The sequence below is a fragment of the Marmota marmota genome, unplaced genomic scaffold (genome assembly GCF_001458135.2).
Source record: "Marmota marmota marmota unplaced genomic scaffold, marMar, whole genome shotgun sequence".
Lineage (NCBI taxonomy): Eukaryota > Metazoa > Chordata > Mammalia > Rodentia > Sciuridae > Marmota > Marmota marmota.
The window spans coordinates 21521704-21664950 of record NW_026000082.1 but is presented as its reverse complement, the minus strand read 5'-3'; the positions used below and the strand labels follow the sequence as shown (position 1 = coordinate 21664950).

Sequence of the window (143247 nt, the reverse complement as noted above, 5' to 3'; positions counted from 1 at the left end):
ATTCCACAGACATCACAAAAATCCAGAGGATCCTTAAAGACTATTTTTAAAAACATATTTGAAAAATTGGAACATCTAGAAGAAATGTATACATTCATAGATATATATAACCTGCCAAAATTGAATCAAGAGGACATAGAACTAACCTAAACAGACCAAACACTAACAATGGGATAGAAGCAGTAATAACAATATTTATTTCCAACCAAAAATAAATGCCAAGGACCAGAAGAATTCTTAGCTGAATTCTACCAGATCTTTAAAGAAGAACTAATCCAAATGTTCATCAAATTATTACATGAAATAGAAAAGAATGGAACACTTCCAAGCTTATTCTATAAGTCCAGTATCACACTCATGCCAAAAATAGATAAGGACATATCAAGGAAAGAAAACTATCGGCAATAGCCCTGATGAACTTAAATGCAAAAGCCTTATCATATTCAACAACATATTAAGAAGATTGTATGTCATTACCAAGTTGATTTTATCCCAGATATGTAAGTATGATTCAACACATGCAAATCAATAAATGTAATTCATCACACCACAATTGAATTAAGAACAAAAAACACTTATCTCAATAGATGCAAAGACTCTGATGAAATTCAGCACCCATTCATGATAAAAATGATTAAGAAACTAGAGATAAAAGGAATCTACCTCAACATCATAAAGGCTAAATATAAAAAACCCAAAGCCAACATCATAGTAAATGGGGAAAAATTGAAATCATTTCCTTTAAAATCTGGAGCAAGAAAATGATGTCCACTCTCACCACTCTTATTTAATATAGTTCTAAAAATTCTGGCCAAAGCAATTGGGCAAAAAAAGGAAATAAAATGGATACAAATAGGAAAGGAAGAATTCAAATTATCAGTGTTTGCCAATGATATGATCCTACACTTACATTATCCAAATAGCTCCACCAAAAGACAGCTAGAGCTAATAAACAAATTCAACAAAGTAGTAGGTTACAAAATCAATGCCAAAACCTATAGCTTTCCACTATACCAACAATGAATCTACTGAGAAAATAATTTTTTAAATCCCACTCACAATAGACACACAAAAAATTAAAATACCTAGGAACAAATCTAACCAAGCAAGTGAAAGACCTCTGCAATGAAAAATATAGAACACTAAAGAAAGAAATTAAAGAAGACACAAGAAGTTGGAAAGACCTTCCAGGTTCATGGATAGGCAGAATTAATACTGTTTAAATGGCCATACTACCAAAAGCAATATGCAGGTTCAGTGCAGTCTCCATCAAAATAGCAATGACATTCTTCACAAAACTAGAAAAAAAAAGTAGTCTTAAAATTCATTTGAAATAATAAAATACCCAGAATAGTCAAAGCAATTCTAAGCCAAAAGCAATGTTGGAGGCATCACAATACCTGACTTCAAATTATACTAAAGAGCTTTAGTAACAAAAACTGCATGGCATTAACATAAAAATAGACATATGATTCAGATAAAAGGTACAGAGATAAACCTCACACATCTATAGTTATCTGATCCTTGACAAAGGTGCCAAAAACATATGTTAGAGAAAAGACAGTTTTTAAACAAATGGGCTGGGAAAGCTGGTTATCTATATGTAGAAAAATGAAACTAGACCCTTATCTCTTATCCTGCACAAAAATCAACTTAAAATGGATCAAAAGGGCTGGGGATGTGGCTCAAGCAGTAGCTCGCCTGGCATGTGCAGGGCGCTGGGTACAATCCTCAACACCACATAAAACTAAAATAAAGATGTTGTGTCCACCAAAAACTAAAAAGTAAATATTGAAAAATTCTCTCTCTCTCTCTCTCTCTCTCTCTCTCTCTCTCTCTCTCTCTCTCTCAAAAAAAAATGGATCAAAAACCTGGGAATTAGAACAGAAACTATGCAACTCCTAGAACGAAATGTAGAGTTAACGCTCCAGCATATAGGCACAGGAAACAACTTTCTCAATAGGACCCCTAAACCTCAGGAAATAATACCAAGAGTTGATAAATGGGATGGCATTAAATTAAAAATCTTCTGCACAGCAAAGGAAACAATTAGGAATCTGAAGAGAGAACCTGCAGAACGAGAGAAAAATAGGAAATGTGATACTTAAATTATTGATTTGCATGTGTTGAATCATACTTGCATGGCTACTTTTCTGACAGAGGATTAATATCTAGAATATATAAAGAACTCAAAAAATTTATACCAAAAATCAAATAAGCCAATTAATATATGGGCCAATGAATTAAACAGACATTTCTCAAAAGATGAAATACAAATGGCCAAACATATGAAAAAATGTTCAACATCATTAGCAATTAGGGCACTACAAATCAAAACAACACTGAGATTTCATCTCAAACCAGTCAGAATGGCAGTCATCAAGAATAAAAATAATAAATGCTGCAGAGGTTGTAGAGAAAAAGGAACATTTGTACATTGTTGGTGGGATTGTAAATTAGTACAACCACTATGGAAATCAGTATGGAGGTTCCTCAAAAGAATAGGCATGGTATCACCAGATGACCCAGATATACCAATCCTTGATATTTATCTTGAAGAATTAAAGTCAACATACTATATCAAAATGTGAATATCCATGTTTATAGCAGCACAATTCACAATAGCCAAACTATGGAACCAGTGTAGCTGTCCATCAATGGTTGAAAAAATAAAGAAATGTGGTATATATATGCTATGGAGTTTTATTTAGTCATAAAGAGAAATGAAATTATTCATTTTTTGCAGGAAAATGAATGAAATTAGAGAACATTATGTTGAGTAAAATGATCCAAACTCAGAATGACAAGGGTTATATGTTTTCTCTGATCTATGGAAGCTAGAAGGGAAAAAGGAAAAGAAAGGGGACCTCATGATTATCAAAGGGAGATCAGTAGAATAGAGGAAAGGGACCAAGGGCAGATAGGAGGGGAGGGAAAGCAAAAATAATGGGGAATGAATTGGGCCAAGTTATATGGTTATATCAGAGGTTTTTTCTTAGGACATATGAAACTATCATTAAGGATAGTTTCCTTTTTCTATTGTTTTTCTTTCCCAAAGCTAATGAAAAGAGATAATCAAGATGGTCTGATGGTCATTTGTCATGATTGCTGTTGATTGTGTAATCATAAAATTCTCATCACCTCCAAGGAGTTCCACATGTATGTTGGCTTCATCGTAACAAGGACTATAAAAAATTGGCTTCAACTCAGATATAAGGTTGAGATCATTTACATTTTAATTGGACTTTAAATGAAATAGTCCTTTTTGGAAGAATCTATCAAAAGTAAATATAACTTTGACCTAACAGTAAAAAATAGTGTATCATGTATTTTTATGTTGTTATGATGTCATTATTTGCCTCCATCTTAGGAAAAAAAATGGAAGAAAATCATATTTCTGTATGTTAACATAAATGCAACATTAAAGCATATTTCTAAGAAATCTGGAAATACATTTAGAGATGTGGGGACTGGTATGAAAGAAAGGATCAAAGTTAACTTTTACTTATCTGTGCTCTATGGCTGTTTATAAAGAGGATAGTAATACTTAGTTGTGTCGTTAGAGAAGAATTTTAAAAGTTGTAAAGAATGGCAATAAAAACTTCAGGGGTTTCCGATACAGCCAGATTATCACCCTTCCTTAAATTGTCACTTAAGAGCTAACAAAGCCAAACTTTAAGGCTCCTAAAAGCTCTGATCTTCAGCGTCTGCTTTGCAAGTCAAAGCTAGCTCAAGGGGGACAAAACCTCCTCAGGCAGCAGCACATGGCTCCTGAACTCAGAGACCTGTCTTGGGATCCTGTGTGTGGCTTCACAGGTGCAATAGTAGGCCCCAGGTTTGGAGCTGCTGAGACTCTCCACAAGTTCTTCACTAGCCTGATGCTTCTTGGGAGAATAGAAGAACTCCCAACCACACAGAGAGCTGCACCCTTCTAATCCCAACTGAGCTAAATGTAATGTCTTGAAAGTCTCCACTCCTCCTCCTTCCCTCTCCTGCTGTGAGTCTCCATGTTTATTCCCCAGTTTCTGGAGGCCACTCCTGGGTCCCTCTGCCCCCTGGAGCCCTTCCCAGCTGTGGCCCAATTAAGCCACAGCTGAGTAGCTCTGAAGTGACAATTCCTGGGAGGCTTGTTAAGTTCAGTGCTTAAGAAAATGGAAGGAACATCGTTAAGAACTTAGCTTATTAGGCAGCTGGGCCAACACTAGCAGCTAAAAGGCAGAAGTGACTCAGTGTCCCTCAGAGGCACCTGAAGAAACTTGTTTTAACTTTTTCCTAAGTTGATCCCAAGTGTGCACACTAGCTACTAAGCACAGATCCAAGGTACCTTCTCTTTCACCATCATCAATACCCTGTTCTCTTCATCATACATTACATCATCACCACCTCATCTCCTCAGCAGTATTCACATCCCTTTGATCAAACATCATTCCCAAACTACCATCCTTTCCCTACTGCATTGTTATTTCCAACTCACCGTCTCACCAGAATCGTCAGTATTATCATCACCCCCATCACCATTACAAACACCAGCACACAGCTTCACCCCTCCATCGTTCCCTTGACCACCACTACAATATATATCAGCAGCTCAAAACGGACAATGTCCTGAGGACTCAGAGGGAAAGCCTTTATTTTTAAAACAGACAAGAAAACATATCTTTAAATATCTGTAATGTAACTTCAATCAGGAGCAAGAGGACAAAACACACCATGATAAAAAGGTAATCAACCAAAGTAAGAAAATTGCATTAAATACAATAAAATAAAATAAGACACTGGAAACAGTATATGGAAATGGACCTCTTATAAAAATTGAAATATTCTCAGAATTCAGGAGAAAAGAAAGAAAATTATGATAATTGCAGAAGGTAAGATGAATTGCATTGATCCATTCTATAAGTATTAAAGAATTTCTAGAGAAGAAATTATAAATGTATCCGAGGTAATATCCAAAAGTATAATATAGGAAAACTTTCTAAATCTCAAAAGAAATACTCTGAAGATCAAGATGTCCCACCATGTTCCAGGAATATTCAAGGAAAGAGATCTATGCCTGCATGTATTAACCTGATCATTTGTCCCCCATGCTGCAGCTAGAATGACCCATTTAAATGACAAATCTTAGAACATCACCCCCAGGTTATGTACTTCAGTAACTTTCCAGAGGTCTTAAGATAAAAAGCTTGTGGCCCGCAAAACCCATGGTTTGGCATTACACTTCTCCATTTCTTCAAATGTCTCGCCGAAAGCTTTCCTAGGCACTGATTAGTGTTTAACCCCACACTCTGCCCCTTCAGTGTCTCAGAAGCTCCTAATGTTCCTCACAATCTCATACTGTTAAGTGTTTGGAATAGGGCTCCAGAGGCACATTGCATCTATATCTTACAACAGCAGTACAAAGAGCAAGAATCTACCAGCAAGCATGCTAAGGTAATTAAGATGGCATTAATTTGTTCAGACACTTGGGTTAAAGTGTTGAGTAATTATGTTCATTATCAGCAACCCACACAGCTCACACACTGTCCCCAAGATTGCACACACTCTATCTTGGGCAGCTATGAGATTATCTAGTGCCATCCTATTTTGCAAAACTCCTTTCTTATCTGAGCAGTTTTCCTCCGTTAACAAGGTTGTGGCATGTTTAGTCTGCTTCAGAGCTTGAGCAGTGCAGGAGGCTAAGCCGAGACCTGAGTCTCTACGTCCATCACTGCAGCTCATAGGGAAAGAAAAACTAATGGATGGAGCCACCGGAAGGCACAGTAGTGTCTTGAGGGCTGTGACTTTACACTGTCCCAATTACAAGTGTGTGTGGTAAAAAGAGGCTGGATATATAGGGCCACTAATGGGATTCCTGAACATTAATGACTCCATTTTGGTTCTGGAACTATATCTTGGCCCAGGGCCCTGGCTTATGAGCTGCCAAGAAAAAGAAACTTGGAATGCCCTGTTCCCATGTCCCGCCTCAAGGTCCCTAAATACAGGACTCTGTTGTTACCCAACCACCTGCACCTCAGGTCAATTCTAGGTCAATTCTTACTGCTCTCAAGGCCATGTCCAACTTGCTCTTATTCCTTGTTAAAGAATATAAAAACCCTAGTAAGATACCTCTGTCTGCTGCGCCACTCCACTGGGCAGCCTGGCAGACTTTCCCTGCTAATAAACTTTGCTTTCTGAGCATGAAACTCTGTCTCAATATATTTCTTTGGGCATTCTGTCCTAACAGCCATCCCCATTTCAATGTCCTATCCAAGGGTAAGGTAAGTAAGGTCATCCTTAGGGTCCTCATGTCCACAGCACACCCCATGAAGAAAGCCCCATGAGTAACATGGGGTAATGGGCAAGGACATCTATTAAACCGACATGGTCTCACACTGAGAGTCAGGCAGAAGGCCCACCATCTTGTATCATGACCATACTGAATGACACAAAGGAAAGCTGTCTTTTTAACTAGAATCTGAGTTGCTACTTTCCATGAAAGCCCATTCTATATATAAGAATACCCAGGTACTTGACAGATATTTAATAGTTCTCCAATCAAAGCAAAAACATTTTGCTTAGTGTAATCATATGATGACCATATTGGGGGGCGGTGAGTGTTTTCAGTCTGGTTTTGTATCAGACAAGTCCATTCTGTCTAATTTGCAGGTTGGGCTCTCCAGGGAAGTTCTAACCCTAACCCTAACCCTAACTCCCTGAGGTCACAGGGAGTTCTAAGCCAGATCAACAACCTGCCTAGTTGGTATGATGTGCAACTTCTGTTGCCCGGTCCAGCAACAACAGGTTGCTCATTGTTAACCTACGGGGAATATGACAAGTGTTTAATAGGCACCAATAATGGCAAATCAGCTCCATGAGGCAGTATACAGGCCACTTTTCAATCTCATGTTAGTAAAGTAGCCTGAACAGTAGGCTTGCTTGGGCAAGTTCAGCATACCAACCTATCTGTTTGCACTTTGGGGGTATAGAAAGAATGATACACCCCAGGAACATTTAACTGCCATAAACTGATACAAAGTGTTCCTTAGGTGATGACACCCGAGGGTAACATCACCTGTACTTGTGGAGGCCAGGTTCCCAACAGAGTAGGCTTTACTTGTAAATTTAGACATCCTCCCTCCCCACAAGGGGTCAGTAAGGCAAACCACTGGGGGCTTGTAGTCCCTGGCCACCTAAAGCTCCTTGTCTCCCTTGAGGAGCAGGCAACAGTAAGTTGTTACTTGTACCACAGGCTAGTTTACGAAAATGTTCTCCTTAAATGGACAGAACTAGAGACCACCATGATAAGCAAAATAAGTCAAACTCAGAAGGTTAAGGGTGGTACACATTTTCTCTCATACACGGAAGCTAGAGAGGAAAAAGGAAAACAAAGGTGCAGGTGGAGCTCCTAAAAATCAAAGGGAGGGGCTGGGGTCATGGGTCCAGCCTAGCCTGTGTGAGGCCCTGGGTTCAATTCTCAGCACCACATATAAATAAATAAATGTCCATCAACAACTTAAAATTTTTTTTTAAATCAAAGGGAGATCAGTAGAGAAAAGGGATCAAGGGGTGGGAGACTGGGAAGGAGAGGAGAAATGCTCAGGAATGATAGTGGCCAGATTATATTGTTATATTATGTGCATGTGCAAATATGGGACACAAATCCCATCAATATATACAACAATAATACACTCATAAAAAATGAGGACATAAAAAAAGAAAGAAAATGTTCTCCTATATCTGTAACCTTAATGCTGGTGGCCATGGGCAAGATAATAGGCACTGATGTATGGGTTTCTCATTTCGAGATGTCAGTGCCTCAGGCAGATGAGTAGCCCAGCCCTGCATGGAGTTACACTCGGCCTTAAGGCCTGTTTCTGCAGGCCGTTCTTGCTTTTTTTTTTTTTAAATGAAGTTGAATATTTTATTTCTTATTTTGTTGCAAGCTGCTGTTTCAGTGTATAAAAATAACACCAGTGAATGCAGTACATTATAAAATTAAGGCAGTATTGTTCTTCTGACACTGTACAACACACACTGTCCTCTATGTCCAGTTTTTTTCAAATGGAAGATCATTAAGTATATTGACCCAGATCCAGAGATGGGATGTAAGCACGTTACAATATTATATTAGGCTTATAACAAGATTATCCTTGAATTACATACTTTTTTATAAGTATTTTTACCACAGATAATTTCATGAATTCTGATATCAGCCTAGTGCCTACTCTAAAAATCATAAGGAATTGTAAAAAAGATGCATATTGTGTTTATCAGCAGTCATTGGGAAGTTAAGGGGTATCTTCTTCCAGTAGCATTGTTAAGAGTAGTTTTTTAAGTCTTCTATCCACCACTACTTTAAGACAACTGCTTCAGTTATTCCACACTAGTTTATTTAGGGTGCCATTTTCACTCCTCAATAGATTTTACATATTTCTCATATGCTTCTTCACTCATTAGGTCATCTAGTTCTGAAGGGTCACTCAGTGTCATCTTTATCAGCCAACCATCTTCATAACAAGATTGTTCACAAGCCCTGGGTTTTCTGCAAGTGCCTCATTAATTTCAGTTACTTCTCCTGATAGAGGAGAATAGAGTTCACTGGCAGCTTTCACACTTTCCATCTTGTTTTTTCAATTTTGTTCCAACTTCAGGCAGACTACAATAAACAACATCTCCCAGAGCTTCCTGTGCAAAATTGCTGATTCCCACTGTTCCAATACCATTTTCTGTAGTTATCCATTCATGTTTCTCTGTGAATTTACGCAAAGGGTCAGGAATGGCTTCTTGGTGGAAGTTGAACTGGAGCCAGTCTCTAACTCAGGAGTGTCCAAAAGGCCCCATTCTTGGCTTTAAATCAATCCAGCTCCTCTTGGATTGTATGGCAGGTGGGAAATCCATAATATCCTAGTCTTGAGCCCACTGTTGTATGTCATGGCCTGTGAAATGGGTCCCTTGGTCACTCTCAATTGCCTGTGGTGTGCCATGTATGCCACTCAGCCAGATTGGTTCCTTAAATAGCTGGTTTCTTATTGGCTTTTTGGCTGGGGTAGGCTTGCATCAAGGCTGCAACTGTGTCCACACAAGTCAACGTATATTTGGTCCCTTCTGATAATGGGAGAAGGCCAATGATGTCTATTTGCCATCACTGAAGAGGCAGTGATATGGCCCTTGGTGGCATCCAGGCATCAAGAGTAGGACTAAGAGCAGGCAAGACAGTTCTGGCATGCAGCAGCAACATCAGGCATCTTTATGGGTGTCACCCAGGGTGTCACACCTGCCCACATACTCTTTTGTTCTATATGCTTATTAATACTGTAAGGGTCCGTCGGAGGAAGAGACCACCAAGAGACCGGCTCATGCAACAGCAAAAGGGGATTTATTGAGGATCCAATCCAGCGCGCTGGGGCTCCAGGCTCACTCAAGAAGGGAGAGCGGCCAAGAGCCCCGAGCAGGGGTTGAGCAGTGCTTAAGTACACTTTTTGGGGAGGGCGGGGGCTTTGCATACATCAGAGCAAATCATCATGAGGCGCGGGAAAATCAAACAACAATTCTTAAACATGATTAGTACATTCATTGGCGGGAACAGGTCGGGCAGGAGTGATAGGTCAATCCTAAGAAGGGGGGTACATTCAAACTGATTGGTTTGGGCCCTGAGATGCCTACGTGCCAAGCTGCACAGGGTTCTAGGTTATTAAACAACTAAATGGTCAGGGGGAATATCTACTGGGCAGTCCTGGGAATTGTCCTAACAGCTACAGGAATTTCAGGTTTTGGGTGTAGCATAGGAACTTAACAATACCTGGTCTTTTACATTTTAACTCAGGCTTTGCAGCTTAGAAACTTTACGATACCCGGTCTTTCTACACTTTAACTTCAATTTCTTTTACTCTTACAATACAATGTGACCAAGTAGCAATTTCTTATGTTTGTGATTTTTTTAGCCATTGTATCTTTGCCAGTTGGTCAGCCTCATCATTTTCTGGAAAACTGGAGAGGGCAATGAACAGTCACATGGAACATTGTGAAAACTTTGGTTTTGACACAAGGCCAAAAATTTTCCCATAGCTGTTTTCTCCCCCATGGAGACCTGCCATTCATTATCCACTGTTTCTGTTGCCATTGAGGCATTAGAAGTCCTCTGAATACAGCCCAACGTCTGTGAAGACAGGCACTTTGTGAGCAATAGCCACCCATCCCACTTGTAGTTCAGCCCATTGGTTGCTGAGTCCTTTCCTTTTTCAATCTGCAAAGTCTCCATCACTGGATGATGGGCCACAGCCCTCGGCTTTTGGGGGTTTCTTTTGCTGATCCATCAGTGTAACAGGCTGACTCTGGTGTTGGAGCTTGGCCTTCTTGTATGGGTGAAGGGATGAAGGTGTGAATTCTGGCATGTCATCCTTCTGCTACATATGTGACCCATCTCAGGAACTGTTGAAGTTTTGAGAAGTGAAGTGTTTTCCATTCCTCACTGTCATCAATGGATGGCAAATGGCTAGTAATGATTGCCATCTGAGCTGCCTCCAATTATGGGGCCTTGGCCATTTGCTATATCATCCACCCATGGGGTACATGGTCACATGCCGCAGTCTGGCTGGGCACAAAATAACCGAACCACCAAGAGGCATTTGTAGGTTCAAAACAGGAACTCCTTTATTGTCTGAACTCCCGCGAACACCACCCACGCGGCACTCCCAGGAAACACCAACAACAACCGGAAATCCCTCCTCCGGAACTTCCCCAACCAACCCGAGAACTCCCCAGGAATCCCCGCTGAGAACTCCAAAGTAGCGGGGGTCTAATATACAATTGAATACACAGCTTAACATAACCATCATCATCTCAATGGCTCGCTGACATCACCTCTCAATCACTCTGTTCTGGCAAAAATGCCATGCATCATTCGCTCTCAGCAGTCACAACCTTGAGTGCAGCTTCCCTGGGGATGGTATCCATGGCAAGAAGAGCAGCTTAAGTATCACACAATTGTTTTTCCAACAAACTATACTGTTCCTCTGCCCTCTTCCACTACTGTGACCAAAATCCAAAGGGGTCTTATGTCCCTTAATCCACTGCCATAGCCCCATCCAAAGCCACCAGAGTGATATGGACAGTACGCTCAGCAGGTTTCCATAAGCATAATGTCTCAAGGGCTTGTGCCTATTTGTTCACTTGGCTTGATCAAATACCTCAGTGTGCCATCAAACCATTCTTATACTGTACCCCTCCTGCACAAATGATATAGGGCTTGTAATAACTGAGCCAGATGAAGGATGGGAGCCCTCCCAGTAGCCCCACAAATTCTCGTATTTGCTTTACCGTGTTGGGAAGTGGAAACACCTGAACTTTATCTAGTACAGCCTGAGGCATAATCTTTGTCTTCCCAGAGTAGAAAACACCAAAGAATTTCTCTGATAAGCCAGGGCCTGCACTTTGTCAGCTTTATGGCTGCTCTTCGCTCTTGCAAATGAGTCCAAAGCATGAGTGGAGCCTCAGTGAGTGCTGAGAAAGATTCAGAAGTGAGAAGAGTGCCATCAACATAATGAAACATTTTTACCACGGAGGTCAAGACTGTGTCTCTTGCACTACCCTACCATGAATGATAGTCAGTGGGGCAATGGAGATATCTTTGAGGTAACAATCACAAATGTCCATGTTGGCCTTTCCATGTGATGATGACAAATGGGTCTTGAATCATAGGGGTACATCTATGCTAAAGAAAACATTAGCAAGATCTAGTACATGATGGTATGTTCCCAGGAGATGGCTGAACTCTTCTAGAATGGTGGCTATTTTGGGAACAGTGGATAAGGTGGGCAGATCACCTTATTTAATTCCCTGCAACTCACTGTCAAGCACAAAGTTCCTTTGACTTTCTTACCAGTCATACAGGAGAGTTGAAAGGTCTGCAGGTTTGGCTAATTATGTTTTACCTTGTTGGCCAGTTCACAATGGTCACATATGTGACCATTGGCCACAAGGGAGCCAATACTATTGGGTATCAACATTCTGCAGGGTGTAGACCAAGGCTGACACAAGCTTAATCTCCTAACAGTGCAAATGGAACTCTCCTTTGGGTGTTTGAAACCATTTACCCCACAACATATCAACACCTATTATATATTCAGGAATAGGAGCTACCAGGTAGTGGGTGGGTGGCAGATGTGCAAGCCACAGAGTCAACATTATAGCTCAGACTCTCACTGTATTTTCCCTATATCCATCAATAGCAGTTAACCTCCATGAGAATTTGTCAGGATTAGCGTATGTATCAATGTACTCTCAGTTCCTGTGTTCACTAATGCTGTTACTTTCTGGATATTTTTTGAAGATCAATGTACTACCATTTCTTTTTTTTTCCTTATTAATTACACATGACAGTAGATTTGACATATACTGCAGTGACACAGCCACATCGATTCACAATAGCTAAACTATGGCACCAGCCTAGGGGCCCTTCAACAGATGAATGGATACAGAAAATGTGGTATACATACACAATGGAATACTACCATTTCTATATGTGGCCTCTGCTCCAGAGACATGGCAGACCCCAGAACCTTGACTTCTCCCAACTCGTCCCATACCCAAGGGCTCTGACTCCTGAGGAGAAGCCTTGGGCTCTACTTTTATTACATCTCCTATTAGGAGATGATTGTCTTGGTCTGTTTCTGGAGGCAGAGTTCATTCTACCTTTCTTCTCTTTCTTTTCTATATTGAAAGGTAATGATTAAAACCTCTTGTCTTTTGGTAATTGCTTCCACCACTGTACCAGGGTAGTAATTGGTTGTTTATCTATTTTCCTTTCATCTATTCCTGCTGTTAAGAAGTTCACCCACACCTGTCTACAGGAGACCCAGAGGTCCTTCCAGTTTGGGCTGGTTTCATTGACCCTGTTTTCTGCTGTAATCTTTCTGTCTCCTCTAAATTGTGCTGCTCATTGGATGGGCTGTCTTACTAACCAGATTAATACTAATACCAGGGCTGGGTTTGTAGCTCAGTGGTAGAGCACTTGCCTAGCATGCATGAGGCACTGGGTGTTTGAAGTATAAATAAATAAATAGATAGATAGAGAGATCGATAGATAGATAAAGATATTGTGTCCATCTATAACAAAAAAGAAAAAAAATTAATACCAAGTGTTACTGTTTGGATATGTAGTATCCCCCAAAAGCTCACATGTGAGAAAATGCAAGTTTAGAGGTGAGATGATAAGATTATAAGGGTCTTAACCTAATCAACATATTAAACAATTTGAATGGATTAACTTGGCAATAACTATAGGCCAGTAGGGTATGGCTGGAGGAGGTAGATCACTCGGGGCATGCCTTTGAGGTATATATTTTTGTCTGCTAAGTGCATGTTCTTCTCTCTCTCTCTCTCTCTCTCTCTCTCTCTCCCCTCCCCCCCCTTCCTGATTGCCATGTTCTGAACTGCACTTCTCCTCCACATCTTTCCACCATGATGCTCTGCCTCACCTCAGGTCCAGAGCAATGGGGTCAGCCATCTATGGATCTTTGAACCATAAGCACCAAATAAACTTTTCCTCTTCTAAAATTTTTCTTGTCAGGTCTTTTGGTCACAGTGGTGAAAAACCAGGGCACCATAAGTGAACAGAGGGGCCACATGTAATACTGCATCCCTCATCCTGGCAGTAAAAAATCATACTCTCTGGTCTTGAGAAAGTCTGGACATAAACAGACTTTTTGATTCATTCCCAGTTACCACAATTAGCTCTGTAGTTCTTCCATAGAGGGTCACGTACCTCTAAGCATAGGAATATCTCCTGAATTTGGCCACATGTTGCAAGCTACAAGAAGCAGACTAGCTAACAATAACACTACACTTTCATAAGTGGCACTGGTGTAAAGCTGCTGATGTGAAGCAGGGTGAGGAGCTATTGAAGCCATTTTAGACAATTCTATGCCATTCAAGACAATCTATCTACTCCAGTGTCCCACAAACGAAGCAGCCATGCAGGTATACTTTCTTTTGTTTTCTACCTGAACTTAGCTCCCAACTTAGCTCACCAACTCTGCATGAGTCTACGTTCTCAGAGTAATATGTAAATATCTCTCTGGTGTGGGGATCAGATCTATATCTACTCCCTCAGGCCACTCTTGCTGGGTCTTTAACTTTGGGACCACTACTCATCTGGCATCTATTATATCTTCATCTTACACCTCAACTTCTGAGCCACTAGAAAGAGTGGATTCCATGAATCGACCTTGTGTCTGAGAGTCCCATTATTCACAAGTCATCAGTACCCTAAAATGTGCTCTGGGCCATGATGTCTCTCACCTCAGAGTAGTATAACAGTATGCCATGACCTACAGACATTTATTTACAAATTCTTAATTCCAAGACAGCACATCCTCTCTGTCTTACCTGTGCTCAACAGACATCTCTCTCTTGTTTTAACTCTTCCTATACTCTGTGGAGCTGAGCCTGAGTGATTCCCATCTGTGGCTAACTTCAATGCACACAGCAGGGGCCACATCGCTCTGCCATGGCATGCTTCATTTCCTTTGTCCTTCGCACAACTACTTTGGATATAGTTTCTGATACTCTCAGTGTTTTCAGGGCATCCCTATATTCACCTGGTGGTCTCCATCCCTCCAAAGGGAAGTCATCTGTTTTAATCAGTTATTGCATTGCTGTGACCCAAAGCCCTGACAAAAACATCATACAGGAGGAAAAGTTTGTTTTGGCTCCCCATTTCAGAGGTTCAGTTTATGGGCAGCTGACTCCATAATTCTGGGCCTGAGGAGATACAGAACATCATGGTGGAAGGGTATGGCAGAGGAAAGCAGCTCAGGACATGGCAACCAGGAAACAGAGAAAGAGCTCCACTCATCAGGGACAGAATATAAATCCCAAAGGCATACCCCCAGTGACCTACTTCTTCCAGCTGTACCTTACCTGCTTATGGTTACCACCAAATTAATCTATATTAGTGGATTAATCCACTGATTAGGTTATACCTTTCATATCCTAATCATTTCTCCTCTAAAAATTCTTGCATTGTCTCCACATGAGCCTTTGTGGGACAACTCATATCTAAACCATAGTGTAACCTAAAGCCACATCGATGCTTGGGGCCAACTCTGAATTTTTCCTGTAACTCCATGTCCTTTTCCAATTCCAGAGTCAACTCAACATATTTCTCTTAGGGATTCTGCCAATTATGCCAATTGTTCAGCCCCAGGGCTATAAATGCTCCAGTGTACTGTTTACTGACCCCAAAGGAAGAACTTGGAGGACTCAATGAAGAGGTTTTGGATATTTTATTACTCACTCCTCAGTGGTGGCAGGCCAGGATACAATGGAGGGCAACACTGCAATGTGTCAGATAGGCTGCATGCCCACTGCACAGGTGGATTTCCTCGGGTGTTTTACCAGTACATTCCTTTTCTGAACAGCCTAGGTCACTCTGCTTTCATTCTCACCTAAGGATCAGAGATGGGGGAAGTGGCTGGTTTCCCCTCTCCATATCCTTTGTTACCACATTCTTCAGAATCCTTTCTCACTGCAAACTTTCCCAGGCACTGATTAGTGTTTAACTCAACAGCAGTCTGATGCCAAAGACTTTGCTACTCTCTTTTCTTTTTTCTATTCTACATTGTCTCTCTGTTCCTGTCCTTCTTCATCTCTAAGATACATTTTTTAGTCCCAAATCTCAAACAATGATATTATCCTTCATCAGGACTTTAAAAATACCCCCACTCTTTTTAGCAAAAATTTAGACATAGATTTTCCCAAGTGATAGAGGAAGCTCTTCTTCAATATGTAGATGACATCCTAATTGCTAGTAAGAGCACAGATAAAGTCAGAACAGACTTATGATTAAATTTCTTAACAGAGCAAGGTTACCAGGTCTGCATGAAAAAGGCCCATATCTCTCAATCATTTGGTAGATATCTGAGTTTTGAGCTGTCTTGGGAGCAAAGAAATTTATCTTGGCAGGAGAGAGGCACTACGGAGCCTACTACCAGGAAACAATCACAGTGATTCCTGGATATGGCAAGGATCTATTACACTTCTAGAGGCCCAACTTTGGATGAATAGCCAAAGCCCTTGTTGATGCTCTAAAAGGAGGATAAAATCAACTCTTCAACTGAACTAATAAATTCTTTTTTTTAAAGAGAGAGTGAGAGAGACAGAGAGAGAGAGAGAATTTTTTTAATATTTATTTTTTAGTTTTCGGCAGACACAACATCTTTGTTTGTATGTGGTGCTGAGGATCAAACCCGGGCCGCACGCATGCCAGGCGAGCGCGCTACCACTTGAGCCACATCCCCAGCCCTGAACTAATAAATTCTATAAGGCCTTCGAAGTCACTAAGGACAAGCTAGTGACTGCTGGTGATCTAGGTCTACTAAGCATTAAAAAGTCCTTTGATCTCTTTGTACATGAAAGATAAGGAGTCAGCACTGGGATCTCAACCCAAAACTCTAAATAATATGAGAAGATCTGTTGCATATTTTGAAAACAAGTGGAAATAATGACTAATGGCTCTTGTGTCTGAGGGTATCAACACCACTGGCCACTTCCTACAATAGTGGATAAGTTTATCTTGGGCCAGCCCACCTCTATTGACAATTGTCACTTTGTGCCAATTAGAATGAAAGGTGGGTATTGGCTCACGTCTGGGATAGTAGGCAAATATCAAGTTATACTCCTAAACAATTCTAATGTTACCTTGAACATAGTAATGACTTTAAATCCAGCCACTCTGCTTCCCACTAATACCAAAGAATTGGTTCATGATCATACCCAGATAATTGAAAGGGTTTATTACAGCCATTCTGATCTAACACACCTGCATTGGAGAATACATACCTTGAGATGTTCACACATGGGATTGGTTGTATGGACCAAGGACAACACAAATCTGGGTATGCATACATTGATAACCCATCAAGACACTGGAAGCAGAAACCCTTTGCCAGAGCTTATAGCTCTGAAAAGGGTCCTTCATTTAGGTAAGAACAAGAGAGTAACTATTTTCACTGACACCAAATATGCTTCTTTTTTTGGTGATCCATGCCCATGGAGCTATTTGGAAAAAGAAGGAACTGCTAACTGCTTGTAAAGAAAGAAATTCAACATGCTAAAGAAGTTTTGCATTTATCAGAAGCTGTCCTGGAGTCAAAAGAACTGATCATCATCTATTTTCCAGGGTATCAGAAATCAGAAATCAGATGGACTGCTTAAGGAAGTATTTGAGCAGATCATGCTGCAAAGGTGGACTCCAAGACAAAAACATCTAGATCCCCTTTAATGACCCTGAATCCTGATGTAGATTTGTGGGGGGAGACACCTTCAGCATTCCCCTGATGACTTAGAGTCAATGTATAGTGAAGGTTTATGGAAAATAATATTCCTACAAGACAGCCCTCTGGGAAAAATGGAGGGAATGTGACTCTAGAGGAGGGAGGGAAATTAGCCAAACATTAAACCTCTCCCAGTACATCCTTTCCCAGTAATAATGGGCCTGAGAGGAAAAGCCTCATCCCTTCCTAGCTTCATTCTTAGCATCTCCACCAAAAACAAACATTTAACCCTTCCTAACCACAATGGGTCTTGAAGGGAGGAGGCAAATACTGAAATCCTGGACTTTTACCCTTTCCCACTGCAGATGAGTTCTGGAGGGAGAAAAACAAATAGTGAAGCTCTGGGTAACAATGGGTCCCAGAGGAAGGAAAATAAGCAGTGAACACCGAATTCTGAGCTTTTTCAAACTTTTTACAACTGCTTTCCTGAGTTAAAATTTTAACCTGCACAACTAGGTTCCTGACTATCCAAACAGCATGTCTGCAGTCTCCAATGATTAATTCATTGTAAACCTTCTGTAACCTGGGGACCATTTCCATACCCAGAAAATGAGCCCTTCTGTGCTGGACTGATTGACTTCACTGCAGAATAAAGCAAAGCTTGCTGACCCGAGGTTTGCTTCCCATCTCCCGCCTCTATCATTTGCATGCCATATGCTTACATACAGGAATTTAAATATGGTTCTGACCACTCCCAGGATGTCAATTATACATACACCAAGGATGGTTGGATTTATAACACACAAGGTAAAATCCTCATTCCGAGCATCCTGTGGAGGATGTAATAAGTCATATATGCACTATAGTATCCATTTGAGGAGGGATGCCATCCTCCAATGAATAAACAAATTCATTATAGACACTCACATGCCAAGGATGGTTTCAAAGGTAATTTAAATATGCATAGTGAGTATCCACAAATAACCCCAGAACAGGTCTGCTACCCATAAAAAGAAGTTCCATCCAGAGGCCCCAGAGCCAGGGGTGATTAACAAATTGACTTTACTATGATGCCAAGAGTCACTAGAAATTTTAAATACTTATTAGTATTTGAGGACAATGTTACTAATTGAATAGAACCTTTTTCATTGCTATTCTGATAAGACCTCTGAGGTTCTTAAAGCATTTAAAAAAAAAATAATTCCTAGGTTCATGCTTGCCGCAGTCTGGCTGGGCACAATCAGGAGCCACTTGTCAAAAGAAACTAACTTTATTTTTAGAACCACACACTGCCAAACAAAACAGCCTCTCAGGAAAAACTCTCAGAGCCTCAACTGCCACCACCGGCTTTCCACAAGCCTCTCTCTCCCACACAAGCTTCTCTCCACCTCCCACAATCCTCCTGCTCTTGAGGCAGATTGGCTGGGTCACGTGGGCGGAGTCAAAAAAGTCCCCCAATGAGCAGCTCCGTGGTCTGAAAGGGCAGGGAAACAGCCCAATGAGCATCACCGCAGAGGAGCCAATCAGCTAGATGTTGCTGGGGCCGAGGAGCCAATCAGCTAGATGTTGCTGGGGCCGCTGTGAGCCAATCATCAGCCGGCAGCTGGAAGTTTGCTGGCAGCTGGAAGTTTGCTGGGGCCCCTTCGGCTGTGGCTCTCAACACATGCTACCCATGTTCATTCAGAATAATAATAGAGGATCCTTCATGACAAATATACCTCAAGAATTGTCTGGGGCCTTAGGAATTCAATGGAAACTACATTCTTCATGGAGACTTCAATCTATTGGCAAAACAAAAGATGAATTATATACTTAAAAAGACCTTTGCTAAAATTTCTCAGGAAAGTAATCCAGCCTGTTGAACAGCTTCAGGCAAGTATGGCCACTAGACACAAACTCCAATTCAGCCCCTATGAAATATTCCATGGGAGAACCTTCCTGTGTTTTAGAGATGAATATGGAAACCTGTAGGAAACTCAGATTAAAATGAGACACGATCATGTATGGACAATGATTGGGAACTACTCCACCTGCCATACATAAATTTGCTTCTTGCCAACTGAGGTTCCCTATAGACATTCTCTGCCTCTGTGTCCTGGAGACTGGGTCCTACTGAGATCTTGCTTGAAAATAAGCATCTGGAAGATGAGCTCCATCTTTCCTGGACTGGACCTTATGAAGTGCTACAGTGAAACACAGGAGTCAGGCCATGGATCCCTCGCTCTTGAGTTAAATTGCTTCTGCAAAGGTCATCAGGTCCTCTGTGTCCTGTCTACCTGTGAACAGCATGGGAAACAGAAAATATGCTGTGTAAGAACATAGTGTCCAAAGTCACCGAATCCTTGGCTGCTCTAATATCCCAGACACTGAATCTCCCAAACGGCAAGTGAACCCTGGACCATCCTCAATTTGAAGACCATCTCCTACACATAATTATTGAATGGCTCCCTGGTTCTGATTTTACTTTTGGACCATTTTCCTATTCTGTCTCAATCTTCTATTTTCTATGTTTTACTGTGTGCTACCTGAAGGGCTAAACCCCTCCCTTTGTAACTGTAACTAGTAGGTTCTATGATGAGATGGTTCTTCCTCTCCTTGGCCTTTTTCTCCATACTTTCCATTTTAGGGCTTTGCCTTTAATAGACAGAAAGGGAGCTGGGTGCAGTAGCACATGCCTGTAATCCCAGTGGCTCAGGAGACTGAAGCAGGAGGATTGCAAGTTCAAAACCAGCCCCAGCAAAAGCGAGGTGCTAAGCAACTCAGTGAGACTCTGTCTCTAAATAAAATACAAAATAGAGCTGGGGATGTGGCTCAGTGGCCAAATATCTCTGAGTTCAATACCCAATACCAAAAAAGAATGGAAATAGGATACTATTTTTCAGCTATCCCTATCTCTACTGTAACCTGACTGTTGGATTTGCCATATTTTATTTGTGAATTCCTTCTCATGAGCTAATGCTCTGCTTGATATACCTGTCACCAATCCCTGGTTCTCTCCTTTCCTATAACCTATGAAGAAACACCCCTAGATGTTGCCTATCAAGTCCACTTCATTCTCTTGTGTAAAAACATACCATGCTTTTGGCCAGACCCCCAGCCCCCAGACAACTCCTATCCTTTATTCAGACTCAAGATGCAGTTCCTTATGGACAAATGGACATTTCCAAGAAAGATTGGCAAACAGACTAGAACATTTTGCTTTGGTAATGCCACCTTTTATTCACTTCCTAAGGCCACAAATGATTTATAAAAATCCTATTATAACTAGACAGATCCCCAATATCTCAAACCTCTATGTTTTGATTACTGACCACACAGTTCATATTCCTATTCTCTGAAACTAACAGTACCTTATAGTCCAACCCAAACACTGATCCTGCTTTCAGAACATTACCAAATTTTTGCAACCAATGAGTCTTTAAACTTCATCAACAGAACTAGCAAATTATTGCCTTCTCTGGTCCTTTTTGTTTGTGAATTCAAAAATCATCCCTAGGCTTATGAATACCTAGGGTCATGGCATATGGGAGGACAATGTTTTTAGGATACCCAACTATCCCTTTTAGTTTCTTCTAACTCATGACACAAGGTTCTCTTCGATATCACCATCTCTTTAAAAGGATTTTTCTATCATCAATGACTATCCTGCAACACTCCCCAGACTCTGAAGATGGTAATTGTGAACATCCTCAAAGATGTGATTTACAGAAGAAGTTGATGGTGGAGGTTAGGCAGACCTGGAAGTATGTAAGGATCCTGGCTGGAATTGGCTCTGCCTGGAATGAACACATGATCAATAATCTCCCATAAGGTTAGTAGGATCTCCCTTCTACTTCTTGGACCATTGGGACTCAACAGAGTAGAATCCCTAGCCTAAATCGTGCTGGACAATCTAATTGCCATGGATTATCTCCTAGCTACAGGGTAGGGTAGGTGCCATAGTAAACACCTCGTGTTGCGATTGGATGAACACTGCCAATCAGGTGGAGTTAAGAGACATCTAAAACGTTAAGGTTGGCTAAGCCTCTTGAAGGGGTCCCATCCCCTGGCCCATTGAGCTGGTCTCACTTGCCCTTTTCAGATTATTTTTAGTTGGCTACATTTGGGCCTCAGTTCCATTTGCACTCTGCCCTACAGTTTATAATGATCCTTTTAATTTTAGGCTTCAGCCTCTGGCTCCTTCTTCAGGTGATACTTACATGTTTCAATCATTGTTTAAAATCTAACTTGTCTCCTTCTGGGTACCCCTTGTCTTCTAATATTAGTTAACCCCCGGGCAGGGAACCTACAAATAGTTTCCAATGAGTTCTGTACATTTCTGTTCCTCTAACCCGGATCTACACCATAGTCCAGAAGGAAGCATCCAGATCAGTTTTGCTCGGACTCACACAGTGGGAACTGAAGCCCAGTGAAACCTGGTTAAATCCTCCAGCTTCAGTTGTTTCTAGTTACTTGCTTTCATCACTAACTTTAGCAGTCACGTAGCTAAATAATAAAGTATCACACCCCCACTAACTTTGCCCTAAATAATACCTATCAAGTGTGGTCACCACAGTAAGTTGTTTTTGAGGAATTGGGGTATAGCCTTTTCTAGCTCAAACTGATTGAAGCCACCAGCCACATTACTTGAACCTGCACAAGTGTCCACTGGGTGACATGTGATGTCACACAGTTAAAAACCTCCACCAACAGATGATGCTAACACCGCCATTTTCTGAACATCTGTCCTAGGAAGACCCACGAAATTGGATTACACGTGTGCAGGCTACCAATTACTTCACTCCTCCTTACTACCAGATGCCTTTAGCCAGACTTTAGACCACCTGCTTCTTTATCCCATGTGTACTCCCAAACTCTTAACCTCAGGTAGTCAGATTTGAGACTTGCTCTCCTGACTTCCATGTGCTTGACTGCCTCGTGAGTAAACTCTTTCTCTATTACAAACTTGTTATTTTGGTGATCAGCATACTGCATAGCATGCAAAATGGGCCTAGTTCAGTAATCCATTTACTGGATTTTAAAATTATATTCTACACACCTCTCAACCTTTCTTTCATAATTTGCTTTTTATCTCTTTGCACTATTTCTATACAATTCCCGCAGATGGATCCATTTTTCTCTCTTTGATGGCATCTAATATCAAGTTTATTCTGTACAGTGATTTATTGTTGTTATTATTATTTCGATGTCCATATTTTTATTCTAGTATTTAAAATTATCTCATCTGTAATTTATACTTTCCACAGAATTTCTTTTTTCAATAATCACAGTTTGCATTCTGGAATTCTTTTTTTGTTCTTTTGTTTAGAATTTCAAGTTGTTATTTTGTGCCTTTAACTGTATTTAAGTCAAGGTAAAGTACCTACAAATCTGCTCTTTCCCCTATCTGCTGACAATTCATTATACAAATTGTTTGATCATGCGCTCTGTAATTTTGGTTTATGGGCCAATTTTATTTGGGGCTTTCTTGGGGGAAGTCCTAGGGGCCTGGGTTATGATAATATTTCTACAGAGTGATAAGCTCTAATTTTCCTAAAACCTTGGAGGTAACATTGACCTGGAACCAACCATATCATTTAAATTTGAGTTCAAAACTAGGCAAGAGGAAGGTTCAGAGTTGAATTTCTCAAATGAACCCTCTTTTAAAAATACATCCTAATGATACATCTTGTTATTTCTCTTGAAAATGGATAGGGATTTTTTTTTCTTTTACAGTGGTGGGGATTGAGCCAAGATTCTCATAAAACTAGGCAAACATTCTACCATTGAGCTACACCATTAGTCCCAGATAATTTTTTAGTTCCATCTAAATGGGCACCAAAGTCCATTCACCTAAAAATTGGCAAATATGATAATTTATTCTATTCATATCCTAAATTGCTTTAGCAATACCACAATTACTTAATTCTCTCTCTCCTTCATATACATATAAAACCTTGGGTTCCTCAGGTCAGACTGCTAGGAATCCAGATCCTGGCCATTCTGAACTGCATGGGGAATAGGGACATCATCCCCAGAATGAGAGTCATCAATGGCTCAGTCTGGTTTTGGATGACTGGATTGTGAGCAGGGACAAGAGAACAGGGAACACACACACACACACACACACACACACACATATTTAGGTTTCATATTATGAATATGAAATAGGGAAATTTGCTATCACATAACTGGACTTCTAAAGAGCAAAACTGAAAGTTTTGCAAAGAGTAGAAGGAAAACGGTGTTTATTCAAGGGAGAAAAAAGCAGAATATTATTGTGATAAGATTGCAAAAACAGGACAAAAGGGTCTTATGATCATCAAAGAAACCACAAGTGTTAAGAAATGGTTGCTATATCAGGCAAAAGAGATGGAAGTGTGTAGAAGCCTCCTTAGTCATGGAGACGGAGTTGGGAATCTCAGGGAGCCAGCATTAGGCAATCAGGAGTGGACAGTCATCCCGCTGGCTTTGGCTCTAGGTTAATGATTCCTGTTAAGAGTTGGGTGAGGTAACACAGGGTCCAAGAGATAAGCCACAACTAGTAAGTTTCTTTCTGAAGCACCCATTTCAGCATCCTGTTCCAAAATACTGAGGTGTCATGCTGCCTCAGTGTTCTGTGCCATCGTATGCTTCCTTCTGCAGAACACTCCTTTGGGTACATATTCTAGTCCCCACTTGTTTGTCACCTACTGCCTGCACATGGTCCTCAGTGTCTTCCTCATTAGTAAAGTGAAAACAATATCTCTTCTCTGAAGTGATATAAATGATGTGAAAGGGCTTTGGAAATGTGGCAGGTTACGGGCCACTGGCTTCGTCTACTTTCCCAATTCCTGCTTCAGGACTATTCTGCCAGGCCCCAAGCTCTTAGCTCTGTCCTACACTTTCATTGATATTTGAACATTAAAGGGTCAAAACTACACATTATCTCAAGGATGGGGACTAATATCACAGCTCCATCTCTTCTCTTCACTGTTTCCCATGCTCACTGGGACCACTGCCTCTTGGTGAGACCCACTCACTGGCCAAAGTGCAGGGTTGGTAGCATCATAATGGGCATGCAGTCCTGGGGTGATGTGGGCCCTCATGTGTGGCATAACTGCTGGAGCAGCTCTGGCATGAGATCACTTGCTCACCATGACTGTGGCAAGCTGAGAAGCCAGCAGTGTTTGAAATGATGACAAGGAAGCGCCCTCAAATTTCCCCACCTCGACCCCAGCCTCCTCCTCCCTCTGTTCCTCCAACCACTCCTCCTCCAACCTGCCTTCCTCCCCTGACTACTCCATTTTTCTTCCCTCCATCTACTGTCCAGCGCAACGCCTCCCTCTCTGTCTTCTGCCCTACCTGGTTCCCTCCTCTAGCTAGTGGTGCCAGTTCCTACTACCCCACCTTAAATATCTCCATGCCCAGCTCTTCCTGTCTTCCTTCTGGACCACCCACTCGCCAGCCTGTTCGTCTTGCTCCCCTTTCCTGCTACTCCTCCATCATGGCCCCTACTCCTCCTCCCAGTCCTTCCTTCTAGTTCCCTCTTCTCTTGACCCCGCTCACAATCCAGTCATCCAAAACCAGACTGAGCCATTGATGACTCGCATTCTGGGGATGGCGTCCCTACTCCCCACGCAATTCAAAATGGCCAGGATCTGGATTCCCAGCAGCCTGACCCAGGGAACCCAAGGAAGGCAGGGCGAGGGCAAGCCAAGCTTCAGCCTGGAGCATCTCTCTGGTGAGTTCCAAGACCCTTTCCCGTGTCCAGACCCTGGTTACCTTACTATCATGGTAACCCTCTTGGGATGCCAGAGAGACCGTTAACAATTTCCCAGAGAGCCAGTTCCTCTCCCTCCCCTGTCTGCTCTGCCCCCTGCAGGAGGCTCTGCATTTGTCCCTGGCTTCTCTGTGGAACTAGGGCTATAAGCACAGAACCTGCAGGCCCAGTGAGGGCAGGGTATGAGGAAGGAGCTCTATGAGCTTAAGACCTGTGATGTGCCCTAATGTAAAGTTGAGGGCAAGAAAGACAGATACAAGGGCTCTCAGGCAGGACCTAAGGCCCTGTACAGATAAATGAAGACTCAAGGCATGTTCTGTTTTGTTTAAGTCTGGCTTTCCCTAAAGACTATGCATTCAGAGATAATTTCTATAGTTGTTTAAGTCTGGTTCCTCTTAGACTCCATTTTCCCTCATCCTAGGACTCTACAACACACTAGGCATTTTCTGCCCTTGAAAAATGGGCAAGAAGGGAAGAAGGTCTCTTTTGTTCTCATCAGAGCCCTGCAGGTAGCAGAGTTGTGTTCTAATGTGAACCATGACGCTGTTTGTCTCTGGTTCACACAGGCACCAGAAAGCCCATGTCTTGGCACTATAACATGGAGGAACTTACAGATGTACATCCTGGGGCATGAGAAAACCATGACATAAAGCACACAGAGGATACGGCTCAGAGACCTCTTATGGTACTGTCAACTTGGGCTAGGCCTCCCAGTCCTCTGCTTTGAGGATGAAAATTCATACCAACCAAGATGACAAGACATACTTTCAACCATAGTGCCATTTTCTTAACTGTCCAGCAACAAAAATGTTCCTAATGACCTTAACATTACATTCATTCACTCATCAGACATTTAGATGGCACAAGCAGAGTGTCTGGGGTCATACTGAGTGCATACTCTGGTTCTGCCACTCATTCATTGGGTGACTTTGTTCAGGGATTTACCCTCTCTCAGCCTACTCCCTAGGGTTGCTAGGAGGGTTAAGTAAAATAATGCAAGTGCTCAGGACAGGATCTAGTGCTTGGGCTTCTGAAATGGTAGCTGTGACTACTGTTGGCATTCTTACCAAGTGGTAGTCACCATGATGGGTATGGGAACCTCACAGCTACATGAGAGACAAACAAGCAGACTTGCGAGGATATAGACAAGTGAACAGGGGATGGGGCTGGTGTGACCCAGCACAGAACACAGGTGCTGCCAAGGACAAGCACAGGCACAAGTGCTGGTGCCAAATCCTGACTCCTGCCTAACTCGGGCTGTGTCTCCTGCCAGGTTTCTGAATCTCACTCTTCATGCTGCTCCAGGACCAAGGAAGGAACATCCAGAGAGACGGGGTGAAAGTCAAGAAATGGAGGGGATGCAGAGGTTTTGATGAGTGTGGCTCCCACACTTAATAAACACTAGGAGGATTCCATCTCTTGGGACCCCTTCTTCCTCCGGGAGAAGTCTTTTCTGCTGTCCTTTAATAAACTTCTAATTTCCACTCTGAAAAAATAAAATAAATAAAATAAACACTAGGAAGCACCAAGGCAATAGAGGTGGTAGCTAAGAGGGCAGGGTAGGGAGCCAGGTAGCCTTGGTTCTGCTTCACAGGTGTGTGACCTCAGGTATGATGTTACCACGACATTTTTAAACCTAGTTCCCCAGTCATGGAATGGAGACATTACAGCAACTCTCTCATTTGGATATATAAGTAGCAAAGGAGGTGGTGGTTTTGGTGGGCCCAGAACCAGGCCTGGTCCACCCATGCCCAATACACATGGGCAGGCTACTCTGATGCAAACCAGGAAGAACAGAAAGGAGGGTAAGAGGCCAACCTCAGACCCAGCCGATGCTGCTCCTGTCTCCTTGGCTTCATCCCAGGTATCTTTATCCACTGAGTGATTCCGGGGTGAGCTTCCTTCCCAGGAGCTCTCTGCACCCTGCACTTCTCCAGCTCCCACTCCAGGGGCCTGCCCTTGTCTTCCCTTACTCACCTCTAGCCTCGGGCACGTGGCTCTGCAACAGGTTGCTTCATGAAGATTTGAATTCAAAACTCCTTTAGTCCAGGTTGAACCACTGAGCAGGGCAGTAATAGAGCGGCTCATTTGCACCAGCTCCTCTTCAGACATGGGGCGTTGCCTCTGAGACAGGAAACTGCAGGATTCAGGCAGAAGGTTTCTGTGGGAGCCCCAACCACTTATACAAAGAAGGGGTGAGTATAGAAGGGAAAGATATGGCTAGAGGCTGGAAGAGATGACACCAAAGGGAAAAAGAAGGGTACAAGAATATGCATAATGAACCAATTGTTCAGTGACTTTTAAAGTCCAGAAGGAAGAAGACTTTCTTCAAGGGAGGCTACTAATGCCATAGGAATAGGCACCGGAATGGGATTCTGCTATAAGGGAGATTGGATTCAACTCTGAGTACAGCATGGACAAGTTGGAATTTGAAGCCGAGAATCAAGGTGTGAGGTCAATAGATGGAAAATTACTCTCTAAATACAGTGCAAAATAGGGCTGGGGATGTGGCTCACTGATCAAGTGCCCCTGAATTCCATCCACAGTACCCCTCCAAAAAAAGTTGCTTTTGCCAGTGTTACCTCTTGGGGAACACCTTCCCCCCTTTTCATCTTTCCCCATTTATATCAGTAGATTGCTTTCCCTAAGTGTCTCAAGCTGCATATCTAGTCTCCAGAAGAGCAGCAGTAACAACACTGGTGTATCAGCTGCTGCTGTATCAGTAACTGTATCAGTAACTGCAGTGGTGTTCTTTTCAAATTTCACTTCAAGCCTGATCATTTTTTATTTCTTGACTGTACATTCATCTTTTTAAAAAATTTTATTATTAATTTATTTATTTTTTTAGTCATAAGTGGACACAATGTCTTTATTTCACTTTATGTGGTGCTGAGGATCAAACCCAGCACCTCACACATGCTAGGCGGGAGCTCTACTTCTGAGCCACAAACCCAGCCCAACTGCACCTTCATCTTTGTTGATCAATTCTCTTTCCATCATCTGCTCCTTTAAAATATGTGTGGGTTCACTGCTGAGACAAGGAGAAAACACAATTATACACATTGTTCTCATGTGTCTATGAAATGAATAACAGATGCATAGTGACCAATCACAGATGGACTTTGAAAGAAATGATGAATAACCACTGATTATTGTGCATCAGTTATTTATGCAGTGATTTGTAGACTAAAGAGCCAGCAGAGATTGTCTCTACCTTAGGCCACTCACTATTCGGTTGATACACTTTGGTAAATGAAAAGCAGTCTTGTTGAGACACTGCTGTACAGCACCTGGATAACTGCAATCCATGGATATTAAATCATGAAAAGAACTGCCTGTACTCTGCATTAGGGACTGCTATCTCTCAATGCATGGGACTGTACTTTAAAGTAAGAAATACAAAGGGATAATATTGCCTGCATCCTGATCATGTTTTACTCCGAGGGCAGGAAAGATATAGAACTGGTGCCAATGAGTTCTGGAGGACAGTTCTGAGACTAATGCAAGGGATTCCATTTGTAAAATTAAAAAGGCAAAAAGGAAAAAGGGAAGGAAGGACAAAAGGCAGAGAAATAGTTTTCAAGCCCTTTAAAAGTACTTAGCACTAATAACTTACTTTTGGTCTTACCAGTGCATACTGTATCCTTTCTTTAGACTCTTAACAGGGTCCATACATAATTCAAAGTGTCTACCTGCTTCTGAGGTCCCCTATGTGAATTTACTCTAACTTTAACCCTTTTCCCTTTTGTCTTCTGAAAACATGAGCCATGTGATCAGAATTTTGTTAGCTGAAATTAGCTTATGAAAACTAAATTAATTTTGCTCTAGAAACTCAATATTGTATGAAAATAGAACTGTTCTTTGTATCAGTGACAGTATCACAAAATATTTTAAAAATCTGCTCAAGAATATACTTCTCAGATATTTCTAGTTTCCATAAAAATAAAGTATGACTTCTTAACAGGTACAGACAGGGAAGACAGGTAAAGGAGCTTACCACCCAAAGTAAGGCCAGCACCTAAACTGGCCTGCCCACCTACATACAGCCTCTGCATAGCTTCCAGTCAACATTGGACCATCTCCCAAATCCAGACAACCAAGGCTCATCGGAAAGCTACCTGCTCTAATTTGGATGTGATTTGTCCCCCAAATGATTATGTGCTAGAGGGTGGTCCCCATTCTGGCAGTATAAAAAGGTGGTGATCCCTTTGAAGTGGGACCCAGTGCAAGGGGATTCGGTAGAGTATTTCCCTCAGATGGGATTTATACTGGTCTCAAGGAGTTCTCAGAACTAAGTTGTTATAAAAGAGCAAAATAGTACCTGAATTTCTGAGGCTATGTGTCATGTTATGTGATCGCTTCCATACACGTTCTCACCATGATTCCACAAGCTGAGGCCCTCCACATAGGTTGTACAGATAAGGTCATTGCCCAATCTTGGACTTTTCAGTCTTTAAATCCAACTGAGTAAACCTTTTATTCTTTATAAAGAACCCAGCCTCAGTTATTTTGCTATAGCAACAAAATGAACTAATCAACCACACCAAGAAAATAACCCTAAACAAGGGAAACAACAGGATTATTGGGCATGGAAGGAGTGGATTATCAAGATTATTACTTAATTATGCGGTATACAATGTTCTAGGTGTTTTACATATATTAACACCGACAGAAATCCAAAGAGTTAGTTACTATATTGTGTACATTTTGTCAGATAACATGCCAAAGGTCAAATAGGAAGTAAACAACAAAACCCACTAGTCCAAGTTTTTAATTTCTACAATACTATTGCTCAACATGCAAAAGAGAGAAGACAAATACAGAATGTTCTCTCATATGTGAATACAAAATAAAAAATCAGAATGAATATAAAACAGTGATTACTACATGCTGCAAAGATTGGAGGGAAGTTAAATAATGGTACCAAAACACAGCAGAGAGAAGTAATTTCTAGTGTTCTACAGCACTGGGTAGTGACTAGAGTTCACAATAACCTCTTACCTATTTTATGATTAACTAGGAAGGGCTTTGAAGGCTCCAAATACACAATGTAATAATGAGATTAAAATCATGAATTGCTCTAGTTTGATCAGTACACCATGTATATATGTACTGAAACACCATGGTACTCATAAAAGTACAAATGAATTTTTTAAAAAAGAAAAAGGAAAAGCAAAATGCACAAGTGGGGGCTAAGGAAATAGAATGAAGGAACAAAAGAAAACTTTTATAAAAAGCTTGAACCAGGGTTGGGGCTATAGTTCAGTGGCAGAGCGCTGGCCTAGCATGTGTGAGGCACTGGATTTGATCCTCAGCACCACATAAAAATAAACAAAGGCATCCCATCCATCTACAACTACAAAAAAATTAAAAAAAAAAAAAAAAACTTGACCTATAATTTATGACATGATAAGGTACTCCAACTATAGAAATGCAAAATGATATAAAAAGAATCAATTGGAGAATAAACCTTCAGGGGTAAAAGGAAAACTAAAATAAATATTTAATAAAATGATGAGACAAAAAGAAAGAAATGTTTCAAATTAGACCCAAAATGCAAACCTACAAGTAATTAGAAGAGGTTCAACATTTGACTAACAAATTCCAGAATCAGAACAAAGAAAAATGGCCATCTACTTGAGAAGAGAAGTTACCTAGTAGGATTTCACAGAATGGAAAAATATGAATCGTTCTAAACACTTTAATCAAAGAACAAAAATATGCCCACACCAAGACATGTTACCATAAAATTTCATATTTTCAGGGAGAAGAAAACCTTCCAGAGGGAAGTGAGAATGAGAGACACCAGATCCACAGAGAATCTTCAACACTTTAAGAGAAAAGTGTTACCAGCTAAATTAGAAGTAATTCAGAAACATGGGGAGATAAAAAGTTTACCTCTTATACTCCTTTTCTTAGGAAGATACCAGAAAATGATACAGAATGAAAAGAGGTGTAAGCTAAGAAACTGAGGGATCTGAGAAGTAGTGGAGCCAACTTAGATCTACAAGAGACAAAGTGACAGACCTGCAGCAGAAGGTGGATAAAATGGTAAAGCATCTGGACAGAACTAAGGACACAGAGGAAAATTAGGCAGGAGAAAAATGTCTAGGGGATCAATAACCAAGGAACAATCAAAACAGGAATGTGATCACAATGAATCTCCCTTTACACCCAGTGATTGTGATATAATTATTTGGAAGGACTGGAAAGAGAAAATGAGGGAGGCAGAGTTTAAATCTTCACCTATAGTAATAAAAAGGCTCAAAGTCTAAATTATTAATAAATAGGAATATTATTTAATATGCAAAGTCACTTCCAAATCTTTCAGTCCAAGAGTATACATTTCATTGATTTTTTTTTTTTTTTAAACAAAAAGAAACCAATGTACTTTGAAATTCCAAGGCTTCATGCCTTTTGCTTTGTTCTTTGTATAAAAAGAGGCTGTTCAGCGGGTTCTGCTCTTCATCTTCTCTCTCGTTCGTTTTCCAGGTCTCTTCTACACAAAAAAAGAATCACATCTGGTCACACAGCACTTGATCTTCTGCCCCAGGGTGAGAAGAGGCAGATGAGGAGAGTGGGTTTAGGGGGAGAGGAGATGGTGCCCACCCTGATTTGCGTACCCCCACCACTTACATTTGCTCCTTTCTTTCCAGGCCTCTTGGGGCCCTTGGCATGGGCTGCCTTGGCCCGGAAGCTGGATACATCATCATGGCTCTCACGAGTGTTCCACTTGGAGCCTTTCTTCTTTCCACCAAAACCAAATTTCTGGTTTTTGTATCGTCGCTTGGCACTGGGCCTGGAGAAAGGGGGTCCTACAGGTCACTGGAGCACTGTAACCCCTGATGACCTTATGGCCTGATGATACTCTCCAGTTCCTTTCTGTACAGCTCTGCAGGCACTACTATCACCACAATTCCATCCTTGGCCCTGCATTTTTATAAATTACCTCATCTATTTATGGTTTTAACCCCCAGAGCAGGAAGACCAAAAAAAAAAAAACATAGGATAGAATCTGTATATGACATGTGTCTTTGGAAAGCTTTTTCATTTTAAGTTAGTCTTGCTAAACCATCCTCAGTTGTTGCTATTCCTTTCAAGGATATAAGATGCAGTCAAAATCCAAATGTAATAAATTTTAGAGTCATCAAATTCAGTCTATTCAAAATCATATGTCATCTCCCTTCCTAGACTTCCTATGTAAATTATGTAAATGCTCCACCTTGTGCTCCACCTTGGGGCTAGAGCTCCTACCATCTGCCCAGGCACCCAGGCAGCGGACACTCACTTTTTTTTTTTTTTTTTTTTTTAAGGGTACCAGGGATTGAACTCAACCACTGACACACTCTCAGCCCTATTTTGTACTTTATTTAGAGACAGGGTCTCACTGAGTTGCTTAGAGCCTTGCTTTTGCTGAGGCTGGTTTTGAACTCACAATCCTCCAGCCTCAGTCTCCCAAGCCACTGGGATTACAGGCATGCGCCACCGTGCCCGGCTCTACACTCACTCTTAGTACCCACTTCAGTTACTAAGTCATGCTGATGTGACTTCTTAGATGCTTCTTCAACATGTTTTCTCCTCGCTATCCTCTGCATGTGTACAGCATTATTAACTGTGCATTTGGACTTTTGAAATAGACACCTAATCATGTCTCCACTTCCCTCAAGTCCATCACTGACCCAAATGCCACTGTAATCTTTTCAAACATGAGTACGATCTGCTCATCATTCTCAGTAAAGCCTCTGAGTGTCTCCCCACTGCCTCCTGGATGAAGCCCAAGCTCCTCTACAGTGAGCAACAGCTCAGCTCAGCTCAGCCCAGCCCAGCCCGCCTCCCCACTCCTCACCTCCCACTGCATTCCCAGTGGGGCCAGATGCTGGCTGTTCCTTATCCACAACCTGCTGTCTCATGACTCTATGCCTCTGTTCACTGGAGTTCCTTCTCCTTCCTCTCTCTCTCCTACTCTCCTGGTCAATTCTTACTCCTCACACTAGGCTCAGATGGGATCCTTCTCCGGGCAGTCATGCCCAGGCTATGTAAGAAACTTCTAAAATGTGCTTCTAAACTATTCCCTAAATGTCTTTATCATAGTTTTTGTTGTATTTTATGGAAATTATCATTCCCCCATCAGGCCTGGTATGCAGGTATACAGAAAGGTGGACTAAGAAGAATAATAGCCAACATTCTCCCCTTTAATATTCACAGTACTATAACTACACACCTTTCTTCATTATAGTAAATGGGCAATTAACAAGTGACTTCCTCAAAGCTACCCTACTAATGAGCAGCAGAATCCAGATCTGACCCCTAGATGTGTGCTTTTAACTAACACATTGTGTGATGGGGAACCACATGATGCTTCAGCGTTCACTTAACATAAACCAAGTACTTTATTTTCATCTTCAAAGGTTGATATAGCTAAAAAGATCCATCACATGGTGCTATAATTGTTGGGTCTAATCTGCAGCTGCATTCTCTCAACTCAGAGGCCACTCCTGTGAAGGTCCTCCCATCCACTACACATCACAGAACCAAACCAAAAACCTCTTACCCTTTCTTCATCTGCTGGGCTTTAGCTGCTGCCTTTGTGCCCTGTGGGACGGATTTCTGATCACCCTCAAGGAAATCCAGTTTATCAGAGAAGCCTATGAGTGAAGAAGCACTTTGATCAGCACCATTATGTTTTAAGAAAGAAGAAAGGTTTAAAACTCAAAATAAAGGTGTTATTTTCCAAACTGATTTTAAGAAGCACATCTTGCTCTCCATATCATTCCCAGAACTTAGGTCCAATTGTTACCCATCAATCAAGAAGACTCAAAGCACTCCATGTTCAAATTACCTCTCAGGTATGCTCTATCCCCATTCTCCTACATCCTTAGCAGAGAGATATTTGACTGACCTTTCTGATATTTCTTAATGGCATTCATCATATGCTTTTTCTCCTGCTGCCTCTTCTGAAGAACTTCCGTTTGCACCTGTGATATGGACACAAGGACAGTTATACCCATTTCAAATCATTACTCCAAGTGTCCACATTCTCTCAATGTGATAAGAAAACACACAACCACATGCTGTGATTAATATCACTACCATTTAACATTTACATCTATGTGCTAAGGGTTCTCTATATATTCTCAGTTCACCTTCAAATTCTTATTATCTATTAAACTGAAACACAGAAGGTGTACTTGTTCAAGTTACATAGCAAGAATGTGCAGAGCAGAGATACACAAGCCAGCAGCCTGACTCCACTGTCTGTACTCTTACCTCTTCACACAATCCTACAGATCGTGTTTAGGTCTACAGTCAATTTTTCTCATTGGTCATACTTGGGAAGATTAAATATCCAACCCACTGTTACTAGACATGAAAGCACTAAAAGAAAAAGGGAGGGAAAAAAAAAAAAAAAAACTCCCCAGAAAACAAGAAAGAAAAAAGCTTTAAAGACAAAAGGAGACAATATACTTTAATGCAGGGCTTCTACATCTCAATACTACTGACATTCTAGACAGGGTAACTCTTTGTTTGGCACAGGGGCTGTCCTGTGAATCGCAGAGTGTTTAACAACATCCCTGCCCTTTACCCACTGGATGCCAGCAGCACCCCTTCACTCCAAGATATGACAACCAAAAGATGTGTGTATACTGTGACAAATGTTCCCTGGAAGCAAAATCACCTCACATTGGGAACCACTGCGCACTGGTATCCTCAAATTAGAAAGTGAGATGAGCTGAGCTTTGCTTTCAATAAAGCCATTGCCAGTATGTTTGAGATAATGTTAACCACCCACCTCCAGATCAAAGAAACACTAAATCCACAGCTGATCTTTAGCAGAGGACAGGATGTTAGTCTCCTCTTCCTCTGCTGAGGATTTATCCGAAAATTACCCCAAGTGGCTCCATGCCCAGATCACAAGGGCTATGTCCAAAACACTGTGACAAAGCCTAAACTCCCATGTAAATCCTCCTCACTCATTCCTTCCCACAACCTTAACTATAATACCTGTCATCTTTCTTACATGACTATACAATAAAAAGGAAGTAGAGAACAGTTTCACAGAAAGCCTAATCTTGTTTTACATTAGAACTCAGATAATCATAGTCAAAAACATGTGTACCATTTTTTTCCCTCAGACCGGGAAAATCAAGGCAAGTGAGTCCAATCCAAGATGCATATCAAAAGCACCTGAGAAGCCTTTGGGGGGCATGGGAGAAAGTATACAGATTCCCAGAAACTCTGAAGCATGGAAATGTTTCAAAAATTTTCACCTAGTAATTTTGCTGAGAGATCAGGTATGGAAACCACCGATTTGGACTCAACCCATTACTGTACAGATGTGAAGATTAAAGCCCAGAGAAGCTGTCAGCTCCACCTGCCCTTACCACCCTAGTCCTGGCACTGCACACAACCCACTGTGAGATAACACATGATCAAACACCCTCAAGGCCTAGAACCAAATCAGACCCTGGCAATCTGATTTCACATACAATATGGTCTTGTTCTAGTCCTTACACATTTTCTTTCTCACCTTCTTTCCATATTTCCTAAGTGCTCGCAGTTGTTTAGCTTTTTCAGACTTCTCCATGGCGGCCTGTTTAGTCTGCAGCTTCTGTCGAATCTAAAATGCAAAAGGTTGTCAGATCTACTTAGGGTGCAGAAGAACAGAGAACAGTGTATCCCGTGGAATCTATAAATCATCTATTCTGACCCATGTTTCACATATGAAGACAAGGAGGCCCAAAGGCTGAGCACTTTGCCCAAGAACACAAAAGTATCAGTGGTGGGGCCAGAGCTTAAAAGTAACTTCCTACTCCCAGTGTGCTGTTTGTTCCATTACACAAAAGTTGTCATCCGTGAAAGAAAACCAATTTCTCCCCATGCCCACTGTCTGTACAAAGGTTAAGCCTGCATGCAGCCTCAGTGCCCTTCTCTAACAGGCCTCACAAAAAAAAAAAAAAAAAAAAAAAAACTCCAGCAGATATCTAATACCCACCCTCTTCCATCAAACATACACATTTCAGTTGAAGGATAAGATATCACTACAAACAAACAAGAGACATGTATGAGCTGTTCTCTAGATTAGCTTCTCTGGGTACCACCAATAGTTCCCTAACATCTAACTTGATACCCAGGGGATCCATTTAAATATAACCTTGCTTCAGTGTTGGCAATTCTCTCCCCCTCAAGTTAAAATGAGGACCAAGTGCCACCTAACTCTAAATTATATTGTATCTGAGCCACATATTAATCTGTCATTTTACAAAGAAGTGAGGGCCCAAGAAGAAAATGTATTTACAAGTGATAGCATTGCTTCCTGGCAATAGAAGCACCAGAACAACTGTGCTGTGTTCTCTGTACACCGTGTCATGGCAACTAGGAAATATGAAAGCCATCTTAACTTTAGGACCATTTTTATACTACTTCCTTTCTCCTTAGTTATTTAAATTAGGAAAAAGTCATTCTTATATTTATCTAATGGGTGGTAAGAACCTAAATCTAAAGTAGAAAATCTCTGAAAGAGATAATAAATGTCTTTGACAACCAGCTCCCCAATATTGGGTTTATAGTTCTTTCTAAAACACTATAGGAGATAGGCCAGCTGAATATACTTCAGTACAAAGCCTTGGCTTTCCAGACAAAAACGTTTCTTACCTTTTGCATCTGTTGATCGGACTTAGCCATTTCTGCAAAATAATCGGTTGGCCTCTTGGTAGGGACTTTGAGCTGATGGAGGCGGGGTAATACTGCAAGCACAGCAGCCTGGGCCTGGCGGTAGCTGAGATTACAGGGCAAAACGTGAAACGAGATGAGGGAGAAAGGCTTTCATTCCTTCTCACTGCCTCTCATGAGTTTTTCAAGCTGAGAAGCACTCAACATCTGACCTTCACTAACAAGAACAAATGAATAAACACACAAAAGTGGGAATGAAACCTTATTAATTTGGCATCTTAGAAAGATTTCACTGTACACCATTATTTTAAAGGAGAGAAATTTTGCTAAAAATAAGTTAGCAGTTTAAAAGAATGACTACTCTAAAGGTGCCAATTAACACACAAATTAATGTCAATTATGAATTTTTATATAATTACTAAACAAAGTACAGTCAGGGAACCCCCCCTCCCATAAACAAAGTTTGTTCTAATAACTAACTGCATGTGCACACACATAAGCTTTACAAGTGAATATTTCAAAATAGTCTATAAACTGGACTTAAAATCAGAACTAGTAGACCAGGGAGCTCTTCTCTCAACCAAGGAGAATCCCTTAGCTCTTCCTCCTCTAGGGAAGAGTCTTCCCATTCCCAAACATGTGCTAACTCCCTGGGGATCCAGAGAGTGCAGTCTCACTACTTCCTTCTCTCCCTTATTCTCTAGCACAAGGACCCCAACTTCTCCCATAGTGGAAAATAAACATACAAACTCATTTCCCGCTGGAAATCATCTTCTGGATTAACAGCTTTCTGGTCTTTGTTCTGAGGTGTAGGCTGAGGGTCACTAATTTCTGGCACCGGACCCAGGGTCACATCGAGCCTTTCAACCCACTCCAGGTCCCGCTTGAATTCAGCCAAACACTGTTTCAGGCCATTCTAGGAAATTCAGACACTGAGCTCACAAGAAAAGCAAGAGTTTGTCTCTCTCACGCACAAACCCAATAAGAAAAGTGCTACACCCAAATACCCAGACAGACCCTCTAGGCTTTGGGCAGGTTGCATCTTCCTGGGACAAGAATCAGTCTCCAAACACAACACTGCCTTGTGCGCATCCCATTTCCGAGTACCAGTTGCCCGGCGCCCGCGCTCACCACGTCATTCACAGTCCTCTTTGGCCCCTCTAGCACGACATTGAGGCCTGGCTTCAGGAGTCCGCGGGAAAACGCATCCTGCAACTGCAAGACACAGTGGCGGTCAGTATCAGAGGAGTAAGAGCCCCTCTTTCCGCGCCCCGACCGGCGAGCTCTGCTGACATACCTCTCTGTCCGTGACAAGAGAATCATCAGAATCCGAGTCGGAGCCCGACAGCGGGGGAGTGTCCATCTCGTCGCACGCCCGACCCGCGCCTACCTGGAAGCGCAGGGTAGCCCGAGGCCCGCGGGACTGGCAGGGGAGACCCTCGCCGCGGACGCTGCGCTCAGCACCCACTCACACTCGCAGCTCCACGTGCGCCCAAGCCACACCAGCACCAACAACTCACCGACCGTGCTCAGCTCCTCGATCGGGACTTCCGCTTCCGGCTACAAGCCACACTTCCGGTTTGTGGTTGCCATAGGAACCGCTGCGACGTTGGGAAGTGCCCGGGCTGCTTGGAATCCCTAGGGGTAGCACCTCTGGATACGTGCTTGGTCTGCTGAGCCTGAGTGAAGAAGCGAAAGGTGGGAGAGGTCCCTGAGGTCGTCAGGAGGAGCTGAACGTGCAAGGGAGAAAAGGAAAGGGGAGAAGGAGCCCTAGGGGACCGGCTAGATTGGGGGGGCACCCCGAGGTGAGGAGGAGGGCTCGGGGGCGGGGCCAGGGGCGTGTCCTGGGTGGGCGGGGCGGGGCAATGCACTTAACTCTGCTCTGACCCGCTGCTTGGTTTTTAGCAGAACTCTGGCAAGGGATCATGTCTACCGTCGTAGCTCAGTGGCTGCATGTTTTTGGTCTTCGAGCCCACGTGGCCAACAATATCTTTTTCTTCGATGAACAGATTATTATATATCCTTCAGGAAATCATTGTGTGAAGTACAATGTGGATCAGAAGTGGCAAAAATTTATTCCAGGTAAAATCCTTAACATCCTGACGTATACATTAACGGCTCGTGCCAAATAGAACCCTGTAATCTCAAAACCACGTTTGGAAAGACAGTTTATGACAACTGGAATATTACAGTTTTATAAAGTTAGAAGAAATAAAAGTCAACTTGCATTATTTATTATAGACCAATCAAAGATACGATTGGGCTGGGGATATAGTTCATTTGGTAGAGTGCTTCCCTCACATGCACAAGGCCTGGATTCAATCCTCAGCAGCACAAAAAAAGAAGAAGAAGAACAATGAAAATAAAAAGAAAAAAACCAAGAAGCAAAAAAAAAAAAAAACAGTTAAATTTAACAAAATTAATATTAATTTTAAAGTATTTTTGCATTGTAATTTCAGGAAAACAATATTTTTATGCATCTTCAGTGTCATTGGCTTTGTCCTCACCAGACCCCCTTTTGGAGTTGTAAACACAAGTTTTCCAAAATACACCATCTTCAGTACACCTTTTAAGTCCTGGTACAATGAAGACACAGAAAATTTTACCCTTAGTCACACACAAAAAAATATTTGTATGACATTACATTTTTTGTTCTCATTCATCCTGTCAGTGATATTTATGACAATTCAATCCACTCTTTTTCCCCACTCTTTATTGTGTTGAACGCTTTATTATGATATGTGCATATAAAAGTATATACTCTATATATGTAATAAAGAATTACTATTACATGAAAATCTATGAACCATCCAAGATAATATATAGAACATTGCCAGTTCCAGTACTTCTCTCCCATCCCCACACACCCCCATTTTTGAATTTTGTATTATTTTCCATACAGCTTTTATTACATATATGTGTGATTTTATGCAAAATATATTTTTATTTTTGCTATTTTCCAATTTTATTTAAATGGAATCATAATGTATGTAGCCTGTAACTTGCTTCTTTTGTTCAACATCATGCTTTTGAGATTCATGCATCTTGATACATATAACTGAGTTCATTTTATTGTAGCATAGTATTCCAATCTCTGAATATAATGTCTCAAATATATATTTATATACCCATCCTAGGCTTGAGGGGCATTCGGGGAAATAACAGCTATTTGCTATTAGAAATGTTACCACTATAAATATTCTTGCATTCATACATGTTCCTGCACTTTGCAAAGATTCTCTAGGACTCACATCCAGGAATAAAATTAATGAGGACCCTTAGTGCCAACAATGCATAAGGGTCCTCATTCTTCCACAACTTTACCAACCCTTTGTCATGTTCAACTTCTCATTTTTTGCTAGTCTAATGCTTGAGAAGAGGTATCTTATTGTGATTTTAGTTTGCCTTTCTCTATTACTAATGCAAATTAGTACCTTTTCACATATTTACAGACTACTCCTACTTAGCCTTGTGTTATTTGTCTCATTCAAGCTTTTTAATCCATTTTTCTATTGTTCTTCATGGGGCTTGGGGTTTTTTTGTTTTGTTTTGTTTTGTTTTAGTAACTTCCTTATTGACTTAATGACACACTTTGTATTGTCTATGTACTAATCATTCCAATCTGGAGCTTGAATTTTCTCCCCCATGTTATCTTTTGATGGACAGAAATTCTTAATTTTATTGAAGTCAGATTTACCAAACATCAGGTAATATTCTGTTAGAATAAATTGTACTAAATATAGTTGGCTTTTTTATGTCTAACATATTTGCTCAACTGTTGTTAATTCTAATAACAAATCTGGATTCTTTGGGGTTTTCTACGTAGAGCGTCATATTATCTACAAAAAATGATGGTTTTATTTCTTTTTCTTGTGTTACTGTACTGGCAAGCACCTCCAGACAGAGTTGAATAGGGACAATGAAAGAGAACATCCTTGTCATGCTTCTACTCTTAAAAGGAATTATTTCAATATTTGTTACACAGAAGGATGTTTACTGCAGGCAGTTGTCAATGTCTTTTATCAAGTTAAGGAAAATCCTTTAATTTTCTAGATTGCTATGCATTTCCCCCCAATGAACACATACTGAATTTTATTGCATGCACTTTCTATATTTCCATAAGATTATATGGATTTCTAATATTAAATCAGTCATTGTTTTATATAGACATTTATTTATATTTGCTCTCAAGTTTACTGAATTCTGTCCACCATGATTCTTTTTTTTTCCCCACCATGACTCTTTAGAAATCAGATATTCCAGTTGCAATCATTTTCCTTCTACAGTTAGTGATGATGTGTTAATGGTAGATGCTTCCAGATTATGTTAATTTAAAATTACTTTAATTTCATCCTCATATTTGAAAGAGAATTTGGCCAGGTATAGAATTTTTGTCAGCACATTGCAGTTTTTGCTGCAATGTTTTTTACTTCTGTTTTCTTGTTGTGGTTAAGCCATTAGCCATTGGGTCTTCTATCTATAGATGATCAGTCTGTTCTTCTGGATGCTTTTAAGAAGTTTTCTGCGTCTGTTTTTATTATATTGTAGGTTTTATTTTCCCTTTCTAATCTTCCTAGGGATTCTTGGATCCAAGGGTAGGCATCTCGCAGTGATTCTAGAGAGTTTTTAACAATTGTCACTTTGGAATATAGTACCTTTTTCATTCTGTTATCTCCAAGAACTCCAGACCATCTCAACTCTAACCCTCCATGTTTTTAAACTCTTTTTTCTTTGTATTTATCTCTTGGCTTCATTGAATCTCTTTTCAGCCATATCTAGCCTACAATTTAGTATATCCGTTGAGATTATCATTTCAGTTATTATGCTCATATTCTCACACTTCCTACCTATACCACATCTCTTCTGCTCTGAATTCCATTTTATATCAGCAGGACCTCCTTCATATGTGTGGGTCCTCTCAGCTGTACACTTAAATGCTGCCCATATATCCTGTAAACAGTCACCCTTTGAACATCTTTAGGCCTTCTCTGATGGTAGAGACCTAGGAAAGAGCCAATGCTGGTCTTGTCGTTAGACTCAGGACCATTTAGGCAGGGAATTCCAGAGTCCTGGGTACCTGGAATGTGATATAGAAAATGCAATGCAAATGCCAGGTGGTCCCTGGATTCCATCCCCTGGTAAGGGCTATAGCTAGAAGACCACCTAAAATAGGGAACCCAGGAGGAGTGAGTTTTCCTTCATCTTCTGTAGGCAATCTTATGCTCCCAGCTTTAGCTTCTCACCAGGCCTTTTACTTCAAATCTGAGTTTTTAGTCCCACCCTCTGCCCTGAGCTTTAGAATCATATCTAACTGCTAGGCCTCTTTACCCACATGCCCCACAATATACCTTGTGCACTGTATCAAAAATCCAATTCTCATTTCTTCTTTTCTCCTGCTATTTCCTAAAGATCAAACTGCCAGATATTCAAACTCATGATAAAGATATGACTACAAAAGTCATGCTGTCCTAGCGTAAATATTCTAGAAACCCAATGCTATATATGCAAAAATATAACTTTAATATATTCGTTCATTATTAATTAGTGCTGGGACAACTGACTAGGTGTTTGAGAAATGGGAACCACTTTATATCCTCACTTCATATTTTTTATCATCATGGGTCCAAGATGAATTAAAGGTTTAAGCTTAAAAATATTGTAAAAAGCTGGGAGCAAATACACATAAATATTAAGTATGTGAATGGGCTGTGTAAGCAAGTCATGGGGCATAGTCTTCACCGTCACCCCTAACTCCCTCAGTCTAAATTCTATCCCAGGGGTCCCACTCATCCCCATCACCTGAATTCATTCTCATTTCTCTCCCTCATTCCAGCAGTCACTAAATCCTACTGGTTCTACCTATTGGCATTTCTCTAATCTCCCCTCCTCCCATTACTTTCACCCCTACTGCCGCCTTATAGTGTATTGCACCCTTACCTCTCGCTTCTGCAAATAACCTGCTGGCTACTCTCATCCCCTCCAGGGCTGCCTTCCATCTGGCTGCCAGAGGCTCTTTCTATACACCTGTCTGACCTTTCCTAAAAGTTTTCAGTGGCTTTCATTGCTTCCCAGGTGTAATCCAAAATCATTGGCAAAGTTCTCAATGACCCCGAAACCTGGTTCTTCCCTGAGCTTCCCTTATTGCCTGTAGCTCTTCCAGAAAAGTTCCATGTGCTGGGCAACTTGCTGTGACCCTCCCAGCATGGAGTCCATCAGACGGGGACCTAGCCCATCACTTCCTAGCGCATCTTCCCCTGCTTCACACATCCTCCCTGCCCAGGTCCCCACACCCACAGAAGACTTTTCCACTATGCACAGTGCCTAGGGCTTACAATACCTTTAGGGGCCCATGAAAATGTTTTAAATTTGTTTTAAAATAAGAAAAAGTAAATATAACAATAATGAATATATAAGAGTGAATCCAGCCTGAATCATATTCATCTTTATATTAATGCAGTCATCAAATGTGTGATTGCATGTATTTTTTAAATAGTGTAGAAAAATAAATATACTTGTACTATTTTATGGAGGAAGGGACATATGTAAGCAAAAGTGTCTAGGGCCCATGAAAATTGCAATGTGGCCCTCATTGAATTTCCTGAAAAAAAAGATTTACATTTTAATCTTTGCCTCAGGCTCTGCTTTCTAGAGGACCACAGCTTTCATTTTCATGCTCATTACTTCGTGAATGCAAGAAAACTGCTATATCTTGAGACATTACCTCTATATTCCAGGAGAAGGGGGATAGAATGCATCTGCCCTTGATCTTCAAGAAAACATAAAGCTTTATCATAAAACCACTTCAGAAGACTTCTGCATCCGTCTCATAACTAAAATGTCACACAGATCACCTAAATATAAGAGAGGCTGAGTTAATATCCCGGCCTTTAAAAGTGTTGAGTGCTGGCCACTCAGAGCACTAAAGCTTCTATGATTGGACCTGTTCCTCTCTTCCGGATCCATCTTTGATCATCGTGACTCACATACATTTCTCCAGCAATACCTGCTGCTACCAATTCCCCCACAGCACTCTACTCTTTGTCACCTCCACAACGTTGCTCCAACTTTTGCCACCACATATCCCATCCTCCATCCCAACTCCTCTTCCTTCACGAAGGGTTCCTTGACTTCTCCCACCTCATCCTCAGTGAGGTGCCCATCTGATCGTTTTCATAACACCCCAGGTGTAGTTGTACGGAGGGATGGCCAGGAACTGATAACTAGGTGTTCGTGCACCTTTCTCCTCTGTCAGCAGTGTCACTGCTGAGCCTGCTTGAGTCTTGGTGAAAGCACAACCTACCCTCACTATCCCCTTTTCCCTCTGTTTGCAGGCTCAGACAAGAGTCAGGGCATGTTGGCCTTGTCCATCAGCCCCAATCGGCGGTACCTCGCCATCTCCGAGATTGTGCAGGAGAAACCTGTAATCACCATTTATGAGCTGTCATCCATCCCGTGCCGGAAGCGCAAAGTCCTTAATACTTTTGACTTTCCAGTTCAGAAATTTATCAGCATGGCCTTTTCTCCAGACTCCAAGTATCTATTGACTCAGACATCACCTCCAGAATCAAACCTTGTCTATTGGCTGTGGGAAAAGCAGAAAGTAATGGCCATTATTAGAACTGACACTCAGAACAACCCTATCTACCAGGTACCTCCTAGTATAACAGGTATCATGTAGCTCATAGAATAGTAAGAGCGGTCTTTTATTGAATCCTTGTTTTGTATCATAGTATATATTTCTTACATGCATTTTAAAATTTTGGTCTCACAAGGAATATATATATATATAATTTTATATAAGGAATGCAAAATTATTATTCCCATTTTATAGATGAGGGAGCTGAGGCTCCAAGAGATTAAATAATTCATACAAAATCACACAGGTGATTTTTCCTGACTCCAGCTCCTACCTTCTTTCCTCTACCTAAAACTGCTTTCTGGTTACAGGTTAGGCCCAGAGGTGAATTTTTAAAGCAGGCTCACTTGCATGCTCTCCCCCCGCCCTTTGGTCATTTCCAGCAGTTTTGCTAGGCAGCAGGAAGATTTCAAGAATGCAATGCAAAATGGTACATTTTAGGAAGCTTTCAGTGAAATTGTGGTTATATGGGTAACAATTCTTGATTGTTCTTTGAGAGAAAAATAAAGAAGACTCATTAGGAAGCTCATTGCCTCTTAGGCAGGGAGTTCAAAGGTTTTATCTTGGTTCAGTCTAGGATCTTATACTCAGTTTTACAAGATCTCAATTCTGTTTATGTCCAGAGATACTAGCTAATCAATTAGCATCTCAAGCCTAAATTATTCATCTCACAGGAGATTGACATCACAACCAGAAAACTCACATCATTTATCCAGTGTATTTCATTCCTAATACAGAGAAGGTTAGAGGCAAAATTAGTAATCAGAAGGTTGCTTGGTGATCTTAGAATCAAACCAAAGGCAGGCCATAGTGAGGCCTGAGGAGGCATCCCTGCTCCGTGCAGAGAGCATCCCCTCTCAAGTAGATCCACTGAACATTTATTGGATGCCCACTATGAACCCAGCTGGGAATACAGAGATGAAGAAGCCACACACAGCCCTGCAAGTTCCTCCATGCCTAGTGAGGAGAGCAGGTTGACTGCCCATTAGAGTATGTTAGGATAGAGCCTCTAGGGAAGGAAACTCAGTTGGTGGGAGACCATGCAGATTCTCCTGATAGGTGATTTCTTTCCTCCATGGACAGGGCAATTCCCTCCATCCCCCCACTCCACCCCATGCCCCTAGACATGTGCACACACCTGACCAGCCCTCATTTCTCCATTTCTAGCTGAGCTGCCGCGACCAGCGCAGCCAAAATAGCAGGTTCCAGTGAGGGGTGATGGGAGATTGGAAGAAATAAGACTCACAAACTCAGATTGTGAAATTAACACCTGGGATTGGGTGGAGCATTACTCTCTGATGGAGAAGCAGTTCTAAAGAATTAAACCAGCAATCTTTATTTTATATATATATATATATATATATATATATATATACACACACACACACACACACACATCATTAATTAAAGACTATGCAAGCATTATTCTTTGTATTCATGAAAGTTACAGAGTTAGCAACATTATGCAGCTTATTCCTCAGTTACATTCTACAATTATAGGAGCATTGTGTAGCTTTCAAGAAAATCCATTGTTTAAAGTTACTATTATGCGGCAGGTTCAGGAGCAGCAGAGCTGGTAAAACATTGTGGTTGTCTTAGCAAGAGAATTCCTCTATTCCCAGGAGCTGTGGGCCTTAGAGCAAGGTTGAAGCTGATAAGCTCTAGCATAGAGACTCCCCATGGAGGGCATTACCACAGCAACCCAGCATCCTGCACCTGTGCACAGAAACTTTCCCAGGCACCAAGCATGCCACAGCCACAAAGTTATCAGGGATACCAATCTCAGGCACTGGTCTCCCAATCACTGTCACCGCTCTTCACACTGAGCTTCATTCCATTTTGTTGGCACAGAGTTTGATTATTATTGGAACATGCTCATTCTGCATTTCACCTTTGTAGATTTTCTTTGTGGAACTCATGGGCCCTACATCTACATGGATACACATGTGTGCCCTCATCAAACATGGTATAAAATTCCTTGACTTAATGATGTGTAAGGGAGTTTCTGAACTACCTGCAATGAGTATTAATTTGAAAAGTTGGAAATAATTCCATTAAGGTTAGTTTTTATATATCTTTTGCTTTTATTCTCTTACTTTTTGCAGGTGAGCATTAATCCCCAGGATAACACTCAGGTTTGTGTCACTGGAAATGGAATGTTTAAGCTTCTGCGTTTTGCTGAGGGAACCCTAAAGCAAACCAATTTTCAGAGAGGAGAATCCCAAAACTATCTAGCCCATGCTTGGGTGGCTGAAGACAAGGTCATTGTTGGCACTGATACAGGAAAGCTTTTTCTCTTTGAATCTGGAGACCAGCGCTGGGAAACCAACATAATGGTCAAGGAGCCCACGGCTAGCTCAAAGAACCTGGAGGTTATCCACGAGTCAGAGAGGTAACGGTGCCCCATGGGCTGATACCCGCATGCTTACTGTACTGAGAACATTAATCAGAGAGGGCATTCTTCAAAATCCACTCATAACCCCTCTACCTTAAAAACTATGTTCATTTTCCTTCTTCCTATATTCAAGCACAAATCTGCCAATTATAACCATTTCTAGATACAATTTTTTTATTATGATACCTAACTTCTTTTATACACATTTTAAGCTGGGTAAAATGGCACAAGCCTGTAAGGGACTCAGGAGGCTGAGACAGGAGGATCCCAAGTTTGAGGCCAGCCTCAGCAACTTAGCAAGACCCTGTCTCAAAACAAAATTTTTTAAAGGCTTGGGGGTATGTATGACTCAGTGATAGAGAGCCTCTGGGTTCAACCCCCAATACCACAAAACAAAGGGGAGATAAAGAAAGTATTCTATAATTCTCTACACACTTTATCATAACTAGTCTTCAAAATTGTAGTTTTTTCAAAAATATTTGTTCTATTGGCTGGCTGCCTGGTTTACTGAACTATTATATACATGCCCACTTGGCACTTGCAATTTACAAGGCATCTTTTTAGGTACTGAGGATGCAAGTCCTCTAGGAGTTCAAAATTGAGTGGGAGGTGACAGATAACAGAAGTGCTAGGGAATGTTGTCCCTAAATCTGAAAGAGGAATATGGGCAAAGAGGAGTTCAGGAAGGAGTACCTCTCTTATAACCAAGAATAATCATGTCTCACACATACTGGAAAGTGTCATTGAATGTGGCAGACACTGTTTTAATCACATTCTGTATATTCCCATTTGAGTCCTACCTGTGTGGTATATATGATTATCATGGCCATTTTATTTTATTTTATTTTATTTTTGAATATGTATTTTTTTTAATTTTTTATTGTGGGTTGTTCAAAACATTACAAATTTCTTGACATATCATATTCCACACTTTGATTCAAGTGGGTTATGAACTCCCACCTTCACCCCATACACAGATTGCAGAATCACATCAGTATGGCCATTTTATAGAGCAGGAAATAGGCTTAAAGTTGTTAAATGACTCACCCAAGATCACCATACTCTAAGTGGCAGGATCAGGATTCAGCCTGAGATCTGTCCAACCCCAAAGCCCAGGCCCTCAACCACAGGGCATCCTGTGGATTCTTCTTCCTCAGTGACTGTCAGTCCACCCATTTTCAACATCTTCCCATGACAGTGATATCTCCTTTTTATTATGATTATGTGGAAGTCTCCTAATAAGTCCCTGTTCCCTCTCCAGTGTGCTGTGTGCACAGTCTTTCAATGGGTCCAGACTCCTAGCACAAAGCCCAGACCACATTGTTCAGCCCACACATCTTTGACATTCTTACCCTTTCTGACATGGAGCTTCAATTCCTGCCTGGATCTACTTCACATGCCCAAGGCACTCCCTTGCTTGTGGACTGGGCCATATGCAATTCCCTCCATCCCCCACTTCACCCCATACCCCAGACATGCACACACCTGACTTGCTCCTGTTTGTGCTGCAGGTCTCAGCTGAGAGTTCTCCACCTCTGCTCCCCTCAGAAAGCCCTTGTTATCTGCTGATGAGCTCCTCTGTCATTGTACTCAGCTGCCCCTAACAGCCCTTGGTATATATCCCTCTAGACTGTAAGCTTCTGAGAGCAGGGACTGTGTCAGTCCTTCTTACCATCATTTCACAAAGCCATTAACACAGTATAACTTCAGATAAATATTTATAAGCAAATATAAATATGTATTATACAAATGGATTAATAAGTGAATAAAAATGAAAACCTGGATCCAATCTCAGCCACAGTTGTGTGACCTTAGAAAACTCAACCCTTCTGAGACACTTTTATCTAAACAGAATGGGAATCATCATATCATTATCATGACCATGAGGGTTGAGAAACTACCAAATAAATGTGTAGCTTTCCAGTCTTCTGTCTTTGGAGTTTGTGGCATTCCCAGGCCAAAGGATAGCAGTTTGGCAATAGGAAAGGAGATCATTGAGTGGCTTCTGCCACATTCAAGGACGGCCCTCTTTCTTCTTCTGAGCAGAATTCATCTCGTGGGATTGTCTGACCCCTTTATGTGCTGTTTTCCTTTTCCAGCCTGGTCGAATTTCCACCAGTCAGTTCCCCAGTCCCTTCCTTTGAACAGATCGTGACGACCAGTAGCCACAACCAACTGGTCATGCCCCGGGTGTTCGCCATTGCTGCCTATTCAAAGGGGTTTGCCTGCTCTGCTGGACCCGGAAGAGTTCTGCTGTTTGAAAAGATAGAAGAAAAGGACTTTTACCGAGAGAGCAGGGAAATCCGGGTAAGGAATAGAGGAAGGAAGAAGCAAACCAGGGTCCTATTGGCATTTGTTGTCCAAGAGCAGAGCTCTGACAGGGCACTTGATGGAGAGGGATGGGGTTGGAGTGCTGAACAGAAATGGTGACTTGAGATGGTATCTGTCTTGAGGGAGGATTCAGGATGAAGCCGACAAAATTGGGGTTTAGGAGCAGGAAGGGTCTAGTTTTGAATCCTGAGAAAGAACTGTAGAGTAAATTACATTTCTTCTTGGAACCTTAGTGTTCTCATAGTAATTATTAGATCAGTTTTAATGTTTAAGACCAAACATATTACTTGCCACATAATAAGCAGCCAGCAATGTTTGTGGAATAAATACAAGGTATTGTAAAGAGAGAGAATATATATTGAGTTGGGGAAGAATCTAGAAGGCTCCTTGGTGTTTAATGGTAATCTTTGAGGCAGGGTCTTAGGAGATGGATAGCATTTGACAGGAAGAAACAAAACCAGGTACTCCAGATGAAGAGGACAGCTTTAGCAGAGGCATCCTGGGACAAGCAGGGGTATGTGGGGAAGACGTTTTCCACAGCCAAGAGGGATTGAAGGCACTGGAAAGGGTAAGAGGGGAGCTGAGGTTGGTCAAAGATCTCCAACGCCAGCCTGGGGGTGTGATTTGCATAACTCAGCAGCACCCTGTAAGGCTGTCTAGTGGGAAAGGTCATGCTTATTAAAACACTGATCTGCCCGTAATACATAGTGGGGGTGAGTCTAGAGGCATTGGATTGAAAGCTGCTAAAAATACAAAGAATGAATTCTGACTTAGATCTGCCATTTATTGACTGAGTGACTCGAGATGAGTTGCTGGATCTACCAAAATCCATGTTTCTTTATTGAGAAAAGTAGCACACTTACACCAAGAAGGATGGTTGTCGAAAGAATGAAATGACAGTCTCTGAAAATCAGCGTGTGCAGTGCTTGGTGTGTGGTGCTCCAAGAATAGTAGTAGTTGTTTAGCTATGATTAGGAATCCGTTGAGAGGTGTTTGTTATGGCAGCCAAAAGGTAGTGAGGTCTAAGACGATGGTAGTAGGTACCAGGGAAGGCGGGGAAAAGAGCACCTTTCTGAAGGTTAAGTGTGAATGGAGGTGGGAGGTCAGAGAGGCAAAGAGCCCTCAGAGATGATGCCAGGCTTTGAAGATGGATGCTTGGGGAAAGTTTTGTGCCAAAGAGGAAAATCGGGGGTCAGAGTGAGGAGGGTGTGGGCTGAGGGGGAGAAGGCAGGAGTGGTGTGAGCTTACTTTGCCTATAAAGCAACCCACTCTTATGTTTCTTGATCTACTTATTTAATGAATACTGGAGTATTTACCATGTGCCAGGCTCTGTGGCAGGGGCTGGAATTACATGGAGAAGCCATCACATGAGAAGCATGATGTTAGACCTCAAAGGACAGGCAAAGAAACAAATGCAATCAGGGTGTCAGATGGGGATCAACTCAGTGAAGAAGATAAGCCAGGAAGAGGGCAGGAAGCCAGAGGGGCAGGAACTCGCTGTCTCTGGAGGAGAACAAGAAAGCTGCTACCATCCATTTGATGAACACCTACTAAATGCCAGGCATTGCTGTGAGCACTGGGATGCAGAGGTGGGACGAGGTCTCCAGTGCGAGGGCACCCATTGTACTTTTCACAGTGTGATAAATGTGACAAGAGGGAACTCCCAGGGACTGTGGGCACATTAGGGAATATCAGTGCCCACCCAGCCAAGGCGGGCCAGGGAAGGTTTCCTAGAGCCAGCTCTAACCTGCCAAAGCAAGGAAACTGACTGCATGAAGAAGGATTGGACTGCATGGAAAGATGGCACTCCAAGCAGAGGGGCCTAAGCATGAGAGCCCAGTGTCCTGCCTCCTAGGGAGGTGGGTCCTGCCCTCAGCTCCACAGATCAGGAAAAGCCAAGATAATGAGGACTGAGCAGGGAGATTTCTGATAAGGAGATTTCTGATCTTCCTGAGGATAGAATGATGCAGTGGAAGCCAAATGCTAAGGAATTAAAAATTGAGTTTGTGGTAAGGAAGCAGAAATAGCCGTGCAGGAGCTTTGTGGCTTGATACCATCCCATTTATTGATTTTTTTTATTTTACTTCTTGCACTTTAGGACTCTTGCTAAGGAAGTTGGTTCTAAGCTGACACACTGCCATACATAATGAAAGGGAATAAATAAAAATAAAAAATAGGTGTGTAGGCCAGCCCTTCAATAAGTTTGATTGCCAATAGAAGAAGATGAACAGCCAGGGAAAGGAAATCTGATTTTATTGTCTAGCTGAGAACCGTAGACCCTGTCAGAGACTATTGGCAGAAACTGTGTGACCCTTCTTTTTTCTCTACCCTGTCACTACCACACATGGTGGAAGGGCTGCCACAGCCCTCTGCTGCCCCTGAAATGCACACTGTTATGCCTGGTGCCAGGTAGCACATGCCCTGGACTTCCAACAGGTGGGCAGGAGTGAGGTTTAGATAATGAAGCAAAAATCCAACAAAAACATTTTTTTTGAAAGGGGAATCTCAAGTGGAGATGATAGATTGACAATTTTCATAGTGCTTTTTGTTATTCAGCCACTCATCACTTAAAGGTGAATGGATAGCAGAGTTGAAGCCCCATAGAAGCAGAGGTGCTCAGGCCCTGCCTTCTCCACACCTGAAGAGGAGCCTGGGAAGCATCCTGGTCTGGGGGTCTGTAAGCTAAACGGATCTGAGAGAAATCTCCAGGCCTGAGGACATGCTGACGTGTGGGGCCATTACTAACAGCCATCTTGTGTCTTGAGCAGATTCCTGTGGACCCACAGAGCAATGACCCAAGTCAGTCTGACAAACAGGACATTCTGTGCATGTGCTTCAGTCCCTCGGAGGAAACCCTGGTTGCCAGCACCAGTAAGAACCAGATCTACAGCATCAGCATGTCCCTGACAGAGATCAGCAAAGTGAGTCTTCCCAGCAAAGCCTCCTTCCAGATGGGCCTTCGGTGGTGGAGGGACTGGCCACCGTGTGGACAAATTCTTCACAAGCTGAGACTGGATCATTCACCCCACCCCGTCTTCATAGCTGAGTAAAGGAAACACTAACTTTAAGATGTCAGCTTAGAAGCATCTGATACACAGGGTGGGATTGTGATTGTTGCTGTATCCTCTTTGGCATTGTCACATGTAAATCCTACCTATCTACCTTTTACCAGCAATTGCTCTTCAAGGAATTAATTTGCTATACTTGTTTATGGGCACAAGAGTATTTATATAAAAAATGTTTTTGTTGGATTTTTGCTTCATTTTAGAATGACAAAGAAAGCTAGTATAAATACACTACAGACATTACCATTGAAAGTACCATTAAAGATGAAGCTCACATTGTACTTATAAAAAGTTCACTTAATAAGATATCATAATTTTAAATCTGTATGCACCTAGCACCATGGATCCAAAATATATAAAGTGAAAGTTGACAAAACAACAAGGAAAATAGACTACCTACAATTGTGGTAGGAGATTTTAACATACCTTTCTAAGTAATGGATTTTAATAAGAGCTTTATTGAATTAATTCATTATAGAGTTTACCTATTCAATGTATATCATACAACAGATTTTAGAGTATTTACAGAGTTGTACACCAATGCCAGAGTTCATTTTAGAACATATTCACCACCTCCAAATAAAAGCCCTCACTCTTTAGCTATTATCTCTCCATCCTCCTACCCTACCTTCCCCAACCCTAAGCAACCACTAATCTACTTCATATCTTTATAGATTTGCCTATTCCAGACATATCATATAAATGGAATCATACAATATGTGGACTTTTATGACTGGCTTCTTTGATTTAGCATAGTGCTTTTAAGGTTCGTCCAGGTTGTAGCATGTATCACTACTTCATTCCTTTTTATAGCTAAATAGTATTCCATGGTATGAATATACCATGTTTTGTTTATGCATCAGTTTTGGATATTAAGGTTTCTCCATCTTTGGGATATTTATGAATACTACAGTTGTGAACATGCCTGAACTAGTTTTTGTGTGGGTATATGGTTTCATTTCTCTTCCTAAGAATAGAATTGTGTGGCATGGTAACTCTGTGTATAACCATTTGAGGAGCTGCTCTAGAATGTTTTCCAAGGGGGCTACACCATTTTATATACCGATAAGCAGCATATGAGGGTTCTGACTTCTCTTTATCCTTGTCAACACTTGTTATTATCTGGCTTTTTGGTTATAGCCATCCCACAATATGTGGAGTCTCATCATGGTTTTGGTTGGCATTTTTCTGATCACTATGATAGTAAACATCTTTTCATGTGCTTTTTGCCATTTGTATGTCTTCTTTGAAAAATGTCTATTCAGATCTTTTGCCCACTTTTTAAATTCTGTTGTCCTTTATTTATTGAGTTGTAAGTGTTCTTTATATATTATACATACAAGTCTCTTATCAGTTGTGTAAATTGAAGGTATTTTCTCCCATTCTGTATGTTGTCCTTTTATTTTCTTGATAGTGTTCTTTGATGCATGAAAGTTTTCAGTTTTGATGAAGTCTATTCATTCATTCATTCATTCATTCATTCACTCATTCTGGGGATTAAACCCAGAGGTGCTCTACCACTGAGCTGCATCCCCACCCCTTTTTGAGACAGGGTCTTGCTAAGTTGTAAGGCTGGCCTCAAACTTAAAATCTTCCTGCCTCAGCCTCCTAAGTTGCTGGGATTATAAGCATGAGCTACCCTGCCTGGCCGAATTTATTTTTTAATTTGTTGGTTGTCCTTTTATTGTTATATTCAAGAATCCTTTGTCATAGCTGAGGTCATAAAGATTTACCCCAATATTTCTTTTAAGAGTATTACAGTAATAGCTCTTCATTTAGTCTCTGATCCATTTTGAGTTCATTTATGTAAGAGGCATAGAGTAGGGGTCCAATTGTTCCAGCACCACTTTTTGAAAAATTATTCTTTCTCCATTGAATGGTCTTAGTTCCCTTGTTAAAAATCAGTTGATACACAGGTTATTTCTAGGTTATCTATTCTCTGTTCCATTAATCATCTGTCTTTCTGCCTGTACCACATTGTGTTACTTTTTGCCATGTTTCAGATTGTCTTGATTATTGTTGCCTATTAGTAAGTTTTGGAGTCAGAAAGCATGAGTTTTCCAACTTTGTTCTTTTTTTCAAGATTGTTATAGGTATTCCAAGTCCCATGCAATTCCACATAAATTCTAGAATCAGTTTGCTAATTTCTACAAAGAAGTGATCTAGGATCCTTATAGGATTAGCATTTAATTTGTAGAGCGATTTGGGACTTATTACATTTATATGTTTGTAGGGGGGTGGGGATTGTGGGGACTGAGCTCAGGACCTCATGCATGCTAGGCAAGTGCTCTCCCACTGAGCTACATCCCCAGCCCTAATGCACTTATTGCTATTTTACCAATATTAGGCCTACCAATCCATAAACATGGGATTTTTCTACCCATTTGGTTAGATCTTTAATTTATCTTGATAATATTCTATAACTTTCAGAATGTAACTTTTGCACTTCTTTAGTTAAATTTATTTCTAAATATATTTTTAGATGGGGGTTTCTCACTACATTGCACAGACTGATCTTGAATTCATGGGCTCAAAGGTCCTCCACCTAATCCTCCCAAGTAGCTGGGACTACAGACATGTACAACCATGCCCAGCTAATATTTTTTTATGCTATTGTAAATAGAGTTGTGCTGCGTTTTTTAATTATTAGTTCCAAGAATATAAAAATACAATTAAATTTTTGCATACTGATTCATATCCAGCAACCTTATCAAACTCATTTATTTGTTTCAATAGTTTTTAACTGGATTCCTAAGAATTTTCCATACACAAGATCATGTCATTTGCAATAGAGAAATTTTATTCTTCTTTTCCAATCTGAATGCCTTTTATTTATTTACTTTTGTCTAATTGCCATGGCTAGAAACTCTAGAACCCTGTTATATAGATGTTATGAATACAGATACCCTTATCTTGTTCCTGATCTTAAGATGAAAGTATCCTATTTTTTACCATTAAGTGGGATATTATCCAAAGTGTTTTGGAAGATATCATATATCAGGCTACAAAATTTCCCTGCCCCCATTCCTAGTTGAGTGTTTTTCTCTGAAAGGATGTTGGATTTTATCAAATACTTTTTTTGAGCGTATATTGAGATGACCATGTAGTTTGTTTTTTATTCTATTAATATAGTATATTATATTAATTGATTTTCAGATGTTAAATCTTCCTTGTATTCCTAGGATAAAATCCATTTGGTCATGGTATATAATCCTTTTTATATGTTGTTAGATTCAAACCATAATATTTTATTGAGGATTTTTGAATTGATATTCATAAGAGATACTGATCTCTAGTTTTCTTCTGATGTCTTTGTTTTTAGTATCAGAGCCTCCTAGAATTAACTAAGAAATATTCCAGCCTCACTTACTTTATGAAGAGTTTGTGAAGAATTAGCCTTGATTCTTCCTTAAATAAATGTCACCAGTGAAACCATTAGGCCTGGGCTTTTCTTTGTGAGAAGTTTTTTTTAAAATTTCTAATTCAATCTCTTCGCTTATTATGTATCTATTTAGATTATCTGGTCCTTCTTGAGTCAGTTTCAGTTTGCATTTTTCTAAGAATTTCCAGCCAGTATTCAAATATTTTTTGGCTCTTTCTCTCCTCTCTTCTAATACTCACATTATGTATATGTTGGTGTGCTTAATATGATGTCCCACACTTATCTGAAGTTCTCTTGATTTTCTTCATTCTTTTTCTGTGTTCTTCAAATTGCATTATCTTTAGTGATTTATGTTTATTAATTCTCCTGCCAGTTCCAGTTCACTCTTGAGCCCCTCTAGTGAATTTTTATTTCAATTATTATACTTTTTAACTCTAGAATTTCTATTTTTATACCATCTATTCCTCTACTGATGTTCTGTATTTAATAAACATTGTCATCACTTTTTTCTTTACTTTTTAAATCGTTGATTTCTTTTATTTCTTGGTACATATTTATAATTGCTACCTTGAAACCACTGTCTATTAAATCAAACACCTTGTTCTCACAGTTTCTGTTGCCTATGAGCAGAAAAATGTGAATTAAAACAACACTAAGATCCTTCTTTACAAGGATTTTCTTTATTATATTATAAAAAACCAGAGATTTCTGAGGACAAAAAGGAATGGGAATCCTGTTGTGCCTTGATAGGCGTGTAAATAGGTACAACCATTCTAGAGAGCAATCTGATAGTTCTTTCTAGAAAACTAAATAGAGAATGTATGTGTCTTGGTAGCCAATAGTCTGCCACTGAATACATACCAGAAATTCCAACCCACAAGCTAAACATGTACAAAGATGTTCATCTTTGTATTTGTAGCAATGGACAGTTAAGACACTCCTAGTATTCATCCCTAGTGGTAATGGAGAAATAAAGTAACTAGAGGAAAATTAGAGAATACAGACATTATTAGAAGCAATAAATTATACATGCCACAACATAGGTGATTCCTTAAAAATATAGTGTTGAGAGGAAAAAGTAAAAATACAGGATGAGATCTAAAGCACCTTTCATTTATAGAAATACAAAATATACCTATAGTCAAGAAGATCAGTAAAATCCATCCATGATAAGGAAGAAATAGGAAATTGAAGGCGGAGGAGGAGATTAAATAAACATAAAGTAAAATTTATGTTATATGAGTTTAATTATGCTTTTGAGATAGAAAATGAAACAAAAATATCAAAGAAATATGAGGTGAGGTCCTCAGAAGAGGACATGGATGAAAAAGTTTAGGAAGTTTGAAAAAGAGAGAATAAATAGTATGAAATAGTCATGTTGGAGATTCAGAAAATAAACATATTTGGAAAACATTGCCAAACAATATTAAATGACCCCCTACAGGTTTGTAGTCATGAATTCTAAGGGAAACCAGTACACCCATTTGTCTGACTTCTCACCTGACAAACAACTATTGCAGGCATAGGTGCAAAGAACAGGGGGAAAGGAAAGGGTTGCTTTTATTTTTAAGGCAAGAAAGATTTGAGTGTATTTAAAAGCTAATGGGAGGGGCTGGGGTTGTGGCTCAATAGAGTAGAGTGTTTGCCTAGCATGTGTGAGGCACTGGGTTCGATTCTCAGCACCATATATAAATAAATAAAATAAAGATCCACTGGCAACTAAAAAATATTTTTTTAAAAAAAGCTAATGGGAATGTGCAGATGGAGACAGGGATCTTCAAGATATTGTGGGTGGGGTAGGAAGGGGGGTAACAGATGGAGATGAATAGAAGTACTTCGTGCCACCCCCACCACCCAGCATGGCACCTCTTTCCCTGAGACGGTAGAGAAGGAAGGAGTAAGTGCATATAAGAAAGCCCAAAATTCGAGGGAATTTCCATCTCTGCCTTTGTCTTGACTTGTGGACAGATGTAAAATATGTGCACCTCATTAACTTTCCCAGCTTCATTCCTCATGCAGAAGTCCCTGGGATAATGCCTCTGGTCCACAGACATAGAAACACCTTCATGACCAATGCAATAGGATGCATTTCAATTTGAAATCACTTACTCATTTACTCTCATTTGTTGCTGGTGCAGTTTCTTTGGAAAGAAACTTGGGGTTACTTATTAAGATACTTAAAATCATCCATACCACATTTCTACAAATGTATCCTAAGGAAACAGCAGAGAGATACTCAAAAACTTACATGTAAGGATATTTAGACTAATGTTTTTTCCTAATTAATAAAAATTGGAAACCACTTAAATGTCCCCACAATAAAGGAATGGTTAAATTAAATTTGGGGTACTCATAGAATAAAATGTTTATTTCCATTAAAAAATAATATTTTAAAATAATGCAGCATACGAAAATATGCATAACATTAAAATAATTTTCCGTGGCCTAATTTCTATGCATATAGGCTAATTAATGTTCCTCAGTACTAATTAGAGCTGAAATACATAACCAAATTTTTTGCTCACCCTTCTGGATCTCATTCTGTATGGTTTCCAGGGGGAGCCTGCTCATTTCGAGTACCTGATGTACCCATTACACTCAGCATCCATCACTGGTCTATCTACCTGCATCCGCAAACCCCTCATTGCTACTTGTTCACTGGATCGATCTGTTCGCATCTGGAATTATGAATCAAAGTAAGAAATGAAAGGCTTTGTTGCTGTAGTTTGCAGAATTCCTATTAAATTTACATATGTGAAAATTTTAATTACAGAGTTTTACAATTTAATTACTTAGAAGCTTTCAGTTGGAAAAGCCCTTTTTAAAAATCAAAGTCAGTCAACCTACCTATTTTTCACTCTTGAATGGACTAGAAAATTACTTGTAGTTTATTAAATGCTTTCCATGCTAGACACTGTGCTGTACACTTGGGACATAAAGATAACACACCAATGTCTCACCTTCTAACATAAACTCTACTGTCTCCCCAGTTCTCCCTGGGTCTGCTGTTCACTCTTTGGAGTGTCCACACCCTTTACTCCTCTCTCCTCATCACTGCCCTAGTCACCCCCAAGTCCCTAGCAATTGTAGGTTTCTGATGCAACTTCCCTAAGAACTTCCCACCCTAGACTACACCTGTAGTGTTTTCTTTGTTCTGGTATGCAGCTGTTGGGACTACTAGAAACAAAAAGAATAGTTGCACAGTACTCATGGTTCTTGGAATCCCAACAGAGGTGTGTTTTTGACATCACTAGGCAACACCTTGACCAGTTCCCCCAATGGCCATACTAGGTGCCATAAGTAACCAAAGTCTAGAAAACAGAGGAAACAATAATTGCAAACAATAAAATATCCCTAATACTGTGATAATAATATATGTCACATCAATGGAGGACTTGGGGAACTTAGGAATTTGGCTTAAATTCAATAATGGATCTTTTTCACAGCACTCTGGAACTTTTTAAGGAATATCAAGAAGAAGCATACACAATCAGCCTTCACCCATCTGGACACTTCGTTGTAGTAGGGTTTGCTGATAAACTACGCCTTATGAATCTACTCATTGATGATATACGTTCTTTCAAAGAGTATTCTATCAGAGGATGCAGAGAGGTAAAATCTGCTGGAGATGAAGGTCTGGTTTCTTGGAAATCCAGGGTTGAAAAATCATGAACTAACACTCTGGGGAGGTGAGACCAAAGCTTAAAAAAATCCAATGCTTCTCCCACCAAGCTCATAAAAGTGAGCATATGGGTTTATCCCTGTTTTCTTATGCCCACCAAAACATTTCTTTTTCTTTTTTCGGGGGGGGGGGGATGCGGGGAGGTACTGGGAATTGAACCTACCGGCACTCGACCACTGAGTCATATCCCCAGCCCTATTTTGTACTATATTTAAAGAGGCAGGGTCTCACTGAGTTGCTTAGTGCCTCACTTTTGCTGAGGCTAGCTTTGAACTCACAATCCTCCTGCCTCAGCCTCCTGAGCCACTGAGATTACAGGCGTGTGCCACCACATCTGGCCAAAATATTTCATTGAACCTAAAACATTGTAGGATCCCACCTATGATAAGTCTGCTCTGTGATCATGGAGCCTTAACAAATTGTGAAAAAGAAAAGTAATCTCAGAGAGTCATCATCAACAGTAAGAGGCAGTGCCCAGCCCATCAGGATCCCCCAGGATGACTTGAAACAAGACAGTGGTGAATCTTGGCTGGTGCCAGCTACAGAATAGTGACAGTGTCTGAAGATATCAGCCAAGTCTCGGACCTGCTGCACCTTCCCCCCACCATCCCACACATAATTCCCACATGAACTCTTCCAGAGAAGCAGCTCTTGGCGGCAGCATGCGGTTGACTGCTCACCTCTTGCTTGCTCTTTTGCTGTTTCCCTGTAGTGTGCCTTTAGCAATGGAGGCCACCTGTTTGCTGCAATCAATGGAAATGTGATTCACGTTTTTACCACCACAAGCCTAGAGAACATCACAAACCTGAAAGGACACACGGGGAAGGTGAGTGAATGCACGGCATCTGGGAAAATGGGGCACAGGGCCGAGCACTCTGCTAGTCAATGGGACACAGGTAAACCAAGGAGGAGTGGTTCCTTTCTTTGTGGTGTTCGCTGTCTACTTGGGGAGAGAAATGATAAAAAAAAAATACACAGACAAAATGCAGTTAATGAAAATAAACATGGAGTTGTTATGAGAGAAATGACGAAGGGATGGGTATAATGTAGGTTGAGGGGCTTGCAAAGGCTCAGTCATAGAGGAGTGGGAAGGAATTAATCAGACCTGATGGGACTCTCCACTGCAGTTAAAGATCCAAAGACCCAGAGACAGCAGATTGCAGGGAATACCAGAGGAGCTGAAGTGTCTGTGGGGATGGAACGTTAGTATCATTGGGTGAGCTAAGACTATAGAGAGGTTTACAGGAGCCCCAGTGCATGGAATCATGTAGGTTTTATAAGGATTTTTTCTTATTTATCCTCTTTGTTCCTTAAAATCATTGAAGACTTTCAAGACAGGGAATGATGTGGCCAAACTTGCATTTTTAAAAGTTTACCTGGGCTGCAGAATGAACGATATATTGAAGGAGATAGAGATGGAAACAATAAGGAGGCTGTTCTGAATAGTTCCATGATAAATGTTAGTGTCTTGCATCCTGGTGGTGGTAGCTATGTTAGGAAGAAATGGGTGGATTCAAGTTATTTAGAAAATAAAATCAAAAGGTCCTTGAGGAGATTAAATGTGAGACCCGAAGAGGAAGAGGCCAAAGATCAAGAGGGTAAGAAAATGAATTTGGAAAACCAAGTGGGGTTTCTCCTAGGACTGTGAGCCAAGTTCAGTATATGAAATTGGTCAATGTAATCCCCCATATTAACAGGCTAAAGATGGAAAACCAGCTTAAAAAAAAAAACAACACTTCAAACACTACCTAACTAGAAGCTTTGCTCTTACAAAGGTCCATTCAGTACAGCCCTCATTGTTCTATCATTGTTAGACACATTGCATCTTCCTTTTACAAATTCAACAATACAGTGTTTATTTATTACTTTACATTACCTGATTTTTGCCTTTTAAAGAAGCTGAGAGAAAAATGAGAGCAAGTGTAAATTTGTGAATTTTTTATGAACTTTCTCATTGCAATTGCTCTTTCAGTGAGCTTAGAGAATAAAGAAAATATAATATGTAATTACACAGTGACTTGATTACTTTTGAAATTGCTTGTTTTGTTTTGTTTGGCATGGATTTAGATTGCTGTGTTGGGTGGCCTGCTTTCAGTCTAAAGAACTTCCTTTAGTATTTCTTGAAAGACAGACTTATTAGCAATTAATTTTATCAGTTTATTTAATCTGGGAACATCCTTATTTGCCTTTCATGTTTCAAATATAGAAAATATTTTTGCTAGATGTAAGGGCGTGTTGTTTGTTTGTTTGGTTGGTTGGTTGATTTTTACTGGCAGTACTTTGAAAATGTCTCCCACTGTCTTCTGTACTTATTTCTAATAAGAAGTCCAATGTCAATCTTATTGGGGTTCGCTTATTTGTGATAAATTGTTTTTCTCTTATAGCTTCTAAGATTTTTTTATCTTTGGCTTTTGGTATTTTAACTATAGTGTGTCTGAATGTCGATTTCTTTGCATTTATTTTACTTGGAGATTATTACATTTCTTGGAGGTGTAGGTTAATGTTTTTCAATACATTTGGGATGTTTTCAACCTTAAATATTTATATATATATATATCTTCTGCCTTTTTTTCTTTCTCTCCTCTTGGTACTCCTGTTATACATGCTAGTACATTTAATTGGCACCCACATTTCCCTGAGGCTCTTTTAATTTTTTGAAATTTTTTTACTGTGTTCTTCAGATTATATAATCTCCATTGACCTATCTTCAAGTTTACCAGCTCAAATCTACTATTGAAGCCAGGTGTGGTGGCACACACCTATGACCCCAGCTATTTGGGAGGCTGAGGCAGAAGGTTGGAGAGTTTAAGGCCAGCTTGGGCAACTAGTGAGAATCTTGAAACTAAAACAAAACAAATCTATTCTTAAGTCCCTTGGGTGAATTTTTCATTTCATTATTATACTTTTCAACTCCAGAATTTGTTTAACTTTTAAAATAATTTCTGGCTTCTTATTAATATTGCCTATTTGATCAGACTTGTCATCATACCTTCCTTTAATTACTTAAGCATGGTTTCCTTTAGTTCACTGAACATATTTTATTAGCTGCTTTGAAGTCTTTGTCTGCTACATCTGTTACCAGCTAGGTGGGGTCTTGTGGTCTCCATCAGAAAGATCAGATAAAGGAACACTAACTTAACAGGGTCAGGACACTTTGTTGGGACTTCTTGCTCAAGCAGAAGGGAGACACAGCACTGACCAAAGAGTGTCCAGCTAGCTCCCAGGACAGAGGGAAAGAGCTAGTTTATTCATGTGAGGATGGGAATATTAATTGGCTTCAGGTACATACTTAAAGGTGTTTTTCTTTTCCTGGGAAAGCTCTTAACCTTGAGGGAGGGGACCTTAGCCCATCATCCTGGCACCAGATATTACATCTTGCAAATCGATGTGACATCCTGTATGAACCTCTCTGTCTTGTGATGAGGATGAGCTGCTGTGTGGCTGTTAAGAGAACACATGGGTAGGAGTGAAAAAGGAGACAAATCAAGGCAGGTAACAAGGGCCCTGGTTTCAATGCTGTTTCACCATAAAGGATAAAACTCCTCAACAGTTTTATCCTTTATGTTGTTTGTGCTCAGAGAGTCATAGCAAGGCTGTCATGGCTTTAATGATACACCTGGTCTTTGGAGGCTGATAAGACTGAGAGTTAGTGGGGGGTGGGAAGGTACAGATCATGCTCTTAGCACCTAACAAGCCCTGAGTGAAAGTGGGAGAGCAGGGAAGCGCATCCCATGCTTTCAATAGCTAACAAGCTATGAGTTAAAATCTAGGAGTACATCTTTACATCAGACATTTGGTTTTTTGAGATTGGCTTACAGATGAACTTTAGATAGGGCAAAGGGGAAGGAGGGGCACAGAGGGGGCATGGGGCTAGGAAAGATGGCAGAACGAGACGGACATCATTACCCTAAGTACCTGTATGAAAACACGAATGGTGTGACTCTACTTTGTGTACAACCGGAGATATGAAAAATTGTGGTCTATTTGGGTAATATAAATTGAATTGCATTCTGCTGTCATGTATAATTAGAATAAATTAAATTAAATTTTTAAAAATTCAGGAGTGCATTTATCCTTTGTGTCTACAGGGGTCTCTGACTGTCTCAAGTGTACCCTCTGGGCCCCTTCAAAGGCAGTTTCTTTTGCCTGCTTACTTTTTTCTTTTGTTTTTTCTTTTTGGTCAGACTATCTGTTGGGGATTTTGGGGTATTTGTATGTTTCATAATTTTTATGGACTTTATTTTAGATAACGTGTTATCTTAATTATTAGATACTAGATATCTAATAATTAGATATGGATTCTTATTCCCCATAGGAAATTGTTGGTGGCCGTTGGTTGAACTAATTCTATGAAGTCTTTTTCCCCTGCAGTGTAAAGCCTCTAATATCCCTGCTTAGATTTTTTTTTTTCTTTTTATCGTTTTTAACCTGGCTGCCTAGGGTTTGCCTCCAGGTGGTGTAAGCTGCTTATAAATCATGGATTGTGTATGAACCCTCTTAATCATTTTTTTTTTTTACCTTTTACTATTTTTACCTTTTACTATTGGATTTGTGTGAGACTTGGGAGCTACTATCACAGTTTCAGGGAGTTTATGGGTTTTGCTACATGTTCAGCAGAGATTGGTAGTGTGATGTGCCCACTCTGATTGTCCCTGAAAAAGTATGGCATGATCAGGTATGCAGTTTCCAGGCTGCCAGGGATGCATGTGGCTTTATTTTTAAGCCTTGCTTCCTATGAGATGCCCCAGAGTCAGAGCTTATTGTCCAATGCGTAGTGGGGCTCCTCCAGGGGCTAGCAGGTCTTCCAGCAGTACAGGGGTGTGCTCACATTTCCCCATCTCTGCTCCAGTGGCTGCCGAGGGTGTGCAGCGTAGCACATGCCCACAGCCTTCCAGCCCACAGATTGTTCTTCTCGACTCTTTCCCTTGTTCTATTGAAACTTGGTTGCGCTATGATTTTTCTTATATCATGATTACCAGCCTCCTCTTAATCACTCTCCACCAAGGTCTCCATTGTTTTAAACATGCCCATAGGCACAGACTTCACTGGGTTCTGTCCCAAGTAAAGTAAAATCGGTCTCCTCAAACAGAGCTATAGAGTTCTTTGTCTTAAGGCCTGACTTTTCCCTGGGCAAAATCCTGGTTCTACCACACCAGTGCCAGGGCAGGGACCTGCTTTTCCTGAGTGACACCCCCACTCTGTGAGTGGAACTTGTGGTGTGTACGTAGGGTAAATGGAACCCCTGATCTTTTCAGCTTGCTCCTCATGGTGAGGAGCCTCCACCTGGGAGCAAACAGGCAGAAGCAATTGGGCACCAGTATTCTAGGCTTGCTGTAACTGGAGTAGTTCTTCTGCCAATGAGTAGGGACTAGTTGGTGGTGGGGAAACCAGGTCTTCTTGGCCATGCCTGCCTGAGATAGAGCTGTTGTTAACTTGGGGCTAGAGTGGGGATAAGAAACGCCAGCAGTATGACCTTCCCAGGATGAACCGTAGCCTAAGATCGGGAGCTGTAAGGAAAGGGAGTCCCCGCATCTTGGCAGCTCCTGCTCAGAGTGCACAATGGTGGTGATTCTGGAGCTGAGGCTGGGAATGGAGCCAGTCATGACTCAGATACCACAGACTGTTCTTACCAAGATGATTCTCTTGAATCTACTGCCTGCCCTTAGGAGAATTTCCAGAGACTTTAAAAGATTATTTCACTGTTTCAATCATTTTTGACCAGTTAACTCATTTCACTGGGGAGATCAGCTGAGATCCTCATTCTGCCACCCTGGAAATCCACTCTCTCTGTGCTATTTTTGCAACTTCCTGTGAAAACACATACACACACACACACACACACAATTTCAAATTTTCAAAGTTTTTAAAATGTAGCAATAATTAATTGGCTGTAGCATTAAGAAACCATTGTGAGTCATTCTTTGCATTCATAAAGTATAAAAGAAATGTGAATGTTTTACCTGCAGTATTTTGCAAGCATCTAGAAAACAGAATGTTAACATTTCCAAGAAGCTATGCTTTGTGATTTCCTCTACCAGGAAGAGCCATCCTGCCTCAGTCTAGTGGAGCACCTGAGGAGTTCGTCCCATGGCCATGTTGCGGTGTGTGTGCAAACACTCTTACCTGGGTGTGTCTTCATCATCTGCAGATTCACTCAATTGTCTGGAACGCAGATGACAGCAAACTGATTTCTGGTGGCACAGATGGTGCTATATATGAATGGAATCTGTCTTCAGGAAAGAGAGAGACAGAGTGTGTGCTCAAGTCCTGCAGCTACAACTGTGTTACTGTCTCCCCTGATGGCAGAATTATTTTTGCTGTTGGATCAGACCAGACCCTCAAGGAGATTGCAGATTCTTCAGTGAGTCTGCCCCTGCCCTACCGCTGGGCTATTGTGTTGATTTACAAAAGACAGCCACCCATGCTTACAGCAGACAGTGTGCTGGCAAAGAGGGCCCTTCCTCATAGGACAGCCCCTGGCTGTTCTTCCTGTTGGGTCATCTCAGTTACTGTCACTTCCTGAATTTCTTGCTCAGTGCCTTTCCTGGCGGTTAAACTGTAGGCCCCTTTTCCATTTCCATTTTGCTTGCTATCTGTAACTTCCCCTCTGCCCGCCAGGCATGGAGGTCAGCAGTGTCTCTAAACCGCACTCTGGCCCTTGGTTGGCACTTAGCTGGGGTAAAAGCACAAGTATAGTTAGCTGCTGTCACCTGGACTTGCCTCTGTATTCTTTCGAAATCCCTCATCTCTCAGATGTTAGCATTACCACATTTGGCTCTGGAAAGAGACTTAACACAAATGTGGCTGGGTGCTCCTCCAGGAGCCCAGCAACAGCTGATTATCACTGGCTTCTCTGGCTTTTCCCCAGCTCTTCTCATAGGGCTGGTGGGGGGGGGGCGGTTTGCACACAGCTACTGCAGCAACAAACCAACCTAAGGCAGGTTCCCCACGGTTGGAACATAGTTCAGTGAATGGTGACTCCTTTGTACCCTAGGTAACCTGGTCCTAGTTCTGTGGCAGCTTCTATAGCACTGCACTAAAATAAAGCTCCTACTACTAGTGCACTGCATGGTCTGCAATAGACATTCAATAAATAGGTGGGGGAATGAGTTTATTAATGAGTGAAGAAATGAATGAGTTCCCTGGAGATGGAGTTATGTTCATATAGTGGGAATTAATAAATGTTTTCTGAATAAATTTATGATCAGCCTCCTGTTCTCACTCTGAGGTGCATGACAGCACGGCCATCAAGAGCAGAGAGACTGGTCAGTAGCACACACCTGTAATCCCAGCAACTCAGGAGGATGGCAAGTTTGAAGCTAGCTTCAATAATTTAGCAAGGACCTAAACAACTTATCAAGACCCCTTCTCAAAATTAAAAAATTAAAACTAAAAGATTGGGGATTTAGCTCAGCAGTAAAGTGGCCCTAGGTTCAATCCCCGTACCAAAAGAGGGAAAGAGAGAAGAAGAAGAAGGAAAAAAAAAGAAGAAAGAACAGTCAGTCTGCACTTACTAGGTTTATGAGTTGAGGCAAGTTATTTTTCACCTCTTGACTCATCTTTTCATCATCTTTAAAATAGGCCTAATGGTCGCTCTCTCCAGATTCTGGTGAAGGCTGAACGAGTTACAACATGGGAAGGGTGTAGAATAGTACTTGGCACAGAGGAAGTGCTGTACAAAGATTCCAGTCATTGGCATCATTCCTAACTTCTACCATTCATCAGTCAAGCAACTGAGAAATACCTAGTTTGAACCTTTTATGTGCTAGGCACCATGCAAGATGTGGTAAGGAATAGGGAAAAAACCACATTCTTTTAATACAGACTCTAAGAGTGCTATTAGAGGGAAGGAAGAGAATGATATCAGGACACAGGAAACATAGCTCAGCCTCTCAGTTAAACAGAGCTGTCTGTGTTCCAGGTCCTGCGAGAGATGTCAGCATTTGACGTCGTCTACACGGCAATTGTCATCTCCCATTCCGGGCGCATGATGTTTGTGGGCACCTCAGTGGGAACCATCCGCGCCATGAAGTACCCCCTGCCTTTGCAGAAAGAATTCAATGAGTATCAGGCTCATGCTGGTCCTATCACCAAGGTGAGAGGGACCCTTCCTCAGGGGTCCAGGTCCAGACCCTACCCAACATACCTTCTTCCTCCCTTCAGCCTCCATTGTCTTTTCTCTCTCCTTATTCCTTCTTCCTCCTTGTTTATTCACCTACCAACCATTCAGTAAGCATCTATTGACTTTGTGTTTAAATACTTCTAGGAATTTATCCTAGGAAATAATCAGAGCTACACCTAAAGATTTATGTACAAGGTTGTTCACCATAATATTATGCACAGTAATGACCATTTGGTGACTGCCACCAGTCACCATCACGTCTCCCAGGCTCTATGAGTGTTGACTGCTAAGGACTCTCAGATATTCCCTCCTCCAGAGATTGCCCTGACTAAAAGGAATCATAGATCAGGAGACTAGTTACTACCACTCCCCAAGGATGCAAAAGGCTACCGCTGGGGACAACAATATGAGCACACATTTGTAAATTATCCTTCCATTTCTTCTCATGAAGTAGTGTCTATGTTCAATAACTAAAATGTGAAAACAACCCAAGTTTCCATCAGCCAATGAGTGGATAAGCCAAATGTGGCATAGACATACAATGGAATAGTATTCAGTCTTAAAAAGGAGGGGAAGGGCTGGGGTTGTGGCTGAGTGATAGAGCATTTGCCTAGCATGTGTGAAGCATTGGGTTCGATTTTCAGCACAGTATATAAAGGAATAAATAAAATAATGGTCCATCAACAACTAAAAAAATATTAAAGAAAAAAAAAGGAGGGGAATTCTTCAGTATGCTACAATGGGGAGGAAGCTTGAGGACACTGTGCTAAATGAAGTAAGTCAATCACAAAAGGGCAAATATGGTGTGATTCTACCTTTGTAAGATTCTTAGAGCTGTCAAAATCATTAAGAGAATGTAGAATGCAGTGGGCTGGGGGAGGGAGGAGTGGGGAATTCTTGTTTAATGGGTATAGAGTTTTGGTTTTATAAGACAAAAGAGAGTTGGGTGATGGTGATAGCTGCATAGCAACTACAAATGTTAATACAACTGAAATCCTAAAAATGGTTAAGATGGTAAAATTTTATGTTATACATATTTTGCCACAGTAAAAATGTGAATAAAAAATAATTCTCTGACATGAAAGATGATTTCCAAGAAATCATACCCAATATGGGCTGGGGATATAGCTCAGTTGGTAGGGGAGTGATTGCCTTTCATGCACAAGGTCCTGGGTTCAATCCCCAGCACCACAAAAAAAAAAAAAAAAGAAAGAAAAAGAAATCATACCCAAAAGCAAATTAAAGGTTATTCGTAGAAAAAAAAAGTAGTTTACTAAAAATAGGACCTGGGAAAAATGTGTATCATCTCCCTTCCCTTTTCTCTCATTTCAGATTGAATGACATGAATACCTGAGGTTTTTAATATGTTCCAAACTCCATATTGGCTTACCTGTAGGCATTGTTCTTATTAAGAAAGTATTTTTATTATAAAATGAAATATCCCTGTGCTAAGCCTAGGCCTTAGATCCAAAGTAACTTATTGTAATATATTCCCCTTCTTCTTTTAAGATATACTATTTATGAATAAAATAATTTCTATTATAGAAGCAATGCATGTCTATTTTAGAAATAAAAGTCCATATATATACATCATGGTAGAATATATATATATATGTGTGTGTGTGTGTGTGTGTTTGTATATCCTATTATATGATGGACCATAAGTTATTAACTCTTCTCTTTCAACTAGGCATTTACATTATGAACTATAATGAACATCCTAGTCTGCAAATTTATATGTGCATCTCTGACAATTTTTTAAGGCTCAATTCCTAGACAGAGATAGAACTCCTAAGTAAAAGAGTATTACTATTTTTAAAGTTCTGCACATTGCTAATTATGAGAAGGCATTTTTTATAGTTAACTTTTTTGTCTTAATTTTTTACTAGGTATTAATTACAGGGTCACAGGAAATTTTAAAGATAGCACAGAGGTCCTGTGTAGCCTTCACCCAGTTTACCCCAGTGATCATCTTATGTAACTCTAGTACAATATCAAACCAGAAAACTGGCGCTGGTCCACTGCCTGAGTATGAGCCTGGTCATTTCATCACATGGGTCATTTATATAACCTACCACAGTCAAGATGCAGAATTGCTCCTTCACCACCTAGACCTACTTCTTGCCACCCTTTTGTAGTCATGCCTACCCCTCCCCACCATCCCTAATCCCTACCAACCATTCTTTTTTTCTGTTTCTATAATTTTGTCATTTTGAGACTTGTATATAAATGGATCATACATTATGTGACCTTCTGAGGGTGGGTTTTTCACTCAGCATAGTGCTCTTCAGATCTAACAAGGTGTTTTGTGTACTCATAGTTGATTCGCTTTATTGCTGAGTTATATTCCACAGTACGCACAATTTGTTAAATCATCCATCCTTTGTAGGATATTTTGATTTTTTTTTCCTAGTTTGACTTTTACAAATAAAGCTGCTCTGAACAATCTTGTGCAGGTTTTTGTGTGGGCTTTCATTTTCACTTTTCTGGGATAAATGCCCAAGAGTATGATTGCTGAATCTGATAGGAAGTGGGTATTTAATTTTTTAAGCAGCAGCCAAGCTTATCCAGATTCACTGTACCATTTTACATTCCTATCAGCAATGTTTCAGTTTTTCTACATCACTGCCAGCACATGGGATTGTCACAATTTTTATTCTAGCTGTTCTAATAGGTGTGTAGTGATATCTCATCATGGTCTTAATTTGTATTTCTCTAATGACTAATAATGTTGAACATCTTTTTATGTGCATACATGGCCATCTATATATCCTCTTCACTGAAGTGTCCTCAAATCTTTTGCCCACTTTGGATTGCCAGGTTGTTTTACTACTGAGTTTTAAGAATTCTTTATACATTCTAGGTCATATTTCACTCAAAGAGTTCAAATCCACAGGGAATGTAGCTATAGCCTTGCTTCTTTTCATTTGTTCACAGAAAGAAGTCTGTGAGGGCTCCTGCCTCATTCTTACCCAGAACCAGATCTGCCTTGCTATGAGGCTATTCCCAGGTTATGTGGATGGAGACCTTGCACAGTCACCCTGGTCATCTATGGCCCTAAAAAGCTTCCTATGATCTTTTACCCTGCAGATGTTGCTCACCTTTGATGATCAGTACCTGCTGACTACTGCTGAGGATGGCTGCCTGTTCACCTGGAAGGTCTTCGATAAGGATGGCCGCGGAATCAAGCGGGAAAGGGAGGTGGGCTTTGCTGAAGAGGTGCTCGTGACTAAAACAGACATGGAAGAGAAGGTAAGAATTGGGCCCAATGAAGAGGAAAATCCTTGCCAGACTGCATTTCAGCTCCTCAGAGCAGCATCTCAGGTCCTCCTCAGCCTGGCTGTACCCTGTGACTGTCCTTCTCGCTGGCACTTGATTCTTTTTATACCCCCACACTGCCTGTCTTCCTCCACGTGGTCATCTTGACCTTGATCCACTGATTCTGCTTTCTTTTGCTACTGTTTGAGAGCAAAACCATGGCGTCCAATTCTCCTGTATGACCAATAGTTTCTAGTTCTTGCTAGGCATGTGGAAGACAATAAATATACCGACAAACCAAACATACCAGTTGTTTCTGTGAAACATAGTCATTGCTAGTACTGAGAACCTCCTTTAAAAAAATAAAAGAAATGAAGGATGTAAGAAACATTCCTAAAACTCTTAACCAGACTTCTAAATAATAAAACCATAAGTATAAAAAAACCCAGCATTTGCAAAGAAGCAGGCACTGTGCTGACTACTTTATAAGTATTTCTCATTTATATCTCCCAATACATCTCAGAAAAAGGTACTGTTATTGATCCCATATTTCAAGAAACAGGTTTGGAAAGGTAGAGTGCTGTGTCCAAAGTGACTATGCTGGCAAGGTGTAGACCAATTTTCTAATCCAGATTTCATCCAGAGCCCACTCCTCATCACTGTACCTAGGGACAACCCTCCTGTGAATGCAGTAAGCATTCCATAAAGATGTGATTTTGGAGTTTTGATTGCATAGCTCTGTGCTGCACTCCCTGAGAGAAGCTGACTGGATGGTTCATGGAGAATCTGAGAGTCATGCATTCATTGCTGCTCATCAAGAATCTAAGAGTACTATTGAATATCTGCCATTAGCTAAGCATTGGGGGTGCACATGTGAAAAGATAGGCCTGGGCCCTGTGGTCAGGAAGCTCACAGCCAGATAGGGGCTGGAGACAAGAACAACTGTAAGAACAGCAATGCGAAGGCAGCCACAGAGCCGGATGATAGGCCTCTGGTGTTTCCTGGAGATGCCCGCTAGAGCTCCCTCAAACCTTCTACAGAAAGACAAAGGGGGAAGAAAGGGAGAGGGGAAGCCTGGCCTCCTTATGGCAAGCAACTGTCTCTTTCTCTTCCTTCTCTCTGTTTTCTTCTGTTTTCTAACCATGGTGTAGAAAAGAGGCCAAGTAGGAGACCCCAGGCTGAACCCAAGGCCTGAAGATGTCTGGACTGATGGCTGACCACCAGCTACACCTGACAGCACTATTGCTACGCTGAAAATGGGAGACTCCCTTCCTGGCTCCCTTCTCTTTCAACATCTGTATGACCACACTCTGCTTATGACCGGTCAACCTCTCTGATTCCTCCTCCCTGACTTCCTTACTGGCCCCTCGTCCACCTGTCTCTTAAAAGTCACATTCTCCAGAATTGCCAGCTCTTTCTTTTTTCCTTTATATTCTGTGACATTCTTTGTAACTCTCTGTCAGCCCAGGATTTACCCCCTCTTTACGTTTTTCATTTATTCATTCTCCATGTGATATTGACAGAGAGATAAGACACAGAGAAAAAGATATGGCGAGTCCTTCAGCTTATATCCTGAGAGGAGGGCTGGGTAAAAAAAAAAAAAATAGGGAAGTCAGTGCGAGTGGCTGTTATGAAAGAAAGATGCTGTGGGAACACAGGGGAAGGACCCTGACCCAAAGGAAGTGAGCCCCACACAACCTTCCAGAACAAATGGGAAAGGGTGTTCCACGTAGAGGAATGAGTACGTGCTGAGGATGAGGGTCAGGTGCTCTAGGAGAGACAAGGATGAATAGAGGATGAGAATAGAGGATGTGTCAGAGAGAAAGGGTGGTGAGAGAATCAGAGAGATCATGAGGGACTTTTAAGCCACATTTTAGACTGAAACTGTTCATAAGGCCCCACTACTAATAAGTTAGGGAGCATCTTGACAAGGTTCACGCTTTGGAGAGATTACAGCAACATGGAATGAGCAGTTACCTCAAATGTCACATATCAAAACTGAATCTTTCCCACTTATAAATGTATCCCATTAGTCCAAGACAGATGTCTGTTCATCTGATGAATATTTATCAGTGCTGACAGCATTGCAGGTTCTAGGCTGAGCTCTGGGGAGAAAGCAGTGAAACAAGACAGGCCAAGCCTAACCCTCAGGTCCTGGAGACTCTACCTGGGGAAAAAGTTTTCATGCACAATCTTCTCACCTCCACCCCCCACCCAGTCAGCACCATTTCTCCAAAATATCTCACTCCAGTCTTCCCATGCCTCTCGGCTCCCCTCGTCCACAACTGTGCAAGCCCTTAACCATCTCTCACCTGGACCATGCTGTTGTCCCCCAACTAATCACCTTGCCTTCACTCCATCTCTAAAGTGGTCCATGCTGCACACTGTCTTTGGAGAGGCCTTTATAACATCAAAGTCAGCTTAATCGAGCTAGGTGAGGACCCTTGGAAGCCCTCTAGTATAAATTTCCTACATGGCCTACAGGGACCTTGATAAACTTGCCCAATCTCAGCCTCCTCTCCTGCTGCCTCCTATTGTCACCAAGTCATATGAGGGCCCTGACTGTACATCCTCACTCCTACCTCCCTGACTTTGTACATGCAACTTTTGTTCATACTTCATCTCAGTATTTCCTACATGCCAGGTCCACATTAGCATGCTAGCCATGTGCAGAGCCAAGCATAACACATTCCTTGTGGTCTAGTCACTCCCAGGCAGTAGAGGAAAGACAAGTAAAGATGATTGATAGGGATGCATGGGGTGTCATCAAGGTGAGGGAGAACAAAACACCTGTGTCCTCACCCACTGTGTCATCAACATTGACTTCATAGGAAGTGAGAGGTGTATGTGTTAAGAGTAGTTTTAGAAAACTGTGGCATCAGGGAGGACAGTGGAGACAGGAATTGTCCAGGCAGAAGAATTAGGACCTATGTTAAAGTAATAGCACTGAGGCCAGCATGGGTATATGATGCATCAGGATGGACAACTAACAGTACTGAGAACTACCCAGCTCTGGGCACTTATCACATTTTAATTATATTTTTATTTGGACTGTAAGTTCCATGGGGCAAGGATTGTGATTAAACAAATATCTTTTGAGTATCTACTATGTGTTAGGCCTTGTTCTGGGTACTTGGGGTACATCAGCTGTTTTAGTCAGCAGTTTCACTGACCCAACCAGAACAATTATAGAGGAGGAAAGTTTATTTGAGGGCTCACAGTTTCAGAGGTCTCAGTCCACAGAAGGCTGACTCCATTCCTTGGAGCTCCAGATGAGGCTGAACATCATGACAGAAGAGCGTGGCAGAGGGAATCTGCTCACATGATGATCAGGAAGGAGAGAGAGAGAGAGAGAGAGAGAGAGAGAGAGAGAGAGACACTGACTCCACTCACCAGATAAAATATTTACTCCATAATCACTCCCCTAGCACTGTTGATAATGTCAGAAATCATCAGAGTACACTAAGTAGAAAAAAGAATATAAAATTCTCTATCACTAATGGTAATAGGTAAAATAAAATAGATAATAGTGTAACTATCTCTGGATGTTTGGATGATAAATACTTTATATTTTGTTCTTTATACCTTTCCATAGTTTCCAACATTTCCTCCAGCCACACCCCACCTGCCTCTATTTGCTTAGGTTAAGGCTATAACCCAACCATTTATCCTCCAAACCTTCTTGTATTGTCTCACATGTGAGCTACTGGGGGACACCTCACTTCCAAACCATAACATCAGCAAATAAAACCAACAAAGATCCCAGCTTTCTTGGAGCTTAAGCTTTAATGGGGGAGAAAATAAAATAATAAGTAAATTATATAGTAGATTAGAAAGTGCCAAGATCTAAGGAAGTAATCCAAAGTAGAGCACAGTAAGAGGGCAGGACGGGAGGTCATGAAGGAAGTGGTGGGAGTAGGAAGGGGGTGGCAGGATTAAATAGTGGGATTCAAGTGGCCTTATGGAGCAGGTGACATGTGAGCCAATTTGAATGAAGGAGATGTGAGAGTTGTTAGCACACAGTAGAGCCCACGAGTACATATTGTGGGGACAGAGGAATGAATCTTGTGGGGAAAGATGATAAGCTCTACCTGAGACATGTTAAGTTTGAAACTAGACAGAGCTGCAGGTCTCAGGTCAAGGCCACAGGTTTAAATATTCTGATTCACACCACTATGAAAGCTCTTGATTCTCTGCCCTTCTCCCAAAGGCTCAGATTATGTTGGAGCTAAAGACTCGTGTGGAAGAATTAAAAATGGAGAATGAGTATCAACTTCGACTAAAGGATATGAACTACTCTGAGAAGATTAAGGAGCTTACAGACAAATTCCTCCAGGAAATGGAGTCCTTGAAAACCAAAAACCAGGTCTGTTTGAGAGACGGAACCAACAGCCACAAGCCAGAGAAATTTCTACTCAGCTCAACATGGGGCTGGCATGTATTGCCCTAGTTATGCTCAAAGAACATAAAGCACTGTTGATAATGTCAGAAATCATCAGAGTACAGTAAGGCACTAAGTAGAAAAAAGAATATAAAATTCTCTATCACTAATGGTAATAGGTAAAATAAAATAGATAGTAGTGTAACTATCTCTGGATGTTTGGATGATAGATACTTTATATTTTGTTCTTTATACCTTTCCATAGTTTCCAAATTCTCTGCAGTGATAGATAATTCATTACTTTTGTAATCAGAAAAAACTTACTTTAAAACAAAATGAAAAGATAGCAAGAAAAAAGTATAGAAAGAAAGAACTAGCAGAATATTGATTTTTAGATTGTCAGAAAGTTACATAGTCCTAGGTTACATAGTTACATAGTTTTGTTTTTGTTCTACAAAAATTTGTCTGACCTTCTCATCCAAAGCCCCCAATCTTTTGCTCAAGAAAATTTGTTCTATTATGTTATCTCTGTGAGTCAGAAAGTTTGTCTGAAAAAAACATGGCTGTTGATTTTATTCATCACTCATTTGTAATTCCATTCAGTTAGTCAACAAACATTTTTTCTTTGGTGCCCCACATAAGCCAAGCACAAAGTTAAGTCCTGGGATGGCAGTGTCTCAGTCTGCGAGGATCTGTCCTGCTCCAGTAGAGAAGACACTTCTTAGAAGCTCACAGTTAACCCCAAGAAGTTCATTGAGAGTAAGGTGCAGGCAACAGGGGATTTGAATGAATCCCTATTTATTCACCCCAAAATTCACTTGACACATATCTGAAACTAAACTCATCACTCACAAACCCATTTATTAACAAGGATATAGACAGGGAAAGTATAGAACTTTCAGAGCAGAATATAATGTAAATAAGGAGGAAGTGATAGCACGTGTGTCATTCCATAGAACAATGGTGCACAGTAAGGGCTTGAGAAATGTGTGTGTTTGTGAGCGAAGGAGGGTGTCACTTGTAAAATTATTTCTCATCCTTGTGGTGCCTTCAGCAGATGTTTAGAAATCAGAAAATGTCACTTTATGGTTTAGGTTTTAAGAACAGAAAAAGAGAAGCAGGATATAAGTCACCGTGAGCGCATAGAAGACCTCCTAGACAAACAGAACCGGGAGCTGCAAGACCTGGGTGAGCCCTCAAGCAGAAGCCACGAGGGCTGAGGGTGGCTGCTTGGCATTGGAAGGACACAGGTTGAGAAAATACCAGGAGTCCCCCAGACACAGCAGAAGTACCAGGGACTGTGGCCCTGTCTATGGTCAGGCTACATTCATCCCCCAGAATTCACGGTGGTTTTCACTCCTGTGTATTTACTTCTTCCATAAAACCATGTTAAACACCTACTATAAGGTGAGCACGGTGGTGCATGCCTATAATCCCAGCAGCTCAGGAGGCTGAGACAGGAGGATTGCAAGTTCAAAGCCAGCCTCAGCAACTTAACGAGGCCCTAAGCACTCCAATGAGACCCTGCCTATAAATAAAATACAAAATAGAGCTGGGGATGTGGCTCAGTGGTCTAGTGCCCCTGAGTTCAATCCCCAGTACCCCCAAAAAAGCAAAACAAAACACAAAAACACCTACTGCATTGCCAGTAGGAGATATAGACTTGCCTGGGTCCCAGACTCACTACTCACTTGCTGGGTGCTCTAGGGAGTCACCTAACCTGACTGAACCTCAGCTAACTGTTCTGAAAAAATAGGACACTAATACTTATTTTGCATACTCAGGCTAGTCTTCTTGGCCTTGAACCTTCAAATATCCCTCTGCACCTTCCTAGAAACATTTCTGCCTAGGGCAGGAGGGGATGAAGTTGGCTGAAGGCATGGAACTTTGGTTCCAGAGGCGCTACTCTGGCTGCATGGAAAGGGTAGGAAAGCACCCAGGGTTGCTGCATGCCCCTGAGGCTGGTCTTCTCACCCACCTTAAATACTTCCCTCTTGATTCTCTCCAGAATGTTGCAACAACCAAAAGTTGCTTCTAGAATATGAGAAATACCAGGAATTACAACTCAAGTCCCAAAGGATGCAGGAAGAGTATGAAAAACAGCTCCGAGATAATGATGAGACCAAGAGCCAAGCCCTGGAGGAGCTGACTGAATTTTATGAGGCCAAGCTGCAAGAGAAAACCACCCTTCTGGAAGAGGTACTCTCAGGAACTAAGATCTCACTGTGCCTCCCTTTCATAGAGAAAAAGCAGGATGGGTTGGCTTAAGGAGAGCAGTTGTAGTTTCACAACTATTTATTGAGTAGCTACTGTGTGCCCATATGTGCTATGCACTGGGAATTCAGTGGTGGGCATGAGAGAAAAGGTTTCTACCCTTAAGGAACTTACATCTAATGGAAGATAAAATAAGTAATTTAGTAAAAAATATAAAATTACAGCTGTCACAGTTCTGTGAAGGAAAAACAGGACGTCTGGGTGCTGGTGTCAAGACCAGAGGCAAAACAGGATATGGGGATGTTGCTAAATGTGTGGTTGAAGTGATGGAGCCCGAGACCTGACCTGGATGGAAATATGGCAGACATGAAGAAAGTGGACATGTCAGGAGACAAATGGCCTCAGTTTCCATTTCTGTAATAACACTCATCTCCTGTTCGCCATGATAGGGCTCTGCGACTAGTCTCATCCCAGGCATTCTTAGCACAGAGGCATCCGTGAGCCCCTTCTCCCATGATTGCACCCCCCCCCCCCCTCTCTCTCTCTCTGAGCCAGGCCCAGGAGGATGTCAGGCAGCAGCTGCGGGAATTTGAAGAGACCAAGAAGCAGACTGAAGAAGATGAAGACCGAGAAATCCAAGATATCAAAATCAAGTACGAGAAAAAACTTCGGGAAGAGAAGGAATCCAACCTGCGGCTCAAGGGAGAAACAGGCATTATGAGGAAAAAGGTATCAGGCTGTTCTCTGAGAGACTTGGGAATGGGCAAGGGCCGGAATGCAGAAAAAGCTGGGCCAGGTGAATAGAAAGCCCTGGGTGCTGCGCAGAGTTCTCACCTGAACGTCCTCACCTCCAGTGAGCAGGTTAGGAAAGGAGCACTGGCAGGTGCTCCTGCGGGGGCAGACAGACCTTGCCACATCCTCTGAAAAGGCAGCCATCTGGCCTCTCTCCTTTTGGCAGTGATGTCGAGCTCCCCTGTGGCTGATAGACTCTGTTTGGGCTTTCACTTCCAAGTAAGATCAATTAGAAATGGAAATAAGGTCTTCTCAGCCTGGAAGTGTCCTGGGCTCTGGTGGCTCCCGTTCAGGCTCCACAGGTGGGAGAAGGAGACAGGTAAAAGAGCTTTGTTTACAAGGTAGAGCAAGTATTTTTAGTTCACTGGTGATTGAGTGAAGGGCTATTCAATTCACCGTTCCTTGTGGAATTGTCACAGTTTCACCAAAACCTTTAGCCTTACAGAAGCCAAGTTCAAAGTGAGCTCCTGTTTCTTCGTATTAGAAATCATATTGCTAGGAAGTCTAGAGGACAGTCTTGGACATGACTAAGATGGCTCATTGGGTAGGGCCAGCATCTGTGAACTTGGTGGGCCACTGATTCAAACTCTTTAAGGTCAATGTGATCATTTTAAGGTCAATGTGATCATCTATTTGGCCTAGGAAATTTCTGAGCCATTTTAAATTCTGCAAAAACTCACTCCCCCCAAAGTTTAGAAATGTTGTATACTCAGTGTTTTCAGTTGACAGAAGAGAGGTGGTCCAGCTCACAGTTGATCAGTGATGGGGAGCTTTTTTCATGATTTGGAAGGAGTGGAGATGAGCTCCGAGATTTCAGGGGTCTTTGCTGTTGCTATTTGCATCTGCAGTTCAGCAGTCTGCAGAAGGAGATCGAAGAGCGAACCAACGACATTGAGATGCTGAAGGGAGAGCAGGAGAAGCTTCAGGGAGTCATCAGGTCCCTAGAGAAAGACATTCAAGGCCTCAAACGAGAGATCCAGGAGAGAGATGAGACAATTCAAGACAAGGTGAAGACTATCTCCTGTCCTACCCAGCCACAGTCCGGAGGGACCCAAGCCATGAGGGCAAGACTTGGAAAAGAGAGGGCCCCTGGCTTCTTGGAACACATGTATTTAACTTGATCTCTGGGAATAAGAGGTCAGCAAGGTGCCTGTGGTGTGCTTGGCACTGTGTTAATTACTGTCAACATGGCACACTCAGTTCTGCCAACAACCCCAGGGTATGAGCAATGCAGTGTTAATGGCTGCTGAGTTCCAAGAGATTGAGTATTCAAGGTCACACAGTGTATACAGGATGGACTTGGGACAGGAACCCAGTCAGCTGACTCCAAGGCCCCTGCCCTCCCAGATCCAGGTATCCATCTGTGAATATATTGCCCACATGGTCCGCCTGGTCAGAGAGGGACTCCCCTGAGGTTGAACCTGTACCTCCTGGGTGCCCCGGGAAGCTGGTACCACTTTTAGGGATGCCTTTCTCACAAAGCACTCAGAAGACAGACACACATTCTAAGGGGCATACCATTTCAGCATGCAAAATTTAATATCCTTCTGAGCAAATCCAGACTCCATGCACTCCTCTCCACACACTCTGCATCTATTGTCTTAGGCAGAAATTGTCCTGTGGGCGAACATGGGCTTCAGTGTCAGGCCCAGCATTGCACCTTGGGCAACTTCTCCAAGTCTTCATTTCTTAGACCCCTGTCAAGGGGTCTAATAAGGATTGAATGAGATAGTACCTGCAAGCCATTTCTCTGTATGAATGTTTGTGTATGGGTCTGGGCTTTCGGGTGGGAGCCTCAAAGCTCTCTTCAGATTCTCAGACAAGAAAGAGGCCAAAGATCATGTGTGAAAACACCCATAAAGAAAATACCAATGAATGGACTTGGCAGTGTTCCGTAAGACCTGACAAAATTAGGCAACAGGCCAAATTTAGCCCTGGCTGAGTTTGCCAACCCTGGACTATAAGGTAAATTTTGAACTCTTGAACTCCTTGCCTTCCTCCCTATCCCCCCAGCCCCCACTTCTCACTTCCCCTGTGAGCCACCACCAGACACTCCAGCAGGGTATGCTGAGCACCCTCAATACAGACCACCCCTCCCTGACAGCACTTATCACATCTTGAGGTTGTGTTTGTTTCCACATCTGCCTTCCTAGCTCTTGTTTTCTCCTGAGGGACAGATTATGCCACACCCATATTTGGCATTCCAATACTTGGCAAAAGATGTTCATTCAGTAAATGTTTGATAAAATGGGTAGACTCATGTAGAAGCCATGTGACTTTTCTGACTGAGTCTTGAAAGACACACAGCCTCCCTTCAGGTATATTTGCTAAATGACAAGTAAGTCTTAAGTATAGCCAGATGCAAGGGGAGGAACTTTGATTGTGCCTGCTGCTACAGAAGCATCAAGGTCACACTGTAGAAGAGCTACAGTGTGGGAAGGAGATGCAGCTGCCCGAAACCTATATATGAGTGAGTAAGTGAGTGAGGTTCCTGGCCACAAGTAAATTCTGAACTCTTGAACCCAATATGCAAGCACAGAAGCTAAGGAATCAGTGCTGTGACCTGGTGGGGGAGAGTTGGCCTTTGTATCCCCAGTGAGCAGAGAAGACTGGGCCTCCTCAATCAGGAGAGTCACAGGATTTATACTCCTTGCCCTAAAGCGATTCCACGTGCCAGGGCCTTGTGATCTCTCACTTCTCACTCATCTTACCCCTAGGAGAAACGAATTTATGATCTGAAAAAGAAGAATCAAGAACTAGAGAAGTTCAAGTTTGTGCTTGACTACAAAATAAAAGAGCTGAAGAAGCAAATAGAACCTCGAGAGAATGAGATCAAGGAGATGAAGGAACAGATTCAGGAGGTGAGAGCCCTCTGCGACACCCTAGCCTCTCAGACCTTCTCTCTGCCTTCGCTACTCCAAGTTGGCCTCGGGAATGAAAGTAAACTCTCCTTTCTAGTCCCTCTCTTCTCCCTAGGTATGTGCAGCCTCCACTCCACAGACCATGCCACGAGGAAAGCCCTGGCGCAACTGAGGGCTCAATAGTGTGAAAGTAAAATGCTTCAGAATTAGGCTTGCTGTAGGGCTCTGGGTAGGTTGGGGCCCTGCCTACCTCAGCACACCAGCCCCAGGCCTTCGACCACCAGAGGGCAGTGTATACTCAGCCAACCGCCTCACCACCCGGCACAACCCACCAGTTCAATGTTTCTCAACTGGAAATGGTGGGGCCCAGGCCAGGGCATGGTGTTTGGACTTAATCTGATAAGAAATAAGAAGTCCTCAAAGACTCTTGAGCCAAGAAGGGCACAGTTAAGAATATATTCTGTAAAGCAAACAGGATGAAGGTAGAGAGAGGAGAGATTAGACGCAAGATCAGTTGGACAAGGGTTTCTGAGAGTTCAGTGAGGTATAAGTGTTCCCCTTTGTCCCCTGGACCCCTACACATTGCATTCCCTTGTGACATGTGTTTACCTCACAGCCTCCCCTCAGTGGGCAGAAAGTAGCTAACGGTGAGGTCTGTGGTTGATCTAAAATTGAATTCTTTATTTTTCTTCCATTTTCCTCTCCAAATTCTTGATTTTAAAACCTCACCCTTTCTCTAGTTTCTTTTTTTTCTCAGAAAATGGTACAGTGGAGGTGCTGGGGATATAGCTCACTTGGTAGAGTGCTTGTCTCACATGCACAAAGAAAAGAAAATGGTACTGTGATCTACCCAGTTACTTAAAGTAGAAATTTAGAAGTCTTTCTTGATTCATCCCTTCTCTTAAGCCTATATCCAAACCATCACTAACATCTATCTAATCAATTTTCAAAAGATATTTCAAATCCGTTGTTCCTCCCTGCTGCTATTATCCTCACCCAAGCCTCCACCATTTCTTATCTGGTCTCTACTCCAGGCTTCAGCCTGGTCTCCAGGGAGTGGTCAGAGCAAAAGTGCCCTAATGAATGGTGTCCTATCCCACACTGAATATAACATCCAAAGTCCCACAAGCCCTGCACCACCTGGCGTCTCCCTAGCTCTCCAGTCTCATCTCAAGCTTCTGTTTCCTGTTCCATTCACCAGTTTTCTGACAGATCCTACAACAAGCCAAGCTTTTTCCATCCTGAGATCTCTGCAGGGCTGTTCCCTCTGCCTGGAAGGCTCTTCCCCCAAATTGTCACATGATTGGCTTCTTTGCATCTTTCAGGTCTCAGCTTGTATGTCACCTCTTCAAGGGAACCTTCTCTGACCACTCTAGACAAAATAGGATCCTGCTTCCCCCTCCATCTTCTAGTTGGTTGTGCTAAGTAAGGATAATAGGTACAAGTATGTCACCACTAATGACCCTGCTAGAATCAGGTGCTGGTCAGTCCAGTGAAAAGACTCCTTTTCTCTAGGAGGTTCAGTAAAGAAACTAGGTGGGGATTGATCCAAGGATGGGGGCACAAAGGAATCTAGAGACTGTGGCAGTGACTTTGTCCCTAGCAGCTGTAGGCTGTTCTCTCTGAACTCACCTGACTACAGAGCTGCCTTCTCAGGGCCTCCTACCATTCTGGAATGACTTCAGGGCCCCAAAATGGCAACTGATTACTCCTTTTAGGAATAAAACACTTTGGACCAGGTAACTTACAAACAACAGAAATTAATTGCTCACAGTTGTAAAGGCTGAGAAGTTCAAGATCAAGGGGCCAGCAGATTCCATATCTGGAAGGGCCTACATCTCATAGTTCCAACTGCTCTGTGCCCTCAAGCAGAAGGGCAAAGGGGGATGGCTGACAGGCTCCCTCAGGCCTCTTCTATAAGGGCACCGATTCCATTAAGAGAATCAAAAACCCTTGTGACCTAATCAACTGCCAAAGGCCCCATCACTTAATACCATTACCTTGGGGGTTAGGTTTCAACATATAAATTCTGGAAGAACACATATATTCAGACTATAGCAGCATCCCAAGAAGAGAAAGATTGGAGCCCCCTTTCTCCTGGAAGGTCAATATGCCACAGACCCCTGAAAATCACTGTCCTAATTTTCTTTCCTCATTTGACATTTGTCACCTGGATTTAAGATCACAGTTTGCTAAAGATCAGCTAACCATCCACCCCAACATACATGGGGGATTATTACTTTCCCAAGCAGTAACAGGGGCCAAGCATGGCACTGATACTCAGCAGGGTATATGCTTGTGTCTTGAGAATGATTTTAACAAGGTCCCTCCTACCTCCACCCCATGCCAGATGCCACCAGGGCTGATATCTGGGTCTGGTTCCTTCCAGGGGCCTCTGACCTTGGAATTTTCCTCTGGGGATCAGACTTATTCTGCCCACCCACTGCAGATCTCCTGTGAAGTTCCTCTTCTGTAGGAAGGAGGCCTCAACCCTTGGCTCATGTGTATAGCTGAGACCTCTGAAAGAACATATAGCCTTCCTTGGTTCAGGTACCACCCCTCATTTACACTTTTCCAGCTTTTCACTATCAACTCCAGGTCCCTCTCTCCTTCCTAGGGGAAAGGTTTCTGGAACCTTGTTGTTTGAATTTCCAATTATTAATTTATTCATCTAGTACAGGGTTTCTCAACATCAACCTATTGATTACCTGTTGTGGGGGCTGTTCTCTGCATTGTAGGGCATTTGGCAGCATCCCTAGTCTCTCCCCACTGGAGGTAGTTGTATCCCCTGCCCAGGGTATTACAACCCAAAATGTCTCCAGACATTGCCAAATATCCTGTGGGAGCAGGAAGCGGGGATGCACCCTCTCCCTCCCCCATTGCATTGAGAATTACTGAGTGTGATGAATAACATGGGAACATAGATGGAGTCCTGTTCTCTATAGATGGAAGCCGAGCTAGGAAAAGGATGCTTCTTCCAACTACTAAGCTAGCCTTCTGGCAGTCTAGACAAATACTCAAATTTTACATATTTCATAATTTTTTCTATAAAATAGTAATTTGAGGGTTTGCCTTAGGGGAAAAAAAGAGCAGAGATTTTTAAAATGTTGTCCTGTTATTTCTCTTCCACTCTAACTCAACTTGTCATTACTGACTTAAGATTATAGAGAGGCACAGTTGACGATAGGCACTCAGGTATGACTTTTGGGAGCCCTGCAAATTGGTGAAACCCCTTTCTCTCTTACATTTCTCCTGGTCAAGGACACTATCATCTCTCGCCTGGGCCCCAGCAGCAGCCTCCTGGCTGGTATCCCTGGACCCAGTTTTGCTCTTTTCACTGGAACCTCTGCATGAGGGCCTCTAAGAAATCAGGCAGCTCATGCCACTCTTGGCAAAACCTTGGCAGCCCCCAGAGCTTTCCGAACTTCTCAACATTTGATCCTCTACCTTTGGGTCCTGCGTGACCCAGCTCAGGTGACCTTCCCAGCTCCCTTCTCCTCCCCTTCTCCTGCTGCCCCCTCCTGCAGCCACCTGGAACCACTGGTAAAGATACACCAGGCTGCCACGCCTCTGGTCCCCTGTGTGTAGGCTGCTCTCTGCCTGCAATTCTCTCTTCCCTTTTGTTCTCTAATATTTACTGCTCCTATGACAGCCAGCTGAAGCATCCCTTTTCTGGGGGCCACCTGCTCACCTTCTCTTTTCTCCCATTCCACCCTCACTTCCCACTTACTTCTCCTATCCCTCTGGTCCTAAGGCTTCCGGAAGACAAGACTCCCTCTTAATCAGTTCTACATCCCTAAGCCCACAGCAGCTAGGTGGACCTTTCTAATGGGCACATTCTTTCTCTAGCTGTGCCAAAACAACCCTTGCTGTGCATCCTGTGCAAGGTGGCTCTGCATAGCTTTGCTAACACTCCCTGCTTATCACTCCTCTTCCGGAGGCAGGTCATTTCACCCTCTCCTTGCACCACCCACATGGCTCCCTTTGTCCTTCACACTGCCATCCATTCACCAGGTATGTATTGAGTGCCACCTTTATGCCAGGTTATTGTATCAAAGGACTATTCTGTCAAAATACAATGTTCCCAGTAACAAAGAAAATATAATTCTAAAAGCATCCCTTTTTATGTCTAGAACATGGATGTGACTCAGTGGGGCCTCTGGTAGCCCACAGAGACAAGAGCCTTGAATCTGAGCAAAGGGCCTGGGATAGACTTGGAGGCTACTCCACCCAGCCATGAAAAACATCCAATGAGCTGTAGCATTCCCCACCACTGAGCGTCCCTAGTAACAGGAATCCTAGTGTCCACCAAATTTCGGGCGCAAAGCAAGTATCACCTTTTGCTTTGGCAGGAATTCAGTTCATTGCAAGCTCACACACAGCCCATCTCATCCTAATGGGAAGTTTCAGTTATCATTCACACATCTTTTTTTTAATATTTATTTTTTTAGGTGTAGTTAGACACAATACCTTTATTTTATTGATTTATTTTTATTTGGTGCTGAGGATTGAACCCAGAGCCTCACACATGCTAGACAAGCGCTCTACCGCTGAGCCATAACCCAGCCCTCATTGACACATCTTTAGTTAATAAAATAAACCAATGAACAGAAAATCTTCCAGAAGCTCCCTAGTGGTTTCTTGATCTTCCTTTGAAGATGGGATACCCCTCAGTTATACTTTTTAAGACCTTTTCAATAGAATGATGAGACAGAGGTTTTGACTTAACCTGCTCTTTCCAGTTTTATGCCTTAGGTTGGGTATACCTCTGAGCCATGCTGGTCCCTCAAACTCTGCTTTAGACTAAGCTTTCTGCTTTAGAATGACTGCGGCCCCTGAGGGTGAGGTTCACTCATACAACCACACCAAGCAGCAAAGAGGATGCTTCCCTGGAGAACCTGCCTCATGTTACAGTTGAGACTTCGGTACTTGAGAGTCATGGAGTTAGAAGGAATTTGAGAAAGGGATCAGCAGTTAAGGAAAGAGAAGGCCAAGTGGGAAACTTCCCATCATGACATAGAAATCCATGGCCCTGAATTGCCACATCAGCCAAGGAGGTGGGGGCTTTTAGGATGGCGGGGAGTAAGAAGAAAGGCTTCGTTCCAGAGGATACAGGTGGAAACTGAAAAATAATACCCTGATCTTGAGGCACATATACACTGGAAGACTTCAATTCTCAAATATATTTGCGAGCTCTCACCTTCTTTTTCTTGGCGCACTTTCCCCTTGTTCTCTATAGATGGAAGCCGAGCTGGAGCGTTTTCATAAACAGAACACGCAACTGGAACTGAACATCACAGAGCTGTGGCAGAAACTAAGAGCCACCGATCAAGAGATGCGCAAAGAGAAACAGAAGGTGTGAAGATTTTCAGAGTCTGGCACGATTGCACTTGGAATCTGGCACCTGCCTGCAGTGGGCAGCTGGCTTCTCAGGGACAGCCTGCCCATTGCTAAAACACTCTTCCCATTTTAAGTTCTTTATTTGCCCACAGTGCTGCCTGATTTCAGAATTCATCTGAGACTACAAAACAGTGATCAGGGGTAGGAAGACAGTACTGGAGGAACATTCTTAGCTTTTGCCTTGTTTGGCCTGGAGAAGAATATTCTCAGGGCATTTGTGGTCAGTATTTAAGGGTTTTTATGACAAAAAGATTGCTGAAGCTAGGAGAACCTCAGAGATCCACACCAGTCTCTTTATGTTATAAATAAGGATAATCAGTCCAAATAATTAGGAGGTTAAGAAATTCATCCAGCATCCATAGCCGTTAGTGCATCCTGAGCCAGTCTGAGAAAGGTCTTCTGGTCCTGGGCCAGGACATAGTTGAACCTTCACCCCCAGCACTAGCCATCTGGTAACATTTGCTGAATCAGATTGAATTTCCATCCTCCACCTCAAGCATTTACTCCACATCAAACATTTACTAGAAGCTGCTGGGCTACAAATATGAGCTGGTTCATATTCTGCCCTTCACAGGCTGGAGAGGCTAATGGGTGACTTGTGGCATGGGCCTATTGTAATGCAAGGTAGAAAATTATGGAATATAGATAAAGAGCTAGAAGAGTGAAAAGAAAGGAAAGACCCTTTCTAGGTCAGGGTCAGGGAAAACATGTATCAGAGAAACATGATTAAAGAGGGGGAACTAGTCCAAATAGGCTGATGAAGCAGCCCAGTTCTGTGGGGTTATCTCCATACCCTTCCACATCTCCTAACTGTCAGGAGGGGTAAGCACTAGACGAGCTCATAAGGGGAGCTGCACAAGCCCTGGCCAGGGATCTGCCAGAGAGTGATGTTACCATCTATCTTGGCTCTAGAGGAATATGAGTAGACACATGAGCCTCCTTTCATCTTTTAAGCCCCATGGTCCTGAAAGGATTCCAGAGCCAACAAAAGAAGCCTTGTGTATGGTCTCTCAAGGATCAAGCACCAGGTCTTGTAGGCTGTTCAGATGCCTGACCCAGGCAGGTGCACAAAAGTTTCAGTGCTGCCACTAGGCCCTGTAGGTCTCCGTGCCTAGTGCGTCCCCTGGCAGTCAGCTGTAAGTCCCAGAAGAGATGTCTCTTGTCCCTTTCTGTGCCATTGCCTCCGTCTGCAGCCCCTGCCCTTCTACCTGGAGTGTGGCCCGCTGTGCCCAAAGTAAATGTCTTTAATTGCAGGAGCGGGACTTGGAAGCAGTGGTCAAATGGTTTAAGACAGACCTTCACAACTGTGTGGCATATATCCAGGAGCCCCCGCTGCTGAAGGAGAAGGTCCGAGGTCTGTTTGAGAAGTACGTGCAGCGGGCAGACATGGTAAGCAGCCTCCCCTGCAGCCCTGCCCTGCCTTGTGCTCTGCAGCCTCCCTTCCTTGCTGAGAACCCCCTGGGCTCCATCAGGTGGAGATGGCAGGGCTGAACACAGACCTGCAGCAGGAGTACGCCCGCCAGCGGGAGCACCTGGAGAGGAACCTGGCCACGATCAAGAAGAAGGTGCTCAAGGAGAGCGAGCTGCACCGCACTGACTACGTCCGCATCATGCAGGTACACACCCTTGCCCCCACCAGGAGGCCAAGCTGTCGAGATGAGTCCCTCCGAGACCACCATCCTCGGGGCTCCCCAGGCATCCAGAGGACCCACTAGCTTTCCCTACAGCTCTCTTTTGGCTGCTGTCCTCTGTCCTCTCAGAACTTGCCCTGACTGTGACCATGGCCAAGGGCCCACCCAAGGAGCCTTCCTAGGCATCTCTGTGCCCCCTTGGTCACCAGCATCCCTGTTCCTCTTCCTGCCCCATCTCTATCCAAAGCACACCTGTGTCCTGACTCACTCCTCTCACCATCCTGTCCCTCAGGACCTTCATCCACAGTATTTTAGCTCTCCTAAGTCACTCTCTCCATCTTCTCTCCTCCGTTTCCAACTCTTGTTTTGTCTTATTTTGTTTTGCTGCTTTTTATTCTGATGCTCACTCCTGCTAGGACACGCCTGTCTCACCTGCCTCTTCTCACTTTGCTGATGCCGCAGGTCTCTACCCTTATCTCTTGGTCCAGAGCAAACCACATCCACCTCAGCTGGCCCCACTCTGACTTAATAAATTCTCCACACCCAACCTCCAGGATCCTTCACAGGGCTGCTCAGAGAGCCTGGCCCCAATACTGCCACCTCATTTAAGCATGTTGTCAGGACTGCTGGTCAGGAGGCTCCTGCCAGATTTCTGTTTGATATCAGTATCATCTGAGGCAATTAAGGTGAATTAATATCAAAAGAGAACATCAGAATCACATTTATAAAACACATACCTTCTTATACTTACATTTCTTTAATAGCCTAATTAAAATGCTGGAATGGGAACAGGTTGCATTGGATTGAAACTAGAGCCTAAGTTGGGTAGTGCACACATAGCTAGGCAGAGCACATTGCAACTCAGGCCAGACCCAGGCATGGCTGGTCTCAGGTCATTTTACAACCAGCCCCACCTCCTCCATCAAACCATCACTCAACTCTGGGCCACAAAAGCAGTCAGAGGCCCAGAAAGGGGAGTAGATCCAGTAGGCAGGACCCTTGGCACCAACAGCCCCACACAGAGCCATTGCAAGGGGCCTTAAGTGCCCAGAGCACTGAGAGATTCCTGGACCCTGGAATGCAGCAAACTGGGCAGTGGGACCAGAATGACAGAGGAATATTTGTCAGCAGGTGTCATAGCTGAACTCTCAAGTGCCCTGCCTGTACTGGCACACAGGCCGGAGAGGTCCTCTGAAGACTGGGTCCCTTTCTCTATGCCAAGCAAGATGTCTAAAGCAAATGTCAGTCCTAAAAGGAGAGAAGAAAGGAACTGAAGACCACAGGCTGGTCATAGGATGCAGGAGTCCACACGAGGCTGACAGGGCAGGCATCGTGTCCTCTTTTCCTTTCCTGTTCCCCCCAAGCCAAGGTGGGGGTGGGGAGAAAAGGAGATACAGCAGAGCTCCTATCCAGCCCAGCCCCTCCCACAAGCCCAGTTCCCAAGCAGCATTGTAAGCCTAGGTGCTTTGCAGTCCTGTGGATCCAGAGAATTGACTCAGATAACAACAGGGAACAAGAAAGGGGCCCTGTGGGCAGGTTCAGAGTTCATTCCCCCTCAACCAGAGAGGCTCCTTGCTGATCACAGTGGGGCTCTGTGTAGGATTCTGTTTGCAAAAAGTTAGGAAGGTTTGTTTTTTTTTAAAGGAAAACTTTCGAACTGCTGTTCTGGATGCTAAAAATTGTTTCCTTATTTGATGTTAAAATTGAAGGAGGACTGGGCCAGGGCCAGACCAGATGGTAGGGTTTATACAAGCAAACCTCAGCTTGGAATCATGTTCCCAGCCAGGATATGGAAGGCAAATGGGCACTGTCACTGTGTAGATCTGAGTTATGCTGCTTCTGCCACTCTTTGGCCAGCAGACCATGGGTAAATTCCTTGACTTCTCCAGGAGATGCCCTCCTTATCTATAAAATGGAGAGGAAAACACTAACCTCCATGGTTACTATGAGGACTGAACAGGATAACCTTTGTAATGTACAAGGCACTGGCCTGGGACAGAATCAGTGTTCAAAAAAAATGTCATGGGGTAAAAATGGGAGTTCATAACCCACTTGAATCTAATGTATGAAATATGATATGTCAAGAGCTTTGTAATGTTTTGAACAATTAAAAAAAAAAGAAAAGAAAGCAAAGCAAAGACAAAAAAAAATGTCATTTCCCTTCCCTTCTTCTTAACAAAGACTGCATATAGGAACCAAGGTAGAAACCAAGTGGGAGAGCCTAGAAACCCCTCATAACAAGGGCCAGGGTAGCCGCTCCTGGGGGTGGGTGAAGGGACAGCACAACTGATTCCAGACCCCCAGCTGGTGGTCAAGTGCTCCTGCTCCTTTGGCAAGAGTTTGTCAGGAGCCTGCTGAAACTGTGTCTGCAGCTGCTGGGTCCCTGGCACCTCAATCCAAAAGGCTGAGGAAAGCTGGGATGGACATGGCATCTGAGAGCTACTCATTAGAAAATAACAAAAAATGAGGCCACTTTCTCATTTGTATATTCAGATAGGAGCTCGGGGCCTCCCTGCTGCATTCTCCGCATACTTGCAGATATGGAAATTAGAGTTGCTATGGAATACAAACATCTAGGACACACATTCATTCAGTTCACATCTGAGAGCCTCGTATACAGCAAGGTTTGTGTCAGCCATGGAAGATTCCAAGATGAATGTGAGGGTGTCCCTACCCTCAAGAAGCTCCTCCCAGGAAACTTGGACCAGGTTCAAGTAATCTCTTCTCCATTTAGTATATCCCAGTGCAGTGGGCTAATGGGGGGAAGCAAAGTGCAATTATGCCTTGGAAACTCATGGAAGATTTCTGAGGGAAGGTGGCATTTGAGCTGAGCTCAGGGTAGATAGAGGGTAGTCAGGGACCAACTGGGGGAAGAGAGAATAACCTGAGAAAAAGAAAGGAGAGGGTCTTGGGGGGAAGAGGTGGTTGCAGACTCCATGAGTCCACAGACCTCAGTTTGTTGCAAAGTGTTGGGGGCAGAGAGAAAGGGCCCATTGAAATGGTAGGTAGTCTACAGTCAGGTTGAAAGGGACTTCCACACCATGCCAGGATCATGAGATTCATCCTGAGCACATCCATGACCTGAAAAACTTCTTAAGCTGGCAGGGATGTTATCTTTGTTTCGTAAAGATGGACTCCTTTGGCATGGTGGACAGACTGGAGGTACTCCATAGTCAGGTAGAGAAAGAGTCAGGCGGCAGGGAAACTCATTAGGAGATTGCTATTGCATTAAAGGTAAATGAGAGGGCATTTGCCCCTTAGAAAGGGGCAAGTTATGATGTCAGAAGGCAATTCAGAGCAGAAATGACAAATAGAAATGTCTTAAACACAGGATATAGGTGAAAAGAAGAGCAGAAAAGGAGTCTGAGATGGTTCATTTTGTGCAATTAGACAGATGGAGATGCCATCGACTGTGGGTTCCAGAAAGACACCACCGGATGCCAGGTTTCCAAGTTACTGGAGCAATGAATGCATCTGTTGCTTGCTTTTTTCAAAAGACAGTTGACTCTGAGCCTGCCAGAAGGTGGTGCTACAGACATTTCTTTCCCTGCCCTGCTCATCAAGGGTGTCTGAAAGAACAGCCAGGGTCATCAGGCTATTCCAAAGGCTTATGGCAGTTCTGGTCGCCCTAGCTAGGTATAGTCCCTTTGTTTAGAAACCTCCATATATATGGATCTTAGCATCCTCTAGCCAAGTCAGTCTCTCTCACATTTCCCAGGCTCAGGTCAGATTTTTCCTGCAGCTGAGTAGTTAGATGGGTCTGGAGAACTGTAGGAGTTTGTAAAAGCTATCCTGACCAGGGAGCTATCAGAACACAGGGCTCGGAAGCCTGGTGTGTTAATTTTTAATTCACAAAGCTACCAAATGTACATACAGTTGACCTGAGTGTGATCTTTGGACTCCTCAGAACAGTGGCCACCCTTGAAAACATTTTATAAAGAACCCAACCTGTACTCATTGGGGATGTCGTTGGCCATCACACTATGCAAGATATTGGAATGGAGGTAAATGAGTGGTGACGGAGTAGTGTCTGAAGGCAGCAGTCATGGAGGAACAGGGCACTTTGGAGGCAGACAGGCATCTTCAAACCCATTTCATGTAGATTTGACCTGCAAGACTTTGCTAGTCAAAATGTGGCCTGCAGACAAGCCATAGCAACATCCCTTGGGAGCTACCATTTATCCTCTGCATTATTTCTACATCCAAAACAAGTCCTATAATGCCTACTCTATAAGGTAGTTGTAAGGATGAAATAAGGTGATTATGTAAAATGTTTGATATGTTGTGAGAATTCAATTGACCCTTGCAATTATGATTACTCTTGTTTTTATTCTTAATAGCAAGCTTTTAGTGTTTGTGTTCTGCTTGCTCCCTATTGGCTCCAGGCCTGGAATACTCTTGTCCAACCTCAATCTCCCCTGAGAACCTTCCTCACACTGGGTTGGGCCCCTGCTTCTAACTCTGATGGCATCTCTCTGCATTAGAGCCTAGAGGAACCTTCCCTGTTCAGCACATTGACGAGCGCACAGCAAGTTTCAAGAACAACTGGTTAATAGATGACTTGGTTTTGGGATGAAGGAAGGAAGGAAGGGTCAAAAAACAAGAGAATCAGTTTTCATTGAGTCATGGGCCTCAATCACACTCTAATAAGGATGGAATCATGACCTGGAGATGCCCATTTAGGCAAGGAAGGATCATGGAAGTGTCAAAGGCTGGCAGTGGGATCATTAACAATCATACCAAAATATACCCGGAGCCAGAAATCCCAGTCACAGGGTGTAGGTGGTAGAGGGGGAAGGGAGAAACTAGGGCAAGGGCTCCCGTGGGACCACAACAGTCCTAGAGGAGAGAGAGGGACCAAGAGCCAGTTATAATCACAGCAAGGTGAATACAAGGTGCAGCTCCAGCACAAAATCAGTAGGATTCTGTGATAAAAGGAAATGACCAAGAAAAGGAAATAACTACAGATGTAACCTGAGAGGGCTCAAAATGGTATCTTGAGGAGCTGAGACTGCAGCTCTGCGGCAGAGTGCTCGCCTAGCACATGTGAGGCACTGGGTTCGACCCTTAGCACCACATAAAAATAAACAAAATAAAGGCATGCTATCCATCTACAACTACAAAAAAAATTTTTTTTTTAGTGGTACTTTGAGTTTCTAGTCTTCATTCTGATTGCCATTATTACTTTATTGGATGAAGCAGAAGTGAAGCTAAGCAAAACCAACCTAGAGAGAGCTCCCAAGAGAGCAAGTTTGCCGGTGACTTTCTTGTGGTTCTTTTTAAGACCTTCTTCTATTCTAGTCTCCTTTACCTGACCTTTACCCCTTAATTTCTTTATTAGTAAGTATATTCTCTTATTTCAACCTGGTGTGCAATGCATTCATATTGATTTGCTTATCCATCCCACAAATATTTTTTGAGCACTTCTTACATGCAAGGGCAGGATCCAGGGTTTTAGCAATAAATATATATTAAATCAATCATGTCAATGATATAAAGTTGGCATGGGGAAGTTCCAGGGGAGGGGACTATCAGAGAGTTTCACTGGGCAGCATCTGGAAAGTAAATGTAGGCAATTCATCACCAAGGCCTGGATTGGTTAGAAGGGTAAAGCATTGCATGGAGAAAATCTGCTGACACAGAAAAATAGACACAAAGCCTGGCCTGGGGAACAACAGGTTTGGCAGTGAGGGTTGGGCATTTCATCCAAGAGTGAGGGAATCTTTTTTTTAGTGAGAAAAACTGAAAGTAAGTGATATATTGAGCCTCTAAAAGTCTAGATCTATTTTTAAAGGAAGAGTCCCTGGAGGGAAGGAATCTGGGATATCTTCAGCAGTCCCAGCTCTTTCCTGGCTTGAGGGGCACATACCCTTAGCAGAGAAGGGCTTATCTAGCACAGCTCAGTGAGAAGGGTGCCTGAGATCTGCCCAGCCCTGACCCATACTCCCCACTTCTAAGACTGTGCCCCAAGTTCTTTCCTGGAGCAGGCCCATTTCATGTAGATTTGACCTGCAAGACTTTGCTAGTCAAAGTGTGGCCTGCAGACAAGCCACAGCAACATCCCTTGGGAGCTGGTTAAAAATGCAGACTCTCAGGCCCCACCCAAGACCCACCAAATCAGCAGCTTCATTTACCAAGATGCTCAGATGATTTATTAACAGTCCTAGGTGGGGCTCTATGATAGGCAAACTGAATTCTGAGGCCAGGGGCCCTAGGAACAAAGCAGGAGACCCGTGGGGCCTCCTCGTTAGTGCCACCTGGGGCCCCTATGCTAAATATGAAATGGAAGGTAGAAGCTTGAGGTGTGGGAAAAGGAGAAGAGACTATCTGGTCCCAGCACACAGCACCCCAGCAGCTGGCCTGTAGTAAATTTCATTCATGCTCTCTTCTACTCCCCTCTTCCATCTCATAGTGATACAGAACTGCTACCATCCCCCTATGTCAACCGTTTCACACTTCTCTGTCCTGACTCCTACTATTCCAGTTCTCTGGGACACCCTTTACCCTCTCTTGAGAACCTCCTTTAAGCCTCAGCTCAGGGGTCAGTTCCTAGCAATCCATTCGCCATTCAGGTTTGACTAAGTGCCTTTCCTCTGTGACCTATCCTCCACCTTAGCAAGGTGGCTCCATGCTAAAATGGGCCCATATGCCCCACCAAGAGCAGAGGCCAGGTCTCACTTTGAAAATGCCAGGATCATCACAGTGGCTGGTGCATGATGGGTATTCAGTATAAGATGGAGATGGATGGATAAGTGGATGCGGGGAGCGGGATGGATGGATATTTGTCAAACACACAAACAAGAGAAGTGAATTTCCAGTGGATACAGTTGATGTTAATTATCGGATTATTTTTCTGTGTTACTAAATAGAATGATGTTGAGGACAGGTATCATGCTTTATTTCTGAAGTCTGCATTCTGAGGGACATAGCAGATGCCCCATAAATGTAGGTTCAACAAATGAATGGGAAAAAATGAATAAAGGATAGCTCAGTATTTAAGAGCTCTGGAACCAGACCACTAGGCTTAGAATTTTTACTCAGTCACTTGCTAAGTTACACAACCTCTGTGCCTGAGGTTCCTCTTCTATAAAATTGTGATCATAGGGGCTGGACGTAGTATGCTTAGTGTGTGTGATACCCTGGGTCCAATCTCTGCACCCCCCCAAAAAAAGTATGATTGTAATAGAATCTAGCCATAGGGTTATTATGATGCTTAAATACATTAAAGTTGTATAAAAAGTACTTAGGAAAACATTGATGCTGTTCAAAAGAGCTCAGATGGATGGGAATCGTGCTGAGCTCACCTGAAAGAAAGTAAGTTAGCTATTACCTTGAGAGGCTGAACAATGAGAAAGCCAAATATACTCACACCCCAAGGGAGATCCAGAGAGTTAACCTGGGTCCAGACCAACACTGTCCATTCCCACCCCTTCAATCCCATGCCTTGTGTCCAACAGTCACTCATTCATACATATTCACTCTTGTTCCTTCTTTTCTAAAGGAAAATGTTTCCTTAATCAAGGAAATTAATGAACTCCGTAGGGAACTGAAGTTCACCCGCTCTCAAGTTTATGACCTTGAAGCTGCTCTGAAACTGTCCAAAAAAATCCGAACACAAGAAGATCAAGAGACAGGTAATGTCATCAGTGGCTAGGGAGATGGGCATTGGGATGAAGGGACCAATGGCAACCACAAGCAGGTCTCTCTTTAGCTTCCTCTTGTATTAGGTCACATCCACTATGGCCCTCTGAGAACTTCTCAATGCCACATGCTTGCACTCCAAAATATATGTGAGGATCATCCTACATTCAAACATTCACATTTCCACATCTCTTGTCTGAAATCCCAAGTTAGCTACAATTTGGAATTGAGAATCTTTCAGGCTTTAGAGAGAGCATACTATATATTATGTAATGTCGCTAAAGGGGTGCAGGGTAGTGCCCTAAAAATTAAATGTTTTAGTATTCTGTAGTGATATATGAATATTCACCCTAAGCTTCATGAATTTAAAAAAGCATTCCTTTTTTAAATCTTTCTGCATTTTAGAATTGTGATCAAGGGATTGTGGATCTGTACAATTAAAATGAAGACCAAAAGATGAGAAACTATTAAAGGGGGAGAGGAATGATTACAAAAGAAATAATCAATGAGTTAGTTATAACTCCAGGTGCCTCTGAATTACTAATAGCCAAGATAAAAGGGGAAATAAGAAAATATTATTATTTAAATAGTTCTCCTTGTATGGCAAAAGGAAGTTTTTTTCCTGGAGAAACAAGCCTTTGCCTGACACCAAATTCTATGAGAAATTTACCACATGGATCTTTTTGAACGGAATGCTGCATAACAGTGGATGGAAAAACTATAGACATTTCAGGCAATAAAGAAACATTCTTTAGGTATGTACATAAAGACAATGGATACATCCAAAGGTATAAGGTTTATCTATGAAAAGTAATCCAGCATAGTTCAATTATTTCATTTGTGGTGGTTTGTGTTCAGGAATAAAATTTAGAGACCTGGATAAGCTGAAACATCCCATGGCTATGGATTAGGGAAAATGTCAGTTGTCTCATGTATGGTAGGTATTCACAATATTATCACTGGGGGGAAGTAGCTGAAAGGTTTTACTCAAGCAGCATTCATTTGTATCAATTGTGCACCATGATCATGGAATGCCTACGTCTGACCTCTGATTTTGAACATGGCCCACCAAGACAAGTCAGCTCAAAATATACATTCTCAAGTTATATAAGAAATTGGGGGGCTAGGGCTATAGTTTAGTGGTAGAGCGCTTGCGTAGCATGCATGAGGCACTGGGTTCGACCCTCAGCACCACAGAAAAAAATAAATTAATAAAATAAAGTCATTATGTCCATCTACAACTATGAAAAAGAAAAAAAAAAGGAAGGAAATTGGCCAGTTCAGTTGGTATTTAAGAATTCTTTATCTGAGTAAGAGAAATTGTTAAATTTCTCTTATTTAATATAATAATATTATATTAAATAATATAATATAAAAGTTTATATTAAATTTAAGCATTTATATTAAATTTTCATACACATGACAATCAACTAACAGATCTAAAAGACACACCTGCTTTTCAGTTACTAAAGATGGCTACTTTAAAATAAACTAAAATGGCACAAATAAACCATAAGAAAAAAGGAGAACACAAAAGGAGTAAGAGACAAAATTTTGAGAGCTGGGAACTGATTAAATAGACCCAAGAAGCCTAAATCCTAAACCAGAAATGGTAAACGTGGGGGAGGGGAGGACAGGAGAACCTAATATAAACCACAAAACCCTCAGATGTCTCAGGAATTATTATCAGTAGCAGATATCTCTGGAAGTACAGATGAAGATAGGGCTGAAAACAGGAGAAAAAAAAAATCTAAGAACTCTTAGATCTACCTAGTATCCAATATAATGGCTACAAGTACCCACATCAAGTCTATGATCATGAAATCTCAAATCGCAAAAGTACAAAGAAAAAACTCCTCCAAACTTCCAAGGGCGGGATAGAGAGAGATTGCATATAGAGAATCAAAAATCCCAATTACAGGGATGTGGTTGTGGCTCAGTGATAGAGCGCTTGCCTAGCATGTATGAGGCACTGGGTTTGAGCCTCAGCACCACATAAAAGTAAATAAATAAAATAAAGGTATTGAATCCATCTACAAACAAAAAAAAAATTTTTTTAAATCCTAATTATAGGATACAAAATCAATGTACAAAAGCAATTGTATTCTTTATATACTAATAGTGAACAAGCTGAAAATTAAGGAATCAATTCCATTGCTGGGTATGGTGGCACATGCCTTTAATTCTAGCAACTTGGGAGGCTGAGGAAAGAGGCTAGCAAGTTCAAGAGGAGCCTCAGCAACTTAGCAAGGTCTTAAGCAATTTAGTGAGATCCTGTCTCAAAAAATAAAAAGGATTGGGGATATGGCTCAGTGGTTAAGCACCTCTGGATTAAATTCCTAGTATCAAAACAAAACAAAAAACCCTAAGGAATAAACCTAAGGAGTCAAAAGACTTAAAACTACAAAACATTGCTGAAAGAAATTAAAGAAGGCACCAATAAATGAAAAGATTTTCCATGTTCATGGACTGGAAGACTTAATGTTGTTAAAGATGTCAATACTACCCAAAGTGATCTACAGACTCAAGGCCATCCCTATCAAAATTTCAATGACTTTTTTTGCAGAAACAGAAAAATCCACTTTTTCCGCCAGCTCTTCCCCCTGCGCACCCCCCACCACCCCCACCCTGCCCCTCCACCCCCACCATCCCTGGCCCTCAGCTCTGATCTCCAGGCTCCTGCTAAGCTAGTGCCGCCCTCCAGTCTCCATCATGATTATCTACCTGGACCTCATCAGCCATTATGAGATGTTCTCCGACATTTACAAGATCCAGGAGATCTTGGACAGGCTGTTCCTGGAGCTGGAGGGCAAGATGGTCAGTAGGACAGAGGGTAACATTGATGACTCGCTGATTGGTGGAAATGCCTCAGCTGAAAGACCCAAGGGCAAAGGTATGGAAAGCACGGTAATCACTGGTGTTGATATTGTCATGAACCATCATTTGCAGGAAACCAGCTTCACAAAAGAAACATACAAGAAATACATCAAAGATTAGATGAAATCAATCAAAGGCAAACTTATAGAACAGAGATCACCAGAGAGTAAAACTTTTCAGACAGGAGCTACAGAACAAATCAAGCACATCCTTGCTAATTTTAAAAACTTCCAGTTCTTTATTGGTGAAAACATGAATCTAGGTGGCATGGTCGGTCTCCTGGACTATGTGAGAATGGTGTGACCCATATATGATTTTCTTTAAGGATGGTTTATAAATGGGAAAATATCAACAAATTTGATAGTTATTTGGCTCTATCATCTGTCATCACAACTGGCTGCTGCTTGTCATACACACAACACCAGGACTTAAGACAAATGGAACTGATGTCATCTTGAGCACATTTTATTTATTTATTTATTATTTATTTATTTTTGGTACCAGGGATGATGATGATGATGATGATGATGATGATGATAGTGATGATGATGATGATGATGATTTAGTACTGGGGATTGAACTCAAGGGCACTCAACCCCTGAGCCACATCCCCAGCTCTATTTTATGTTTTATTTAGAGACAGGGTCTCACTGAGTTGCTTAGCATCTCGCTATTGCTGAGACTGGCTCTGAACTCGCAATCCTCCTGTCTCAACCTCATGAACTGCAGGGATTACAGGCGTGCACCACTGTGCCTGGCAAGCACATTTATTTTGACACATGTTACAACCTGGATAAACCTTGAGGACATTCCGCTAAGTAAAATAATCAAGTCACAGAAGGACAAACAGTGCATACATAATTCCATTTAAATTATGTTCCTGGAATAGTCAAATTTATAGACATAAAAGTAGAATGAAGCCGAGCACAGTAGTGTACATCTGTAATCCCAGCAGCTCAGGAGGCAGAGGCAGGAGGATCATGAGTTCAGCCTCAGCAACTTAGTGAGGCCCTAAGCAACTCAGTGAGAACCCTGTTCTCTACATAAAATACAAAATAGGGCTGGCTGGGGATATGGCTCAGTGGTCGAGTGCCCCTGAGTTCAATCCCCAGTACCAAAAAAAAAAAAAGAAAAGTAGAATGATGGTTTCTAGGGACTGGGGAATAAAGAATAATGGGGAGTTAGTGTTTAATGTGTACAAAGTTTTAGTTGGCTTATATGAAGATGGATGGAGATTTGGGTGGTAATTGTACAACAGTGTGAATGTACTGAAAGCTACAGAACTGTATATTTAAGATGGTAAATTTTTTGTTATGTTGGTCAGCTTCCTACCACTATGACAAAACACCTGAGATAATCAACTTAAAGGAGAAAAGGTTTCTTTTGATTCATAGTTCCACAGGTTTCAGCCTATGGTCATTTGGCCCTGTTGCTTTGAACCTGTGGTGACACAGTATGCCATGAGTGGACGTACATGGTAGCAGAGGCCTGTTTACCCCCATGGCAGCTAGGAAGCAGAGGGAAAGGAAGGTGCCAAGGTCCCATTTTCTCCTTTACGAACATGCCCCCAATAACCTACCTTTCTCCCACAAGGGCCCATCTCCCAGTGTTTCCACCACCTCCCAATAGCACCACAGGTCAAAGACCAAGACTTCAACACAGGGGCCCTGAGGGACATTCCTGATCCAAACTTGAGCATATATGAAAGTTATACAGCATATAATTTTTAAAATTTTTTAATCATCCATGTATCACAGTGGAAAAAAATGGCTTCTTCATTTAGCCTTTGGTATTAGAGGATCTAAAACTATCAAACAATAATAACAAATCTCAATTGCATTGGACTTCTCAGCAATAGCTAGAAGTTAGAAGCTAGCTGGAAGCCAGAAGACATGGACCAGGGCTTTTAATCTTCCAAAGAAAAATGATTTCCAGTGCAGAATTCTATACCCATTTGTATTAGTCAGGGTCTGCAAAGGAACAGAAACACAGGAGATTAGATAGATTAGATTAGATTAGATAGATAGATAGATAGATAGATAGATAGAAGATTAGATAGATAGATAGATAGATAGATAGATAGATAGATAGATAGATAGACAGACAGACAGACAGACTGACTGACTTATAAAAGGGGATTTATTAGATTGGCTTACACGGTCAGAAACCGTGGAGTTCTATAATGGCTGTCTACACACTAAAGAACTGGATAAGCCAGTAGCTGTTCAGTCCAAGAAGCTAGAGCCTCAGAAGAGGGACCAATGATGCAGCCCCAGTCTAGGACCTGAGGCCTGGGAATGCCCTGGCGAGTTACTGGTCAGTCCAAGCACCCTCCAAGAGAGAGAAAATGGTGCCTGTGTCCAAGTTGACTTCCCTTTTTCTCTGCCCTCCTGTCCCATTGGGCTGTACAGTCCATATTTGGGGTTGGTCTGCCCTCCTTAGTTTGCTGTCCCACATTTCAATAATTTCTGGAAACGCTCTCATCAACATACTCAAAAGTATCTTAATCCAATCAAGTTGACAATCCATATTACCCTTCATACCAGCCAAGCAATCAATCAAGGGAGAGGGTGGAATTAAGACATTTTCAGATGTTCATGGGTCTCAGGAAGCTACTAATGGGTGCTCTGTACCAGGGGAAAAAAAGTGAGGAAGTAAAACAAGAAAGATATAGGATTCAAGAATCAGGACATTTGAATTTGAAAGAGGTAAAAAGAAACCCCCAAAATGATGGTGGACAAAAGCCCCATGTAGTAGCTCTACCACAGAACTGGCAAGCACTCAGTCAAGACTGGGCAGGTAAGAAGGCACCTGATGAAGTTGGAATGTCTAAATACCTAGTGAGAGGACATTTACACAACAGCTAGAGAGTTGAGACTGAATTAGCAGCATGTACCTATAAAATCAAGCAAATGAAAAAAACAAAATAATTAACTCCAGGGAAAGCAAATTATTATATTGAAAAGGAAAATGAATCATTGTATACTACATGGCTCAGCTGCAACCAGCAGTTACATAAATCATGGTAACATAAATTCTGACTATTAATTCACTCAAAATTGGGGGTATGGGAGAATAGCAAGCATGCCTGGAATAGGGGAGGGTGCTGAAGAAAAGAGAAACTCTCTTGTCTCCTAGTGGGAAGATAAATAGATAATACCTGAAAATAATAAATCAAAGAAGCAATATAAGCATATTTATCAAAGCAGAGTGTAAAAGGTAGAAACCAAAAGAATCAACTAAAGTAATTGAAACACTTGCTCTGAAGTTTGAGGAATGGAGAAGCATATTATTGGGAGATACTGCTGTAATAACCAATGAAGGGCTAATCCACTCCAAATTATGGCCATATATTGTGAAAATAATAATTACCAAATTAAGAAAATATGTCATTAGGAAAAGCATGTTTGCCTTCCAATTTTCTACTTCAAGTATATCTTTTTGTTTTCCCCCCAGTATCAGGAATAGAAACCAGGGCCTCATACATGCTAGGCAAGCACTCTACCACTGAGCTACACTCCCAGCACCCTGAAGACACATCTTTTTAAAAATGAAAGAGAGCAAGAAGTGGTAGCTGCACACCTATAATCCCAGCAGCTTGGGAGGCTGAGGTGGGAAGGTCCTAAATTAGAGGTTAGCCTGGCCAACCTGGTGAGACCCTGTCTCCAAATAAAATTAAAAGGACAGGAGTGTGGTTCAGTGTTAGAAGGCCTCTGGGTAAATCCCCAGTATAAAGGGAGAGAGAGAGAAGAGAGAAGAGAAGAGAGAGAAAGAAAGGAAGAGTGGAAATGTTATAGAATGAATTAGGAAACTAAACTAGAGGGGGAAAGCTGCCTTGCATAGGGAGATGGGTAAAATAAGTATCTGTCAGCCTTGGCTCTGGATGAATAAAAGAAAAAAATCTGAGGGGTGGGGGGGAAAAAAAAAAAGTCTTTCCCTGAGAATCTCTAACCAAAAGCCCATGCTCAGGTTTAAGTCCAGAACTTAACACTCAATTTCTGGTTCAAAGCAACTGTAGCTGAAATTTTCATTTAAAAGATTCCATGATGGCAGGTCCCAAATCCCAAGCAGAAGCCAATACAAATTCTTTCTGGAAGAGTACATTTTAAATCCAAACTATGAATTCCCATAGATAACATTCCAAGGAACAGGAGCTCACAACCCCAAATCACTAAATACATGAAAAGCCACAAAAATGTCAAATTACACAATAAAACCAACTAAAACCGTGAATGGTAGAATTATAAAATGGTAATGTTTAATATGTATAAAGAAATAAAAGAGGAATTTGAAAAGGTAAAAAAGCAAGAGTCTCCTAAATGTGTATAGGCATATTTTTAAAAACACAAATAATACTTCCAGAAATGAAAGCTATAATAATTGTAACTAGAAAATCAGTGAACAGATTGAACAATAGATTAGACATTTCTAAAGGGAGAATTTGTAAATTAAAAGAAAGAAAAAAAGTTGCCGGAATTATAGCCCAGAGAGACAAAGATATAGTAAAAGACAAAAAAAAAAAAAAAAAGAACAGAATGATTTAATTTATGTCTAATTGAAGTAAAAGAAAGGGAAAAAAAAAAGAAAGAAAGAAAGGCAACATTACCATAAGGAAGAGCTGAGAGTCTTTCAGAATGGATGAAAGATGCCAGTCAGAAGATCCAGGAATCCCAGTGGAGCCCAATCAGGATAATTAAAAAGAAAACTACATCTAAACTGCAGAACACTAGAAACAAGATGTTAAAAGCAGCCAGAGAGAAGAGATAGACTGCACACAAAAGGACAACTCAATTGGCACTTGACATCCTAATAGCAACAGTAAAACCCAGAAATAGTGACACAGTATCTTCAAGGTGTAGAAGGGTAACAATTGTCCAATGAAATTATCTCCTTAAAAATGGTGCCAAAAGAAGGGCTGGGATGTAGCTCATTGGTACATGATTACCCAACATGTGTGAGACCCTGGATTCAATCCCTAGCACCACAAAATAGAAAAAGAGGCCAAAAGAAAAGATTTTTTTCTGACAAAAACAGAATTTGTCACCAACAAAACCTCTTTAAAGGAATTTCTAAAGAATATGTATTAGGAAGAAAAACTATTCCTGAAGAAAGTCTGAATGTAAGAAGAAACAATGAATAAAGAAGGCAAATATATAGAATTAAAAAAAATTTAACTTTACAAAGTACTAAAAGCAATGTCTAAATTGTGGCTTAAGATATTAATATAGAACTAACGGACACAGTGGTGCACACCTGTAATCCCAGCGACTTGGGAGCCTGAGGCAGGAGGATTGCGAGTTCAAAGCCAGTCTCAGCAATTTAGTGAGACCCTAAGCAACTCAGTGAGACCCTGTATCTAAATTAAATACAAAAAAAGGCTGGGGATGATGGGGCTGGGGTTGTGGCTCAGTAGCAGAGAACGCTTGCCTAGCCACATGTGAGGCACTGGGTTTGATCCTCAGCACCACATAAAAATGAATAAACAAAATAAAGATATTATATATCCATGTATAACTAAAAAATATTTTTTAAAAAGCCTGGAGATGTGGCTCAGTGGTTAAGCACCCCTGGATTTAATCCCTGGTGCCAACAGTAATAATGATAATCATCATCATCATCATCTAAAATACTGGGTATTGGCATAAAAACCAGTAGGGCTCAGAGCTAAATCATTCTAAGTCTTTGTTATTTTACAAGAGGTTAATGATATTGATCTACTTTGGACTCATGTTAAAAATGCATGTTAAACTTTTTAGAGTAACTAGGATAAAAACTGGAAGAAGAAAGAGAAGGAAGTAGGGAAAAGCTTACAAACCAATAAAGGGAAAAAATATTAAATTTGAAAACAGCATTTTAACAAGGAAGAAAGAAAACATGATACAAAGTGAAAAAAAAAAGGTAAAACTGAACCCCGATGTATTAGCAATCACACTCTTATTTTCCATTATTTAAAATAATCCGAATCCAGGCTAGGAATGTAGTTCAGTAGTACAGTGTTTGACTAGCATGTATACAAGGTCCTAGGTTTGATACCCAATACTATAAAAAAAATGTTTAAATGAATTAATTAAAATCAGACTTGAATCTATCCAAGGAAGCATGTGGGAAGGATGCAGAGAAGAAGACTGACCAGGTCTGGAAGATGACAGGTTCTGGGCAAGGGACGAGGAGACTGGGATCTGAGGAGACAGGAGAGTGGGTCACATGGAGAGAACTGGCCTCACATAGCCATGGGGGCCAGGAGGCTTACGCTGGCACAGCTCCTGGAAGAACCATCAAGGGGCCCCCTGTAAGACTGAAACACGGTATGTGAGCAGGTTGGTCAATGTCAAAGGGAAGAGAATGGTGGGAGTGAAAGAAAGAACAGGAAAAACAAACCTGTGCCCTTGAGACACAGATCAGAGGGGAGATAGACCAGGAAACAAAGCAGAAGCACCACATTGGGTCCACTGGGCCATCTTCCACGTGAGCTGGTCCCCCAGGAAGTGAGCTACACTTCCAGGAACATTTGTGGGTCATGTTCCAAAATGACAACTCCTGGAGGTGAGCCTCCAGCCTGCAGCTCCACGCAGCCCTGAGCTGCCCTGCAGTTGTATCTGCTCCCCCTCCCCTCGTGTGTGGGAGGAGCCTGCCAGTACAGGGCATACCACTGCCCAGTCTCTGAGGTCCATCCACTCACAGTTGGGGGCAGCCAGAAGAGCCCTAATGCTACTTGTGCCACCTGCAGAAGCACATATGGGCAAAGAGATGCTGGTGTAATCAGTGCTGCTCCTGGCAGGGCAGAGAGAATTCCAAGTGCTGGGACATTTCCAAACTCATTCCACTGAGTACCTCTAGGACTGTGACTTCATAAACAGGTCAGATCCCCCTAGGAAACCAGATGATGACGAGGTAAATAGCTGTGTATTGGCTGATGGTAGAGGGCACAGACTGTGTTAGTAGCTGAAGAAACAGGTGAGAGCTAAGCAGAAACAAGGCACAGCTGACCAATGCAGACCTGAGCCTGTGGATGGACTTACAGGCCTGTGCGGGTTGTACCTTCCCCAGGAGCTCTGCTCTCCCAGGGCCCCAGGCCTAGGGCACCACTTGACTGAGGGGATGGTTCCAGGAGCAACCAGTAGCAGAGGTAAAGATTTTGGTAAAGCCAAAATCTAGGGGGGGGGGAAAGGAATACTAAAAGATTAAGAATCTAGAGATTGGTATTCATAAATGGATGAAAGGCTAGGTTCAATGGCACATGCCTGAAATCCCAGTGGCTGGGGAGGCTGAGGAAGGCAGATCACGAGTTCAAAGCCAGCCTCAGCAAAAGTAAGGTGCTAAGCACCTCAGTGAGACCTTGTCTCTAAATAAAATACAAAATAGGGCTAGGGATGTGGTTTAGTGGTCAAGTGCCCCTGAGTTCAATCCCTGATACCAAAAAAAAAAAAATAGAAAAAGCAAAAGCAAATACGGCATATATACACAGTGGAGTTTTATTCAGCCATAAAGAAGAATGAAATTATGTCATCTGCAGGAAAATGGATGGAACTTGAAAACATGTTAAGCAAAATAATCCAACTCAGAAGGTCAATGGTTGTATGTTTTCTCTCACATGTGGAAGGTAGAGAGGAAGAAGGAAAAAGAAAGGTTGATGGGTGAGGGGTTCATGAAAATCCAAGGGAGATCAGTATAGTAAAGGAAAGGGACCAGAGGGAGGAAAGAGGGGAGGGAAAGGGGAAGTACTAGGAAAAGATATTGGCCAATTATATTGTTATATCATAAACAAATACAAAACAACAAATCCCACCATTATGTATAATATAATGCATGGTAAAAAAATATGGAGGGTGAGGAGGACAAAGAGATTGCAGAAGAGTGTTCAAGGAACAAAGGCAGAGAGAGAATGGCCCAAACTTCTCCTGGAAGAGGGATGGGATAAGCCAGGTGCTGTTTGAATGTTTTCCCCATTAGACCAATTAGAGGCCCAAGGCAAGTGTGGCCACTGGCCGCTGCAAACCACTTCCTCTTTGAAATTCTCTCTTCCTTTGCCTCCAATATCTGTTTCTTTCTAGTTTTCCTCCAGATGTACAGGGAAGGGTGGGTAGTGGAAAGGAGAGACCCCTTTTCCACTGAGAGATATTTGACTAGGGTCAAGGAGTTGCAGACAGTTTCAGGGAACTGGAGACAGGTAGCAGTGTCATTTATTAAGAGTGAGGGAGAAGTGAGACTCAAAGGTCAAACATGCAGCTGTGGGGACTGGAGAGTTTGCTGACTATGAAGCCCCTCAGTGTTTGGAGACCAAGCATTTCAGTCTTACATGCTACTTGTTCCAGTAACACACAGCAGGCCAGATGTAGACATGGAGACGCTGAAAGGTGGTTACCTCAGATTTGGACTGGGCATGTTGTGGGGACAGATGAAGCAAGGCACCGAAGATAGCAGGAAACAGTTTTATTTGGCTGCAGCCAGGTTCAGAGGAACAGCTTTTGCTGTAATCAATCAATCCCCTGAACCCCGAGTTCAGGTAATTTCAGAGTTTTATACCCAGCATGTAAGGGGAGGGGCTCAGGAGTTCACAGTCTGCAGAAGTTCACATAAAAGCAGCTTTTTCTTCCACTGTTCTGGGCAGGTTAACCCTTCAAGGACAACACCTGAGAAGGAGAGAGCTTCTTCTCCCCTTTCCTCCCCCTGCCAGCTGTTACCATGGAGCCCAATTGGTAACTTCTTTTATATTAGAAATGTAGACATCTCTGTGAAGCTCAGCTCAAGGCCAAAGGCCTTGTTTACACATTTCTACAAACTATTATACTAGATACATGTTTGTGAAAAACTAGTGGGGGTGTCCAGCACCTGGAGTGCTGATTTCTTCCAGGCCAGTGGCCAAGTAAAACAGAGCAACACAAAAATTGGAAGTTTATCTACATTGAACTCTTTTGCAGAGACTCTTTTGCTGACAGTCCTAAAATCAGCCATGGTGAAGATTTCTGGAGAAAGCCAGTTAAGACTTTTCTGTGGAGAAAGGGGGTACCACTCCAGGCAGGGGCACTGAAACAGAAGGACATGGCAACTAGAATACTGAGACTGCTGTCGAAGAAAGAGAAGAAGAAACTCAATGGGTCTAACTAGCCACGGAAGGGAGTGCTCGTATCACAGGAGCCCATGTGGTGATTAAAAAAGTGGAATCAAAGAGCCTGAGTCTTGAGCAGCAGGAAGAGAGGTTGTGGCCAGAGAACAGCACGCTGGGGTGAAATTTAGAATCCTGGGTGGTGAGGAGAGAGGGGAAGCCACAGAAGCGGGTGCTGACATGGGAATGGGATGAGTCATGACTCTTGTGAACACTAACATTGCCCAAGACAAATGGCAGAACCTGAAACAAGGAGGAAGACTTTGAGTGGGGGTGAGGAAAGCCCTCAGGGACCGTGAGTGCATGACCACACAGCGGGGAGCAGGGGTTTACGTGAGGAGGAGGGCTGGTGGCATAGAAGCCAGCTAGTCCAGAGGAGAGTGCCATCCTGCCTGAGGCATGGGGAATGAGACAAAGAGCAGCCTCACTGGCCAGGATCTCAGTACAGGTGCATGGGGGGCCCAGGGGAGAGACTAGGCTGGTGTCACTGATATTCACCTTATCATTTGGAAGTATGTCTCTCTGCCAGACAATGAAAGGGCTTATTTTTCTCCATACCCCTGGGACTGAGTGGCATCCCCACAACAGGTACCCAGTGAATGTTTGAAGAGGGATGAAGGGAGGGCAGAGGCCACAGTAGTCCAATAAACAGGCCACATTTGCCCTTCCCTGTTCTTTACAGTCCCCAGCAGGGACTTGCCCCGCGTCTCTCCCATCAGGAGGCTGAAGGAGCAAGAAGAAACTAACAGAATCATTGAAATGCAACGCCTAGAAATCCGGCGGCTCAGAGACCAGATTCAAGAACAAGAACAGGTCCCAGGGTTCCACACTATTGCTGGAATTCGGCTTCCTTCCATGCCTGATTCAGATGTCAATATGATGAGCAAGTGATTCTTCGCATGAGCCAGCTCCAGTTAGAGCCACAAGTACCACATGTCTGTCCCCAGGCCAGATTCACGCCGGGGTCCGGGCAGTCCCTGCAACACTGACCCACCCCTCCTTTCTCTTGCCCTGGGAACTGGGGATACAGTCAGAATAAAGGTGTTTGCTTACAACTTTGTCCAACTTCTGCTTAGCTAAGGGGCCAGGGCAGGTGAGGGAAAGAGAGGAGCCAAGGACTGGGGGGCTGTCCAAAGCCACTGCTGCTTGTGTCTTCAGGCACAGGGCTGCCTGGCACCATGAACATCGCAGTGGGCTTGGGACTGGCTTCCTGCCACCTGAGGCCTGAGGCCAGCCAGGGCTGCCTGTTCCTATTTAGGCGACTCTGATCGTTGGTTCCCTCCTTTGTCAGTGAAGTCAGAACCAGATAACACCTCCTACGTTTTCTTCTCCATGATGCAATGTCATGAGGCTTTCTGGTGATTTTTGTATGTGTAAAGGTGACGGAAAAGATGAGAGTAAAAGAACAAACATGCAAATTTACAGGGACCCCCATCTTGTATGACACGCACACCTTGTTCTTAGGATCACAAGCAGAGCTCCACCTTCCTTTTTCTGATCTCCCCATCGCTCTAGACTAATCTTCTGCAGTGCCCTTCCCAGCACCTCCATTTCTGAGAGGTACTTCTTCCTCTAGCAATGCTTCTGGGCCCCATCCTGGGAGACTCAGCCACACACAGGTACCAGGAAAGATACTTCTTTCTATCCTAAAGAGTAAAGGAATATAACCCAAGAGCCCCTGCTTCTTCCTGCAGAGGCCAGATGCGCCTCTGATGCCCAGATAACTTACCTAAGCCCACAGGCCCTCCTGACCCCTGCTGCCTGTTGTCGCCAAGGCTTACCACCTTCTCAGTCTGCTTTACTTTCTTTCTCTTGGCACTGCTCTTGGGTTAGTTTTCAAGGCTAGAGCTGAGACTTAGCTCTCCTGGAGGTGGTGGGGGCAGCAGACAGAAGGGACATGACAGAGGCCAAGAAGCAAAGTACTTTAGTGACCACCTCCTCACCCTCCCCTGCCCCCTATCACAACAGCCAGCTCATCTCCTCCATACCAGAGTGCCCGCTAGCACGCCATCCACTGCCTGGGAGAACAGATCCCAAGAGCAGGAAAAAATGCATACACCTCTGAGAAAAGTTCAGCCACAAAGATGACGGCCCATTACATTATCATACCAGGTAGCTGGGCTCTTCCGGGACTCAGACTTCTCTATTCCAAAGAAGCATCTTGGCTTTACCTTTACAGAAGAAAACTCTTGAAATGAGATATGAAGTGGGTCAGCGGAGCCAGAACTTTCAGGTCCTCAAAAGCACATAAAAGATATGGACTGGAGGCCAGAGGCCAGTGCTTGGCTGCTGCTTGGCCTCTCGCTTTCCAGGGTTTTGCTACACTGGCCTTCTTTCAGTTCCTCGAACTAGCCAAGGTCTTCATGCCTTTTTATCTTTGTACATACTGTTTCTCTGCCTGAAATGCTCTTGCCCCCATACCTCCTTCAGATCTTAGCTTAAATGTCATTTCCTCAGGAAGTCAGTCCCTGCTAGGCATGGTGGTGCACGCCTGTAATCCCAGTGACTCAGGAGGCTGAGGCAGGAGGATCGCAACTGTGAGGCCAGCCTCAGCAACTTAGCAAGACCCTAAGCATCTTGGTGAGACCCTGTCTCAAAAAAGGGCTAGGGATATGACTCAGTGGTTAAGCGCCCTGGCTTTAATCCCTGGTACCAAAGAAGAAGAAAGAAAAGAAAGTCAGTCCTTGACCCCTCTCATATAAATTACACCCATCATATTGTTTTCCTTCATGACCCTCACAATACCCTGTCCATTTAGTATTTAAACTCTCCTGCTAGGAAAGTTCCACCAGAGCAAGAGCTATGCCTGCATCTAAAATTCACTTGGGTGTCTGGATGGGGTTGATTAAGAGAACCCAATAGAGGAGGTGGGGGCCGGTTAGGAGGAAGTTGTGGGTGTCCAGTGGCTTGGACCAAGATGATTCAGAGGGGAAACAGAAGAGAGAACTCTTCTAACATAAGGAATCGGGGGAGTTGGCCAAGCTGAGGGGGAAGAAGCATGACCTGGGAAGAAGAAAAATGCAGAGGAAATCCACCGTGGCTAGGATGTGTTGATATTCAAGTGATGGATGCTTCAACTGAAAAACATCTTAGAGTCAAGACATTCACCTTTTACTTACAAGATGGACCTCAGTTCACGAATGAGGAAATCAAAACCAAGAAAGAGTAAATTTACTACACATGATCAGACATGCAGAGCCAGGACGGTAGTCCCATCTGCCCCGAGGACTCCAGGGCTTCGTGCTCTTACACGGTGCTCTGGAGAAGCACCCAAGAAATACACCCCAGACTAGGTGTGAAGGTGATGTGAATGTGACTCCCAGAGAGGCTGAACCAGAAGGAAAAGGAGCTGAAAACCAAGCTGAGCCTAACTTAAACCTGGCTGCTCTCCAGCTGGAGAGGAGAAGGAGGAGGAGGAGGAAGTCCAGGCCAAGGAAGAGACCCACCCCAGAAGAACCTGGCACCTTGGCCAGCAGGTCAGCAGGGCGAATTCTTTGCTGCATACTGATGAACACAGTGTCTTGCTAGTGAATCTGGGGCTAGAGGTGCAATTTTGTTTTGCTTTCTACATTCTGTCTACAGTTTTTCTAAGCTGACTTACTGGCCCTGGTTTTCTGGATATTGCATCTCAGACCTCCTTCCACTTTGTCTATCCTGACTTCATGGGGAGGCTGGAAGCACTCCCCCTACTGGGGCCAACTTCTTTTCAGCCCCTCATTGATGGAGTTGATCTAGAAGTCACCCCCTCCTGCAGCAGCCACCCAGGCCCCACTGGTCACCTAAGTGACTAGATATTAGCACATGGACTCCATTCATGCCCATCTAGTTGCAGTTGATTCTTGAGCTCTCTCCAGAAACCTCCAGAATTTCTCTCTCTACCCACCCGCCTCAGATATCCACTTGACCCTCCCCCCTCCTCCAGAGGTATGGCCAGACAGTGTGAGCTGCCCAGATGAGCCTCTGTGCAGTCCTGTTCTCTCAGAACCAAAGACCCCACCCTATGGGAGGGCCGAATATCAACATCTACTTTCCCCACTGCTTCTTACGCAAAGCTTGGCCAGCTGTTTCCAGGAGGTGACTTAGGAATAATGAAGGGCCTGGGAATATCTGTGCACCCAGGTGGGACCCTCTGAAAAATCACTGTTCTAAATCTGGAATGAGAGAAATGGCATTTCAGGACCAGGAGTGGGGTTCACTTTTCCCTGAGCTCTGTTGGGATAGCGCCCCAGGACTATCAGGAGTTCCAAGGCCTGCTTATGTTTGAACATGAACATAAATCTGAAAGGCAATCTAACTCCCCTGAGCTGAGCTGAGCAGGAGAACAGACTTAGAAAGAAATAATCCTGCTGGGCAGCAGCAATTGCTGATCACATACTATGGCCAGTAGTATACAGGAATTTATATTTATTGCTCAGGTAGTGTCACATGATGGGATTTGGCAGGGGCAGTGAGGATAAACTGCAACTTTCTAGGCACATACTGGGTGTAGTACGTATTATTAAAATTAGGACTAGAAGATTCTAGTTCTGAATGAACAGAGGAGCTGTGGGTGCCCTTCTTTTGCCAAAAGTAACAGAAACAAACTAGCTAACTTAAGCCCAAAAGGAGAATTTATTATTTGGCTCTTGGTGTGTCATGGACTCTCTTGGCAATGTAGCACCTAAATCTCAAAAAGAACCTGAGCCAGGACCTGGAACATTGGTGCAACCCCTCTCTCTTTCTTGTCCTTGCCTCTCTGTCCAAACCAGCTTTCCATTGCCAATTCAGTTGGCAGAAGAGTATTTTAGCATCTCTCATTAATAGATGAATGAGAATAGAAGAATAATAGATGAATGGATAAGAAGTCCCCAGGCTGAAACAAAATCCCCAGTCCAACTTTAAATTTCCACAAGGGAATCTTTGGGACCTAGCTTGAGTTGGGAGCTTACCTCTACCTAATCACCTGTAGTCAGAGGACTGAGTCACAAAATATAATCCTGGTTGCCAGGGTTCTTTCCTGCAAAGAGAACGATTATTGTGAGTGGGAATGATACCTCAAAAGATGTCTATAACAGGGAACCATCAGCCTGCAAAGTTTGGGGCCAGTTACCTAGAGCCACTGAAGCTCCAGTTACCTGGGGCCAGTTACGTGAGCCACATGGCTTCCCTGTGCTATATGACCCTTATTCTCCTAGACTTATTAGCCCATTCCTGTGTCTCCTGCATCTGCACTCTACCTAGTCCAGACAAGAGGTACAGTAAATGTTTGCTCAGTGGATGAATTACAGTATTTAAACCTCCTTAGGATTAAACACTAATGACCCCATTTTACAAATGAAGACACTGAGACCCACAAAGGGTAAGCAATTTTACTAATGTTAAACATCTAGAGCTGGGACTGGAATCTTCAAGATCGATCTAGCTCCAAACCAGTATACTTTCCACTACTCAGTTATTCATTCAATAAACATTTATCGCACATGCAAGCGATATACCAGGCCTATTCCTATTCCTATTCCTGAGAATATAGTAGCCAATGAAAAAAAATCCTTTTTTCATGACATTTCGATTGCGGTGGCCCCCAGTGAGGCAGAAAATACTCCAGATAGACATACATATATATATATATATATATATATATTACAAAAGAATATATATATATATATATATATATATATATATATATATATATTACAAAAGAATACTAAGGGGGAAACAAAGAAATCAAGGTGGGGGGAATCAGAAATATTGGGGGAGACTGGAATTTTAGGGTGGCCTGAAGCTGAGGGAGGGAGCCACATGGGAGAAAGGCATTCCAGGCAGAGGGAACAGCCAGTGCAGAGGCTCTGAGGTAACAGGAACTAGGTCAGAGAGGGCCTTAAGAACCTGGAGGGACAGAGGGAGGGACTCAAGCTGCAGTGACACTACCTGCTCTACCTAACAATAGGATCACTCTGGCTTCCAGGGTGAGCAGAATGTGAGGTGGGAACATGGCAGAAGCAGTAGATGGCCCCCAGCTCTCCCTTCTCCTCCCAGCACTCCCACCCTTCATCTTCTAATGCTCCTGAGGGCAGATGGAATGTACACTTTCCCCAGCACACCCACTGCCACCACCTCCTCCTCCTGATCTTCATTACTGCCCATCTGAGCTGTCCCCACAACCTCCACTTTGAGGACAGAGGGCAACATCCCTGTGCAGAGCCTGCCTGTCCTTTAACTGCAAGTCATTTGACAAGACCCAGGACTAGAACAAAGATGTGCCTGGTCAATGTTTAAACTGAGGAAGCTTTTACGCTCCCCCACTTCAAACTCCCAGAAGAAAGGGAGGTTAAATCTTATGAGTCTACTACCCCAACTCTGCCTGGAGCTGCTAGACAGTGGGTCTGCCTGGGACTGTACCCTCCTTGGGACCCAGATGATAAATAAATGTCTGATGTGTGTAAGAGGAGGCCACAGGGCTGGGGATATAGCTCAGTTGGTAGAGTGCTTGCCTTGCATGGATAAGGCCCTGGGTTCAATTCCCAAGACCATACAAAAAAAAGAGGAATCCACAGCTGGCAAATCCTGCCAGGCCCTCTGCTCCCATGAGCCCCTTTATTCTAAAGGGACACCTTTATAATATTTTGCAAAGTGGCAAAATGAACACCTAAAACATCATCACCCCCACATCCAGCCTGCCCCACAGTGCTCAGCCTGCCCCAAGCTTTTCTTCAGAAGACGAACATCTAGAGCTGTGGCCCCCAGTGAGGACATAACCACAAGCCAAACGTGGCAATTGGGCATTTGAAATGTGGCCAATCTGAACTGATGCACTGTGGGTGTAAAATTTTCAAGACTTTATACAAAATAAAAGATCGTCAAATAGCTCATTTGTAACTTGTATATTAAAATATATTGGGGAATTAAAATATATTCATTTTAATGTGTGAATTACACCTGTTTCTTTTGAAACATGTTATTGGGAACATTGTATTTACTTAGGTGCTCAAGGTGTGCATCTACAGATGTGTCGTCCTGGAGTTATGACAGCCTCCAGCCATCTCAACAGAGCAAAGCAAAGAGGAATACAAACAGCTCAGGCGCAATTATTTTGCAAACTGATAATGAAAAGATCATTTTGACTTTGTTTTTCTTTCTATTCCATTTACATCAGAAAGAAAGAGAAGGGGCCTTAAAAGGTCTAATTCCGAAGATAAATAACAGCCTGCACCCCCCCCCAACCAGTCACCCATTTGCCACTCCAGAGCACGGTGTGTGTGGTGCCAGATTAGCTGATTAGAAGCAGAACCCTGCCAGGTGTGGTGGCACATGCCTGTCATCCTTGTGACCTGAGAGACTGAGGCAAGAGGATCACAAGTTTGAGGCCAGCCTTACCAACTTAGTGAGATCCTGTCTCAAAAAATAAAAAGGGCTGGAGGTATAGTTCAGTGATAGAGTACCCCTGTATTTAATTCAAAGAAGGAGAAAAAGAATATCAACTATGTCCCTGTCACCCTTCAGACCCTCCATGGGCACCCTGCCCAGGCCAAATACCTCCCTTGGCATTAAAGACCCCGTCCCAAACCAAGCCTGAGCCAAACTTGTCCTTCCAGTTTCCTCTCACATGCTCCCTGCTCAAAACCTCTACACTGGTCAGTTCACACTTTATTTATTCAGTCAATCATTCAACAAATATTGACTGCTTCCCATGTGCAGGCTGAGCACTGGCTACTAGGGCATGACGGTTAGCAAGACAGGCACCATCCCTGTACTCCCTAGGGGCCACATATCTAGTGTGTGTGTGGGGGGGGGAGGTTAAGAGGAAAGTAAATAAAGGGCATTAGGCCCACTGCAGTAAGAGAGTTGTGGGGAAGCACAGAGGCCATGCATGCACCTAAGCCAGCCTTAGGTTGAGGAGGGCTCCCTGGAGGAGGTGACATCTCAGCTGAAGAATCTGAATAAACCAGACTACGTCTGGGGAGTGGTAAATATTCCAGGTGGAAGGAACTTGAGTTCAAAATGCAAAGGGCAGGGTGGAGGGCAGAGCCTGCAGAACTGACACTCATCCTGACTGGAGGGCGGTATGGCATTTATTGTCAAATGTTTATTCTGGGATCTCCCTTTCCCACTTGAAAGGCTTTTACTCCTCCTCTAGGCCTCCCCAGCAGGAAAGACTGGGTGCAGCAGGCCTGCTTCTGCCTGGCATTTGAGACTAGAGAATAAGCAAAGGGTTTGTGGGGCTCCAGCCTGGGAGGGTCAAGGGATGGAGGTCCTGGGCTGGGTTAGGGGATCCTGGTTCTGGGATTTGAGGTTGGAGTTGAGTTTTAGGGAGCTAGACTCAGGAACAGGAGTCAAGGTTGGGGCTGAGGGTAGGGTTGGGGTCTAGGATCTAAGTTCAGAATCTGGGTTAAAATTAGGAGTTAGTTTCAGGCCAGATGAGCAGTTGGGTGTAGAAAAGGAGCTGCGGCTGGGGGTGGGGGGGTTCTAGGTAGGGTTTGCAAGTGCAGCTGGAGTTGGGGGTAGGTTCCGAGGTAAATCTGAAGTGGGGGTTGGGTTGCGGCCCAGGCTCTGGGGCAGAAAGACAACATTCCTCCCGCAGCGAATTGTGTTCGGAGCCCCAACAGCAGCTGACAAAATCCCCTCCCTTCCCAGGAATGCCTCTGCCCAGCAGAAGGAGCGCTGCCACGTCAGCCAATCGGCTTAGGCCCTGCCCTGTAAACAACACCTGTTAATCCCCCTCCCTCCAGGCTCACCTGAGTGCAGGTTAGGCAGGTGAAGTGCCTCCCCGGAAACGGAGCTAGAGCGCCCCACCTGCCCGGCCCTGCCTGCTCAAATCGGATCCAGCACGTCCAGGCTTCTCGTGAGTGCCCCACAGTCTCCCCACCCGCTCCGCCCCCACCTTCTCCCACTAGCTCTCGCCCTGAGATCCTCCACCCCACCCCCAGCCTGGCGCCCGCCGACCCGATACACCTGTGCCCTTACTTTCAGACCAGCGAGTCACAACCCAAGGGAATGCTGGGACAGAGTCCATGCCCCGCCCACGGCCCCTCCCCCACCTCCCTTGGGGCTTTAGTATCTGCCCCGCCCACTTCCCCTGCTGGGTAGCCCCAGCGGAGGGGTCGTGGAGCATGCATACTTCCTCAGGGTGTACCCCTGCACAGTCATGTTATCATATCTGGAACGATCCAGGACCTATGCTCCGTCCTATCTGGAATCAGAGGGGTAACATCGGGTTCACTTATCCAAAAAGCATGCTTCAGCCTCTATGCAGACTCCAGGACCCACTGGAATTCTGAAAGGAAGAGGTCAAATGACTCCCTTCCGTCCCTTAAGACAAATGTCACAGTCCTTGCTTTTTAGATAAGGAGACTGAAGCTCTAAGAGCTGAGCTCATGGGGCCCCCTGACTCTCCCCATCTCCTCTCCTGTCTGACCAAGCACACCCAACACCTAGCATGCCAACAGGACCTGCGTATTTCTGATGTTTGTGGCAAATTGGGCTCCTTGAGGACAGGGACTGCACCTGCTTTATTTTTGCCCTGTGTGAGTCATGCTGGCTGTCCTCTAGAGGACAGGTTAAATGAGTAACCACTGTTAGGTCCCTCCCCATGTTTCCATGGTGGGGAGGGCTGCGCTGGGGTTCAAGTCCAGAGCCTTTCTTTTTCCTCAGCACTTTAAAGAAACCATGGAGGAGGATGACATGGGTGGGGTGTGGGTGAAAGTGGAGAAGAGTGGGGCAACAGAAAGCTTATTGGGGGTCAGGGCTGAAGAGGCAGGCACAGGGGGGCTACTGTAGGAACAGAATAGATAGACAGCCTGACTGGTGGACTGGGTGTGACAGAGGGAGACCAGCCCCCCTGGCTGAGAAGTGTGATGCAATCCTGAAGTTGGGAACACAGAAGAGAAGCAGGTTTGGGGTAAGATGACCAGTTTGGGTTGGGACCTGTTGCATCAGAGATGACAATGGGACATCACGATGACAGTTGACTTGGGAGGAAGATCCTGGTTGGAGATGGAAATTTGGGAACCAAAGTCTTTTCCTGCCAGGCTGTGAGATGAGATAGGCCTGGAAGGAGGGTATTAGGGGCCAGATTCTGACCCACAGAGAAGGAGGAGACTCATCTCTAAGAGAGAAGTTACAGAATCAGGCCACTGGTTCCAGAAGAGTTAAGTCATCAGCCCCCCTCCCCGCAACTCCCCCCCAGGAACCAGTGGTGACAGCTGAGGCCATGTGAGTCTGGATCCTGAATGAGGCTTTATCTCTAGCTGTTCGTCCCATCGTCCACTGTGGCACCAGCTCCGTCGGCTGGCCAGGATGGGACAGGCGACTGGGAGAGCCAGAGCCAGAGAGGTCAGGGGCTGGGCAACGGGATTTCCTGGAAGGGTGTGGGGGTATCCTGGGAGGAGGGGAATTTTCCTGGGGTCACTGTAGAGGCTTCCCCAAGGGGTAGTGCTGGGGAGGAGACTTTCCCAAAGGGGATTCCAGAGGACACAGGGGAGGATACTCGGGGATCGTCCCCAAGGCTCCCAGGTGAGACCATGAAAGCTGGGTGGATGGGAGGTAACATCGAGATCCTTCCCCTGCAGGTGATGATGACTATAGCCTGGGCTGAGAGAGGAACAAGACTCTGGGCCTGCGACTGCCAAGCAGGTGGTAGGGGCACCAGGCCATGATCTGTACCCTCTGATCCCTGACGCTGACCTTCTGCCCTGACCTGCCTGACTAAGCCATGTCTGAACAAGCTCAAGCCCCTTTGGGCCGGGGGCTGCCCCCCGACATGCTGGCAGAGCAGGTGGAACTGTGGTGGTCCCAGCAGCCAAGACGCTCCTTGCTGTGCTTCAGCGTCGCTGTGGGCCTTGTGGCAGGCTGTGGGGCAGGTGGCGTGGCCCTGCTGTCCTCCACCAGCAGCCGCTCTGGTGAGTGGCGCCTAGCAACAGGCACTGTGCTCTGCCTACTGGCCCTGCTGGTTCTGGTGAAGCAGCTGATGAGCTCAGCTGTGCAGGACATGAACTGTATACGCCAGGCCCACCACGTGGCCCTGCTGCGCAGCGGTGGAGGGGCCGATGCCCTGGTGGTGTTGCTCAGTGGTCTCGTGCTGCTGGTCACCGGCCTAACCCTGGCTGGACTGGCTGCTGCCCCGGCTCCTGCTCGGCCACTGGCCACCATGCTGTCTGTGGGGATTGCCCTGGCTGCCTTGGGCTCGCTCTTGCTGCTGGGCTTGCTGTTATATCAGGTGGGTGTGAGTGGACACTGCCCTGCTACCCGTGCAGCTGCCCCCTCAACCCATAGTGGCCACGGTGGCAATAGCAGCATCTTCAGCATCTCAGGACAGTTGTCTTCTGGCCAGCGTAATGAGACCACCTCCAGCATCGCCAGCCTCATCTGATAGAGCCAGAATCCTCCTTCCCAGGACCTGTCTCAGTGTCTCCAAAACTGTGCCAGGACGTGCATGTGTGTGCTTGTGTGTGAATGTGTGTATGTCTCAGGGCCACATCAGCCCTTCACTGGGTGTGTGATATGGGATTAGGAGCCCACATGTACTCACATTCCACATCACAGGTTAGCGTGTGCCTCCTTGGAACTGCATGTTTGTGTCTGATGACTGTCACTCTGTCTATCTGGGTCTGAGTTCTCTAGGGAGAGAAACATCTGCAATCCCTATTTCCAACACCCCTCAACTCTAGCCTTGCCCGGCAATACCCGTCAAGGGTTTCCACAGGGTGACTGTTGTCCATCCCAGAGACTGCACCAGTGACCGCTCATCAAGAAGAATGACTGGTGGCAAAGCAGAAGGAACAGGGGCTCCAGGATTGAAATCCTTCCAACCCCCAACCCAGGCACCTAATAGCTGGGAGATTCAGCAAGCAACTTAGTCTCTCTGGCCTTTTCTAGAGGTCAGGTTGCCACTGTTTGTGAGAATTAAATGTTGTCATGAATGGAAGGACTGGGCTCAGGAGAGATATGCATGTACAATAAAGTGGTGGCTGCTGTTTTCATTGTCATCTTCACCTCACCATCTCACCTGGGAGATCCTCCTTCTCCCTAGGGCACACACCACTCCTCCCAAGGCTAGCTCTTCCCTGCCATGTCAGTTCATAAAGGGAGCCTTGAAGGTGGCCTGGGCCTGGCCTGGGATTTCTCCTCTCAGGTAATAAGGGGAAGGAGGGGAAGAGTGTTGAATGGCTGTTCAGGTTTGGGAAGATAATGAGTTTGTGGTTCCAGAAAAAGGGTGGAGAACCTGAAGAGTCCTTCACGTTTGTTCACTTGCTGATTCAAGGGGAGGCCGGAAGCCTTGGGGTATTCTCAGCTGATTTCTCTGGAGACTGCACCTCCTTTACACTGTCTCCCTTCAGCTGACTCCCTGAGGGTGACTGGGAGGCTGAATCTCCCTACCCCACCTTGGAAACCAGAACATCCATTTAGTCACTACACCAGCTGGCCTGCTTGTGGGCTCCTGGGCATAGGAGAGGAGTTTGGGATTCTGGGGTGCTAAGAGTCACTTCCTGCCCTGGAAGGAACCTGCCCTTCTGTGGTGTGCTGACACTTCCTGGGTGGTAGCAAGACAGCCCCACTGGAATCAGCCCACAGCCGGGCTGCTTACTGCTGCTTCACATCCTGCTGTGCACATCCTGCAGGAAGGTGCCAGAGAGTCAGGGAAAGAGAATTGTCTCCTAAGAAACATTACACTAGAGGCCCTCACGTGAGAAAATTGCTTTCAGCAGGCAAGGGCAGGCCTGTCTTCTGGAAAAACACAGGGCTGATGGTCAAGGAGAAGAGAGCTATAGGGACGGGGCAACACGGGCAGCCCAGAGGGAAAGCCAGGGATGTCCAAGAACACCTAGTCATGCTCCACACATGCAAAATGGAATTTTCTGCTACCTTGAAGGAGCTCCTCTGTCTCACCTGGAAGTGCCACCAGTCACCTAGTATTCAAGTCAGAGATCTCAGAGTGGTGCTAAATGGTGGTACCTTCACAGTCTCTTCCCCCAATTCCGTCAATAAATCACTAATTTCTCTGATTCCCCTCATAGATATTTGCCTGCTAATCCACATCTGTATCCTACCTAGCAGGAACTCCCTTTGTCTTTGCCTGAATTGAACAACTGCCTCCTTACTACGCATTCCCGACCTCTTTTTGCCTCTTAAATCCACCTCCCCCTGCCACATGCTCCTGTATACACTTAAGTCAGAGTGATCATCCTGAAACTAAGATGGGAACCTACCTTAAAATCTTTCCGTGGCTCCCCACCACTCACACCCTTCCTAACATCATATGATCTCATTCTCCCCTCAAAGACCCCCCAAAACCAGCCACATCAAACTATTTCCACAAAATGAATCCACTTGTCCGGGTCTTAGATGTTCTGTTTTCTTTGCCTTCTTGTTCTTCAAGACCCTGGCTTGAAGACCCTCAAATGCGGACAGTAGCTGCAATTCTTTCTTTGTGTACTTGTCACCTCAACTAGGTGATGAGCTTCTTCTGGGTCTCGCTCACCTATGTATCCCTAGTTCCCAGCATGGGCCTGACACATGGTAGTGGCTTTGTGGGATGGATGAAGGACTGTGGCTTGGGCAGATGACAATGTGTATGCAAGGGGCAGGGAGACCCACCTTTAGCTGGGAAGGATAGAGAAGTTAGGCCATGGGGCACTTGACTCTGAATCCTTCCTCACTCTTCCTAACTTCTCAAGAGGGATCTACCCCTATGCCAACTCCTGGACTGTGGGAGGACCACAGAATGCTCCTGTCCCATAATACAGGGAGAAGTACCTTTTCCTTTCATCTGAGAAAAGTTAGACCCTCCCAATATTCCTTTTAAGAAACTAAAGGAGGGCTGGGATATAGCTCTGTGGCAAAGCGTCTGCCTTGCATTCACAAAGCCCTAGGTTCGACCTCCAGTTCCAAAAAAAAAGAGAAAGAAAGAAAGAAAGAAAGGAAGGAAGGAAGGAAGGAAGGAAGGAAGGAAGAGGAAAGGAAAGGAAAGGAGAAACAAAGAGGCTTAGAAAATGGGGAGAGGGCAGGGCCACACAGTTTAAATATCTGACTGAGCATCAGCAAGGCCAATGTCAGGTTTCTCTGAAAGGACACCAGATGGAGACTGTGGTCTGTGCCCCCAGAGGGCCTACTCCACGGGATAGTGGAAGTCAGCACCTCTCCATCCAAACTTAACACCAGACAAAAGATGGTGAGAACTGTACCAGGGTCCCTTGATCACTAACACAGGCCTGCCACCACCCCTGCCTTCAGCTGCAGGGGTTCGAATCACTTAGCTGAACTCCTGCCCAGTCCACTCTGCCACCAGCTGTCTAATAGCCTCTCTGCTCACTTGCAAGCGGGGGCCCCCCTACACACCCACCCCTACTTGCTGTCTGCACCTCCTTTGTCCTTTAGTTAAGATTCTTTGGCCCCCAAAGTTCTTCACAGATGACTCCACCTCCCAATCCATCAGAATAGGAGAGTATGTGATGGGATCCCTCCTCTCCTACTCCTGCTGGTCAGAGGAATGGCTTTGTCAGGCCAATAGAGGAATTTGAACTTTGTCCTCAGGGCACTGAGAAGCATAAAACAATTGTAATCAGGGAGTAGTGTGGCCAGGATAGGATTTAGGCTGTGCTGGCTGCTGTATGGCACTGGGGCTTGGCCTTGGGAAGAAAAGAAGAAGTGGCCAAACAGCCCAGAGAAGTACTGTCTCTGCTGGCCCAGAGGGAGGAGAAGCAACTGACCAAGCAATAGAGGTTGAGGAGAGAATCCTAGAAAGAAGGAATAGCAAGAAGAAGGGCCCAGAGGCCAGAGGACCTTGGCTCCTTGGAGGCACCAGGGAGGGTTGGCCATGCTGGAAGAGGCAAGGAGTGGGGCCAGAGAGTGCTATGGGCCAGTCCCAGGGCTTCAGAATCCCCTTAGCAGGCGGGCTAGTTTTCAGGGACAAGAGGAAACCAGTGGAGAGTGTCAGGCAGAGAAATGGCCCGGTTAGAATTGTGTATGATCACTCTGCCCACAGTGTAGAAAATTAATTGGAAGGGGCCAAAATGGAGGCAAGGAAACCAGTTAAGGACTTTATGCAGGTGTGTGATAGTGGGGCTTAGACTGGGGAGTGGCTGCTGGGATAAAGTTCAAGGAGAACAGATTCAATGGATGTTCAGAATCTGACAGGTCTTTGTGACTAGCTAGTAAAGCTTTTTTGAGATGGGAGAGATACGATGAGTTAAATGTTGATTAAAAGAAGGGGTGAAGATACATGGTAGGGAAGTCAGTCTTAGAACAAAGTCCCTGAGCAGGGGGTGGTGGGTGGAGCCACAAGATGGAGAATTGGACTTGCAGCTCCATTTTAATAGGAAAGAAGAAAGGATATGGAGTTTGAAAACAGAAAATCGAGAGAGGCCTTGACCAACAGCTATTCTCTGCAAGGCGAAAGCAGCGTTAAAGAACTGCTATGGAGAAGTGGGAAGGATCTGACCAAGAAAACAGCAAGATTTGTGGAAGTTTTGAGAGCCTTCATGAGGCTCGGGACCAGGCATCACCAAAGGCCAAGTTGCAGGCGCAGGGAGCAGCTGACCCCAGGTGAGAGTGTCGCCAAGAGTATGCAATGCTGAGACCATGGACAGGTAAGTTGGGGATACAGGCAAGAGACAGTGGCATAACGAACCTCAAAATTTAAGCTGGCACTGGGTGAAAAGAGAAGAAGATGCTGATGAGTAGGGTAAGGTGGTGAAAGCCTATAATTCCAGCGATTCGGGAGGCTGCAGGAGAATTACAAGTTCAAGATCAACCTGGACAAATTGCCAGACCCTGTCTCAAAATAATAAATAAAATAAAAAGAACTAGGGCTGTAGCTTAGCAATAGAGAACCACTGGTTCAAAGAAGAAGATGCTGATAGAAGCGGAGAAGTGTGGTCTGGACTTAGAAGCTCTCATCAGGTGACAGGTGAGGTGCAGAGAGACAGAGAGAGAAACTTGACACATTTCCCTTGTGTTATTCAGCTTCCCACTGTTGTGAAAAAAACAACTAAGAGGAAGAAAGATTTGTTTGGGTGCTTAGTTTCATAAGATTCAGTTCATGGTCAGCTAGCTTCAAGGCAAAAACATCATGGTGGAAGGGCATGGGGAGGGGACAAGATAGAGTCCCCAAGGGCACACCCTCAGTGACCTGCTTCCTCTGACCATACCCCACCTGCCTCTCTGTAGGCCATTCAAGTTACTAATCCATCAAATGGATTAATCCATCAGTGAGGTACAGCCCTCATGATTCAATCATTCCCTTAAAAATCCACCTTGGAATATTATTGCACTGGAGACCAAGTCTTCAAACATGAGACTTTGTGGGACATTCCAGATCCAAACCATAAGATTTCCCCCTTGGCTTACCTGGAAAACTCAACCATGATGCCTGAATATCTGGATAATGGAAGAATATGTTCAAGAAACTGCCAAATCTGGTCCAGTTCAGGTGGTTCTCATACCATATCCAGTCACATCCCACATGAGGCCTCAGGCCTTCTGAAAACACTGGTTTTCCCTAGAGAAACTTCCTCCAGGGCCCAAGGGACCTGCACATGCCCCCTCGTGCTCAGCATCCTTCATAAGGACAGGGGATGCCTTCTTGACTCTTCTCCAGGACCTGTGAGACTCCTCTGGTCATAGCCTTAGAAGTCACCTCCGGAATCTGAAGGACCACAGATGCCAAAGTCCAGGCTTTGGCATGAAGCAGACCAGTTCCACCTTCACAGCCTGCTCTCCCAAACCTGGAGCTTGTACTCTGAAATTGCTGGGCCCCTGTTTGCTGAGATGGGGGTGATAGGGGAGCCAGCCAGGCAAGGTGGTGGTGGGTCTACACCTAGGACATTCCTGCTGTGAGTCCGTTTTATCCTTACTAAAAGGTGAGACAATGCTGTTATTGCTGGGTGAACAGGCAAGTTACAATTACAATTGCTGGGATACAGGCAAGAGACAAACCTCAAAATTTAAGCTGGCACTGGGTGAAAAGACAAGAAGATGCTGATGAGTTGGGTAAGGTGGTGAAAGCCTGGGGCCAGACATGTGAAAATGATTTAGTTTCAACATTCAGTCTAGAAAGCAAGGTTGCCTGCCCAGCAGAGCTATTATAAGATAAGTACAGGTACAACAACAATATGTCATTGTTCCTCGTGTTTACGGTGTCAGAGGTTTTAATCTAAATCCTTTGTTGTTCTGAATAGATCTTTCCTATCCTGGGAAACAGAAAAATTCAAGTCTCCAGCAGGAAGTGAATGAGGAGGGTGGCAGTTTGGCAAACTCCCCACCCTTGGGATTAAGGCTGGCTACCTTTGTGAGGAGCCAGTGCCCTGGGGGTGCAGGTCAGGATACAGCTAGAGCACTTGTTCTACTTTATGTTTAGAATTCTTTTAGTCCAGCTAACAGCCATGTGAAGCAAATACTTATGATCCCCACTTTACTGAGATGAAGTTAGGGAACTCAGGGTTTGAGTAATTTGCCAAGATCACACAGCATGTGATCTGGGATTTTGAATCCAGGTAACCTGTGCTCCCAAATCACTTTGCTACTGAGCTAGAATGCAGCTGGAGTTTCTTACACTTTGTGGCTGTGGCTTTTGTGACACCTTCCTCTTCCCCCCACCCCCACTGTCTTTGACCACCACACAAGATAAGGGATGTGTGGCCTTGCCTTTGGAAGCAGCCAGGAAGCTGGGTTGTCCTCCAAAGACATGCTGAGGTTCCCGGGGCATACAGGTAGTGGCAGGTGCTGAGGAGTGAAAGACAATGTACAGGGCTAGGGACACAGGCAGGTGAGGACCAGGATCTGACGCCAGACCAGACAGAGAGGCCCTGGTGAGTGCCAAGCCTCCCAACAGTTCTAGCAGCTCTGGTCCTCTGAGCCTGCAGATCCAGTTCAAGCACCCTCTGTGCCTGGGGCCAGGCATGTGAAAAGCAATGGGAACAGAGTCTTCCAAGGAATCCAATGAGGCCTAGATAAACAGGATTCAAGATTCCTGTAACTCCAGGATCCTGCTGAGCCCAGTTTGGCAGGTTCTAAGAGAAATCCTGGCTAGTGGAACCTTGTGGGTTTGGGGCTCAGGAAAAGCAACTGCTAATCTGGAATAGAGAGCTTACCTTCTTCTGGACCCCTAGAGGTACTGACCCAGATGTCAAAAAGTATGTGAAAATAAGAACAGCAAAGTTATTCTGTTACAGAACTGTGTGTAGGGCAGCTCCTCTGTGGTGGGAATCAAAGAAACTCAAATGCATGGGACAGGCTCAACTGCGTTTGCAGCAACACCTCCCTCAGAGGCAAGGAGCCCTCTGTCTCTTAGGCCAACTGTTCGGGGCCTTCCCTGTGAGTCTCAGGCTATAGCAGCCTCTGCTTCTCCCAAGCCTTTGAGGGTCAAACCTCTGGACTCAGCAGCAATTGCTAGGTGGGCTGCATGAGCTTGCTGCTTCCTTCTAGCCTTCCCTTCCAGGCCTTCCTCTGCTGACAATCCCTGAGATAAGGTCCCCACTCTATTCCAGAACCTCCTCTTACTCTGGCCCTCCCTGGCCATCTCAACTGTTCCTGCTTTCAATGACCACAGTGCTGATTATCCACAAACCCATGTCCAGAGACTGGACTTTTCTCCCCATGAGCCCAGTTGTCCCTGGCATCTCCCGCTGGAAATCCTGCATTCAACATTGAACCAACCACCAATCCCCCAACCTACTCTTCTTCATTGCACCCAGTTACTGAGCCAGAAAACAGGGCAACTGTATCGATACCTTCTGTTCCCCATATCCCAAATCAACAAGTTCTGTCAACTATGCCTCCTTGTCTCTGGAGTCTCTCTGTTCCCCTAGCCACACCTTAGCTGGTCTTTGAATTTCTGTCTCTGCACAACAAGATGACTTTTCTATCATGATTATATAACACACACACACATACACACAAAGTCACAGTTGAGCCTCAGTTGCTCTCAGGCTGAACTGTGAACTTTGCATCTCAGTTTCCAAAGCTCTAATGAATCCTCTCAAGCTTCATGGCTGCCACGGGCACCCCCGGACACTAGACTCAAGTCCTCCTTAACCTTCTGCTTGTCTCAAGCCCCTCCCTGTGTAAAACACACCAACATTTTTCTTCTTTCCCTCAAATACTGACACTGCATCCTGGTGGACACATGGAAAGGTGGCCACCTGGCTTGTGAGAACTGCCCCTTGTCTGGGAATGATCTGGAAAAAAAGACGTGGACCACTCAAATCATGTGAATGCTATAGGACCCTGCTTCCTAGTCATAGCGGATTGGCCCAGCGGTGAATACTTGACCCAAATTGGCCAGGTTCTCTTGCTCAAGAACTTGAAATTTGGATTCAAGAATTTGAGTCCTAAGCAGAGAGAGTCTCATCAATGCCCCTAAGTGACGAGCACAGATTACAATGCCTGAGTTCCAACCACTAAGACCACCTATATCCAAGTCATCCTTTTATTTTCTTACTGTCATCCATGAACATTGTTTATCTCTCCATTTATTTACTTTCCCACATTCTATATTGGTACATTATTGTTGTACATAATGATATACATTTTTATTTTTTTATTACATATTCATACTTTCACACAATATAACAATATAATTTGGCCAATATCACACCCCGGCAGTTTACCCCTCCCTTTCCTCTACTGATCTCCCTTTGATTTTCATGAGATTCGCCCCCACCTTTCTTTTCCTTTTTCCTATCAGCTGACCCTTTGATTCCACACAACAGCCAGAATTCTTCTCCAAACTCCTTTCTATTGTTTGCAATTAGAGAAGATTAACTCAGGTCTCTCCCATCTTAAAACTGCCTTCCTTGCTCTTAAATTTCCCCTCCAAAATCATGACCCTCTCCCTCTCCTCTTTTGCCAAGATTCTTGGTAAAATCTTCCACATCTGTCTACTTCCTCACCTTTCATGCATTCACTCCTCAGCCCATAGTAATTCAACAATACAACTCTCCCTCGGAATCTAGAATTACAAGGGGTTGGTTCCAACAGATACCAAAATCCACAAATGCTCAAGTCCTTTAAATAAAACAGCATCATGTTTGCATATAACCTATGCACATCCTACTTCATAATTTAAATCATCCCTAGACTACCTATAGTACCTAATACAATGCCTGTACATTAGCTCATCCCCATGGACTCATCATAATACTTGTTAAATGGCAAATCCACATTTTACTTTTTTGGATATTTCTGCAATTTTTTTTCCCAAATAGTTTCAACCCATGGTTGGTTGAATCCAAGGATGCAGAACCCATGGATATGGAGATCTGTGGTATCTATTTAGCATCCATGTCATGAGAGAATCTAAAACTGAAACAAGGACTTGAGAGGCTTCACTTTTGCCTGCAAATGTCCAATGGTTAATTTAAAACAGGATTAAAAACTTGGCATCTCTGCCTCCATTTTACTTCTATCTCCTTTGCTCTGAGGCACCTTAGATTCCAGAAACAACAGATCTTATCGATAAACATTTTATGATAGAGGAAACCACCCCCTCCCCAGGCAGTAATAACTTTCTTAGGGTAAGCCCTGATTGACCAATCCTGACATATGATGGAACAGACCACCTGACCAAGATCACTGCTTTGCCAGCTGTGCAAACCCTCCAGCCATAAAAATGTCCAACCCTTACCCTCATTTGTCTTCTTGTAAAACTTCAAAGTCATTGTCAGACCCTTAAAGACAGAGCTGAGATGCTTGTTCTCACTTTGCCTTCCCAATATGGCTATATTGATTAAGATTACTTTCCTGCTTTTCACCATTACCTTTCTATTTGGTTTTTGGGGTGCGTGGCAGGATCTGATTTGTTGAGACCTCCCCAGCTAGACCTCTGGCCTAGGACTCCAGTAACAAGACTAGAGAATAAGATACAACCTGGAGACTGAGAGAACTCACAGTCTAGCTGTGGGGAAAGGCATGGTGAAGGGTGATATCAGTTGTCATAGAAATTAAAATAAAACATGGCCGGGGCAACATGGAGAAATTCTCAGGGTGTGATTGAGGGAGGTGCTCATGAAGGGTATCCTGGTGCAAGGGACCTCGAAGCAGTGTCTTCCAGCTGTGAATGATATGTATCTTTCAGGTAAAATATAGATGAGTGATGACTTTTTATGTTTATCCAAAATGAAAATAGATTTATTAATTCCTGTGAAAAACAATATATTACAACCAGATCACCCACTTTATTGATACGAAATATATTCATTAGGAAACTTGGCACTGATTTCACCTGCTCAAATGCACCATCTGGGCACATCTGAAATGCTGGCAGGTAGGCAAGCAGGCCATAGAGGGCCTGTGGGCTAGAATTATCAGAGGGGACTTAGAGAAGGGTACGGCAGCCCAGGCTGAGGAACAACCTGAGCAAAAACTTCATCTAATTAAGAAGGGAGTTAAGTAGGGGAAGGCAAAAGAGGAAACAAGAGGTCCACGGAGGCCGGTCACAGAGGGCCTTTTCTCCATACTCATAGGGTTGTTAGGCTTTTTCCAGGTACAGCAGGGAGTCATTTAGAGTTATTGAGCAAGAGAAGGTCATTGTCACTTGTGGCTAGTGTCAGGAAGGAGAGAATTGCACTACTCTTGGTCAACATTTAAGTCATTGTCCCCTCTGTCCCTGAGGCTTGAGGCTCCTCTTTAGCATCGGCTGTCCTTAAAACTGCCAAAGATCAGGGCTCAGAGGGAGAAGTGGTCCCTGCTCCCCTCCGTCTCCAGCTCACTGGCCCCAGGCTGAATGTAATTGTCCTCAATGAAACCATCATCATCCTCATCTTCACCCACCTCTGGGCGGTTCCCATTTCCTGTTCTGGGCAGTGGGCGGTGTCGGTAGCTGGCATAGTAGCGACGGCAGACATGGAATTTGGCAGCAAGTGCAAGAAGCACAGAGAAGACCACAGCCCCCAGAACAACCCCTACCAGCACAGGCCACGCCCGGCCCCCAGTGCCCAGTCCAGGGGTCGTGGATATTACTGCGGGGAGCTTCGAGGGCTCCACAGGGGCTGCAGAGAAAGAGAAGCATTATAGGTGGGAAACTGAAAGGAGGGTGGGCAGGGTCCTCCCCCAATCTCAGCAGCTAAGAGAACCCACCCTCTCCTCATCCACCGTGTGCTGTCACTCACTTTGGTTTGTCCCATTCATGGAAGGGCCTGATGACATCAGTGAGCCTCAACCTCTGCCAGAGGCCTATGCCTCTGTCCTGGAAAATACAAAGAGGTGTGGGTGTCAAGGATAGACAGAGAGCATATATTCCAGGTCACACAGCCGTGTTAGGGCATGGCACAAATGCTGGGGCCTGGACAACTCACCACATCACTTGTCCACAGAAGAAACAAGCCGAGTATGCAGAAACTGGTTGTACGTTCCTAAGGGTATGAACATCATCTCCACCTTACAGAAGAGGATGCCGAGGTCCAAAAACTAACTCAATCAAAGCCCTAGAATTTGAACCCAGGTCTCTGACACCACAGCCCAGTCTGCTATGCTATTTGGCTAAGGATGGGACATGGAGGCAGAGGCTGTTCGTGGCTCCCAAAGGTTGGACAAGAGCAGTTGTTTGGAGCTACCTAGACACAGGCAGACCACATGAGAAGGCCAATGCCCCCCTACCCTACCCAGGTTAGGGGCTCCAGACATAGCCAGGGCAGCCCTGAACCTCTGCTCCCCATACCACTGCTGCCACACCTCTGCCCTCAAGCTTTCCAGCAAACCCCCTCTACTCATCTCCACCCACAGAAGGCCCACACTGCCCCCAGAGGGAGGATCATGCCAGAGACTAACTATTCCAGCAAGGACCTCCTGAGTCAGGAAAGGTTACAGATGAGGGCCACCTGGGCAGGGAACTTGCCAGAGGAGCACCCAGGTGAGGGGAATAGCTGGAGGAGCACCTGAATCAAAGGCATGTGGGGAGGCCCACCTGGACCTGCAGCAGAGCTGGAGGAAGAACTCCAAAGTTGGGAAGTACCTGGGGAGAGACAGCCCAGGAAGTACCTGGGCTGGGCAGCATCTGCAGGTGGAGCACCTGAATCAGAGGAGTCCCTGGACAGAGTAGCCAGGCTAGGGAAGTACCTATAAGGAAGCACTTGGTGTAGGGAAGTATTCTGTCCTATTCTTTAATACAGATAACCGAGTGACACCCTCACCCCTCACATCCAAACTGCCATCAAGCCCCATCAGTTCTTCCTCTAAATGTCTCCAGTGACCTGTTCCTCCCCTCCCCTGACAGCCACTGCTGTACCCAAGCCACCTTTTCCTTGCACCTTTTGCCATGATCTTTCCGCCACGACCTCCTAAATGATCTTTCCCTGCCTCTAGTCCACTCCACAGAGCCAACACTGACCCTATCACCTACTTAAAAGCCCTTCAAAAGCTCCAAGCCTCTTAGGGCTGCAGGCTGATGGCCAGCACGTCTTCCCAGGCCTCGCCATCAATCCAGCGTGGGGTCCTCAGGGCAAACAAACTCTCCTACCTCTTTGCCACAGGTCCCTATCCACACTCAGACACACACCCACCCTCTACCTCTAACCACCCTCTCCACAGTTTTTTGAATCTCCATCCCTCAAGGCCAAATCAGATCATCCTGCCCCTGAGGTTTTCCAAGGATTCCCCCGAAGTGGCCTCAGTCCTGTCCTGCTCAGGGAGTCACAAGTTAGAACTGGCTATTTCCAGCCAAGCAGCTCTCTGGGAACAAGGACTTGGCTGGCTGATCAGCGTCAAGGTGCATGCGGGCAGAGCTGGCCTTTGGCGGCTCAGCAAGTTAATGAAATGAATGGGGAATGGGGGCTGGGGGCAGGGAAGGAAGGAGAGAGTGAACTTATGGGGGAGGGGGGAAGGACACATCAGAAAGGCGAGGTATACAGTTCATTCATTCATTTGCAAGCATTTCTTGGTCGCCTGCTGCGTATCTCTCCCCAGGCACTAAATTTCCCCAAATAAGAGTTTGTTATAGTGAAATGATTTGAATTCAATTTGACTTTCCTAAGATTTTACTCCAATTCCTCTCCTCCCTGCCTGTTTCTATGAATCCTTCCCAAGGACGGACAGACAAACAGACACACACACACACACACACACACACACACACACACACACGCCCTGCCCCCTCAGGTCAGATAACCACACACCCCTCTGATCTGCACAGACACACCCCTACCCTGATCTGTAGTTTCCTTGTTGCTCTCAGGAGCCCCTGGGAATCTACAGAGAGTCTGTGCACCCTCACCCATGCCCCCCAATGTCTCCCCACTCTGCTCCCACCTTCAGGAACTGAGCACAGTCCGTGGAGGTGGCTTCCGGCTGGGCCGGCAGAACTTGGACAGGTGGGCGGGACAGAGTTACCACTTGACTCACCTGGGGAGGCGGTGGGTGGGGCGGAAGCAGCAGGAGAAGGAAGGGGAGGGGAGGGGAGGCCAGGGCAGAGCAGGGCGGCTAGCAGCGCCTCCCGCAGGGTAGACTCATCCCACATCTTCCCAAGTTTTCAGTGGGGGCAGGCTCACCCTCACCCCCAATACTGGGAGGTGGGTGTACAGCTGGAATCTGGAGGAGGGTCCAGAAGGCCCTAATAGAAGCAGACTTCAGCAGGCAGCTACTCAGACTCGTGGCCCTGATAAACAAGTAAATTTCCTGTGATGGGTACAAAGTCCAGAGTTGAAGGGAGCTTTGCAGGCCTGAGAAGGAGGTGGGCCGGAACTGCAGGGGGAGGGGGAGAGTGACCTTCCCAGGCAAAGCGAGATGGACCAGACTCTCTAAAATTTCCTGCAAGTGTGTGTGTGTGTGTGTGTGTGTTTACCCAATTTGGGCCTTCATCTGGATCTCAAGTTTCCCTGTGACCCCACCAACCAATTCTGGGCCTCTCCAGGGCTGCTCCTTCTTGCCTTGCACCTCATCCCTGGGCCTGGTGCCTCCTTGTCCTTCAAGATCCAGTTCAGGAGTCACCTTCCCTGAGCCCTTGAGCCTGGTAAGGCCGCCTGTGGCATGCCCGGAGCACCCTCTGTATCACAGCATTTCTCCCACCCGCTTGTACTTCTCTTTGTGCTGCTTCCCGATTAGCGATTAGCGTGGGAGCTCTCCCAGGGTGGGAGGCAGTCTCTTGGGAGTCCCTGGGTTCCCAACACCCAGCACAGGGCCTGGGGTGAGGCGGGCTCTTGGGGAAGACGATTACCTGGGCTCAGGCACAAATGGGCCAGGATCCACTGGGTCAGACAGGAGCAGGACACAGCTGGAGCAAGGGCTGCGGAGGATGGTTGCAAAGGCCATGTTAAGAAAAAAACTCTGAGATGCCCTCACTTTAACTACACAGGGCTGGGGATGAAAGGGAGGCCAGATGGAGAAGTTAGATCAGAAATGAGCTACAGGCCACAAGAACCAAAGTGTGTTTTTACCTTCTTGAGCTCTGTTAAACCCTTGAGTGCCGCCGTGTCCTACTTACAGGTTGCTTCTCCATCATGACTGCCTCCCTGTCCCGAAGCCTTGTCTGGCCATGGGGTGTGATCCCAGCCCTCTCATCTATAGCCAGTATGGGTCTGGTGTGAACAACCAGGCTGCCTTCCTTAGATTTTCATAATAAAGTACTCTGGCATTTTCCCAACCACTACTGGTCCTTGCTGGTGGGGGCTGCATCAGCTTGTTCCAAGACAAGTCCATTCTGGCAAGCCTGGTAATGGCTCACCTTTCCTCGCCAAGATTTCACAGTCTTGTGAGTCATGTTCAACAGGGACAACCGTGCTGGAGAGCAGAGGCCTGGAATGTCTCGGGATGGAGTTTCAACTCACTGCCAGGAGCCCCTTCCGACTTCTCCCTGATCTGGCTTACACCTGCAATGCCTTCCCACACTTCCCCTCCCTGGATTTGTGTGTTCTGCTCTTTTCCTGGCCCCCCCCTACTCCAATGGCACCTCCGACCCCTCCCCGACATCTGCATCTTCTAACTGCTGAATTATTCTGAGCAGGCCTCCTTACCTTGCTGGTTCCAGCTACCAAGCCTCATTTATCTAGAAGCCTTCCCTGACATTCCCTTGTCTGGGTGACGTGCCCTCCTCTGTGCCCCATGCCATGCCCCATGCCAGCAGACCTCAACCCTTCTCCTCACAACCCTGACCACCAACCACCTCGTGTGGTGATTTTCTTTTTACTTTCTCCCACAAGCCTGTGATCTTTGGATGTGGGGTCTGTGTCTAAATTCTCATCATATCACCAACTCCAAAATGGCAACAATAAATACTTATGAAATGAATGAGAGGAAAGTCAATATTAACCCAAATGGAGCAAGAGGCACCAAGAAAGGTGGGTGTTTACTTTATTTTTGAAACAAGGAAATCATAGGATTCAGAGGGGCCTGGTGGCACCCACATATAATCCTTACAACTCTGGAGGCTGAGAAGGGAGGGTCTCAAGTTCAAGACAAGCCTGGGGAACTAGCAAGACCCTGTCTCAAAAGGAAAAATAAAAAGGTCTGGGAGTGTAGCGACCCTAGGTTCAGTACTGGAAAAAAAAAATCATAGGATTCAACAGATATCCACAGAACACCTGCATGCCCCTGCCACTGCATTGTTCAAAAAAGAGATATAACATGCCCTAATTCACATACTATAAAATTCACACTTTGTAAAGCATATCATTTATAGCAGTATGTTGGTGGCACTGGGCAACCATAGCTCTATCTCTAAAGCACTTTCTTCACACCAAAAGCATCCCCTTCCCCCTCCTCCAGCTTCTAGCAACTATTAATCTGCTGTCAGTCTCTATGGATTTGCCCATTCTGGATATGTCACATGGATGCAATCACATTGTGATTATTTAATGGACTGTCTCATTCGATCCTCATAACCAGGCTATGAGATAGATGTTATTTATCCCTTTAACAGGTGCAGAAAATTAGGCTGTGAGAAGGCAATTGGCCTGAAGTCCTGGAGAAGAAGAAAATAAGCAAAAAGTCCACACATCCACCTGTCAATCCATAAGTGAAAGAAAATTTCTTGAATGCCCATGAGAGATCCACATCCGGTCCATCCTGCTCACATTGTAAAACAGCAGAAGGCAATCTGATGGATGCCCCCGTAACCTGGAGAACAGAGAGAAGGCTGGATATCAACTTCTGCTGGCTCTTCAGCCAGGAGCTCTGATGCAGTGAGCAACTTCCATGACAGCCCTGGCAACCATGTGGTCCGCTCTGAGCAAGCTACTAGGATTAGAGTTAGTGTCATTGTAAAGCTTTTATTCTAATAGAGAAGATGGACAGTACACAATTAAAGAAACAAATAAGACTATTTCAGATGGTGGTGAGTGTTATGGAGAAAATAGCTTCATGTGAACATGAGAAGAGATTGCTACTTTAGATGATCTCACTTAAGATCATCTAAAGAGGGGACTCATTTAAGAGGGAACCTTTGAACCAGGATCTAGATAAGAGTAAGATAGCAACTACACCAAAGTCTGGAGAAAGAGCATTCCGGGCAGAGGGAACACACAGGAAGACACTAAGAGGTGGGAGCGTGACTGGCTGGTTCAAGTGGACAGAAAGGAGCCTGGGAGTGGAGTGCAGGAAGGTGGCTGGGGGAGAGTCCTCATCCCCCGTGGACCTCATTCACTGCTGGTTTGCCTCCAGCAGGCCAGGATAGAGCAGAGAGGCAAGCTAGAGAGCTGGTGTGCAGTCATCCAGGGAGAGGAGATGTCGTTTGGGGGAAGACAAGGGGCCTGGCTGTGGGAGAAATCCTCAGGTTGCAGATATATTTAAAGGTGAAACTGATAAGACTCGTTGACTGGGTGTGGATTGGAGTTAAAAAGAAAGAAAAAAAAACAAGAATTTTGGGCTGAACAACTGGAAGACTGGATCTGTGGTTTGCTAAAGCAGGGACAGGATCTGGAGGGAAAGCAGAACCTGCGAGACAACCCAGTAGCACACCAAGTAGGTGTAGCATGAACTAGCCTGGATACACCACCCCCTCGAGTAAGAGAACCAGCAAAATGTACATGATTTTTCAAGTCAGGCATCTGGGTGAGGAGAGAGGTGGAGAGGAGAGAGAGGCGCTCTGGAATAGGCCAGGAAGAGAGGTCAAGGTGGGGAGGAAAAGCTGGAAAGAAGCCTAGGGAATGGCCGGTACAGTAAGAGGCGTCCAGTCCAGAGAAGCAAGCACTGCAAGGGCAAGGGATTGGTTATCGATGTCAATGCTGCAGATAGGTCAATTAACATGCGGGCTGAGAATCAACCTTTAAATTGGCAAAGTGAAAGTCATGGTTGTTGGGAAAACATATAACGGCGGCAGCACCCCCGAGAAAAACTCCAACATGGCGCCTAACAACCTTCTTTCTCCTTTTTTTTTCTTTCACTGGCGCAAAACATTCCCGCTGGCGCCAATGTTCAAACCCTCCTGGTGGGAAGCCCTAGCCCCAATAAGAATTAACTTCTTGGGCTCCGGAACTGACATATGGAAGAGCTTGCCAATAAACAGGCGACCTGTTACCTACCTCAGCCCTGCTACCTCTCCTTAGACCTATATAAACACACAGCCTTTTGTAATAAAGCGGAACCTCTTCGGTGATCTGTGTCATGTGGTGCGGCGTCTTCCAGTCTTACAATGGTGACCTTGACAAGAGCAGTTTCGCTAGTGTATTGAGGACAAATCCTGGCTGGAGGAGAGCTTGAGAACACAAGCAGAGGAATGGAGGAAGCAGAGACTGCTCTTCCAAGGAATTCTGCTATAAAGGGAGCAGAGAAATGGGGCAGACACTGAAGAGGGGTGCGGATCAAAGGAGGAGTTTGGTTTTTGTTGGTTTGTTTTATCTTTTTTTTTTTTTTTTAAGGCTAAGAGCTATTAGAACATGCATTATGCTGATCAGAATCCAGGAAAGACAGTAACTTGATGATGCAGAGGAGAGAGGGAAGGGACAGTGCAAGACTGAGTCCTTGAGAAATCAGGAGGGTGGGGTCAGGTGCACAGGGTTGGCCTTGGACAGGTGCAACAGAGTCCTGCTGAGTCACCGGGGGAAGGCGGCCTGTACAGGTAAAATACAGCAGGTCTGTGGGGAGAACCTGAGGAAGTTTTCTTCTGGTGGCTTCTGTTTTTCCAGAGTAAAGAGGATGTGATGTCCCCAGCTGAGATTTGAAAAGTAGGGAGGAGGCACTGAGATTGGCTGAGAGAAGAGAAGGTGAGGATTCAGTTCATTATCACAGAGCAAGGGTGGCAGGATCCATGAATTTTTTTTTTTTTTAGTTGTTGATGGACTTTATTGTCTTTATTTTTTTTTATGTGATGCTGAGGATCAAACCCAGTGCCTCATGCATGCAAGGCGAGCACGCTACCACTGAGCCACAACCCCAGCCCCAGGATCCATGAATTTTAGGGAGACTGTTGGTGTACTAGAGAGGGCAAGTGAAAAGATGGGGTGGGGGGGCAGATGGTGGCAGGTGGAAACTAAAGTCACCCAGGAAATACAGTTCTTTTTTTTCTTCCCATGGTACTGGGGGTTTAACCCAGAGGCACTTTACCATTGAGCTACATCTGTAGCCCTTTTTTATTTATTTATTTATTTATTTATTTTGAGACAGGGTCTCACTAAATTGCGGAGGCTGTCCTGGAGTATCTCGAGGCATCCAGTGCCTCGCCAGGGTGATTTTTCCTATGCAGAAGGGGACAAGCCACTGAGAAAATAAAGTCTGAAAGAGTTAGTGAAGAAATAAAAGACAAAATCAGAAAAATAGTTTTAAATGCAGAGCATCCGATAGGTCCAGCCCACACAGGAGCTGGAGCTGAACAATTAGAAAATGGCTCTGGTGGTTTTATTTAAGGGGGTACATCAAAGGCAGGGATAAGGTTTCAGGGGTGGAGTCTTGCTTCATGCTGTCTTGCAGTCAACTGGCTGATTGGCATCTTGGCAGGCTACACCAATCTCTGAGAAGCTGTGTGGCTGCAGTAGGTCACCCCATCTCTGGTGCTATGTGGGACCTAGCAGAGCTGAATAGAAATTCACATGTATCTGGTCTTAACCAGTAGGATTGATTGCCACCGGAAGTTCCCAAATACCAGATTTTCCTATTCAATCAGCTTCCATGCCGACCTGTCCACGCGTAGTCCATGGATGGCTCTCCACACTTGGAGCTTACTATCCTTCTGTCTTAGCCTCCCAACCAAGTCGCCGAGATTACAGGCATGTGCCACCGCCCAGCTGGGGATGCAATTCTTGATAAGGACAAGTCCTAAGAAATGAACCGTGGTGTGGTCTTGGGGCGGGGCTGGCAGACCAATGTTGGGTTACTCTTATCTGAGGCATGTGGCTAACCTTCTGAATCAGAGGTCTAAGGAAAACATTCTAAAAACTCTATTAATAAATAACAGAGCAAGAGTTCAAACCCAGGCTTCTGACTCCAAGTATGGCCCCTTTGCATCAGCTGTGTCTCCACTCTGATGAGTAAAATTTCCTATCAAGGTGTTCAATTCCTCAGTCATTTGGAGTGACAGATAACAATCTCTTCCCTTCAATGATGTGATTTTATGTCCCCCAAAGAAAACACAGGATTCTGCTAGCTGAACAGGGAACAGATGCTGAGCAAGCAAAAGTCTGAGGAGCCCTAATTCCCCCACCCCAACACCCACCAGTCACCTTCTCCATCAGACCCAACTCCTCCCTGAGGCAGACAGAACTTCTCACCCAGGGGTCTTAGGTTTGGGGTAGTTGCAGAGCCCCTCCGAAAAGCCATGAAAGCAGGAAATGCGTGTGTACCCGCAGTCAGGAATATGTATACAGGCCTGGCTCTACCAAATGCTCAATATAAATTGTTGGATAAATTCATGGTTAGAATTCCAAGGCGTTCACTTGCTTGCTTCAGGTTCAGAACTGGTACTAACCCTGTCCACTCTGTGTGCAAGGTCCTCTGTTCTAAGGTATTTATGTTCTACGCTACTTTCTTTGCAAGCCTCTGGAGGGAAGCCACCCATTTCCCATGCTTCCAATCTCTTCCTGCCTCTCAGAAAGTTGTCAGCCCCTCCCTGGCACTTAGAAGCATGTTTAGGAGGACACAGAACTTTGCCTCCTCCTTTCAACTGTTTTTCCTTTGATACTGGGGATTGAACCCAGAGGTGTTTAACCACTGAGCCACATCCCCAGTCTCTTTTTATATTTTATTTAGAGACAGGGTCTTGCTAAGTTGCTTAGGGGCCTTGCTAAATTGCTGAGGATGGCTTTGAACTCACAATCCTGCTGCCTCAGCCTCCTAAGTCTCTGGGATTACAGGTGTACACCACCACGCCTGGCCTCCTTTCAACCTTCACCTTCCAAGGAGGCTAGCCTTTTTTCTGATCTGCCTCCTGGACATATCCCAGTATTCAGAGCCTCCTTGAAGACTCTTAACAACTAGGCTTGAAGTTTGATGGAAACAAGCCCTCCAATCCAATTATCACTAAGTTAGTTTGTGAGATAAGCTCAAAAGGTTATGTCCTCAGTGGAGCCTCCCAGGAGACCTGAGACCAGGGCAATGTTTCAAGACTTCATCTTCTAGGGCTTCCTCACTTCTTCAAGACAAACGAGCCCATCTAGAGCCACAATGTTCCGCGAGGCCCTGAAGATGAGCTTACACCAAGCCTCCTACACCTCCAAACACACCACCCTGAAACTCAATAAAATTACCTCATACAGTTGCCACATCGGATCCAATATCCAAGCTCATGGGCAACTTTTCCCCAAGTCACCAGCTTTCCCTTACCACATCTGATGTATAAAAATAATTAAACATCACCCATGCACAGGGTAGCAATATAGCAATTTAGCGAACCCCATGGTTGACAATCTCTGGGGTAGCCAGGCCTAGGGGAACAGAGCTGAGCAGGCCTGGGACCTCCTTTCCTTAGAGACACCAGGTCCATGGAAGTGGCCAGAGGCAGTAGATCAGCTGGGCAGAGCTGCCCACCCTGGTGTCCCCTCCCAGCCCTGCCTCCTGGGCTCTCTGTGGTAGGAATAGTCAGTCATCCCTACTATATTCCTGCTTTTTCATGGCAGCCCTGTTAGGAAAGGGAGAGGACTAGGAATTTGGTGTCCACCAGAGACCCCAGGGGTGTGGGAGCAGTTCTCATGCAGAAGTCCTTTGGTGGCAGGCACCACTTAAGCCTGGAAGGATATCATCTCCCCGTGGGGGGCGAGAGGCCCACACCTGCATGTGGTTGCAATAGCTCACACTCCAGTTCCCCGGTCAGAACAAGTATCCCCTCCTCAGGGTGGGGGCAAGGGCTGAACTCTAGAGCACCACTATGCAGTCAGGAAAAAGGGGGTATGAAAAGGGTGGAGTGAGGGTGCTACCTTCAAACCTTTCCCTGTCACCCCTGGGCCATGATGGTGAGTGCTAGTGGAGTGCCAGTAATACTGAACAACCAAAAAGCAATCCGCATGTGCAGGTCCTGTAAGGAATGTGTGTGACTGTGGCCATGGAGACAGATTTCTCTCATAACATGTGCTTTGTATGCTAAGTAGGCTTGCTGTTGTTTGAGGCAGAAAGACAATGAGTCACTTGTGTCCTCAGACACTGAGGGTGCAATTGGTTCTAGAATTTCAGAGTGACCTGGTGTAACTTAAAGGCTAGATGCCCTTAAAATTCATGCCAACCCCTCTCTCCTGATCTGCGGGTGCCTTTTACAAGGCCCTGTTGCATCAGAATCCAGTACAGCACTGAACTCATGTGTTTTTTTTTTTCCAGAATAAACTCTCTAATGCTGCCTGAGTACATAAAGGTGGGTTTTCTTAGATCATTTTCTGGGAGGTGGTGTATACAGAAGCTAACAGCCTTCCTGTAGTTGCTGGCAGTAACTTTCAACCTGCTTCTTACCTGGGTAGTACCGTGTAATGAGCCTAGTACTCAGCCGAACTCTCTGGCTATGGCTTGAACTATCTGGAGTCAAAGTTGAGCTCTACCTCTTAACTAATCTGAGGATGCATCGGTTTCTTCATCCAAGAAGTAGGGATAATAATGAAAACTGTCTCAGAAGCCTGAGAGACCCTGAGGTGTGGCCTTCACCTTTTCTTTACACCTGTAAATGTTCAATCACTGTTCACCAAAGGAATGGAGATTTGTTGGTGCTCTAGCATAAGACTGTTTACATTACTGGGTAAATTTTATCCTGATCAAAGTCAATAGAAGTTTGTTATGCTTTAAGTAAGTCCTGAGCTTCAAACTGCCTGAACCCTGTGTGGGGTGTTGATTTCAACTTCTGGCCCCACAAGACTCCTCGGAACCAAATGGCCTTTGTCAAACAGTTTGTATAAAGGGACTTCATTCAGAGCCTTGTTGAATTAACTGGGGCTTCCTTTAAATAAAGGCTTGTTTTTAGAAGCCTTCTTTTTCTAACAAGGAAAAGAACACAATGGATTCCAAGTAATCTACAGTCCTCATCACAGCTTGTCACAAACACCTGGCACATCTTTTCAGACCAGAGTGAAAACAGACACACGCTCACTACCTTGCTAACTTCAGGGCACAGCCTCGGCCTGATGTTCCAAAAGCATTTGCTGACAAACTTCCTCTCACTACACAGTTATTTCCTGGAAGAGCAGCAAAAGTTGTTCTTAATCGACAATATGGCTTTGGTTACTGCTGAAGTTAAGTGAAAATGCCATTGCTATCAATTAGTAATCTAAAAAAACTTTAGAAATTACTTTTTTTCTTTTTAAAGAAAAAAAATATCTTTTTGCGGGCCCCCCCAACCCCGGCCCACAAAAAGATATTTTTCCTTTCTTGGCTGATCAACACTAGAAGTGATTTATTGGTAAAGTTGATTTCCGCAAAGGTAGAATTCAGGAAGCCAATCAACATGTTGCTTATTTTAACCAAAAGTCAACTTCATAATGTTGTCTGGGCAATATTTACTGGGTCCTTCAAAAAGCAATTGTGCCCAACAGCAAGGAGTGAAGGCCCTGATAGAATATACAAAGACACCAGCGTTGGGGGTTGCATATAACAAAGGAATAGCTCAAATACTTTTAAAAATATTCTAGAAGGCAAGACACAAGGGCACGCTTTAGGAGAAGACAGGAATGTAATTTGGGAGGGGAGAAGTCATATTGGAACTACCCATTTCCTTTAAAAATCACTGAACAAACAAAGCAGCATTCAACTTCACTTACTGACTTTACATTGTTTATACACAATAACTTCGCTCAAATCCAAGAAGCAAAGATGGGACTCTCATGTCGTTTATTTAGAAAAATAATTGCATGGACACTCAGGTGATCCACCTCAGTCTGGCAGGTTTTCTTGGGAGGAGTCTTTGTTACTTAGAAGAGGACCAATTTGACACTGATTCAGATGGTCTGGATGGCAGTTTTGATTTATTTTGGGGAATGAACCCAGAGCCTCACCCTATGGTAGGCAGGCACTCTTCTACTGAGCTACATCCTCAGCCCTCTTGATACCAATTTTAAAAGGCAACTCATAGAGATTCAGTCTTTTCCTCAGACAGCTTCTTGATCCAACCAGAAATTTGACCAGCTTTTTTTTTGTGTGTGCATAATTTGTATGGCAGGTTCACCCAAATGGACCTCAACTGCACCACCATTTCCGCAAGAAGGTTAAGGACCTCATCTACATAGACAATTAAGTCAAATTCTTGGGCATTTGCAATAGTTTCCCGAATGTTCCCACGAATGTTGACATGTGTTCTAAAACCCTAAGATCAGTTTAAGACATTGCACAAAAAAAAAAAAAAAAATGAATGTTGTAAGAGGAAGATATCATCAGTTTGCATTCTGAGCCACCTCTTCAGGGAAACCAATGGAAATTGAGCTATCAGGTTTTTCTGTCCCTCTGGAACCTGAGGGTCACTTGGAAAACAGTGCACCCAAACCACAGGCCTTTACTTTCCTAAAATGAAAGACAATTCAAAAAAATAATGCTTTGCTTTCCAGCTGAGCACTCCTTCTAGAATAGAATTTAATACTACAATTGATAACCATGCTGCCAAATTTTATCATGTAAAGTGGGACATTTCTTGCCTTTTGTCAAAATGAGAAAATAAATGTGAAAAGCTGAATTATCTTCAAGTTAATTTTATCTTATTCTCAACTATGTAATATGGGTCAGAGAACCGAAAAAAATATAAAAGATATATGGTGAAAATTTTCACTCCCACCCCTGCTTCCTTCCTCTCACCCCAGGTAAGTACTTTTATTCCCTTATGGTATATCTTTCTCAATTTTCTTTATGCAAATACAAGTAATGAATATATATGCTTATTTTTTTTCTTTCTGGGACAAAAACATACTATATACACTGTTCCGCATATTGTTTTGTTGTTTTTCACTTACTAATTAGTGTGTCTTAGGGAACTTTAAAAATCAGTACATAGACTTGGAGAGTTTCTTCAACCATTTTAAAAACACAGAATATTTCATTTGTATAGCTACATCACAGTTTATTTAACCAGTCTCCACTTGATTGACACATGGGTCGATTCCAATGTACATGTAACGCCACAGTGAGTAACCATGACATTTTTTTTACTGTGCAAGGGTATCTGTAGGAAAAATTCCCCAAAATGGGACCATAAGTCAAAGGGAACTCATATTTGAATTTTTTAAAATATTTATCTTTTAGTTATAGGTGGCCACAACATCTTTATTTTATTTTTATATGGTGCTGAGGATCGAACCCAGTGCCTCATGCATGGTAGGAGAGTGCTCTACCTCTGAGCCACAACCCCAGTCCATATTTGACATTTTGACAGATATTTCCAAATTGCTCTCCTGGGAAGTTGTACCAACATGCCTTGCCAAGACAGAGTGTTTTTGCAATTGATAGGTAAAAATTATAATTAGGAAATTTCATTTTGTATTACACTTCCTATAGGTGAGGTTGAGCATATTTTCATGTGTTAAAGGGTC

The 143247-nt window shown here is 43.6% G+C and overlaps 4 protein-coding genes, 2 long non-coding RNA genes and 2 pseudogenes across 33 annotated transcripts; 4 read left to right on the top strand and 4 right to left on the bottom strand.

The window, feature by feature from the left end:
• Nucleotides 1-7884: 7884 nt before the first annotated feature.
• LOC107141475 lies at nt 7885-11631 on the bottom strand (annotated as a pseudogene).
• Nucleotides 11632-31269: 19638 nt separating this feature from the next.
• Nucleotides 31270-38220, bottom strand: Ebna1bp2 (EBNA1 binding protein 2). Its single transcript, XM_015485153.2, has 9 exons — nt 37961-38220; nt 37795-37878; nt 37410-37579; nt 36646-36769; nt 35522-35611; nt 33893-33968; nt 33545-33638; nt 31630-31792; nt 31270-31492 (listed from the first exon to the last, which is right to left on the bottom strand). The coding sequence occupies exons 1-9, from the start codon at nt 38024-38026 to the stop codon at nt 31442-31444; spliced, it is 918 nt and encodes a 305-aa protein (XP_015340639.1). The 5' UTR covers nt 38027-38220; the 3' UTR covers nt 31270-31441.
• Nucleotides 38221-38233: 13 nt separating this feature from the next.
• On the top strand, nt 38234-108489 carry Cfap57 (cilia and flagella associated protein 57). Of its 8 annotated transcripts, none has more exons than XM_048815582.1 (23): nt 38234-38361; nt 38572-38745; nt 43995-44311; nt 46405-46691; nt 48794-49001; nt 51794-51946; nt 58029-58168; nt 58919-59084; nt 59867-59980; nt 65303-65515; nt 67076-67249; nt 70367-70528; nt 74745-74900; nt 76010-76103; nt 76924-77114; nt 77685-77858; nt 78770-78928; nt 80639-80782; nt 86022-86138; nt 87437-87571; nt 87655-87798; nt 95315-95447; nt 108117-108489. In XM_048815582.1, exons 2-23 carry the CDS (start codon nt 38589-38591, stop codon nt 108323-108325), a joined length of 3747 nt encoding a protein of 1248 aa, XP_048671539.1. In that variant the 5' UTR covers nt 38234-38361; nt 38572-38588; the 3' UTR covers nt 108326-108489. The 8 variants fall into 8 exon arrangements, with proteins under 8 accessions (XP_048671539.1, XP_048671543.1, XP_048671544.1 ...); XM_048815586.1 differs by having other exon boundaries at nt 107250-108260; XM_048815587.1 differs by lacking the exon at nt 108117-108489 and adding an exon at nt 95860-98485.
• LOC125620414 lies at nt 39375-116279 on the bottom strand. Its single transcript, XR_007352069.1, has 6 exons — nt 116146-116279; nt 112363-112430; nt 77964-78862; nt 70378-70505; nt 42697-44245; nt 39375-42663 (listed from the first exon to the last, which is right to left on the bottom strand). It is a non-coding gene; the product is annotated as an uncharacterized LOC125620414 (long non-coding RNA).
• On the top strand, nt 98130-98683 carry LOC107141872 (annotated as a pseudogene).
• On the top strand, nt 116140-119388 carry Tmem125 (transmembrane protein 125). 4 transcript variants are annotated; one of them, XM_048815592.1, is made up of 3 exons: nt 116140-116252; nt 117658-117742; nt 117979-119388. In XM_048815592.1, exon 3 carries the CDS (start codon nt 118122-118124, stop codon nt 118776-118778), a length of 657 nt encoding a protein of 218 aa, XP_048671549.1. In that variant the 5' UTR covers nt 116140-116252; nt 117658-117742; nt 117979-118121; the 3' UTR covers nt 118779-119388. The 4 variants fall into 4 exon arrangements, with proteins under 4 accessions (XP_048671549.1, XP_048671547.1, XP_048671551.1 ...); XM_048815590.1 differs by having other exon boundaries at nt 117597-117742; XM_048815594.1 differs by lacking the exon at nt 116140-116252 and adding an exon at nt 116422-117308.
• A 9115-nt stretch (nt 119389-128503) lies between these two features.
• On the bottom strand, nt 128504-133540 carry CUNH1orf210 (chromosome unknown C1orf210 homolog). Of its 18 annotated transcripts, none has more exons than XR_007352064.1 (8): nt 133348-133540; nt 133059-133129; nt 132772-132912; nt 132552-132620; nt 131887-131993; nt 131648-131855; nt 129514-129590; nt 129253-129393 (listed from the first exon to the last, which is right to left on the bottom strand). XR_007352064.1 is itself a non-coding variant. In XM_048815595.1 (4 exons), exons 3-4 carry the CDS (start codon nt 129548-129550, stop codon nt 129071-129073), a joined length of 360 nt encoding a protein of 119 aa, XP_048671552.1. In that variant the 5' UTR covers nt 129551-129590; nt 131648-131855; nt 131887-131993; the 3' UTR covers nt 128504-129070. The 18 variants fall into 18 exon arrangements, 8 of the variants coding, with proteins under 8 accessions (XP_048671552.1, XP_048671556.1, XP_048671559.1 ...); XR_007352065.1 differs by having other exon boundaries at nt 132772-132895; XR_007352062.1 differs by having other exon boundaries at nt 133059-133540.
• Nucleotides 131914-134656, top strand: LOC125620415. Its single transcript, XR_007352070.1, has 3 exons — nt 131914-132347; nt 133534-133671; nt 134253-134656. It is a non-coding gene; the product is annotated as an uncharacterized LOC125620415 (long non-coding RNA).
• The last annotated feature ends 8591 nt before the right edge of the window (nt 134657-143247 follow it).

Excerpts from the sequence above, each read along its gene's own strand:
- CUNH1orf210 (XM_048815595.1), bottom strand. The coding sequence starts at position 129,550 with ATGTCATCAGGCCCTTCCATGAATGGGACAAACCAAA. Across the intron at positions 129,394-129,513 it reads CATGAATGGGACAAACCAAA|CCCCTGTGGAGCCCTCGAAG; the intron begins GTGAGTGACAGC and ends CTTTCTCTGCAG.
- Tmem125 (XM_048815592.1), top strand. The coding sequence starts at position 118,122 with ATGTCTGAACAAGCTCAAGCCCCTTTGGGCCGGGGGCTGCCCCCCGAC.
- Cfap57 (XM_048815582.1), top strand. The coding sequence starts at position 38,589 with ATGTCTACCGTCGTAGCTCAGTGGCTGCATGTTTTTGGTCTTCGAGCC. Across the intron at positions 77,115-77,684 it reads AAACCACCCTTCTGGAAGAG|GCCCAGGAGGATGTCAGGCA; the intron begins GTACTCTCAGGA and ends TCTCTGAGCCAG. Across the intron at positions 80,783-86,021 it reads TGAAGGAACAGATTCAGGAG|ATGGAAGCCGAGCTGGAGCG; the intron begins GTGAGAGCCCTC and ends TGTTCTCTATAG.
- Ebna1bp2 (XM_015485153.2), bottom strand. The coding sequence starts at position 38,026 with ATGGACACTCCCCCGCTGTCGGGCTCCGACTCGGATTCTGATGATTCT. Across the intron at positions 37,879-37,960 it reads CTCTTGTCACGGACAGAGAG|TTGCAGGATGCGTTTTCCCG; the intron begins GTATGTCAGCAG and ends TGTGTCTTGCAG. Across the intron at positions 31,493-31,629 it reads CTGGAAAGAAAGGAGCAAAT|AAGAGACCTGGAAAACGAAC; the intron begins GTAAGTGGTGGG and ends TTTTTTGTGTAG.